General features: G+C 51.5%; 5 protein-coding genes and 1 non-coding gene across 7 annotated transcripts; 4 read left to right on the plus strand and 2 right to left on the minus strand.

Annotated features, from left to right (window-relative positions):
- Positions 1–35071: 35071 nt before the first annotated feature.
- On the plus strand, positions 35072–45119 carry SLC1A5 (solute carrier family 1 member 5). The gene is made up of 8 exons (XM_065898618.1): positions 35072–35640; positions 37965–38007; positions 38450–38497; positions 39711–39877; positions 41622–41855; positions 42638–42832; positions 42977–43111; positions 44885–45119. Exons 1-8 carry the CDS (start codon positions 35072–35074, stop codon positions 45117–45119), a joined length of 1626 nt encoding a protein of 541 aa, XP_065754690.1.
- A 3019-nt stretch (positions 45120–48138) lies between these two features.
- On the minus strand, positions 48139–48242 carry LOC136141606 (U6 spliceosomal RNA). The gene has a single exon (XR_010657776.1). It is a non-coding gene; the product is annotated as a U6 spliceosomal RNA (small nuclear RNA).
- A 4798-nt stretch (positions 48243–53040) lies between these two features.
- On the minus strand, positions 53041–54528 carry FKRP (fukutin related protein). Its single transcript, XM_065899584.1, has one exon. The coding sequence runs from the start codon at positions 54526–54528 to the stop codon at positions 53041–53043; it is 1488 nt and encodes a 495-aa protein (XP_065755656.1).
- A 5458-nt stretch (positions 54529–59986) lies between these two features.
- Positions 59987–84457, plus strand: STRN4 (striatin 4). 2 transcript variants are annotated; one of them, XM_065898472.1, is made up of 17 exons: positions 59987–60268; positions 67066–67169; positions 67673–67746; positions 68702–68780; positions 70645–70842; positions 72842–72983; positions 76520–76679; positions 77266–77379; positions 77718–77833; positions 79671–79846; positions 79953–80000; positions 80363–80484; positions 81679–81849; positions 82006–82146; positions 82600–82698; positions 82881–82967; positions 84288–84457. In XM_065898472.1, exons 1-17 carry the CDS (start codon positions 59987–59989, stop codon positions 84455–84457), a joined length of 2283 nt encoding a protein of 760 aa, XP_065754544.1. The 2 variants fall into 2 exon arrangements, with proteins under 2 accessions (XP_065754544.1, XP_065754545.1); XM_065898473.1 differs by having other exon boundaries at positions 77739–77833.
- Positions 84458–88235: 3778 nt separating this feature from the next.
- Positions 88236–118850, plus strand: PRKD2 (protein kinase D2). Its single transcript, XM_065898522.1, has 18 exons — positions 88236–89241; positions 91448–91586; positions 94902–95033; positions 98102–98256; positions 98371–98593; positions 100192–100269; positions 100345–100498; positions 103079–103196; positions 103498–103575; positions 104984–105242; positions 106709–106761; positions 106907–106979; positions 107455–107561; positions 108438–108599; positions 112643–112741; positions 116287–116554; positions 117978–118063; positions 118398–118850. The coding sequence occupies exons 1-18, from the start codon at positions 89002–89004 to the stop codon at positions 118608–118610; spliced, it is 2637 nt and encodes an 878-aa protein (XP_065754594.1). The 5' UTR covers positions 88236–89001; the 3' UTR covers positions 118611–118850.
- A 7033-nt stretch (positions 118851–125883) lies between these two features.
- DACT3 (dishevelled binding antagonist of beta catenin 3) lies at positions 125884–134289 on the plus strand. Its single transcript, XM_065899571.1, has 4 exons — positions 125884–126132; positions 131507–131603; positions 131771–131923; positions 132902–134289. Exons 1-4 carry the CDS (start codon positions 125884–125886, stop codon positions 134287–134289), a joined length of 1887 nt encoding a protein of 628 aa, XP_065755643.1.
- The last annotated feature ends 5831 nt before the right edge of the window (positions 134290–140120 follow it).

Here is a 140120-nt window from a genome sequence, read left to right on the forward strand (position 1 = left end):
GTGTTTTTGAATTGTATGCTTTAAATGGGCTTATTGAATGGTATGTGAGTTATAGCTTAATAATGCTTAATCACAATAATGAATGAATAAATGAGTAAAATAAATAAATAAAATTTACCTTGCAGTTGCAAACAGAAAAACAAAACCCCAAACCCCAGTGTGTTACTGTTTACAGTGGCTTTATTCATAAGCACGCCAAATCGGAAACAATGCAAATGTCCTTCAACAACTAAATGGATAAACAAACTGCAGTCCATCCAGGCGATGTACTATTCTTCAGCATGGGTAAGGAAAGCAGCTGATACATTCAACAACATGGATGAATCTCAAATCTCGAATATTTATGCTGAGGGAGAAAAGCCAAACCTGGAAGGCTACATGCTGTGTAATTCCATCATACGACATTGTTATAAAAGCAAAGTGACTGGGAATTCCCTGGCGGTCCAGTGGTTAGGACGCTGCACTTTCACTGCCAAGGGCCTGGGTTCAATCCCCAGTCAGGGAACTAAGATACTGCAAGATGTGTGGCGAGGCAAAAAAAAAAAAAAAAAAAAAAGCCAAGTGACTGAGGACAGATCAGGGGTTTCCAGGGGCTGGGAGTGAGCTGGGGGCTCAGTCAAAGCGGAGCATGAGGGAACTTTTGAGGGGTGATGGAATTCTTCCATATCTCCATTGTGAGGGTGGTTATCTGACCTTCTGCCCTGTCAAAGCTAATGGAAGTGTCCACTAAAAAGGGTGAATTTTAGTATATACACCTTATACCCCCATCATCTGACAAAAATGCTTCTGAAGCCCAAATGTTGATGAACTGATGAATGGATAAGCAAAATCTGGTATATCCATACAAGAGAGTATTATCCAGCCATTAAAAAGAATGAAGTTCTGGGAATTACCTGGCAGTCCAGTGGTTAGGACTCTGCGCTTCCACTGCAGGGGGCACTGGTTCAATCCCTGGTCCAGGAACTAAGATCCCACACACCAGCACGTTAGAAAAAAGAAAAAAAGAAAGAAAGAAAGAAAAAGGGAAGGAATGAAGTTCTGATGCATTCTACGATATGGATGAACCTTGAAAACATTATGTCAAGTGAAAGAAGCCAGACACAAGAGGCCACAGAATATATGATTCCATGTAGTATAGAAAATATTTAGAATAGGCAACTCCTTAGATACAGAAACTGCATTAGTGGTTGTCAGGGGCTGGGTTGTTGGGGGAGGAATGGGGAGTCACTGTTTAACACACACAGGGTTTCCTTTTTCGGGCGATGAAAATGTTCTGGAGCTGGATAGTGATGATGGTTGCACCATTCAGTGACTATATGAAAAACGACTGAATCACTCACTTTAAAAAGGTGAATTTGGGGGACTTCCCTGGCGGCGCAGTGGTTAAGAATCCGCCTGCCAATGCAGGGGACATGGGTTCGATCCCTGGTTCGGGGAGATCCCACACGCCATGGAGCAACTAAGCCCGTGCGCCACAAATACTGAGCCTGCGCTCTAGAGCTGTGAGCCACAACTACTGAGCCCATGTGCTGCAACTACTGAAGCCCACGTGCCTAGAGCCCATGCTCCGCAACAAGAGAAGCCACAGCAATAAGAAGCCCATGCACCGCAACGGGGTGTAGCCCCTGCTCTCTGCAACTAGAGAAAGCCTGCGCATAGCAATGAAGACCCAACGCAGCCAAAAATCAATCAATCAATCAATCAATCAATCAAATTTTTTTTAAAAAGGTGAATTTGGGGAATTTTCCGGTGGTCCAATGGTTAGGACTCAGCACTTTCACTACAGGGGCCTGGCTTCGATCCCCGGTTAAAAAAAAAGGTGAATTTTATGTGGTGGAATGGAATACTACTCAGCCATTATAAAGAATGAAATAATGTCATTTGCGGCAACATGGATGGACCTAGAGATTATCATACTAAGCGAAATAAGTCAGACAGGGAAAGACAAGTATCATATTATATCACTTATATGTGGAATCTAAAATATGACGCAAATGAACATATCTACAAAGCAAAAGCTGACTCACAGACATAGAGAACAGACTTGTAGTTGCCAAGGGGGAGGGGGTGGGGGAGGGAAGGATTGGGAGTTTGGGGTTAGTGGATGCAAACTATTACAATGAGATGGAGGGGCAACAGGGTCCTACTGTGTAGCTCAGGGAACTATATTCAACATCCTCTGATAGGGATTTCCCTGGTGGCACGGTGGTTAAGACTCCATGCTCCCGGTGCAGAGGGCCCGCAGTTTGATATCGGGTCAGGGAACTAGATCTCACACGCATGCCACAACTAAGAGTTTGCATGCCGCAACTAAGGAGTCCAGGCTCTGGACATGCAGGCTCAGTGGCCATGGCTCACAGGCCCAGCCGCTCCGTGGCATGTGGGATCTTCCCGGACCAGGGCACGAACCCGTGTCCCCTGCATTGGCAGGCGGGCTTTCAACCACTGCGCCACCAGGGAAGCCCTCCCCCACTCTTTTAATGCAAACGATGGTATATTGATCACACAATTTCTTCACCTTGGAGATGATTCCAAAGGAGTAGGGAAAGAACTTTGCTATTCCTTTAGCAGTGTGTGTGGTAGAGAAAGATTTCTTAGGATACAAAAAGTACTAACTTTTTGTACTAAAATAGTACAAAAGGAATATTTAGTACAAATAATATTTGTACTAAAATAAAAGACTGCATTAAAAGTAAAACCTCTGGGCATCAAAAGATCCCAAAAACAAAATGAAAAGATGAGCCACAAGTTGTGAGAAGATATTTACAACACATGTAACTGACAGAGGGATTCATATCCACAATATATAAAGAACTCCTACTAATCAATAAGAAAAAGACAAAGAGCAGAATGGGAAAATGTGCAAAAGAGGGAGGGGAAAACAGCTTCAGAAGTCCTGGCAGATGGGGGAAGGGGGCAGGTTATGCACATGGGGTGGGAGATTGGATCTCTACCTCAAGCCACACACTCAAAATAGCTGAGATGTGGCCTATCAGTAGTAGTTATCAGTGACCTGAGTGAAGGAGGGCCTGGCAGAAGACTGTGGGAGCCTCAGTAACACGGCTGAGAGTGAATTCAAGGTGGAAATGAGAGATTATTTCTTTCTGGCCTGGGGAAGGGAGAGGCCGGCTCAGCCCAGAGGGAAAATGTTAGGTGAAAGACTGGCTCCATGCCCGACACCTGCCTGAGTCTTGTCGAGGCTGGGTCAGCCTTGCCTTTCCTTCCCTGTGATGCAATCCTGCCCTCGTCTGACAACATCCTCTTTATTTATTTATTTTTTTGATATCTTTATTGGAGTATAATGACTTTACAATGTTGGTTAGTTTCTGCTGTACAACAAAGTGAATCAGCTCTATGTATACATATATCCCCATATCCCCTTCCTCTTGAGCCTCCCTCCCACCCTCCCTATTCCACCCCTCTAGGTCGTCACAAAGCACTGAGCTGATCTCCCTGTGCTATGCAGCAGCTTCCCACTATTTTACATTTGGTAGTGTGTATATGTCCATGCCACTCTCTCATTTTGTCCCAGCTTCCCTTCCCACCCCCGACGTGTCCTCAAGTCTGTTTTCTACACCTGTGTCTTTATTCCTGCCCTGCCACTAGGTTCATCAGTACTGTTTTTTTAGATTCCATATATATGTGTTAGCATACGGTATTTGTTTTTCTCTTGCTGACTTACTTCACTCTGTGTGACAGACTGTAGGTCCATCCACCTCATTACAAATAATGCAATTTCGTTCCTTTTTATATGGCTGAGTAATATTCCATTGTATATATGCACCACATCTTCTTTATCCATTCTTCTGTCAATGGACACTTAGGTTGCTTCCAATGCCTGGCTATTGTAAATAGTGCTGCAGTGAACATTGTGGTACATGACTCTTTTTGAATTATGGTTTTCTCAGGGTATATGCCCTGTAATGGGATTGCTGGGTCGTATGGTAGTTCTATTTTTAGTTTTTTAAGGAACCTCCATACTGTCCTCTGTAGTGGCTCTTATTAATTTACATTCCCGCCAACAGTGCAGGAGGGTTCCCTTTTCTCCACACCCTCTCCAGCGTTTATGACAACATCCTCTTTATCTGACATAGTACATACAGGTCGGGCACTTTCTCATGTGTGGCTGGGAGCTGAGTGCTTTGAGTACCCTATTTCCTTCAGTGGTATGGAAACCACCATCCTTCCTTAGGCTGGAAACTTTGAAGGGATCCATGCGTCTTCTCTGCTTCTCACACCCCACGTCCCAGCCAGCAGGAAATCCTGTTGGCTTGACCTTCAACATGTATCCAAAGTCTGACTCCCAAACTACCACCCTGGTCCAGCTGCCAGCATCTCCCACCTAGACTATGGCAGTCGCCTCCTTGCTGCTTCTGCCCTTGCCTGCAACAGAAAGTTCCCTGCCTGCTAGCAGAATCCTTCTATGGGAAGTGAAGGTTGTCACTTCCCTCCTCAAATTCCTCCTGTGGCTTCCGCCTCAGTCAGCATGACCCATGAGGTGCCTGTCCCCTCTCTAACTTCCTCCCTCCCCTCCCCTTCACTCATTCTATTCCAGGCACACTGGCCTCATTGCTCTGTTTTGACCTTACCGTGCACAGTCCTGCCTCAGGGCCTTTGCACTTTCTGTTCCTCTGCCTGGGACCCCCTTCCCCCGGATTTTTGTGTGGCTCATTTGCTCACCTCCTTCAGGTCTCTGCTCAAACGTCACCTCCTCGGTTGGGCCTTCTTGACCTCACCAAAGAAAATAGTTATCCTTGTCTTCGTACATCATATCACCATTTATCTCAGAACCTATTTTATTTCTTGATTTCTTCCCACTACATTTATTACCACTGGATGTGATAGATAAATAGATACATAGTGTCATCGCTAGAGTGTCAGCTCCACAGGACAAGCACAGCTATCTTGTTCACTGCTCTCTTTCATGCTGAAAAAGGTAGATATTCAATAATCACGCTTAATAGATACTCAATAAACAGTAAGTAAATGAATGAACAAATAGCCCTAAAAGGTAGGTACTATGACTATCCCATTTTGCTGATGGGAGACTGAGGGTGAAGTTGCCCACCCAAAACCTTCCCACTTGTTGAGTTCTCATGGCAGGTCAGCCCTGGATGTGCAGGCTCTCGAAGGAGGTCAGGATTGTCTCCCCGACTTTGCAAGTGAGGGGCCCGAGGATCAGAGATGTGAAGTCACTTAGCTGGAGCCACAGAGCCAGGAAGTTCCGGGATTGAAGGAGGTCTGTCTGCAGCCAGGGCTATCCTCTCGCCTTTACTGGCTGAGGAGTCTCGGTGCCAAAGTCTTCATCGAAAGATCGAGCATCCTCTTGTCATGTGTTGTCGTTTTGAGTGTTTTTGTTTGTTTGTTTTTTGTTATCAACTCATTGGCTCACCCTGGGCCCTCTCTACCCCATCCAGTGCCCACCCCTGCATTTATTTTTGAAGCAAATCCCAGGAGTCATATCATCCGTATGCACATTCCTTGGTGTTCAGGCAGCCTTAGAAGTGCTGACTCTTCAAACACGAGAATCATGAAATGACGGATTGGTCAGCCTCTGGAAGTGATGCTGTGATCTCCACGATGCTGGTTGACTTTGTGGAATTGATTAGAGTTGGGACCAACAGTGAAGTCACCAAAGCCAGATGGCCTGGGTTCAAAGCCAGCTTCCCCACTCACTGGCTGGCTGCACAGCCTCGGGAGCAAGCCTCAGTTTTCTCATCTGTCAAATGGGGGCAATTATAGCAGTCCCCACTACACAGGGCTATTGCGAGGGGTTAAATGAACGAATATGCACCAAGCACTTAGAACAGAACCGGCACTGAGTGAGAGCAAATATTTGTCTTTGAGATTTCAAATCCTTGAGCTATAAAACTCCCAGCAGTCATCTAAAACAAACACCAGAGCACAATTTCCTGTGGCACGATCAGTGAAGATGACTAAACCAGTATTTTGGTACATATTTTGAAAAATGCCAAAATGCTATTAGTAGCACAAATATTTTAGTTTGAAAAAAAAAGATGGTGTTTGAGCTCCATCTTCTCCACTCTGTTTCAGACCTTAAGAGTCAAGCCCGGGGCTTCCCTGGTGGCGCAGTGGTTGAGAGTCCGCCTGCCGATGCAGGGGACACGGGTTCATACCCCGGTCCGGGAAGATCTCACATGCCGTGGAGCGGCTGGGCCCGTGAGCCATGGCCGCTGAGCCTGCGCGTCCGGAGCCTGTGCTCCACAACGGGAGAGGTCACAACAGTGAGAGTCCCGCGTACCGCAAAAAATATATATAATAAATAAATAAATAAATAACTACCCAGTGTTAAAAAAAAAAAAAGGGCTTCCCTGGTGGCGCAGTGGTTGAGAGTCCGCCTGCCTATGCAGGGGACACGGGTTCGTGCCCCGGTCCGGGAAGATCCCACATGCCGCGGAGCAGCTGGGCCCGTGAGCCATGGCCGCTGAGCCTGCGCGTCTGGAGCCTGTGCCCCGCAAAGGGAGAGGCCACAACAGTGAGAGGCCCGCGTACCGCAAAAAAAAAAAAAAAAAAAAAAAAAAAGAGTCAAGCCCGATCCATCAACTGATGAATGGATAAACAAAATGTGGTGGATCCATACAATGCAATATTATTCAGCCTTGAAAAGGAATGAAGTTCTGATCCATGCTACAACATGGATGAACCTTGCAAAGGTTATGCTAAGTGAAAGAAGCCAGACACAAAGACCACCTAGCACATAGCCTATGATTCCTTTTTTTTTTTTGGCTGCACCTTGCGGTTTGCACGATCTTATTTCCCGCGCCCAGGGATTGAACCCGTGCCCTCGGCAGTGAAAGCGCAGAGTCCTAACCACTGGACCTCCAGGGAATACCCTATGATTCCATTTATATGAAATCTCCAGTGCAGGCAAATCCATAGAGACAGAAAATAGATTGGTGGTTGCCAAGGGCTGGGAAGGATGGAGACAGAGGGAAGTGATGGCTAAGGGGTGTGAGGTTTCTTTTGGGGGTAAAGAAAATGTTCTAAAATGGATTCTGGTGATGATTGCACAACTCTGTGAGTATATTAAAAACCATTGAATTGTACACTTTTAAAAGGATTCCCCCAAAGATATATGCTATGTGAGTCCATTTATATAACATTCTTTTTTTTTTTTTTTTTTAATATAACATTCTTAACATGACAAAATTCTGGACATGGAGAAGAGATTAGCGGTCCCCAGGGGTTAAGGAGGGGGGTGGGAGTAGAGAAAGTGGGCTTGGCTGTAAAAGGGCACCAGGCAGGATCCTTGGGATGGAAACGTCTGTGTCTTGACCACTTCAGTGTCAATATCCTGGATGTGGTACTGAACAGCCAGTTCTCATTGTTCGCGGATTTCCTATTTGTGAAAGCAAATACAGAGAAATCCGTACCGGCGGCAATTTCGAGGTCATTTCCAGACATGCGCAGAGCGGCCAAAGAAATTGAGTCACTCGACACACGCATTCCCAGCTGAGGTCGACCGAGGCGAGGCTCTGCCCGCTCAGTTCAGCTCCCACACTGTAAACAAACGTCCCTTTCACGGTCTATTTGGTGCCACGTTTTTCACATTTTTTGTGCTTTTTGTTAGTGATTTTGCCGTTTAAAATGGCTCCCAAGCCCTAGTGCTGAAGTGCTAATCAGTGTTCCGAAGAGCCAGAAGGCTGCGGGGTGCCCTGCGGAGAACATGCATAAGATTTTTATATGTTATATAAGCTTCCTTCAGGCGCGAGTGTAGCGTTGTTCGCCTGAGTTCAGTGTGAGCGAATCAACAATGTACATTACAGAAAGTATCTTTAAACAGAAAAACACATAAAAGAAAGTTATATATTGACGGGTTCAGAAAATGTTGTCACCAGAATTTCGCGGGAACCTAACTCCGTATTCCCCTAGGAGCGGTGGTTCAGTATTCGCGAATTCAGCGTTTGCTGTAACTTTATAGAACGCTGCTGCCTCCAGTAAGGAGAATCAACTGTAGTTTTTATAAGACGTTCCCATCAGGGAGAAACCGGGTAAAAGGCACACAAGATCTCTTTGTATTTTTGCTTCAAAGTGCATGTGAATTTACAATTACCTCAGAAGAAAAAGTTCAATTAAAAAAAAAAAAGACGGGGTGTGGGGGTGGGATGAATTGGGAGATTGAGATTGACATATATACACTAATATGTATAAAACAGATAACTGAAACTATACTGCAATTAAAAAAAAAAAAATGGAAGCAATGCTTGGCCTCTCTGGTGAGCCAGGAAAAGTGACCCTTCACCAGTAAGATACTTGTAAGGTTTTTAGCAGAGAGGCATGGAGTCAGAAAGCTTTCTGAATGAGTGAGCCCAGTTCCTCTAAATTATGAGGTAGTCTGCAACTCTCTGGGCGCAGCTCAAGGTCAATGATGCAAATGTCTGATTACCAAAAAATACTGAAGCACAAAATACCAGTATTTTGGTGATTGAAAATAGCATGCTATGGGACTTCCCTGGTGATCCAGTGGTTAAGACTCTGCGCTTCCACTGCAGGGGGTGAGGGTTGATCCCTGGTTGGGGAACTAAGATCCCCCATGCAGTGCAGCACGGCTGAAAAAAAATAATAATAAAAGCATGCTAGCCTGGAGTACTGAAAACAGCTTTTGTAATCATTACACCACACACATACACACATACCCTGATTTTGGAGATTTATCTATCTTCTCAACAAACACTCCCTGAGTACTTCCGGTGTGCCCACCCTATGCTGGGCACTGCTGGGGACCCAGAGGTGACCAAGATATTCCCAGTCCTGCCTTCATGGGGCTCATAGTTCAGAGGTGGAAACAGACCATCCCAGACAGACTGGTAGAGGGGAGCCCAGGATCCACTGAGGGATCCCAGAGTGGGTATTGCATCCAGGTTGGAAGGAGAAATCAGAGAGGGCTTCCTGGAGGAGGGGGCATTTGAGCTGCACTATCAAGGATGAATAAACACAAGCCAAAGGGAAGAAGGGTAAGGAAGGAGTTCCAGGAGAAGGGTGCAAACGTGCAAAGACCAGGAAGAAAAAGGCATGTGGCATAATCTGGGGGAAATGACTGTATTTCTTTTTGGCTGCAGTATTATGAGAATAATAATAGCAAAGACTTAAAAAGCACCTACTAGTTTCCAGACTTTGTTCTCAGCACTTTGCACGAGCTAGCTCATTCATCCCTCACCATCACCATATGAGGAGGGTCAAATTTATAGATGAAACAACAGAGGCACAGGGAAGGGTAAGTGATCCCACCAAGGTCATAACACTGGTAAGCAGCTGACCTAGGAATCACTTGCAGGCCATCTGACTTTGAGTCTGGCCTTTTATGTTGTACTTTAGGAAGTGCAGAAGGCATGGGGAGAGGGGGGCTAAAGTGGTGAATGAGGGGAGAGTTGGAGTCATAGGCCATGGTAGGCAGTTTGAGCTTTGACTCAAGGGTACTGGGGAGCCATGGAAGCTTTTTTTTTTTTTTGGCTGTGCATTGCAGCTTGCTGGATCTTAGTTCCCCAACCAGGGATTGAACCCAGGTCCACAGCAGTGAAAGTGCAGAGTCCTAACCACTGGACCACCGGGGAATTCCTGGAATAAACTTTTATCGAGGGATCTATTAGTTATCTGTTGCTGCATAACAAATTACCCCTATATTTAGCAACTTGAAGCAGCAAATGTTTATTATCTCACACAGTTTCTGGGTGTAAGGAATCCAGGAGCAGCTGAGCTGGGCAGTTGTGGCTTAGGGTCCCTTAAGAGACTGTGGTCATGTTGTTTGCTGGGACCACCATCATTCGAAGACTCAAGTGGGGCTGGAGATCGGCTCTCAAGGTCACTCAGGTGACTAATGGCAGGAAACCTCAGTTCCTCAGTGGCTGTGTCTGGACCCTTGAGCCTCTCCTCAGAGTCCTTATGACATGTGTTAAATTAATTAAACAAGGAAGCCATTAGACGGGGGTAGCTCAAATACATCAGCAGCCTACATAAGCAAACCCAAATATAAGTCCATAAATGCCTCAAGGTAATGTCGACTGAAGAAAAACACAACATAAAAGCTGCGAGTTATGTTTTATTCGGGGGCCTTACTGAAGACTGTAGCCCAGGAGACAGCCTCTCAGATAGCTCTGAGGAACTTCTCCAAAGAGGTAAAGGAGGAGCCAGCATATATAGGAATTTTTGCTGAAAAAAAAAAAAGACCAAAATGTAGTCAAGCATCAAAAGATTACTGCTAATCACAAAAAACCAGACATTTCAAGTTAGTGATTTTAGTGCTTTTCTAAGTATGGGAAGATGCAAGAGTCTGGTTTCATTGAAATGATTCCTTAGATATGCAGCTTAACTATCTAGGGCCAGTGTCTTGTTTTTCTCCATCCTGAATCCCCCTCAGGGCTCACCATGGGGGTGGCTGCAGTGGCTGATGCATTGATGATGGGCAATATTCAATGTTTACTGGAATGGCAGGCAACATTCTTTGTTATTGCTTTTTTTTATTTTAATTAATTAATTAATTTATTTATGGCTCCGTTGGGTCTCCGCTGCTATAGTGGGCTTTCTCTAGTTGTGGCGAGTGGGGGCTACTCTTCGTTGCGGTGTGCGGGCTTCTCACTGCGGTGTCTTCTCTTGTTGTGGAGCATGGGCTCTAGGTGCATGGGCTTCAGTAGTTGTGGCTTGTGGGCTCTAGAGCGCAGCCTCAGTAGTTGTGGCTCACGGGCTTAGTTGCTCCGCGGCGTGTGGGATATTCCTGGACCAGGGCTAGAACCAGTGTCCCGTGCATTGGCAGGTGGATTCTTAACCACTGCACCACCAGGGAAGTCCCAACATTCTTTGGTTACTAAAGTGGCAGGCAACATTTTTTTGTCCGAAGTAAGAATCAAAATCCAAGGGCAAAAAAAAAAAAAAAAAAAAAATCCAAGGGCAACCAATCACAGCCAATGAGCCTTTCCCTAATAAGGCAAATGCTTAAGCTACAGCCAATCAAATAATTTCCTTGCTGTGTTTCCGGGTCTTCTCTACAAAAGTCTTGCCCCAGCTCCTGTCGGTGGAGTGCTCCTAACCACTTCTAGTTTGGTATTGCCTGATTGGGATTGATTTTTGCTCCATTCAACTGTTAAAAATTTTTATATGCCTCAGTTTTTCCTCTTAACACATGGCAGCTGGATTCCTCCAGGGCAGGTGATGAGAGACAGAGGGCCCAATATGGAAACTGCAATCTTTTTATAACCCGATCCAGGAAGTGACATACCTTTGGTTTTGCTATATTCTATTCATTGCAAGTTGAGTTACTAAACTCAGCTCTCACTCAAAGAGAGGGGGATTCAGCTACTTGACTTGAAGGGAGAATACTGTGCTATAATAAGACATGTATTTTATCTTTGTCCCTGGTTCTGGCACAGAGCTCCTAAAACCCTTGGAATTTCCTGAGTGATAGAAGTGTCTTTTATTATCCACTAGGAGCCCCTTTGATCATCGTGAGTTTATGCTAATGAGGTGACTTAGCACGGAGTCACCTCATAGCCTCAGGACGGAGCTGGTCACCAGAAAATTCAAGTGATCAGGGGCTTGGAACTTTCAGCTTCACTCACCCACCTCCGGGGAGTGGGGGGAGAGGGGACTGGAGATGAAAACTTTATAAAAACTGCCCCCCACACACACCAGTTTACTTTCCATTTTAATTTAAGTGAATTTTCCATCAGTTCATTTATTTTTTTCCTTTTTAATCACAAATAGTATAATTTAAAGTTTTATATTGAGGATTTGGGGAAAAAAGGCAACAGTCATCTCCTGGCTCACACTGAATCTATCTTCGCTTTCACTGTCTAGGAGAAATGAGTAGTTTCAATATCAGTGGGGCATAATATGGAGTTTAAAACAGTAATGAAGTTCCCTGTGATTTCGTTTATTTGGTTCAATTTTAACTATTCTATCTTTATGTGTCTGCAGATGTACCTTCTGCAAGATTTTACTTTGTTCGCATCATGACCAAAGACTGTACTTGAAGGTTAATTTTATTATAATTGTTAACTTCATGTCGGGGGATTTCTCTTTCCTGAGCAGAAAAAGTGTTGCCATTCCCTTTATTTCGCAATGTTCTTTCTACAAGAACCATGTGATGGCATCTTGAGTTTAGATTCTGAAAGTCTCAGCATGGATTTTTGCTTGTGAAAACAAAATTTTGTTGAACAGTGAAAGATGCGAACCCCAGTGTACGGCGATTTGTGGCTTTTCTGTCGCAAACATTTACTAACTGTAGCAGTTTATTCACCTCAGGGACGTGATGACATCTTACCATAAAGCTCCTCTGAGACGTTCTATTTTCTTCATCTCAAATCAATCCTCTCTTCTATAAAAACTCTGGAACGACAAGATCTGATGAGCTTCTGGGTTGGTGAACGCATCCACATGCCTGGAGGTGCCATATTCCAGTTCTATGGGGACAGAAGCTCCTATGCTTGGGACCCTTCTGGACCTCACCCTGTGCATCTCTTCACCTGGCTGTTCATCTATATTCTTTATAATATTCTTTATAATAACCTGGTAAACGCAAGTTAAGTGTTTCCCTGAGCTTTGTGAGTCGTTTTAACAAATGATCCAACAGAGGAAGGGGTTGATTTATAGCGAGTTGGTCAGAAGCACTGGTGACCACCTGGTTTTGTGATTGGGGATGGTCTTGTGGGACTGAGCCCTTAACCTGTGGGATCTGAGATTATCTCCAGGTAGTTAGTGTCAGAATTGAGCTGAATTTGTAGGACACCCTATAAAAGAATGAGAAAGTAAGGACTTCCGTGGTGACAGAGTGGTTAAGGATCCGCCTGCCAATGCAGGGGGCACGGGTTCGAGCCCTGGTCCGGGAAGATCCCACATGCCAAGGAGCAACTAAGCCCGTACGCCACAACTACTTAGCCTGTGCTCTAAAGCCCGCGAGCCACAACTACTGAGCCTGTGTGCCACAACTACTGAAGCCCACGTGCCTAGAGCCTGTGCTCCGCAACAAGAGAAGCAACCACAATGAGAAGCCCAAGCACCACAACGAAGAGTAGCCCCCACTCGCCGCAACTAGAGAAAAGCCCGCGTGCAGCAACAAAGACCCAACACAACCAAAAATAAATAAATAAGGGCTTCCCTGGTGGCGCAGTGGTTGAGAGTCCGCCTGCTGATGCATGGGACGCGGGTTCGTGTCCCGGTCCGGGAAGATCCCACATGCCGCGGAGCGGCTGGGCCAGTGAGCCATGGCCTCTGAGCCTGCGCCTCCGGAGCCTGTGCCCCGCAACGGGAGAGGCCACAACAGTGAGAGGCCCACGTACCGCAAAAAAAAAAAAAGAATGAGAAAGTAAGAGGGGAAGGCCTGGAAGTTTTCTAGTCCAAAGAGGGGAGCAGGCCCAGGGTGGGGAGCCTTGGGAGGGATTATATACATAATATATATAAATATTACTTAAGTAGAAGTATAGTATATAGGAATACAAAAACATACTATATATATGGGATTATTCTATATAAGAATACTATGTATTGATATATATGAATATACATAGAAAAGTACTATATATAGAAATATATATGGAAATATTTATATAGGAACATTATACAGAGAGACATATGAAGGAATATAAATGAATATATTATATTTATGAATGGTATATGGGAATATCATATATAAACAAATATAAATATTATATTTAAGAATATTTTATATACCATTACTTTATATAAGAATACATAGGCATCTTACACCTATAAGAATATATACATAGGAATATTATATAAGGAAAACTGCGTTATAGTAATATGCACAAATATTATATATTTACTATTATATGTAAAAATATATGTGAGTATTACATATAAATGGTACATGTAGAAACATATGTAAGAGTATTATGTATATAGAAAGATTAGAGTTATAGAAATATACACATAGGAATATTACGTATCTAGGAATATTACATATCTAAAAATGTGAATATATATTTGAATACATATATGTGTATATAAAGTTTAGCAATTAAGAGCCCAGAACAGTTTTAGGAGCCAGATGACCTCATTTCAAATCCAACTCCACCTCTTAATAGCCAATGGCTTTGGGCAAGTGCCTGAACCATTCTGAGACTCGGTTTTCCCATCTGTAAAGTGGGGATAATAGCAGTCCCACATCATATAGCTGTTATGAGGATTAAACCCTTAGAGGAGTGCCTGGCACATAGCTTGATAAACCAATACACAGGGAACTTTTTTTTCTGTACTCACATCTCTGCAGCTTCCTTTTCCTACTTTATGCCACAGGAAATCCCTCTAAGTCAGTAGTTTTCGCTCTGGCTATCACTTGGGGGAACTTTTACAAAATACTGATGCCCTGGCCCCTCAGGGACTCTGATTTGGCTGTTTTAGGGTTTGGCCTGAAGATCATGATTTTTAAACATCCTGCCCAAGGTGATGTTAATACGCGACTGAGGCTGTGGACCACTGAACCAAGCCCGTCAGAAGAGAATCTTTGGAATGGTTGCATAAGCGTTCACAGAGTGAGTGGACCATCATTTTTCAACCCAAAGATAGGTTTTCGTCTTCAATTCCCAGCTTTTTGCTCCTCTAGTCCTGCAGTGAGCACTCTTGCATATAAGCCCTTACCTCATTCCGGAGGTTTGATTTCTATGAGATGCTTTCCCAGCAGTGGGGTTGTTGAATCAAGGGTAAAATGCATTTCTGATTGTAGTGGTTGCTGCCAAGATTCCCTTTCAAAAAAAGGCTGTAACAATTCTCATTGCCATCAGTGATATACGAGCCTGCCCTTTTCCACATGTGTGCCATTTGGCGGGTGTAAAAGGAAACTTCCATGTTATTTGAATATGCTTCACCCTGCCTCCTGCAGAGAGGCTACGTTTTCATATATGTATTAGCTGGTTCATTTTTCTGCTTAGAAAATTATTATTCAAATCCTTAGTTATCTATTCAAATCCTTAGTTTCCTTTGGGGTGTTTGTCTTAATTGATTTACAAAAGCTCATTATACATGTAAAACTTTTATGTGTCATCTGCGTTACCAGTATTTTCTCCCCATTTCTCATTTGCCTATAGGCTTTGTTTAGGGTTTTTGGTTTGTTTTTTTGCCACACAAGTGTTTTTCTCTCTTTTTAAAAAAATATTTATTTATTTATTTATTTGGCTGTGCTGGTCTTAGTTGCGGCATGTGGGATCTTTAGTTGCAGCATGCGGGATCTAGTTCCTTGACCAGGCATCGAACCAGGGCCCCCTGCATTGGGAACACGGAGCCTTAGCCACTGGACCACCAGGGAAGTCCCATGTTTTTCTTTTTAATGTGGGCAAATATGTCTATCTTTCCTTTTAACTTCTGCTTAAATGCCATCTCCCCTAAATGTTTTATTTAAAGCTCCAAATTATTCCCCTTCCTACCTAACACCAGCACTTCCTAACCTCCTCCCTGTTTATCACCATCTCGCATTCCAGAGTTGTGCTGTCAGATACGGCAGCCACCAGCCATGTGTGGCTATTCAATAATTGAAGTGTGGCAAATCCAAACTTAAATCTGCGATAAGTGCAAAATACATACTGGGGTTTGAAGACGTAATAATATGAAAAAAGAGAATGCAAAATAACTCCATCATTTTTATATTGATTACACGTTGAAATAATAATATGGATGTATGCGTATATTCATTTCTTACTGCTGCTGTAACAAATTACCACAAACTTAGTGGCTCAGTAGAAGACACTTTTTTTTTTTTTTTTAATTTTTTGGCCACACCATGCGGCATGTGGGATCTTAGTTCCCTGACCAGGGATCGAACCCACGACTCCTGCAGTGGAAGGGCGGAGCCCTAACCACTGGACCGCCAGGGAAGCACCCCGAAGACACATTTCTAAAAAAAATTTTTTTATCGAAGTATAGTTGATTTACAATGTTGTGTTAATCTCTGCTGTGCAACAAACGGACTCAGTTATACATGTATAGACATTCTTTTTCATATTCTTTTCCATTATGGTTTATCACAGGATATTGAACATAGCTCCCTGTGCTCTACAGTAGGACCTTGTTGTTTATCCATCCTATATATGAGTTTGCATCTGCTAATCCCAAACTCCCAATCCATCCCTCCCCCCATCCCCCTCCTCCTTAGCAACCACAGGTCTGTACTCTATGGAAGACACTTTTTTTTTTTTTTTTTCCCGGTACGCGGGGCTCTCACTGTTGTGGCCTCTCCCGTTGCGGAGCACAGGCTCCGGACGGGCAGGCTCAGCGGCCATGGCTCACGGGCCCAGCCGCTCGGCGGCATGTGGGATCTTCCCGGACCGGGTCACGAACCCGCGTCCCCTGCATCGGCAGGCGGACTCTCAACCACTGCACCACCAGGGAAGCCCCGCCTGTGAACTTTATTCTACTTTCCATCTCTGTGACTGTGCCTATTCTAGGTACACTGTGTAAGTGGAATCATACAATATTTGTCCTTTTGTGTCTGGCTTATTTCACTTAGCATAAGATTTTCAAGGTTCATCTATGTTGTAGCATGTGTCAGAATTTCACTTCATTTTTTTTTCCATTGAGGTATTGTATCTGTATGTTCGTATGTATTACATCTCTAGAAAAAGAATCTCAGGACTTCCCCTCCTGTGTGTGTTTTCTTTTTTTAAATTTTAATTAATTTTATTCTTATTTATTTTTGGCTGTGTTGGGTCTTCATTGCTGTGCTCGGGCTTTCTCTAGTTGCGGCGAGCGGGGGCTACTCTTCGTTGCAGTGCACAGGCTTCATTGTAGTGGCTTATTTTGTTGCAGAGCATGGGCTGTAGGCATGCGGGCTTCAGTAGCTGTGGCACACAGGCTCAGTAGCTGTGGCTCACAGGCTCTAGAGCGCAGGCTCAGTAGTTGTGGCGCACGGGCTTAGTTGCTCCACGGCATGTGGGATCTTCCCGGACCAGGGCTCAAACCGGTGTCCCCTGCATTGGCAGGCAGATTCCTAACCACTGCACCGCCAGGGAAGCCCTCCCCACTGTGTGTTTTTGTCTTGCTTCCTCTTGGTCCATGATGCCAGCTGTGGTCGTCAGTATAATGAAACCAAACTAGTGGGATGGTCTTGTGAGGTTTACAACAATCTGCCCAGCTCTGTGATCATCAGTGATTTCAAGTTTACCAATGTAACCATGCTTCATCATCACACTTAGAAACTGGAAAATGACTTTGGAGCATAGCCTAACAAGAACTTGGCATGTGACTCTCATTTCGGCATTGTTGATGCTCTTGAGAACATCGTCCTGGTCATTCATGCCAGCATCATGGTGGCACAAAAAGAGAGGCTGAATAATATTTCATTGTGTGGATATAGTGCGTTTTGTTTATCCCTTCATTCTTTGATGGATACGGGTTGTTTCCTAGACTTTTTAATAACTTCTCCTCTCTCCTCAAACTCCTGCACCTTCTCCCTTCAGTGGGGACTTTGCTTCCTACTTCACTGAGAAAGGAGAACCCATCAGAAGAAAACTTCCCCAACTCCTCTACTCATCTACCCACCTTTTCTTCTATTATTTGGGGTACCAGTTACCTGCTGCTGCATAACAAATAGCCCCAGTATCTAGTGGTGTAAAACAATCCTTGTATTGTAGTCATGGATTCTATAGGTCAGGAATTGGAACAAGGCACAGCAAGGACAGCTCGTCTTTCCTCCTTGATGTCTGGAGCCTCAGCTGGCGAGGCTTGCGGACTGGGGGTGTAGAATCCGCTGGAGGAGTCTTCACTCATGTCTGGGCAGATGGTGCTGTCAGTTGCTGGCTGGGGCCTCGGCTGAGCTGTCGGCTAGAGCATCTTCATGGGACCTCTCCACGTGGTCTCTCTGCGTGGGCTAGCTGAGCTTCCTCACAGCATGGCAGATGGGTTCCAAGAATGAGCGCCCTAACAGCAAGTGGGAAGTGCCTGGCATTTGATGATGTAGCCTTGGAAGCCTCACCTCCACCGTACTTTATAGGTCAAGGCAGTCACAGATTTCTGCCCAGGTTCAAAGGGAGAAAACATAATCCCACACAAAACACACACAATAGGAGGAATGTTGAGGTCACCCTGTAAGAGCATGTGGGACAGGAGAGATTGTCATGGCCATCTCTGGAAAACAGACATTCCCTACTAATGACGAACTACTCTGGAGCCCAGGGACCCTTCCCCTCTTGCCAATTCAAGGACCACACTCCAGCCGTTCTCCCCTCTTTCCTCTGCTTCTCCTCTCGAACTAGGAATCTAGATCATCCCCATCAAACTGCAATTTGATCTTCTCTCACCTTTCTATAAAAGAAAACAAAAAAATTGATTTCCCAGTACCTGTCTCCCACCTGTTCTTTATTTTTCTCCACAGAATGTCTCACCTTTTGACACACTCCATAGTCTCCTTATCTGTGTGTCTAGCGTCTGTCTCTTCCATTTAGAATATCAGCTCCATGATCACTGGGACTTTAGCCTCTTTCGTTCACCATTATATCTTCAGCCCATAGAATAGTGCCTGGCACGTAGTAGGTGTTCACTAAATATTTTTTGAATAAACATTTTGGGTGAAACTGGTAATGACAGTTGCCTCCAGGAAGGGTAACTGGGTGGACAGCAGATCCACATTGTTTAAAAATTTGATTCGACGCCAAAACAAAACAAAAAAAAATTGAGCTTCCCCCACTCAACGTGAGGAGTGCTTTTTTCCAAACTTTTAAAATTGTGAAATAGAGATACTTTCTCCCACAGGCTTTTTGAGGCTTCTGAATTTTGCACCCTGACCAGATCTTATCCATTTAAATTAATAAATGACATTATTTTTAAAAATTAGCCCAGCACCTGGCACGAAGTGAGTCAGAAACTGGAAGTGATGTGATTATGATGATGGGGAAACAACGTTGTGCCTTGGCTGGTTCCACATGCTGCCCAGCCCCCCTTCCATCCTCCATGCTGGAACACTCAAATCTGGGAAGCTGGGTCTCCTCAGAGCCTCCCTGACGCTGGCCCAGCCCAAAGCCAGCTCTAGAGGTGTTTGATCTGACCACTTCAGAGCCTTCACCTTGGGTCTGCAGCCCATCAGAGGTGGCTGGAGCTGGGAATCCTCCCCAGATGGGCCTTTGAGGATAAGATGAAAGAGGATGGGCATCCTCCCCAGATGAGCCTTTGAGGATGGGATGAAAGAGGCTGGGCTGGGTCAGGAAGAGGCATAGGCAGAGGGGAAGCAAGGAGGTAGAGAAGGCAAGCCTTCCTGGGGATGACCAGGGCATTTTCTGAGCACCTGCTGTGTACCCAGGCATGTGCTGTGCAGTGCTGGGAACACAGTGGTGACTGGCTCTGCCCTCAGAGGGCAGTGGGGCAGACAGGCCTGTGACCAGACAGCTACAACTTAGAGGGAACAGGGTTAGGGTGAGTGTGCCTGACGCAGTCAAGGAGGGCTTCCTGGAGGAGGAGACGCCAAGCTCCTCAGAGTCTCTGACATCCCTCATGGAAACCTACCTTTTTGGCGCATCTGATGACACTTTCCCTCACTCCCTCGAATCTAGCCACACTGGCCTTTTTGATTCCTGAACTCTCCAAGCTCATTCCCATCCTCAACAGCCATTGCACTTGCTGTTCCCTCCTCCTGATTCTCCCCAGTCCCTCAGCAGGCGGGCTCCTTCTCCTCTTTCAGACTGCAGACAACTCATCCTTGCAGCATTTAGCTGTTTTTTAAGAATTCCCTTGTTTCTAGTTTCTGCTGACTACTCTACTCCCTGCCCTTCCCAGTTAGGATGTGACCTCTCCTCAGCGCCTGCTCCCTCACACCTGGCAGGGCGCCCGACCAACTGTCGATGCCTGGTAAATCTTTGTGACGTGAAGGAAGGAAGCTAAGATCTCTGGGATAAAGCAGGGGCCGGTGAAGAGGTAGGGGAAAGGAGTTCCAGGCAGAGGCAACGGCAGAGGCAACGGCATGGGCAAAGGCGTGGAGCAGAGAGAGCGCTGGTGTTTCAGAGGCGCTGGGGGAGGTGGTGCGTGGCTGGAGGGAGGAGCCAGCGGAGGGAGGGGGAGAAGGAGGATGGAGGAGGAGGTGGAGAGAGGAGGGAGGGCAAGGGGAGGGGAGGGGAAGGGAGAGGAGGGGAGGGGAGGGGAGGGGAAGGGAGGGGAGGGCGAGGGGAGGGGAAAGGGTCAGGAGATGAGCCGGAGAGAGGAGGGAGGGGAAGAGAGAGGAGCTTTTATCCACTGGCCGGTTGCAGAAGGTGGCATCTTATTGGGATCTTTTTATGTAGCGGCGGAGGGGGTGGCCAAGGTGCCTTTTTGGGAGACCCGCCTGTCTGGCTGGCAAAAGCCAGGCCTGAGGGACAGGCCTCCCCTCTCAGAGCCTTCTAAGGGCTTCGTGTAGAACATTCCACAGCTGGACCTTCTGAAAGAGGCCGTGAAGTATTGGCAGCCCCATCCGGTCCCCGCTCCCGGGTCACTGCCCTGGCCTCCTGGCCCAGGCTCGCCCTCTTCCAGGGCCCAGCTCCCTACACCAGCTTGAGGCGGTGCTTTTAATAGAACACTGGAAAAAAATATTAATAGGTAATTAAAGGCACATGGCACAGATTTTTAAAGGTACACGAGAGGATACAGTGAAAACTCTCTCTTCTCCCTTCCCCCCTGGGGCCCTTCCTGGGAGGCACTGGGGCCACCAGTTTCTTGGATTTTCTCCCAGAGATAGTCTATCATTTGTAAATACAGATAGAGGAATATTATTCAGGTTATTTACATGATTCGGCACCTCATTTATTTTATTTTACTTATTTGTTTTTTAAATTGAAGTATAGTTGATTTACAATGTTGTGTTAGTTTCTGGTATACAGCAAAGTGATTCAGATATATATATATATATATCTTTTCAGTTTCCTTTCCATTATAGATTATTACAAGATATTGAATAGAGTTCCCTATACTATACAGTAGATCCTTGTTGTTTACCTATTTTATATACAGTAGTATGTATCTGTTAACCCCAAACTCCTGATTTATCCCTCACCCCACCCCCATTCCCCTTTGGTAACCATAAATTTGCTTTCCATGTGTGAGTCTGTTTCTGTTTTGTAAATAAGTTCATTTGTACCTTTTTTCTTTTTTTTTCGGCACCATGTGGCTTGTGGGATCGTAGTTCCACAACCAGGCATCGAACCCAGGTGCCAGCAGTGAAAGTGCTGAGTCCTAACCACTGGACCACGAGGGATTCTACATATAAATGATATCATGTGATATTTGTCTTTCTCTGACTTACTTCACTAAGTATGATAATCTCTAGGTCCATCCACGTTGCTGCAAATGGCATTGTTTCATTCTTGTTTATGGCTGAGTAGTACTCCATTGTGTATATATACCACATTTTCTTCATCCATTCATCTGTTGATGGACACTTAGGTTGCTTCCCTGTCTTGGCTATTGTAAATAGTCTGTGCTTTATTTTTTTTCCTTAAGTTTAGTCAACAAATATTTATTGAGCACCTACTATATGCCAGGCACTCTTCTAGGCACTGGGGATAGAGCAGAGAAGAAAACAGTCAAAACTCCCTGCCTTCATGGAGCTGACATTCTAGTGGGGGAGACAGACAGTCAATAAATAAAATGACAAGTACATTTTAACATTACATAGTAGGTCAGATGGCACAGTCAGTGCTGCTGATAAAACATAGAGCAGTCAAAGAAGCTGGAGTGTTGAGGCGGCAGGAGGGTTTCTATTTTTTTACAGGATGCTCAGAGAAAGCCTTGATAAAGGTGACGTTTGAGCAAAGGCCTGGAGGAGGTAAGGAAGCGAGTCATGTGGTTATGTGAAGGGAAGAGTGGAAGAGCAAGTGCAAAGGCCCTGAGGTGGGTGTGAGCCTGAAGTGTCCCAGATCCAGTCTGGAGAGGAGTAAGTAAGGCGGAGAGTTTGTGTGTGGGGGTGAGATACAGTCCTGTAGATCCTTGTCCATAAATTGTGCTGTCTCATCTTGCAGCTGTCTCAGTGGTGTGCGGGGGCTGGCTTGTAACAGTTTGTGAGGGCTGATTGCTAAACTTCCGGGAATTCTGCAAGCCTGTTGTTAAACATAGCTTTTACTAAAACTTAAATTCTACAAACTTACAACTGAATACGTTCTATTACACAAAACGATGAGAAGTAGTCAATTTATCACTTCCTAATTATTCTGCTACATTTTAATGCTATCTCTGTTCTAGAGGTTACGAAAATCCCATATCATGGTGAGGTATTGAGGATATCTTCCAACTCTGCATTCAGCGAGGTCACATTGGTAAGCTTAAAATCAGCCGTGATGGGAGTATTTTACACCACAGACGTTGGCAAATGCTACAGATCGGGACTGTTTTCTCCCTCAAAGAGCCGACGGTTAAACATTTACCAGCACACCACCGAAATGCATATAGATCTCGCTTACTCTTTTGTAAAGCTGCATGGATGGGTCATAATGCATTTTGCTGGTCCCTTCCTGATGGGTGCTTGGCTGGCATCCAGTCTCTTGCAAACACAAACAGCGCTAATTTCCCACGTGTGCGACTATAACTGTAGAACCAATCCCTTGAAGAACTGCTGTGTCAGAGGGCATGGGACCTTCTAACGTGAATGTCTGTTGCCTAATGCCTTTCCATGGAGGCTGTACCAATTTCCACAGCCACCAGCAAATGGGTCAGAGTGCAGAGGCTTCTAATAAGGATACAAATTTGATTGTATCACTCCGCTGCTTAAAACCGTCTGATGACCTGCTGCTCCTAGGACGAAGCCTTGAGGTTCTCCCAAGGCCTAGGCCCCTCATCGTCAGGGCTTGCCCCTTTCTGTTTGCAAGTGGAAGGTTGCACCATGACCCCACTGTGACCCCTCGTAAATTCCACATTGCAGCCACCTTGATAATCTGTTGTCTGTCCCCTGAAATGGGCCATGTCCCCACCCACTCTTGTTTGTTCATGCTTGTCCCTTCTCTGAGAACTTATTGCCCAGCACCTTAATCACCAGGCTAGCTCCCACTCCACTGGTTCTGTCCCTTTCTTTTTTTTTGGCCGGCGCCACATGGCATGGAATCTTAGTTCCCCGCCCAGAGGTTGAACCCATGCCCCCTGCAGTGGAAGCTCGAAGTCCTAACCACTGGACTGCCAAAGAAGTCCCAGTTATGTCCCTTTCTGTTTCAAGAGGCTGAAAACCCCAGCGTAACTGTCTTCGGCAAAATCAGGAATTGATTGGCTCATTTGAGTGAAAAACTCGTCGAGTTGGCTGGCTTCAGGCATAGCTGGTTTCAGGAGCTCGGACGATCCCATGAAGCCAGTCTTGGCCTGTCAGTTCTGTTCTCTTCCACATTGGGACCTTTTGGCAGCTCCTGCCTTTAGAAATCCCCCTCATGGTCACAGGAGGCAAAGGGCTGGGAGGTGGAAGGGAAGGTTCCAGGCAGAGAGAACAGTCCAGAACTGGTGCTAGTAAACCCAGATCCTGGCTGGGCATAGTGGACAACCTGATAGTCGCATAGCATCCTGCAGGCTGAACTCCAAGGGGAAGACAAGTTCTCGCCCCCATGCTAAATTCTTCAACTGAGAGGCAGGGTAGGAATAGCTGCTCGGGCCCTGGAGGTAGAAAAAGCCTGGGTTCAAATCCTGGGGTGATGAAAAAGTTTCAGAACTAGATAGTGGTGATGGTTGCACAACACTGAATGTGCTCAAGGCCACTGAATCGTGCACTTCAGAATGTTTAAAAGTGTCAGCAACATGTTATGTATATTTTACCTCAGTACAAAAATAATGAGGCTGAGACTTCCCTGGTGGTCCAGTGGTTAAGACTCCGTGCTTCCACTGCAGGGGGCACGGGTTCAATCCCTGGCTGGGGAACTAAGATCCCACATGCTGTGTGGCTCGGCCAAAACAAACAAACAAACAAAAAAACAGGCTGATGGTGCTAAAAATAAAAAATAAAAATAAAGAGGAGAGAGAAAAGCCTGACTCTACCACTTACCAGCTGTGTGACTTCTCTGTACCTCTGTTTATTGAGCTATACAATGAGGACAATCAAAGAACCCCACATGCCTGCTTCTTGAGAGGCTCAGGTAGGTTAATACATGCATAGTCCTTGGGGTAGTACCTGGGATATAGTTAAGTGTTCAATAAATGTTAGTTATTATTGTTAAATCAAAATATTGGGTGGATTGCCCAGTGAAATAAGCCAGATGCAAAAGGTGGCTGCCTTAGCTTGTTCGGGCTGCTACTATAACAAAATACCACAGATGGAGTGGCTTATGAAAAACACAAATGTATTTCTCACAGTTCTGGAGGCTGGAAGTCCAAGATCGGTAAATGGTTGGGTGAGGGGCTCTTCTGGGTTGTAGACTTCTCATTGTATCCTCACATGGGCAGAAGGGACAAGGGATGTCTCGGGCAGAAGGGACAAGGGATGTCTCGGGGGCCCCTTTTATAAGGGCACTAATCCCAATCTTGAGGGCTCCACCCTCATGATCTAACCACCTCCCAAAGGCCCCACTTCCTAATACCATCACCCTGGGGAGTTAGGTTTTTTTGCTTTTTTTTTTTTTTAACATACATATATATCTATTTTTTTTCAGATTCTTTTCCCTTATAGGTTATTACAAAATACTGAGTATAGTTCCCTCTGCTATACAGTAGGTCCTTGTTGGTTATCTATTTTGTATATAGTGGTGTGTATATGTTAATCCCAAACTCCTAATTTACCCCTACCCCCTTCCCCTTTGGTAATCATGTTTGTTTTCTATGTCTGTGGGTTCATTTCTTTTTTGTATGTAAGTTCACTTGTATCATTTTTTTAAGAGTCCACATATAAACGATATCATATGATATTTGTCTTTGTCTGGCTCACTTCACTTAGAATGATAATCTCTAAGTCCATCCATGTTGCTGCAAGTGGTGTTAGTTCATTCTTTTTTATGGCTGAGTAATATCTCATCCTTCTTTATCCATTCATCTGTTGATGGACATTTAGGCTGCTTCCATGTCTTGGCTATTGTAAATAGTGCCGCAATGTAGGTTTCAACGTACGAATTGGGGCGGAGGACACAAACACTCAGACTATCACAATCCCATATTGTATGATTCCATTTGTATAAATGTCCAGAATAGGCAAACCCATAGAGACAGAAATCAGATTAATGGTTGCCAGGATCTGTGGGGAGGGGATGGGGAGTGACTGCTGAATGGGTGTGGGGTTTCCTTTGGGAAAATGATGAGAATGATATGGAACTACACAGAGGTGATGATTGCACAATGCTGTAGATGCCACTGAGTCATACACTTTAGTATTGTTAATTTTTGTGTGAATTTCAACTCAAAAATTCTTTTACATTGGTACTTTGTTTTTTTAATTAATAAATAAATAAATTAATTTTTGGCTGTGTTGGGTCTTCGTTGCTGTGCGTGAGCTTTCTCTAGTTGCGGCGAGCGGGGCTACTCTTCTTTGTGGTGCGTGGGCTTCTCATTGCGGTGGCTTCTCTTGTTGCGGAGCACGGGCTCTAGGCATACAGGCTTCAGTAGTTGTGGCATGCACGCTCAGTTGTTGTGGCTCGCAGGATCTAGAGCGCAGGCTCGCAGGCTGTGGCACACAGGCTTAGTTGCTCCGTGGCCTGTGGGATCTTCCTGGACCAGGGCTCAAACCCGTGTTCCCTGCATTGGCAAGCAGATTCTTAACCACTGCGCCACGAGGGAAGCCCTTCATGGGTACTTTGAAAAAAGAAAATTGGATGAAATGTAGCCTGATGTTCTTCTCAGGCTGTGAGACCTTGAAGCTTTGTTATCCTGGATGGTTCGGGCCCTTCTCTCTCCCAGGCCTGGTACCCAATCCCCACCAGAGGTCTTAGCTGGCATGGCTCACGGCTCCTCCCCTGGCTCTTGCAATAATTTGCTGTGGGTCTTTTTTTTTTGCAGTACGCGGGCCTCTCACTGTTGTGGCCTCTCCCGTTGCGGAGCACAGGCTCCGGACGCGCAGGCTCAGCGGCCATGGTTCACGGGCCCAGCCACTCCGCGGCATGTGGGATCTTCCCGGACCGGGGCACGAACCCGCGTCCCCTGCATTGGCAGGTGGACTCTCAACCACTGCGCCACCAGGGAAGCCCCTGCGGGTCTTTGAACTCAGTTTCCTTGTCTGTACCAAGAGGGCATTGGACCCACTGGTTTTTCTTTTTTCTCTGTTTTTGTTTGTTTGTTTCTTTTGGCCACGCCGCCAAGCTTGCGGGGGATCTCAGTTCCCCAATCAGGGATTGAACCCTGGGCCACGGCAGTGGAAGCGCTGAGTCCTAACCACTGGACCGCCAGGGAATTCCCTGGACCCACAGGTTTCTAACATGTTCTCAGATTTCATGGGCCCAGGCCTTACTTGAGCCCGAGGTGGTAACCCCCTTCACCCTACCTTTTCCACCCCCAAGTGCTAACTCTCTCCCCCAGCTCTGGCAGGACTTTGCCCAGGGACAGTTAAACGGACTTCAGACCGCCGCCCTCATCTTGGGCTGCAGACTCAACACCTCTCAAAGTCAGGCCGCCGGCCCCTCGCTCCCTTCAGAAAGTGAGGCAGGGGCTCTTTGGACTTTTCTCCTGGGATGCAGCCCCGCTGCACACTGAGGTGAGGGACCTCCAGCTCTCTAGCCCCAGGCAGTCAGAGGTGGGAATTGTATGCAGACTCACAATGTCCTAGTCCTTCAGGCCAGCCTTCAGAGGTGGCGCCCACACAGTCCCAGGAACACACTGTGTGACTATCTGCCCTCAGAACTGGCTCCTGCCAGGGCCTCGTCCTTCACACCCCCAGGGCAGGCCTGCGTCCCCTCGGCCTCCCCCTTGTACGGGGCCTGGCTCGCCTCTGACCAGGGCTCTCTAAAGGGAAATGCTAATGATCACAGGAATAAAAGCCTCCCCGATATACCGGCTCTTGTTACATTGTCCAGACCCATGCTAAGGGCTTTTGTCATGTGGTTTCGTTTCATTCCCCTGCCACCTCTGGGGTAGAAACTACCTTCATCCTGTTTCAGACACCAGGACCTGAGGCTCAGAGGTGGAATCCTTTGTCCGAGGTCAGCTAAGAAGTGGGAGGGCTCATCTCTCTGGCCCTACCCCCACGCCCTTGCCCATTATCCTAGCCTGTCTCCCTGGAAGCATCAAACGTCTTTCTCTCCAGGTCACCCGAGCCCCTGGACACCTCTGGGGTCCCAGGGCAGGGCCTGGAGTGGTGGCAGGGGCAACTGCCTTGGAAAACAGCTCTTATGGCCTTGGCTGGATCTGGGGGGAGGTGTGGAGGAGAGCGCCAGACACACCCACGCTGGGCCTCAAGAAACCCGAGTTACACGTTGTACCACAAGCCACAGGGGCTGGACAGCCTGCAGCTGGGGGAGGCGGGGCAGAGCAGCCCAGACAAGCCAACTTTTAAATAAATAATTAGAAATGTAGGAAGGGAAGGTCTGGGCCGGTCTCCAGTCCCCCAGGCTGCAGCTTCCCAGCCAGACCAGAATGCGTGAAGTTCACATGATCCTTGGCCCTGATGGACCCAAGGGTTCCGCTTCTTCCTTTCTTTCCTGTTTCTAAAAGACTCAACCCACATTCCCAGAGTCCCCATGCAGGGCAATGCTGGGGGGACTCAGCGGTGGTTGTGACGGTTCCCATCCCTGGACCAAGGGAGGGTACAGACCCATCCCCAGATAGTGACCACCCAGAGTGGGCAGGGCTGGGATGGGGGCATCCAAGGGGCTGGAGGAGTCTTGAGGGACATCTGGAGCCAGCCTCAGGGTCTTGAAAACTCAGGGGATTCCTGAGTGGAAATCTGAAGATTTTGGTTAAGTGAGGAGGAATGCATATGAGAAAAAGAGGACTAAAAATTTAAGGAGGGGGCAGATCACACAGGGGTCCACAGACCACTGTTTTGCAAACTGTTTTGAATTTGAGACGGTTGATACACAATAGAATGTATATTTTGCTTGCAACACAGTATGTGTATGAACAGGTCTGCACACACACATGTAAATTAAAATGTCGCGATACAATAATTACTTGTACAATACGCTCTATTTGACATTTTTAAAAATTAACTGCTTGGGACTCACTACTTTATTTCATGCCCTACTAATTGGTTGATACCTGAGGTTGGAAAATGTAGATGTCCAGGCTGTGCTAAGGATACTCGGACTCCAATCAAAGGAGCAGAATTCTAGAATCAGCAGGTGTGATGTCTTCAGGACTGTTTACTGATACTCCCATCCTCTTCTCCTTCTGGGCACCTGGTGGGATTGTACTTGCCTCCCTTTGGAAGGTAGCCTTGGAGCCCAGGAATCTGCATTTTAACAGACAATGGGAGCTGTGAGACTTGGGAAATTTAAGAAACAGTGACATAGGTGATAAACTCCATGAGGACAGGGCAGAACCCACCTCGGCCACCGCAGAGACCCCGGCAGGACGCAGCACAGAGCCGGGCGCTTAGGTAAGATGTGTTAAATGAATGATTTTTAAATTTTTTATTTATTATTTATATATTTATTTTGGCTGTGCTGGGTCTTCGTTGCGGCGCGCGGGCTTCTCTAGTTGCGGCACGCGGGCTTAGTTGCGGGTATATGGGATCTTAATTCCCTGACCAGGTATCAAACCTGGGCCCCCTGCTTTGGGAGCGTGGAGTCTTAACCACTGGACCTCCAGGGAAGTCCCTAAATGAATTATTTTAACTCCAGTCTTTTTATTTCTGTCTACCTGATCTAGCTCATCGTTCCAACTTCATTTCACATCAGTTTTCCCCAATTTCCACTGTGACCAAATGGAACTATTCTTCGTTTCATAAATTTCTCACCTGCAGGTCTTTGCCCTTGCTGTGTCCTCTGCCCATACCTTCCCTTTTCCTCCTCCCTTCACTGGCTAGCTCTGACATCCTTCCAAATTCAGCTCAGATTGTCCCCTCCTCCAGGGAACCTTCCCTGACCCCACTTCCCAAGCTGCGTTTCCTCTCGGAGCTCCTCCATTCTAGCCCTACTCACTCTGCATCATCATTGTCTGTCTGTCCTGCTGACCTATGAACCTGGGAAGGTGGGAGCAAGGCTCGTCTCAGCCACTGCTGGGTCCCCAGTACCACTCGGCACAGGGCTGGGCACACAATAGGTACTCAGAAAAGGTTTGGTGAATGCATGAATGCAAATTTGAGAGGAGAGGCTTGTTTACAGGTCTGATGGAGAAGGCTGAAACCCTGGAGTTTACGCAATCCCTCCTGCTGTCAGACACTGGTCCTCTCAGGGAGGACAACGTTCACAACAATACCCTTTCCACAGGCACCAAACTGAGGCCAGGAAAGGCCTTCTTGATCTGTGGGGTTCAGATTCCCACCGCTCAGCCCAGCCTCCTCCTGGGCCCTCTTACCTCCTTCCTGGAGTCTTTTTTTTTTTTTTTTCTGATGATGAAATCTGAATCTGGGTAGGAGGTTTGGCTGATTGGGAAGAAAACTGGCTGAGACCAGCTGGTCTATTTCTCTCTCCAAGCCTGAGGAGGGCAGGGGGTGGGACATGCATGGCCAATCCTGAACCAAACCCTCAAACCTTGTCCTCTTGGTCCGGACCCACCCTGCACTTCCTGAAGGTTCTGGGATTCTAGGGTCCCCTGAATCCTGGAGGCTTCTCCCTCCCTCTCCTCCCTGTCTGGCACCCCTGTAGGTGGGCAGTGACTAGACTAAGCCCGGCCCACACCCCTGTCTCTCAACTAGCAACATGGGTCACTTCTCCATCCCCGGGGGCCCTGATTACCAGGAGGGGCGCCAGGAGCTTGCTGGCCGCCAGCCTGGCCACCAGCTTCCGGGTCCCAACTGGGGCCTCTCAGGCTCCTTTGCTCAGTGGTCCCTGGGGCCTGAACATTCCTGCGGAGGAGAACCAGCCTGTGAGTCTGTGGGAACTCAAGGAAGAGGCCTTTTTTACTTTCACCCTTAGGTATAATGTTGATCTCAAAAAGGTCATCACAGCTTAAAATACCATGAGGCTGTGATTTGCCAGACACCAACCAAAGCGATTTATACACATGAACTTGGTTCCCCCTCCATGACCCCAGAGGCAGGTGCTACCCTTTATCCCTATTTCACAGTCAAGCAAACTGAGGCTGGAGGATTGAGTGACTTGCCTGAGGTCACTCAGCTGCCAAGCCGTGAGACAAGGAGACAGTTTCAGGGTGCCAGTGCTGAACTGCAAAGCCACAGATTTCCTTCCTGAAAGCTCCCATTCTGAGCAGTTTCTGTGAATTCTTGCAGAGATAATCAATGCATTTGAAACAGAGGTTGTTATATATATATATATATATATATATTTTTTTTTTTTTTAATATTGTTTATTTGTTTTTCCCACAGGTGATAGGGTGCCCTGTCCTATATTCCCCCCAACCCCGTATCCTGCCTTTACCTCCTTAGCAATATTTCTTAATTAATTAATTACTTTTTGGCTGCATTGGGTCTTCGTTGTTGCACTCGGGCTTTCTCCAGTTGCGGCGAGCTGGGGCCACTCTTCACTGCGGTGCGCTGGCTTCCCATCGCAGTAGCCTCTCCCATTGCAGTGCACGGACTCTAGGCGCGCGGGCTTCAGCAGTTGTGGCTCTCAGGCTCTAGAGCGCAGGCCCAGTAGTTGTGGCACACGGGCTCAGTTGCTCCACGGCATATGGGACCCTCCCGGACCAGGGCTCAAACCCATGTCCCTTACATTGGCAGGTGGATTCTCAACCACTGCGCCACCAGGGAAGTCCCTTAGCAATATTTCTTGACCACCTGATTTGGTACTGAAACCTGCTCTCCACCCATTTCCCCATCTGTCTCATTCTATTTGATGCCTCTCAGCATTCCGTTCACTAGATGTGGTTTGTTGAATGATTGAAGGAATGTAGTACTGAATAGACAGATGCCTGGCTAAAGAGTTTGGACTTTATCCCCAGGGAAGTCACTGGGGTTACTAGGTTAGATCTGTGCTTTCAAATATTCCAGGCCCTTCTCAACTCTGAGGCTGTGCATGTACTTGTCCCTTTACTTGGAATAATACTCTTTCCCTGGGCTCGGTCCAAACTCTCCCTATCCCAACTGGGATTTCTCCTCTTCCAGGAAGCCCTCCCAGTTCTGGTCAAGCATCCCTTCTGGGCTCCTTCATCCCAGCCCCGCTCACTCTGTGTTGTCACTGTCTGAGGATGGGTCTGTCACCCCCTCTGGACTGTGCTTCCCTGGAGGATAGGGCCAGGACTGTCTTGATCGTTGCTGGGTCCCTGGCACCTCCCAACATAGGGCCCAACACTGATCAGAATAAATGATAGTCCCTTGAAGGAAATGTCCCTGCTTGGGGAGGAGTCAATTGCAGGGTAGCTGGCGTGTCAGATAAGAGTTGAGGACGCAGAGACACCTGAGGTCAAATCCCTGCCCAGGTTGGGGTTAGGCCGCAACAAACCTCATTATCCCCTCTGCTTCCAAGTCACTAAAACAGGATTGATCGCAAAGATTAGTGAAGATATGATAACTTTTTTTTTTTTTTTTTTGCGGTACGTGGGCCTCTCACTGCCGTGGCCTCTCCCGTTGCGGAGCACAGGCTCCAGACACGCAGGCTCAGCGGCCGTGGCTCACCGTCCCAGCCGCTCCGCGGCATGTGGGATCTTCCCGGACCGGGGCACGAACCCGCGTCCCCTACATCGGCAGCCAGACCCTCAACCACTGCGCCACCAGGGAAGCCCAGATATGATAACTTTTGACATTACTTCAGACAGGGTCGGAAGCCTCTCCTGCTGCCTTAGAGCTTTGCACCTGATCTTCCCTTTGACTAGAAAGTTCTTCGCAGATTGTCCCGGGGGGCTCCTTCTTGCCATTCTGGTCTCATCGCAAATGTCACCTCCTCAGAGGGGTCCATCCTGACTGCTCCCTCTCTCTCTTCTGTGCAACGGTTTCCTTTTCTCCAGCTCCTATTCCACCTGACAGCCCAAGTTCATTTCCTTGTCTCTCTTCACTAGAATGCTGGCAAGGAGTTTTGTCTGAGCTTTTATTTTTTTATTTTATTAAAAAAATTTTTGTATTGAAGTATAGTTGACTTAACAATGTCGTGTTTGTTCCCGGTATACAGCAGAGTGATTCAGACACACACACACACACACACACACACACACACATTCTTTTTCATATTCTTTTCCATTATAGGTTATTATAAGATATCGAGGGAATTCCCTGGTGGTCCAGTGGTTAGGACTTGGCGCTTTCACTGCCAGGGCCCGGGTTCAATCCCTGGTCGGGGAATTAAGATCCCGCAAGCCACGGCAGCATGGCCAAAAAATAAAAGATCATGACTATAGTTCCTGGGTTTTTATTTTTAATTTTTTTCTCACTGTGGAATCCCTAGAAACTTAAACAGCAGTTGGCCCTTAGTAAGGGCCCGAGGAATATTTGTGGAGCGAATAGAATGCTCAGCAATTGTCCCCTCGTGTTTTGATCGAGGGTCACCGTGTGCACCATCAAATTTACGCTCACACTGACTCTAGGACAAATGAAGAACCTGATGCTTAGCTGGTAAGTGGTGGCGCAAGGATTCGAACCCGTGTCTGTGTAGCTTTAGTGCCCATGTGCCCCGTGTCTAGCACAGAGCCGAGCACGTGGGAGTTTAACATGAGTTTGTTGAATGAATATGACTTCAGACTTGGAGGGTGGAATGGGGAATGGGGGATTTCCGAAGTAGGTGGCGTGGAAGCTGGGAGAATTTGGGAGGGGAGAGCGTCCAGGAGACACAGCAAGGAGGTCTGCAAGGCCACTGGTGCCTGGGTGGTAGGTCCATCAGATCCTGTGCAAATTCTCAGATCCTGCAGGATGTCATCACAAGCTCTCAAAGCTCTTTCCCAAGCAGGGCTAGGGCTAGGGCTGGCAGTGACCAAGTGACCAATGCCCAGCAGTGTCTGGAGCTGGTTGGGGCCCAAACCATGTTCTTCAATAATAACGACAATAACAACAACAGTAGTAGTAGTTAACTTTATTAAGGGCTAACCTATACCCTGTCTAAATGCTTTGAACATGGGATCTCATTTGCTCTTCAGCACCCAAGGAGGTCTGAGCTACTATTATTCTTCCCATTTTACAGATGTGGAAACAGGCTCATAGAGGCGATGACTTGCCTAAGGCCCCACAGCTGCTTCAGAAGGAAGCCTCCGATGATCACTATCCATCTTCTTTGAGCAAGTGTGGACACCTGATATGTTATCAGAGAACAGGCCAGGTGGGGAAGGAATTAGGATTTCAGTATTGCCAATCACAGCTGATTCCCTTTAAGGTTAGGGCCTTGAGAGGCAGGCTTGCAACTCCCAGCCTCCCCAGGTGTGGCCTCAAGGCGAGTGACTTCCTCTTGCCATAAGCCCCAGTTTTGCCCATCTGGAGAATGGGTAGAATAGTGGGCCCAACCTCACCAAGCAGTTACAAAGATCCCAGTGAAATCAGGCATGTCATCTGTCAAAAATCAGCAGATGTCACTTACGGTTTGTGCATTTTGTGAAAAAGAGGACTGCAGACAGGGAATTCCCCGGCGGTCCAGTGGTTAGGAGTCCGTGCTTTCACTGCCCAGCGCATGGGTTCAATCCCTGGTCAGGGAACTAAGACCACGTAGAAATATTGAACTGTGATTAATAAATGCATACATACTGAAGTGTTTAGAGGGAAAGTGCGCTGGTATCTGCAACTTTGACATGCATCAAAAGGAGGTAAATGGGTGGATGGCTAGAGGGGTAGATGAATGGTTAGAAATTTTATATAGAAGTACCGTGAAATAATTGTAGACGCTAGGTGGTGGGTATATGGATGTTCACTCTAAAATCCTTTAAACTTTTTTGTAGGTTTGAAAATTTTAATTAATTTTTAATAATTAAAAAAGGGGGAAATATCTGGTGAAAGCAAAAACATTAGCACAGTCATTAAACTGAATTATAATTTTTAATGGATGAATTGCAAATTGCGTACCTAGGGGGAAGTGGATGACAGTCCTAATATAATAACTGCCATTAATTGATACGTGTGGGGCTCTGAACTGAGAACTTTTATTTTGAAAATTATTAACATTATTAAATAAATCAGTCCATCTCATTTAACTCTTACACCGATCACGTGAGGGATCTGTATTTTACATTCGAGGAATTGACGAGAAGGGACAAAAGACCGGAATTTAGGGCGGAAGAGGAGTTTCAGGCTAAATTGATTTGCAGACCCGCGGATCACCTGGCCCTTTCTAGAGACCCTCGCGCCAGGCACTTTTGTGGCTTAAAGGCCCCCAACCCAATACCCTCCTCCCAACGCCCCGCCCCCTTCGGACCCGCCACCCCCACCCCACCCGGACCCCGCCCCTGAATGTAACCATTGTTTTTCTGCCTTCTGTATGGGTGACTTGGCCCTACTCCAGCCAAAGCCCCGCCCTGGAGGGCCCTGAACCCGACCGAGCCAATCGGCACCGGCGGGTTTGTCCCCGTTCTCTCAAGCCTCGCCCCGGGTGCTTAATCCGGGCAGCTTCCGCCAAACAGTCTCAGAGCCACGCGGCGAGCACGGGGGGTCCGGTCTCGGCTAACAGCTGATTCTTCCCGGGATCCCGGGCCGCCGCCTTCGGCACCCAGGGGATCGGATCTTCCCTCCTGGACCCGAGAGCCTGGCCCCCCCTCTTCCCGGAGCTCTGTCGTCCGGCTCCCAGACTCAGGCTCCCCAGCTCTCCGTTTCCAGGACCCAGGCACCCCAGGTCCCCGCCTCCCGGATCTGCGCCACCAGGACCTAGCCTCTTGAAGACCTCTGCCGCCTGGGCGCCTTCAGCCTTCCGGAGCCAAGGACCCCAGGTCCCAGCTTGAGAAACTCCCGTATTCCTAATCCCCAGGGTAAAGAACCCCAGGTGCTCCCACCTCCCAGCTTTCAGCGCCGGGCGCAAACGAAGAGCAGAGGAGCCTCAGCGCCCAGCCTAGGGAATCTCAAACACTCCAGCTTCCAAGAGACAAGGAACTTAAGCGCTGTGAACTCACAACTCCAGGGAACCCTCCAAAGTTCCAGCCTCCAGGCTCTGTTAACTTAACAAAGTTTTAAGAAACGAGAGCGTCCTGGGAAGGAGCCCCAAGCGCTCCCAGCTTCCAGGCTCTGAGGAACCCCGGGGCGTTCATCATGGTGGCCGATCCGCCTAAGGGAGACCCCAAGGAGTACGCGGCGGCGGAGCCCACCGCCAACGGTGTCTCGGCGTTGGTCCCCCTAGAGGACCTCGGCTCGGCAAAAGGCGGCTGTTGCGGTTCCGGGGACCAGGTGCGCCGCTGCCTTCGCGCCAACCTGCTGGTGCTGCTGACGGTGGTGGCAGTGGTGGCGGGCGTGGCTCTGGGGCTGGGGGTGTCAGGGGCCGGCGGCGCGCTAGCGCTGGGCCCAGCGCGCCTGGAGGCCTTTGCCTTCCCGGGCGAGCTGCTGCTGCGCCTGCTGAAGATGATTATCTTGCCGCTGGTGGTGTGCAGCCTGATCGGCGGCGCGGCCAGCCTGGACCCGAGCGCGCTCGGTCGCCTGGGCGCCTGGGCGCTGCTCTTTTTCCTGGTTACTACACTGCTAGCGTCGGCGCTCGGCGTGGGCCTGGCGCTCGCACTGCAGCCGGGCGCCGCCTTCGCCGCCATCAACAGCTCCGTCGGGGCCACGGGCTCCGTGGAAGAGGCCCCCAGCAAGGAGGTGCTCGATTCGTTCCTGGATCTTGTGAGGTCAGACCCCGCCCGCCCGGTGGAGGGGTTGGGGGAAGGGGGTGGGTGCTTCAGCCTCGTGGGGAGGGGACGCGTGTTAGGGTTGGCCGGAGTCGCCACGTGGACGGAAGAGGGGTTTTGGGTCCTCCGTGTCCGGGACATCCCCAGGGCCTCAGGAAAACAGGATGGGATAGTTGGGGGGAGCTCTGGCCTCTTGAGGGTCAGGGTACGGAGGGTGAGAACAGACTTCTGGAGATTTCTATATATGGGGGCCTGCGTACATAAGCGGGACCCCACAGGAGGGTGGTAGGGGCGTGGAAGTCTTATAGAGGGAGAAGTGATGCTTGGCGGGGTTGAGGGGGACATAAGAGGGTCTCTGCTGTGAGGGGGGAGGATCCTGAGGGGAACTTGGAGGGGGATCTTTGGGTGGCCAAGGGCCCCAGGATGGGGCTTCTGGATAAAGGTTTAAGTCCAGTGTCTGGATAAAAGTTCTGGGAGCCCTGGGTAAGGGGCCCCTGCAGGACCTGAAGAGATCAGAATGACCCCCCACCAGGCCCTCTTCCCACGTGGTTCCCCACACGACGTGTCCCTCAGACAAAGCCAGGTCCTTTTTTCAGCCTCTTTTCTCCACCCAGTTCAGCTGGGCAGGACCCTGGCTGGCTTCCCCTTTATATGTTCCTGGTAGGTAAGTCCTGCCACCTCCACAAACTTTCCATCCCATTTCCTACTCTGTCTGGTACCCGGCCGCCCTCCCCTCGCACTAGGCTGCCCAGAAAGGGGGCAGATTCTTTTCTTTTGGGCCTCTGCTCCCCTCCCCTCAAGAATGGCTCTTTCCCCCCCTTTTAAGGAGGGCAGACTGCTGGATCCACATGGCCTTGCCTTTGAGGCCTGCTGATTCAGTGTCGCCAGGTTGGTTGGGGACTTCCTGGAAGTGGGGAAGGAAATGATGAGTCACGGAACAGGGTTCCCCTCAGTCTCTTGGGGCATCAGTGCAGGCCGATATTGCGGGCAGGCTTGGTGTCCAGAAATTACAGCAGATGGGCACCTTCTGGCTGGGGGAGATTAGCTGTGTCCTGAACCCAGCCCTGGCTGGCCTGGGTGTGGGTACAGGCCGACCTGCAGACGGGCACACCCACTTGAAGTTTATGTGTGCAAGCTTCCCCGTAGTGCCCAAATCCACGTAACTCATCTGGCCGGCCACTCGGCGACTTAGCTGGAACATCTCAGAGCCACCCGACTTTATGAGCCATTGACACACAACTGGACACGGGCACGCAGACGCTCACTGATGCCACTGACCACACCAACATGTGGAACACTGCCTAAACACAGCTCAGGAGCACATGCACACTCCCATACGTGCCTCCAGGGCCGCACACCAACAGGATCACACATATCTGAACACTTAACCTGCGCCCCCAACCGGATACCAACACCCGATAAACTACCGACCACCGCCAGCAGCTGCGCACCCACGTCTTTGGTGAGAGGGAAGATCCGAGGTTGCCGAGTGGTTGGGACTGTGGCACCAGCTGGCTGGTTTCAAATCCCAGTTTTGCCACTTCCTAACGGCAAGTTTCTTCACCTGTCAGTGCCTCGGCTTCCTTTTCTGTGAAATGGGGATAATAGTGCAGGGCCCTGAGGGCTGTCAGGAGCATTAAATGAGTTGATTTATGTAAAGCACTCAGTACAGCGCCAGTAGTCACCTTGGCTGTTAGTTTTGTCTTGCCCTGAGGCACACGGGGCCACTGTCCGACTTCTTTACATGCTCAGTGGGGTTTAACGCGCGTTTAATCACACCCAGACACCCTCACACGAGAGTGGCTGCATAAACACAAAGGCGCATTCACAACACAGTCAATCCTTGTGCTTTCTCACCACCTCTTCCCTAACACACCCAGATCTTCCCCACAGCCTGCAAGCCCCCAGGCAGCCCCCAGGGCCAGCCCTTTCCTCAGCCCTCCCAGGCCTCTAGGAGGAAGTGGCTGATGCAAGATGTCCAGAGTATTGAGGGTGCTGAGTGTGGGATGGAGCCAGGCCCCGTAACCCTGCCCCAGCCTGCCTTGGGAAGCGGGCATTCCTCACCCTCAATCCACATTCCCTCCGGGGTAGAACACCAGCCTCCTGGGCCCCAGGATTCCAGCTGAGACTCTGCACACCCTGGAAAGATGTGCAGGCCCAGGTCCATCTCTGCCTGTCTGAACCTGGCTGAGGCATGGGTGAGGACCACATTTGGGTACAGATGGGGCCTCCAAGGTGCCCCTCGCCCCAAGAGGCCAACCCAGTTCCCCTGACCTCCTCCTGTGGTATCTAATACTCCCCCCCCACCATGTTTATCTCTGCAGAAATATCTTCCCCTCCAACCTGGTGTCCGCAGCCTTCCGCTCAGTGAGTCCTCTGGGGTGTCCCTCAGGGTTGGGGGGTGGGCAGGGAGGGAGGCAGCCAGTTCCAGCCCCTTGGCGCCTGATTTTGGGTGGTGCCTGGAAAAACGCACGTGCCCACATATTTACAGGCCATATTGCAGGGCTCCTGGGTGATTTCTGAATGAAACCCATCCACGCCCCTCATGAGAATATGGGTTCTGAGCCCCCTCTGGGTTCTAATTCTAGCTGTGTGACCCCGAGCAAGTGCCTTTACCTCTCTGAGCCTCAGTTTCCGCCTCTGGAAAATGGGGGTATGAATAGTCCTACTGCAGCAGGGTTGCTGGTGGGATGGAATGAGATCACGTTTAAGGGAAGCTTAGGGCGGGCTTTGAGTATTGTCAGTGCCAGGATGGGGTGGGGGAGCCTCGATGACAATTGATGCTGACTCTTCCCAACCCCACCTGCAGTACGCTACCTCCTATAAGGAGAGATTGTTCAACGGAACCCAGGTGAAGGTAAGAGCTGGGAAGGCGGTGGGGGGCCCTGCACCTTGGTTTTTCCATTTTGTTCTTACCCTGGCCTCGTCTGCCTTCTGGGTCTTCTTTTTTATTTATTATTTTTATTTTTGGCTGTGTTGGGTCTTCGTTGCTGCGCTCTCTAGTTGCGGCGAACGGGGGCTACTCTTCGTTGCGGTGCGCGGGCTTCTCATTGCGGTGGCTTCTCTTCTTGTGGAGCACGGGCTCTAGGTGCGCGGACTTCGGTAGTTGTGGCACGTGGGCTCAGTAGTTGTGGCTCGCGGGCTCTAGAGCACAGCCTCAGTAGTTGTGGCGCACGGACTTAGTTGCTCTGCAGCATGTGGGATCTTCCCGGACCGGGGCTCGAACCCGTGTCCCCTGCATTGGCAGGCGATTCTGAACCACTGCGCCACCAGGGAAGTCCCCTGGGTCCTCTAACATTTGGGCGCAATCTGTTTTAAACTCTCTGAAGCCCCTCCCCAATTTCTGTCTTTTCTGCCTTTCTGGAATCTCCATTTTGTCCTCTCTTCTCCCTCCCCACAGCCACACTCAGGTCCAGGCTCCTCTTTTCCCCTCCCTTCCCACCCCCTCCCGCCCACCTTCAGCCTGGCAGCTGGAGAATTCTTTCCAAAGCACAAACCTGACCCAGCCTCTTGCCTGCCTAAAGCCCTGTCATATTCCCTAGTGCCCTCAGAAGAAAGCCTAGGCTCCTCGCCATAGTCCCCGGGGCCCCTGTGAGGTCCTGTCCCTGCCCATCCACCCACCCAGCCTCATCTTGTGACTCTGCCTGGCCCATTCTGCTCCAGCCACAGTGAATTTCTTTCTGTTCTTTGAATGCCTAAGTTAGAGTCATTTCAAGGTTGTTGCATATTGTTAACTCTCTCTAGAAGAGGTAACAATACCCCTCCTCTCCCTTTACCTTGTTCACCCCCGGTCTCTGGGTCTTAGCCCCTTCCTCCAGGAAGCCCTCCCTGATTCCCCTCCTCCAAGCTTGGCAGCACAACCTTCCTTGGTTCCCATACTCCCCTGGATTCCCCCGTCCCAGCCCCGTCCACTCTGGGTGGTCCCTGGACCTGGACTGTGAGCCTTGGGAGGATGGGGCCTGGGGAATGGTCTCGTCTCTGCTGGGTCCCAGCAGTGCGCAGGACAGGCCCTCAGTCACTGTGCAGGTTGACTGAATGGCCCCGCCATCCGCATGTGTTCTTGCCCAAAGGTGCCCATGGGGGTTGAGGTAGAGGGTATGAACATCCTGGGCCTGGTGGTGTTTGCCATCATCTTTGGCGTGGCCCTGCGGAAGCTGGGGCCTGAGGGAGAGCTGCTCATCCGCTTCTTCAACTCCTTCAACGATGCCACCATGGTGCTGGTCTCCTGGATCATGTGGTAAGTGGTGGGAGAGGGGGCTGGTGAGGCGGGGTGGGGCGATCCTCTGTCTGCTCCTTCGAACTGTATGCCGTGAGAGCTAATACTGATCCTGGAACCTTCTCGATCCTATTGGAAGGTGACAAAGAGACCGCCAAGCTGTGGCCGCAGCCTGGCTAATGCATCTCGGTTTCTGAGATTTCACTGTCATCAAATGTTTGCCTTTGGATCAATAATGGAAAATAGTGCCTGCTTTATAGGTTTATAATTAAGATGACATGAGTGACTGAGGTGTAAGTAAAGCACTTAGAAAGTGTTTTAAATGTCTAGCACCTACTGAGCATTCAGTTAATGTCAGCTACGATTATCACCATTATGTATGAGCTTTTGTTAAATGGCCTCAGATAATGAGGGAAGAAAACATGTGCAGAGGCCTTCAGCTTCACCCTTGCCACCTCCCCTGTCTCATCTCCACATGGTGTCACACTGATTCTCAGGACCCATTCTGGGTCAGAAGGTCAGAAATCAGGAGGTTGGCTAGGGCTGCTGCATTTTTACCAAATCTCCCCCAACCCCAACCCTGATTCCAGGGTAGCTGACATCTAAGAAGCTGCTGTGTGGAACTAATAGAAACACTTGGTGTGTGGGTAAGAGCAGGCTCTGCAGCTGGGCAGCCTGAGTTCCTATCCCGGCGCTACTACTTCCCAGCTGTGCGCCCTACGACAAGTTACTTATCCCGCCGTGCCTCAGTTTCCCCATCTGGAAAACGGCGTTGATAGTACCAGGCACGAGTGAGTTAATACGTGTAAAGTTCTTGGGACAGTGCCTGACCTATAGCGTGCCTACAGTAAACAAGCTTAGTTAATATTTGTCAAGTATTTGTATAATTTCTGGGCACATCTCACTGGCTAGAACTTGGGCATTTGGGCAAACCTAGGTGCACAGGTGGCTGGGAAATGGTGCTTTTCTTCTGTAACTAAAGAGGAGAAGGGGTTTGGAGACAAGTAGCCATAGCGATCAGGCAATCAGGGAAGTGATGTTGGGAGCCCTCCTGGCTGGGAGACACATGCAACCCCTGGGATCTTCCCTCCAGGAGAGGGTGATAATAAATCCCAGCGGAAGTCTATAGACTTCACTTACTGTGTACAAAAAGCTTTCAACTCATTTCAACTGGCATCTCATTTCATCCTCCCAAGATTCCTATGAGGTTGGTAGCATTATGGCCCCTGTTTTACAGACCTATTTGATTTTAATTCAATGATAGCGGCAAGAGATTCAAAATAGGAGCTCCCTGGTGGGGTTGTGGTGAAGATTCAGTCCCGTTCAAGGGCTCGGCACATCATAAATGCTTCATACCTGGGAGTTGTCATTAAGACATGAGCCACGGTTTTTATTTTTCATGGTGAGAGAGTGTATTGGTTTATGTCATATTAGCTGCTGTAACAAACAAACCCAGAATATGAAAATGATATGCATGGTGGGTGTTTCTTTCCCGGTCATGTGTTAAGTGCAAATCTGGTGGGTGTCTCTACTCCAAGTGGTTGATAGAACCGCCCAAACTTCTTTTATCTCCCCGTGGCGCTATGTTCAAGGGGAGAGAATGGAGGGTGGCAGGGGAGGTGCCGGAACGTCAGCCCACATTGCTGTGGGCGCTTCCTGACTTTGAGGGAGGCTGAGAAGTGTGGTCAGGCCATGTGCCCAGCACAATGCCTGGCCCTGGGTGGGCACATGGTCAGAGGTGGTGATCTGTCTCCTGGGTAATTAGGTATGCCCCTGTGGGCATCTTGTTCCTGGTGGCCGGCAAGATCGTGGAGATGGAGGACGTGGGGATGCTCTTCGCCAGTCTCGGCAAATACACCCTGTGCTGCTTGCTTGGCCACGCCATCCATGGGCTTCTGGTGCTGCCGTTCATCTACTTCTTCTTCACCCGCAAGAACCCCTACCGGTTCCTGTGGGGCATCGTGACGCCGCTGGCCACTGCCTTTGGGACCTCCTCCAGGTGTGACCTTGGGGCAGACCAGGGCGGGGTTTTTAAGCTTAAGGGGCCTGGAGCAGGCATCAGATGTCTAAAGACCCCTGAAATTTTGTCTAGGGACATGGGATCTGGGTAGAGGGAACCGCCCCCCCCCCCATTAGGAAACTACTGCCTTGGAGATTTATTCCTTCCTTCCTGAGAACCCCTCCCCGTCCCAAGGCCTGGCCTTGGGGGACTCTAGTGCTTTACCCTGGATCCAACCTCTAAAAGCTCCTTCCGCCTCTCCTGAGTAGTTTGTCCATCTCTGCTGGCCCTGTCCCCTCAGGATCCAACCCTCCCTATAGCAGCATCCCCAAGAGTACAGTAATTCTTAGTCGAGGTCTGTTATTGGTAGAGATGGGGAAGGGGTGTGAGTCAGTGAGCGCTCAGACATTCTAGAATTTAGTTATGAATTTTTATGTGTATTTTAAGGAGTCGCCGTTGGTGATCTCCCAGGGGTCCAAGATTCCCTATATTTTGGAATGCTTCCATTCTGTGGGATCCCTAGTGCCTTCTGGCTCTGAGAAGAGAAGGGCATGGCGAGGCGGGGAAGGCTAAGGGGTGTGGGTGGAGTCCCCGGGTTCATGGGAAGCAGAGGTCTAGGCTGGTGGGCAGAGCTTGCGCCTGAGATGAGGTGCTGTGTGGGTGGGGCCTGGGCCAGGGGATGGTCAGGGGAGGTAGGTGGGGCGTGGCTTGAGCGGTGGGCGGGGCCCGGTCGGGCTGGCCAGGTGAGCTGGCGCCAACTCAGATCTGCGGTCCCCTTGCAGCTCCGCCACGCTGCCGCTGATGATGAAGTGCGTGGAGGAGAAGAACGGCGTGGCCAAGCACATCAGCCGCTTCATTCTGCCCATCGGTGCCACTGTGAACATGGACGGTGCCGCGCTCTTCCAGTGTGTGGCTGCAGTGTTTATTGCACAGCTCAATCAGCGATCCTTGGACTTCGTGAAGATTATCACTATCCTGTGAGTGCGCGGGCTGCGGCCAGGACCCCCAAGGCACCTGACCCCTCCCTTGAGAATGGACACGAGCTGGGAGGAGCAGCCCCACCCCCACAGCTTCTCCCATTACCGAGCGGCCTCTCCCTGACCTCTCCTCTCCTCCCCCAGGGTCACCGCCACAGCATCCAGTGTGGGCGCCGCGGGCATCCCCGCTGGAGGTGTCCTCACTTTGGCCATCATCCTCGAGGCGATCAGCCTGCCGGTTCACGACATCTCCTTGATCTTGGCTGTGGACTGGCTAGTGTGAGTGTGGTTCGAGGGTTCGGGGGGCTCAGGGGTACTCCTGAGAAAGGGGACGAGCAAGAGGGTCATTGAGAGCCTCTGAGCAGAAGAGAGGAAGGAAGGGGTTCTAGAAGGAAGGGGAGGGGACCTTACCTTGAGTGTTCCAATCAGAGGGAAGAAAGGGATCTTTGGGGTTCCGAGAGGAACCCCAGAAAGGTAGCATGTCCCAGTGGTTAATAGAGCAGACTCTTAGACCAGGCTCCCAGAGCCACTGTTGCTAGCTATAATGACCTTGGGCAAGTACTTAATCTCCCTGTGTCTCAGTTTCTCCATCTGTAAAATGGAGAGAATAGTTCCTCCTGGAGGATTAGATGACTTAATACGCGCAGCTTTCTTAGAACTACTTAGAACAGTAAGTAGAAAATGCTACGTAATTGTTAACTATCATGATTAAGCTGTTAAGAGTGTAAAAGATTAGAAGACAGTCTGGCTTCAAAAGTTAGAGAGTTACCATGTGTCTTAGCAATACCACTCCTAGGTTTAAACCCAAGAGAATTGAAAACATGTCCACAAAAACTTGTACCTGAATGTTCACAGCAGCACTTTTTTTTTTTTTAATTCAACACCTTTTTAAAAAAATTAATTTACTTCTTTGGCTGAGTCAGGTCTCAGTTGTGGCAGGCGGGCTCTCTAATGGTGCATGGGTTCTAGAGCACAGGCTCAGTAGTTGCGGCACATGGGCTTAGTTGCCCCGAGGCATGTGGGACCTTAGTTCCCCGACCAGGCATCGAACCTGCGTCCCCTGCATTGGAAGGCAGAGTCTTAACCACTGGACCACCAGGGAAATCCTCATAGCAGCTCTATTCATAATAGTGAACAGGTAGAAACAACCCAAATACCTATCAATTGATGAATGGATAAACAAAGTGTCATATGTCCACACAATGGAATATTATTCAGCAGTAAAATGGAATGGAGCAGTGATACAAACGTACGTGCTACGACATATGACCCTTGAAAATATGATGCTAAGTGAAAGAAGCCAGACAAAAAGGACCACATTGTATATGATTCCATTTATATGAACTGTTCAGAATAGGCAAGTCTATAGACAGAAAGTAGATTAGTGGTTGCCTAGAGCTGGGGGATGGGAGGAAATGGGGGATAACTGCTTAATGGATATGAGGGTTTCTTTCTGGAGTGATGAAAATATTCTGGAATTAAATAGTGGTGATTGTTGCACAACCCTGAATAAACTAAAAACCACTGGGTTGTATTCTTTTAAAGGGTGAATTTTATGATATGTGAATTGTATCTCAGTTTTTTTAAATGGGAGGAGAAGGACCTGAGGGAGAACTTAGTATTTCAGAAGAAGAAAGAGGCATTGATGGGTCCTCTGGGGCCCCAAGGAAAGGGAGGCATGATGTTTTGAGGTTCCAGAAGGAACAAATCTTGTATTTGATTGGAAGAAGGATCTTTGGGGATCCAGGGAGGATGGAGGAGATCTTTGGGGTCCTAAGGCAGAGAAAGCCTGATGGGACACTTGGGATTGTAGGGGAAGGAAGATGGGTAGGAGGCTTCTGGGGTTCTAGAGGAAAAGATCTTTAAGGTTCTAGAGGAAGGGATATTTGGGATCCTGGGAGGATGGAGGGATGAGCCCCTAAGAGGAGTAGAACAGGGTTCTGTGAAGGAGGGCATGATGGGGACTTGAAGGTAACAGGCAGGGAGAGGGGAGAGAGTTGGGCCCTGACCCTTCCCCTCCCACTCACTTCCCCCTCACTGTTCCCCCTTCAGCGACCGGTCCTGTACTGTCCTCAACGTGGAAGGTGACGCCTTTGGGGCAGGACTCCTCCAAAATTACGTGGATCGCACAGAGTCCCGCAGTTCAGTGCCCGAGCTGATCCATGTGAAGAGTGAGGCGCCCTTGGCTGCGCTGCCGGACCACACCGAGGAAGGGAACCCTCTCCTCAAACGCTGTCCAGGACCTGCTGGGGACGCTGACACCTGTGAGAAGGAATCAGTCATGTAAATCCCAGCAGGGACCCTCCCTGCCCCAGTCGGGGGGTGGGGTGCTTTGGACATTGGAAGCACGCGGCATGGATGAACGGACAAACAGGGCCTCTTGGAGAGTCCCACCCACACGCTCGGGGAGCCACAGGCCTCAGCTTCCCTCCCTGCCATGAGATCTGGGAGGCCTCACTGCTGGGGTATATGCGTTTGCTTGCGTGTGTGTGACTGTCTGTCCCCAAATCTCCCCAGTCGTCAACTCCTGTCCTCACCCAAGGCTAGGAAACAGCAAGATGGAGAAGTAGCGGCCTCCACACCCCATCCTGGGAGCCTGCATGGCCTCGTGTCTCAGGGCGCAGGGCACCATGGGAAATTCTTCCCTCTTCGAGCAGAAGGATGTTCTGACAGGTTGCTGGCTCCTTTGATGGTTATTTTGGTGGCTGTAGCTCTAGCTGTGTGTGTGTGTGTGTGTGTGTGTGTGTGTGTGTGTGTGTGTGTGTTTTCTGTGACTCTCCACGGTACCATCCCACCCTGTCTCCAGGCCCTCTGTTCCCTTCACAGTAACAGAAACACTCCCGGGAACCCTGAGGGGAGACTGAGGACACTCACTGCTGTTACTCCAGAGGATGCTTTTCAGCAATACAATTGTCAAGTATATCTAATGTTTTCCAGAGTTTGACTAAAAGTGCTAGCCACACAGAAAACAACAAACAACAACAAAATGATAAATTGGACTTCATTGAAATAAAATATCTGTTCATCAAAAAACACGCGGCCAAAAAATAAAATATATATATATACACACACAGCACTGTTGGAAACCACACCGAGATACCACTACACACACTTATTGGCATGGCAACAAACAAAAGCATTACCAAGTGCTGATGAGAATGTGGAACTGGACAGAGCCTATGCATTGCTGGTGGGAATGCAAAATGGTCCAGTCACTTTGGAAAATCACTGGGCACTTTAGGGCTTCCCTGGTGGCACAGTGGTTAAGAGTCTGCCTGCCGATGCAGGGGACACGGGTTCGTGCCCCGGCCCGGGAAGATCCCACATGCCGCGGAGCCTGCGTGTCCGGAGCCTGTGCTCCGCAACGGGAGAGGCCACAGCAGTGAGAGGCCCGCATACCGCAAAAAACCCCCCAAAAAACTGGGCACTTTAATATCAAAGTATATTTTAAAATATCTACTTACCATGGGGCTCATGAGTCCTGCCTCCTGGGGATTTACCCAAGAGAAATGAAAGCTCCTATTCACACAAAAGCTGGTACACACATGTTATAGCTGCTCTCTAATTGCCAAAATTTAGAAACAAATCAATTGGATTAGCTGGTACCATCATCGTTCGATGGAAGCCTGCTGGGCAAAAAAAGTATTGATATACTTAACACCATGCATCCCACAGATAACATTTGAGTGAAAGGAACCAGAAATACTACATGCCTTCCAATTCCATTTATAAATGAAAGTCTAGAACAGGCTAAACTGGTCTATGGTGAGAGAAACCGGAACAATGGTGACCTACGAGGATCTATATATAGATCAGGAGAGGGCGCAAGGGAACTTTCTATGACACAGCAAATGTCCTATATCTTGAGATGACTGATGCTTACACAGGTGTGAACGTTTGGAAAAATAACCGGTACACTTAAGATGTGTGCATTATGTACCCTAGGGATGTTAGCTTCCAGTTAAAAATTTTGTCCCACCTGTGGTAAATTCATTTCCAACTATAACCACCTCCATAGGAATGCAGTTACCCCTAGATAACTCACTATCCTAGTAGTCCCAATAATGACTCGTTCTGTTTTTTTTTTTTTTAAACCCCCAATTTGCTGTGAATCAAAAACCTGTTCTGCAACTGTTTTCAGTTCTATTTGAGTCCCGGACGCGGACGACACCAGTCGAGACTCACCTGTTCTAACAGGATCCTGTCTTGTGCATTGTTGAAGCACGTTACCCGTGACCGATATTCTCTCCCGCTTCCTAGGTCCCTATGTAGACTTCTGCCAGGTGCCTGGAGGCACCACCAATTATAGATGTTACAGCTTTGGCACCTTTTTTGGGTTTATGTAGTTACTTCTGATCATTGCTGTGTGGCAGGGAAATATCATTCATCTCTGATTCTGTGCAAAATTGTGTATTGTACACAAACATAGCCACTAATGAGTTCATTAAGTGTTGAATAAATTAAGTAGTTGTTTTCAATGATTTCTATTATGCCAGAAACCTTAGTGGGTTGTTACGGAAGTGTTTAATAAGAGTGTTGAATGATATTTGGGGAAATCAGTTGGGGTTTTTGGATGGAGCTAGGAGTGCATTATTTTCCTCACTTGAAATAGCTGTTTACTGCCCAATTTTCTATTTCATGCTTTTGGGAGAATGGATGAGATTTAGATGATGAGGGATGCCTATTTAAAGAGATACACACCTACACGTGTAATATTTTGCATGTACAATCTATGTAGAAAATCTATGTACATACAACTGGGCCATATTTCACCAAACGGTACTTACCCATTTTTTAATTTTCTTAAAAATTTTTTTAATTAAAAAAATTTTTTTTTATTTTGGCCACGCTGTGCGGCTTGCAGGATCTTAGTTCCTCGACCAGTGATTGAACCCAGGCCATGGCAGTGAAAGCGCAGAGTCCCAACCACTGGACCGCCAGGGAATTCCCACTTACCAAATTTTTTCTATTCCATTTTTAAAAATTGAAGTATAGTTGATTTACAATGTTGTGTTAATTTCTGATGTACAGCAGAGTGATTCAGTTAGACACACACACACACACACACACATATATACATTCTTTTTCATATTCTTTTCTATTATGGTTTATCAGGATATTGAACATAGTTCCCCATGCTATACAGTAGGACCTTGTTTATCCATTCTGTATATACCAGTTTGCATCTGCTAATCCCAAACTCCCACCCATCTCTCCCACACCCCCTGCCCCCTTCGTAACCACAAGTCTGTTCTCTATGTTTGTGAGTGTGCTTTGTAGATAGGTTCATTTGTGTCATATTTTAGAAAGATACGGAACGCTTCGCGAATTTGCGTGTCATCCCTGTGCAGTGGCCAAGCTAATCTCTGTATCATTCCAATTTTAGTGTATGTGCTGTCAAAGCAAGCACTCTATTCCATAGAATATGGAATTCCATATGCTGAGCATATGCCATTAGTTTGCCTAAAATGCTGATCTAGGTCATATAGAAAGACTGGAGCCATGTCAAGCCTCCTCGGTATTGCTAGGGTCTCAGGTGACTCCCAGACCCTGTCCCCACTAGGACGTGCACTCCAGGAGGAAGCCACCTTTGTCCTGCTCGCGGCTGCATGTCCAGAGCCCAGCAGAGGTCCTGGCACATAGTAGGTACTCAATATTTGCAGAAGGAATGAGTTGGGCTCCAGCTACAGAGCCTCCTCGCTACAAGAGGCTGTTGCCCTGGTGCAGACCCCGCTTCTGCTACCTACCAGCTATGTGACTTTGGGCAAGCACTGCCAGGTGTCACCATCTGGTGACAATGGCTCTGTTACGCCTCACCCAAAGGCCGCTGATGAAGGTTACATAAGAGCAGAAGAAAAAGCCCTGGACAGCCACTCTCTGGAGCCTAGCCTCCATCTCCTCCCCACCCTTTCTCCCCTGCTCCACCCACTCCTATTATTGGGACACCCCTCTTGCTTTTTCCCAAGGAGACTGGCATGGGAGGAAGGGCTCGGGCTGGCCTTGGATTGGGCTTGGGCCCGGGTTCAAGCTCAGAGTGACAGTCTGGCGGGCAGGCAGCGTCATGACTCAGCTTTGTCTTCTAGTGACAGATCAGTGTTTCTAGGCCATTTGGCCCCTCTCCACCATCTGCTTTTTGGGGGTCAACCCTTACTGAGGTATAATTTACATACAATAAATTGCATCCCTCAAAGCAGACAACGGGATGGGTTTTGACAGATACATACACGCTTGAAAATCCACCACCACAATCAAAACACACAGCATTCCTACCTGCCCCCAAACTTCCTCGTGCTCCTCTGTTGTCTTTCCCTCCTTCCCCTCCCAGGCCCAGGCCACAACCGATCTGCTTTTGGTCCCTAAGGATTCGTTTGGACGCTTCTAGAATTTCACATTGGTGGAATCATATGGTATATGACTTTTTGCATTGGCTTCTTTAACTCAGCATAAATGCTTTTGAGGGTTAGCCATATTTTTACACATATCAGTAGTTCATTCCTCCCCCCCCCCCGTGGCCCCCCCAACCCATCTTAATCACTGAGTATTCCATTGTCTGGATGTACGGTTTGTCTCATGTGTTCACGGACATTGGGTAGTTTCCAGTTTGAGTTAAAGTGCATAAAGGCGCATTTGTAAACGTGTCTTTGAGTGCCATTCACTTTTCAGAGCAAATATTTTGTAATGTCCAGGGGCGATACCCGGAAGATTTGTTACTTGGTAAATGCGTTGGCTCGTCCCACAGTCCCTGGGACCCCCTTTCCTCCCACTGTGCCTAGTGTTAACCCCTGGGCTGCTGGGTCAGGGGGAGACCCAGGGGGTCCCCAGGGAGAGCCAGGAGGGTAATAGTAGGGGACTCTTGGCAGTGACCATTTACCAATGGATTAATAACCCACAGTTTAATGCTTCTGTGTTTAAGTTCACAGATGATATAACCCACGGGCACGTGATATTAAAAATGATTCCAATAAACAACAAGGTCCTACTGTACAGCACAGAGAACTAGATTCAATATCCTATGATAAACCGTAATGGAAAAGAATATAAAAGAAAAGAATGTATATATATATATATATATATATATAACTGAATCACTGCTGTACAGCAGTAATTAACACATTGTAAACCCACTATATTTCAATAAAAAATAAAAATAAATAAAAATAAAATAAAAGCAAATACTTCACACACACACACACACAAAGCGATCCCATTGCCCCAACTGTAAGAAAAAGGAGAAATAAAAGGATAGGAATTTAAAATATGCATTTCAATATGCAAATGTGCGGGGCCACCTTCCTAGAACCCGAGGAGGGAGACAAACATTTACACCTGAAACATAGGCCGCTCCTGACGCGGCTGTAAACATGCGGTTTAGGTGTTGAATTACCAAGAACCAGGTGGAACGTGGTTTTCTGATATTGTTGACAATCCTTGGCCAAGTTTCAAACAAACCACAAGCTTCCCTCATCTTACGTGGTAGTTGCACTTCCTGGAAAAGTCAGAACCTATGAAAACCATCTAAAAAGACTTTGTGTTTGCCTAAGGAGAGTTAGGTTCTAGGCTCAGATCTTTCTTAACCAGGTTTTTCCAAGTAAGGCTAAAATTTCGTTAGTTTGAACTAGTATGGGTGGGCTGGTTGTTAAAGTATTGAAATACTTCTGGCTGGTGAATAGTATAAGAGTGAGTGAGAAAGTGTAAAATTCAATAATACATACTGCGATAAATTGTTCAAGTTAGTTGTTGTGATGGGTTTTCTGTCATCCCATTACTTAGTTGGTAATAAACATATTGAATAGACAAAACTATTCGACAATATTTTAAGGGCTAGGAAAGTTTCAGATGTAATTGCTGTTAGTTCAGGAACAGCAAAGAGAGGAGAAAAACACCAAGACACCGCAGTTGCTGCTAAGAGAAATTCTTTATCTATTGAGATCTCAAGTCCTAAGGATTCTCAATTTAATGGGAAGTTGCTAAAAGCATTTGATGCGGTTCCCTTATCAAACCACAGCTAAGACAAGGTTATTTTAAATATACATATGTACATATATAACATGTTATTTTATGTATATACAGCGGTGCCAATCAAGAAATCACACCAACAATTTCTAAATGAAACAAAACCATTACAATGATTTACGAGTGATTTGAGCTTCAACTTACGTTCTTGGCAACACCTTAAAGAAATATGTATATATAGATAGCTAATATTGATTATTTTGAGAAAAAATATTTTAAGATGTGACGCGGATATTGATTTATGTATTTATATTACCATGCCAGCTGCAAAATATTTTGAACATCACCGCCTTTCATGAATGCCCAATGGGACATTTTAAAATAAATAGTATGTGACAAGGGACCCTGCTTCATTGTGTGGAGGTGCCCTGCATATATTATAAGACATCTCCATCCCTGGGCCGTGCCTTCCAACAGCCAAGAGCACGGTCCGATCACAGCAATAACCCAAATCATCCCCATATGTTTCCAGAATGCTCCCTGGGAACCCAACAGACTGCGAGCCGTTGGCAGGTTCAGTGGTTAAAAACAGAGGCTGCGTTGTAAGTCAGGCTTCGTATGTCTGAGCCTCAGGAGTCTGGGCCAAATCGGCATTTATCTTCTCTTGCTGGTGTGTGAAGCCCCCTCCTCCAAGGGCTTCACGCTTCTGCAATGTCACCAATCCCTGCCACCCATTCAGTGAAGCAGTGACTTGCCTAAGGTCACAAAGAAAGTAAGTAGCCAAGCCAGGAGCCACATCCAGCCCTGACTCCCGACCCCTTTACCACCCAAGTCCCTCACAGCACTCCTGTGGGGCGAGGGTCACCATTAGCCCTGTTTCCCAGGTGCAAAGCCAAGGTGAAGAGAGTCAGAGTCACTGGTGGCCCAAGTTCACAGTGGGATTTGGATTTGAAGCACTTGGATTTGAACCCAGGCCTCTCCCACTTCAGAGCCCGTGGTCTCAAAGCCAGGTGCATACACCCAAGGGATGTGCGCGACAAGTCACTGGGATGAGGCTGGCAATCAAAACCCTCTCTATTTATTTTTAATTTTAAAATGGAATAATTTAAGCCTTATTACTAATATACAGAATGCTAGTAGTACCTGGATATAATTTATAAATAAATCTACCTATTGGAGGTACATGCCCAAACAGTATTTCCTCTTAGGTGCACGATCACGAGAGGAAGGCTGCTGTCGCTTTACCTGCTAAGCCGTGTGGCTTCCCAAAGCCCCCCTTGGGTACTATCACCAGAGAGGGGCATAGCAGGCAACGGCAATGCAGGCTACAGACGGACAGCCTGGGTTCAAGTCCCCTCTCTGACACTTCCCAAGCTGTCTGACTTTGGACAAGTGGCTTTACCATTCTGGCCTGTTTCCTCATCTGTGAAATCAAAATAACAGCAGCTCTCACCTCAGAGGGGCAAGGTGGGGGATAAGCCGGTTACTCCGTGTGAAATACTGAGAACGATGCCTGACACACACTAAGTGCTCAGTATACGTGAGCTATGATTATTGTTTACCCCACCTTGCGAGTGGCTAACAGGTGCAGAGAGCTAAAATAATGAGGTAACAGTTAAATGGAGGGGGCCGGGATCCAGAACCCGGTTCTTAACCACAGCCACACCTCAGAGCCTGTTTGCTTCTCTGCAAGATGGGGTTACGAGCAGCACGCACCTCACAGCGCTCTCCCAGGAGGGAAGGAGGTCGTTTTCAGAAAGAAGGGGATTTAGTCATCCTGTCCTGCCAGGCACGGGAGGCTAGAGGGAAGACCAAAGGCTCAAGAGACGTGAAAGCCGTGGAACAGAGGTCCCGGGCGTACATTCGCCTTGGCCCCAAGGTAGGACAAGGGCGCCCTCTAGTGGCAGAAGCAACCCCCAACGGCCAAGTGTCCTGGGGCTCTTTGTGTGCTAGACCCTGAAGGCACACACTGAATCCTGGAGGAAACCGAGGCGCAGAGAAATTGGGACACAGCAGTCTGGCCCCAGAACCTACACTCTTTCTCCCTCTCTTTCCAAAACTCTGCCCCAGCCCTGGAGCCCCGGTTCTGGAAATTTGGGGCAGGGCACACCTTTGAGGTCCCGGGCTGTGCTGGGCCCAGCATGGTGGCTTGGCATCCCTGGCTTGCCCACCAAACGCCAGCAGCACCAAGACAAAGGACAATGAATGCCCTGTGCCCGAATGTGCTCCTGACTCCAAGATCGGGCGCTGGAGCTTCAGCTGCTTCCTGCCAAACTCAGGAGTGCTGGGTTGGGGTATTCGGGGTTCTCGATGACCCCGGGGCCGAACTTGAGCTCCAGGAAGCGGCGGTAGTTGTTAGGTGCCTGCGCCACGAAGCCGGCAAAGGGCAGGGGCACGAGAGGCTGCAGGAAGTGTTCGGGGAACTCGACATCCTGCCGGTGGTCCAGCCACGTGTCCTTCGTCATGACCCCGTTTCGAGGGTAGAAGGGCCACAGGTCCACGTGCAGGTGGTTGCTCTCGCTGTACTGCACGCGGAAGAAGTCGCCCTCCACAGCCTTCTCCCACACGAAGCCGCGCTCATCCACCACCGAGCCCGCCTCGGCACCCCGCAGCTGCTCGCAGTTGCCCACGTCCTCCAGGTAGATGCCCAGGTCCACGTCGTAGTCCCACGGGATAATGTCCCCGTGGCGGGCCGCCCCCAGCAGCGAGCCACCCTCCAGCCAGTAGCGCACGCCGGCCGCCTCCAGCACGCCCACCACGTAGCGGGCCGTCTCGCGCAGCGCACGCAGGCAGCACGGGGGTGTCCAGCGCTCCTCGTACAGGTAGGCCGGCGTGTCGCCCACCACTGTCCCGAAGCAGCGCGGGGTCTCCTTGTTGCATCCGAACCACTCGAGCCGCCCGCCCTCCCAGCTCACCAGGCGGATGCCCAGCGCCCGCAGCAGCGCCGCCCGCCGCGCCCGCCCCTCGCGCTCCGCCTTCCAGCGCGCGTGGGCCGTGGTCAGCGGGGGCTGGCGTGCCCTGGCGAAGGGCAGGTCCAGCAGCTGCACCGTCCACCCGCGGAGGGCGGTCTGCAGGAAGAGGCCGGTGCCCACGGGCCGGGCCAGGGGCGCCGAGAGGTTGAAGAGGTCGCGGGCGCGCAGGAGAACCACGGCGTCCCCGTCCAGGGCGTCGCAGCGGGGTGCGGAGGGTGCCGGGCCGTAGCGCGCCGTCCACTCCCGCAGGCTGACGTTCAGGGCCAGGCACCGGGCAGGGTTGGCCGAAGCAACGGGAGCGGCCACCAGGCGTGCGCCTCCTGCTTGCAGCACCTCAGCCATGTGCTTCAGCTGGCCCGGTGCCTCGGCCCTCGCCCCGTCAGGCACCAGGGCCACGTACTCGGTGGCCACGTAGGTCTCAGGGCGCGAGGCTGCAGCGGGCCGGTCCAGGGCGGGCTGGAGCAGCGCCAGGCGAACGCTGGGGATGCGGGGCAGGGCGAGAGGCGGGTAGGGGAGCGTGTCGGCTGCCACCACCACCGGCTGGGCTGGGTCCTGCTGCAGGAAGGAGTCCACCAGCTCTGGCACCGCGTTGTCAAAGGCCTCGAACTCCCGCACCAAGATGGTGACCCGGGGGCTGGAGGCAGATCCACGGCGGGAGCCCCTGGCCGGGGAGTACCTGGGCTGGTGCTGCAGCCACGAGACATAGAACAGGACCAAGAGGTTGAGGGTGATCGCGGCTGCCAGAGCAGCCTGGCAGCGGGTGAGCCGCATGGGGCTGAAGTCAGGCCCTTAGCTGGGCTTCCCGGGTATCCTGGGGAGCGAGGATGAAAGGGGAGACTGGAGCTGGTTGTCAGAAACCCCCCCACCCATCCTCAGCCTTGTCTTCCTGTCCCAGCCTTTTCCTTATTTGGTTTCACTTCCGACATTTCCTCCTCCAGGAAGCCCTCCCTGATCCCAGGCTTGGTCATGCAACCCCCTCTGGGCTCCTTCAGACCCCTGGGTTCCCCGACTCTAGCCTACCACTCTAATTCATTAGTGAGTAGGGCCCAGTCTGTGTGAGGGCAGGTCCTGAGCCTGTCTTGGTCACTGTTGGGTCCCCAAGGCTACTCAGTACAGAGCCAGGTACACATTAGACGCTCAGGAAGTTTTTAACCAATGAATCACCTTCCCTCCTTCCTTGTTCAGTCTCACCCTTTTATTCATTGTCAACTTCTCATTCAGATTCGGGTTCAGTTATAAATGCCCCGACCCCATTCATTCCCTGCTCTCACCCCTGATCTCTTCTTCCCTTCCCCGCGCCCCCCCCCCCCACCACCCCGGCCCCGGGGTCAGAGCCTTGGCCACCAAGCCCCTCCCCTGCTGCCTCCTTCTCACTTCCTCAAATCCTCTGCCATCTGGCCATCTCTTTCCTGATGGTCAGCCAGATGTTTTTGGTTTTGCAAGGAAAGCTAGAAATGTTTTCTTAAATCATAGAATTATTCCAGTTTGTAATGTTGGCCACTAATTAATTTTTTTTTTAATGGAATGGGTCAAACTCATACAAACAGGAAGTAGATGGTGGTTGCCAGGGGCTGTGAGGAGGCAGAAACGGGGAGTTGTTGTTTACTGGGTATAGAGTTCCAGTTTTGCAAGATGAAGAAGTTCTGGAGATTGTTTGCACAATAATATGAATATACTTAACACTACTGAGCTATACACTTGAAAACTGTTAAGATGAAAATTTTTGTTATGTGTATTTTATGACAATTAAAAGACCTTTTTTTTTTTTTTTTTTTTTTTTAAAGTAGAGTGGGCTGCATCCAAAGAGGCTGTGCTCCCTCCATAGGGCACCTCCACCTCTATTCATGGGCCACATTCCTAAGCAACCCCCAGGTGGCGCTGTCTCCATGTCCCCATCACAACTTGAAGATGGGGCTGGTCTCCAGCACAGAAGGAATAACTAACTCTCTCTTCTGAGCAGATACTAAAGTTTCCCCATGAAGGATCTTCATAGGTTCTGCCCCTCCCGGAGAGGGGGACGTCAGAGACCCCGCTAATCTTCCTACCTCCTAAATACTTCTGACCCCCTCCTCCCCATTCCCACAGCTCTCCCTTCAACCCTGGTTCACCCAGATCCCCACCCAGCCTCCCACGTTCTCCTAAGTCCCCTCCTCGTGGCAGCCAGAGGGGTCTGCATAAAGCACAAATCTGACCTCTCCCTCTCTCGCTCAGAACCTGCCATGGCTCCCTAGTGCCCTGGGGAGAAAGTCTAAGTTTCTTACAAAGTCCCGCCAGGCCTCGTATGACCTGGCCCTTGCCTGCCACCATTCCAGCCCCATCTCCTGCCATGCATCCTCGAACTCTGTGCGTAAGCCATCTTGGACTTTTCTTCAAACAGATCGTATTTCTAAACCTTTGTGTATCCTGTTCCTCCTGCCTAGAAGAGTCTCCTCTCGATCACCCCTTCTCCCCGTGCCTCTTTTCTCCTGGAGAACTCACTTATGCTCAGGCTTTAGCTCAGATGGCCCCTCCTCCAGGAAGCCCTCCCTGAACCACAGTCTGAGTCAAAAGTCCCCTCTGGGCTCCCGGAACCCCTGGGCTGCCTGTTCTGGTTTGGCACTGTCTGGGGATGGCTCTGTCTGCCCCACTAGACTGTGAGCCCCAGGAGGGTAGAGCCAGGACTGTCTCAGTCACCACTGTGTTCCTCCCACATGACTGGGCACTGAAAATACACTTGGTGAAAAGATGATGACTGGGGGCAGGGGTTTTGTGTGTCTGTAAAGCCCACTCAGGTCCCCAGGGCCAAATTCTGCACTGCGGCCATGCACCTGGGGCCCTGCCCTGGTCTCCCTGTCTCCTCTCTCTCTCTCTCTCCCTCCAGAAACGCCCTCTCATCCCTCTTCACCCATCCCAGGCCCGCTTGCCCTTCTCTGACCCAACTCAGATGGCACTTAAGAGTCTGAGTTGCACTTTCGGAGCGACTTGTTATTCTTCAGAACCTTGGAACTGCCTTCTGGACCTGCGATCAATCCCTCCTTCCTTCCATCGTTCCAGGTTGTGGAACTCCTACAACATACCACGCACTGTCCTAGGCCCCGGGGAAACAGCCGTGGACACATAACACACAGAGACAGACAATACCACCGAGCTCAGGCAACTCACATTACTGCGGGGTCTTAAAAATCTTAGAATTTTAGCACTCAGGTACACAGAAACAGAGAAGAGACCTTTAGATGGTTTCAGAATCTTCTAACAATTCTGAAGAGACCTTCCTCCTGCTTCGGCCTTGTCTCCTATGGTCTGTGCCCCACTCAGAGCCCAGAAGGATCCTGTTCAATCTTCAGTTAGATTCTGTCCTGCGTCTGCTCAAGCCTCCTGTGGCTCAAGACTCACTCAAAGGAAAAGCCAAAGTCTTCGCTGGGACCCCCAAGGCTCCACGTGATCCCCCCACCCTCTCCCACTTGTCCGCTCAGCTGCAGCCACGTGGGCCACCAAACACCATTCTCCAAATACACCCAGGAGACCCCAGCTGTGGCACTGGCTGTCCCCTCTGCCTGGATGCTCTCCTCCAGGTAGCAGCTGCATGCCTTCTCCCCTGGCTTTCAGGTCTTTGCTCAAATATCACCTATCCAGTGATCCCTTCCTTTGGCCACCCTACATAAAAATGCCTCTCCCTATCACCCACATACTTCCTATGTCCCATCCCTGGGCTATTTTCCTCCCCTAGTAGTTCTCATGTAGATTTTACTTATCTTGTCTCTTGTTTTGTCTGTTTTGTTCCCTGCTGTACACCCAGAACATGGCTCAGTACCTGACACACAGCAGGTGCTCAATAAATGTGTGTGGAATGAATGACTGACTCCTGTTATTCAGACGGGGAACCTGCGGCACAGAGAGAGGAAGACCAGAGGGAGCGGAACCCAGGTCTCCGCCCCCGGAACCTGGTTCTCACCACGCGCTATCTGGCTGACTCTGGGCCAGGAGGTGCCCAAAAGGACAGAGGACAGAAGCCAGTTTCTCAGAGACCAGCAGGTATGACAGCCAGCTGAGGAGGTGAGGGAATCAGAGTAGAGAGAGAGAGGAATCACCTAGTACCCTGACAAGGTCAGTCTTGGCTTCCCCAGCTGTAAGGACTCAAAACTCCTTCACTGGGGCAAAGTGGATGAAATGATGGTTTTGAAGGATCATAATAATATCAACAATTCTAGCTGCCCTTGATGTGCCAGTTCCTGTTCTAAGCATTTTACCGATCTTAACTCGTTTAATCTTCACATTATGATCACATTTAAAGATGAGGAAACTGAGGCACAGACAGGTGAAGTCACTTGCCCAAGGTCACACAGCTGGGAAGTGGTGGACCTGGGATTTGACCGGGAAGCTGGCTCCAGTGTTGTGATTTTAGCCAATAAACTCTGCTGTCTCTTTTGGGTCCACAAAGACAGTCCAACTTTCAACCCATCTTCAGTGAGATAACCCCTTTCCCTTGCCCTCACTTGACAGGTGCTTTCAAAGCTGAATATGGCACATTAATTAATTAATTCAACTCATTAACTCAACAAACATATATTTATTGAGTGCCCTCCGTGTTCTGGGGACACGGGGTGAACCAGGCAGTGGTTGGGCAGGCCCTCCAGAGGTAGGAAGACAGACAAAATCCCTGCAAACAACTTACAGATAGAGCAGGAAACCATCAGGGAGCGTGAGAGAGAAAAGGTGGTCAGGGGAGGAGAGACAGTTAAGCTGAGACTTTGTCTCTCCATTATCCATAAAACAAGGTAAGTGGATCCACATTCACTTCAGGCTAGACTTCACCTGGCCCGAGCCTCAGTTGCTGCATCTGTAGAATGGGAATGTGACGGATAGAGAAAATGAGTGATGTGTGGAAAAACCTTTGGGGACAAGGGCAGTTCCCACGTGAGTGCAGGTGACACTGAGGGGCTTCTTACCTCCTAGGTTGCAGGCCGAGGGAGCTCCAGGGGGGCAGTTCCAGCCCAGCTCAGCTGCACTGCTGAGGGAAGGAGAAACCAGAAAACCCCAAATCAGCCAATTTCACACACTAGAGCACAATTTCATTTTACCTAAAAAAGTGGCAATGAGGTCAAGGAATCATTTCTCTTGAAATCTCATAAGCTCAGGGACCACCTGAAGCATCTGTGAAGGGAAGGAGTGAAGGGAAGGACGTCATAGCAACCTATAACCATCCCTTCTTTCATAAATGTGTCCAGAAAGGTAAGGCTAGAAGTGACAGAAGGTGTTACCATGACAACCCCTTTCCTAGACACACTTCATCCTGAGAGACAATCCTAAAATGTCCTGTACCTTGGTGGGCCTGGTTCCTAGGGTCACTGGAAGGGGGACTGCCCCCATTACCGTAGTAACCAGGACTTGGCTTTGCTTTTTTCTTACCTCCCTGGGGATGGTCCGGGCCTTGTAACCATAGCGACTACTCCTCAGCAGAGCATCTCCTCTAAATAAAAACACCTGGTTGGTTTGGTCCACAGACCTCCCACTGATGGGAAAGGGGGAGATGGATGGTTACCATGGTAATGCCAACTGGGTGGCTGGGCAGAGGGATCGGGAAAGAGATGTTTCCCTCAGCAGTGTCCTTGGGGCTGGGGTCCTTTCTACCTGAGTGCTAGGTGAGGTTGCCATAGTAACCAATGAGGGTAGGGGTATAAGAACTACCAGGGACTTGGGTTACCTTAGCAACCTCTTCCTGGTGCAGGGCCAGGACAGGTTTGGAGCTCCATAACCACAAAGGTGGAGGGGAGGGGAGGTTAAGGGTGTTCCCGACTGGGAAGAGTTACCATGACAACCGACCTGGGCCAGGAATCAGGATGGGGCCATTGCTGAAACCACCGTTGGTGGTCGCTCTGTCTCTGAAAGAGTGACAGTGATTGTCGAGGAGAATGATGTTTGGGTATGGAGAGGACTAGAGTCTTTCTTTGGGGTGAAGCATGAGGAGGGGGGCAGAAAGCGGCCCCCCCTTAAGTCCCGCGCTTCCCAAAGGCAACCCTCGCGCTGGGCCTGGGTCGCGTTTGCCCTCCTTCGGGCGCGCGCCCCGCCCCGCCCCGCCCCTTCCCCCCCACGCGCGCGCCTTCGGGGTCGACCCGGGTGGGCGAGGCGCGCGTCCGACTTCGTTCCCGTCGCCGGCCCCCCCGGCCCCCACCAAGCGCGCGCGCGAGACTGTTGGCGCGGCCGCGCAGGCGCGCGAGGCACAGCGGGCGCGCGGGCCGGCCCCGGGGCCTCCATGATGGAGGAGCGAGCGGCCGCCGCGGTCGCCGCCGCCGCCTCCTCCTGCCGCCCGCTCGGCTCCGGCGCGGGCCCCGGCCCGACGGGGGCGGCCCCGGTTTCTGCCCCCGCCCCCGGTCCCGGCCCGGCTGCTAAGGGAGGCGGCGGTGGAGGGAGCCCCGGCCCCACGGCGGGACCGGAGCCCCTGAGCCTGCCCGGGATCCTACACTTTATCCAGCACGAGTGGGCGCGCTTCGAAGCGGAGAAGGCCCGCTGGGAGGCCGAGCGCGCCGAGTTGCAGGTGAGTACCGCCCCGGGACCCCCGACCCCCCGCCTGGCCCAGCCCGGCCCGGCCTCACCCGCCGCCGCCGCCGCCGCCATCTTGGAGCAATGGCCGCCGGGACGGCCGGGGGGGCGGGTAGGGGACCGCGACCGGCCCCGAGACGGAGTGAGGGGCCGTCCGAGGGGGATCCTAAGGGCACCCGGGCAGCTGGAGGCGGGAGGGGGGCCCAGGGCCGGGAGGGCCCGACCGCGGCCGCCGAGAAAAGGGGCGCAGGGGAGCAGAACCGGCTGTAAGTGGGAGTGGGAGTGAACGGACCGGTAGGGTTCCTGAGAGAGTGGCCTCGGGGCCCCGAGGGGACCCCAAGAGAACTCAGCAAAGGGTGATGAGAGAGGATGGAGGAGTCTTGTATGTGAGTGAGCAAAAAGCTCCAAGGGTGCCGAGGGACTCCCGCTCCGTCCCCGACCAGGTGCGCGTTGGAGGTGGAGCCCGCTGGGCCCCGGGTGGGAGAGAGGGGGAGTCGGGGGAACTTGGGAGCCGTTGGGAGCGAGAGCGGGTCGGGGCGGGTAACCCGGGTGAGTCGGAAGAGGAAGTCAGGGAGCTCGGGACGGGTTGTGTTTCGGAGCGTTTGGACAGGAGGGACTGAAAGACGGCTGTGTTGAGGACTCGGGGGATGAGAGCAAGGTATCGGGGGGGTCCCCGATGAAGATGTGTGCCCTCCCCTCTGAGGAGGAAACTTTGGGGAGTCCTGGCAGGCGTGGCTTCGGAGGGCACGGGAGGGGGTCCCTGGGTCGGAAGCACGGACGGGGCCAGGACGTGCCCCAAGAACCTGTGTTGGAAGAGCCTGAGAGCCGAAACTCTTTGGGGGTGTGGAGGAGCGGGGACCCCCGCCCTGAGATGGGAAGTGTGTAGGAAGTCGGATGGAGACCCCCGAACTGGAGTGGGGGAGGGTCAAACATGTCCAGCTGTGGAGATGGGAGGCGGGATGGAGAATGTGAGGAGGAATCCGGGGGACCTGAGGGATGGCAGGGGGAGCATTTTGTAGAGCAGGAAGGCAGCCAGAGGAAGCTTCTCAGAAGGATCCTGGGGGGAGGTGTTGTGGAAGTTTCTGGGAAAGGACCCTATGGTTTGTCGAGTAGCTTGGGGGAGGGATGTGCCCTCGGATGATTGGAAGAGGCTGAGGCTGGACTGGGTTTTGTGACCTTGAGAAGTGTGGGTCGATTGGCAGAGTGTCATGAGCCTGGGTATCAGAGTTGTGAGGATTTGAAGGGTCCCTGGGCTGGGGCGTTACTAACAGAAGTCAGTACCTGCTTCTAGCAGCTCGTCTTTCCCCTTCCGATTTGCTATTTCCTATCTAGTTGAGGTGGGGACCCAAGTAAATATCGGATTAGAATTTTGTCCTTAGGATGAATAAAGAGAGTATCCTGCAATTCTCCCACCCCAATAGGGATCTTAGCTGTGTCGTGGCAGAGGCTTGGGGTTGGGGTGGGAGAGAAATCCTTATGTAAGTACCCCCTTGCTTTGGTGTCCCATGGTGTCGCATCTCTACTTACAGAACTCTTCCCCAGGGTACATCTTATTAGATCTTCTCAGTACCCTGTTATGGAGGCAGAGCCAATGGCATTGCCCTCACTTAGCAATCATGATAGCAGCTGCTGTTTGTTGAGCACATATTATGTGCCAGGCACTGTATTAGGCACTTCAGATACATGGTATCATTTAATCCTTGCAACATTCTGGGAGGGTAAGTGATATTATTCCCCCTCCACCACCACCCCCTTTTTTTTTTAATAATCAGAAGAGGAAATGGAGGCATTGAGAAGGTCAGTGATTTATCTAGGGTCACAGCCTGTGGGTGGCAGGGGTGGTCTGTGGGCTTTCAAGCCCATGTATTATTACCTCTCTGACACCCAGGACAGATGAGAAGCCTCTTCCAAGGAAACCCAGTGGCCTCCCCAGGATCATCCAGCACTCATAACAGACCAGTGTACCCTACAGCACTCACCACCCCGCTTCCTCATCTTTGAGACAAACAAGAGAAAAGATGTGTCTGTTCCCACATTTGGTGGTCCTTCCTGGCGTTTGAGAGGAAGTTGTGGATAGCACCCAGTTAGGCTCTCCTTTGTCTAGGCTCCAGCATTTCTTATTTTGTACCTTTATTTTCTTTTGTTCTGTTACATTAGTAAAAATTCAAAGATCTCAGAAGCGTCAGAGCGTATAGATGTGTACACGCGTGCGTGCGCGCGCAAGTGAAAAGGGAAAGTCCCCCCCAACTGTTATTGCTATGAAAGTAATTCACCTCTGTGTGTAATATATGTGATCATACTACATGTATCATTCGGTGACTTTTTTATCCCACATACTCATGTGTCTTTGTGTTCCTTTCATATCAGCAGAGAGAGGTCTTATTATTTTTGAAAATTCCATTCCACCGGTGTCTGTACTGTAGCTCATTTAGTTTGAGCCCTCTTGCTGAACTTTTAGGTTGTTTCCCGTTTCTGCCCGTGGGAAATGGCTGCAGTGAATGTCCCTGTGTTCCCCTGTGAGTATACAGCAGAATAGATGGGTGGAATGGTAGAATAGATGTGTTTATAAAGGGGTGATTAGTTGTGCCAAGTCGCCCCACGTTTACACTCCCAGCAGCAGCACCCCTTTTTATACACTTTTGCTCGAGCCCTTATCACTTAGGGAGGTGTGACTTCTCCTGTGAGATCCTTTAAGGCCTGGACTGCGTCAGATTTTTCTGATAAACTCTGAATACCTTTTCTCCAAGTAGCTGCGTGCAGCTGCTCCTGGCACAGCACCCACGTGCAGTCAGCATGTGGGGAGCGGCAGAAAAGGCAGCCTCTCGTGAGGTCCTGCCAGGAGGCGCCCGAAGATGGGAGCAGGGAGGTGGCATCGACGTGGTCTGATAATAAGCTGGACTTTGCCAGGTAGGGGAATTCCCAGAAGGAGGTGGTGTGGTTTCTGCCCTTCAGAAACTTCCAGGCTAATAGAGAAGGCTGGTTTGTGCAGGAGGTTACAGAGAACTGTACACACTGACGCAGTTGAGTCTTTGATTGCGTGGCTCTGCCCACGATCTCTGGTACTTCTGCAAAGGGGAGCAAGCTCTTTGAGTACCAGAGGGACCTTGGGGGCGGGGCCTGAACTGGACATTCATGTAGGAGCAGCTGGTGGAGAAGGTATGGAGCTGGCCCGTCTCTACTGCCAGCCTCACAAGGGGCTCTGGGGGATCCATGGGGACTCAACCCTGCCAGGGGCCCCCAGACCCTGGGGAGGACAAGTGGAGTGCAGGAGATGCAGGGCCAGATGGGACTGAGCCGGGATGGGGAGTGGGCTGGGACAGAAAGGTTGGGGTACAGAGAGTCATCAGCGGCCCCTCGGAGGACAGATGCTCAGGCCCCTCCGGAAGCTTTTTCCATGCCGCCTGGGTGGAAAGGGAACAGCCGGAGGAGAGGCGGCGGCCCTGTCTCAGAGTGGCAGTGGGTGGATGTGGTGGGTAGAAAACTTCCAGATCCCAGCCTTACCTGCCAACAGATCAGACAGCCATGGCTGCTGGTGTTTGCAGGGTGGGAGGGACTGGCCACCAGCACTTCCCCTCTCTGTGGTATTCCACCAACTCGGGACACTTCAGCCACATGTTTCTGGTTCTCTTTTTTCCCTTCTTTGCCAGAGGAACTGGGAAGAGGCCCACAGAGCAAAGTGAGATTATTTTTGACCGCGGCACATGGCCTGCAGGATCTTAGTTCCCCAATCGATCAGGGATCAAACCCCTGTCCCATGCAGTGGAAGCGCAGAGTCCTAATCGCTGGACTGCCAGGGAAGTCCCCCAGAGTGAGATTCTTGCATCATCATTAGGAGAAGGGAAATCAGGGCTTGCTATGGGGCAAGGGGGGTGCGGGAGGCCAGGTGTGAGGTCTGACCCTGCTTTCTGCCCCTCGACTCCACTTTCTTCCCCCACAGGTGAGGGCCACCTCCTTATTAACTTAAATCCACTCGTTGCCCCCCTGCCTGATCCTAGTGTGGGCCCCTGTCATTTCTCCCTGGGATTCCTGGGATTGCTTCCTTCTGTGACTGGTCTCTCGGCCTTTAGCTTTGCCCTCCCCTCGCCCCCTGCAGCTATCGTTTCTCCACATTCTAGCTTGCGGAATTACCTTTGTAAGATGTAAATCTGATTATATCTCTTCTCTGCTTAAAAAACCCTTCCATAGCTTCCCCTGTGCTCTTAGGATGAATTTCAGACTTGCTCACATGGTCTGTGATCCTTTGTCAGGCCTGCAGCCTTCTCTGATTTTCCTCACTAACCCTTTTACACATTCGGATGCAGGCATACTGGCCTTTGTAGAGTTCCTTAAGCCCACCTTGCCACTCTTATCTCTGGCCTCGGCCAGCTAGATGCTCCAGCCCCTGGCCGACTGCTAATCAGCCTTCAGGTCTCAGCTGAACTGTCACTTCTTCACTCCAGAAGTGGGTTGGGTGTCCCTCCCATAACCACCTCTGCTCCCTCCCTGGGGTCCTAGTCATATCCTGTGTTAGTTGTGGCTGCTCATGTCTGTCGCCTGAGCCAGACTGAGGGCTCTGCGGGGACAGGAGGCACTCGTCTTCTGCGTTCCTTCTCCAGCACCTCACGTAGAACCTGGCCCGTCACAGGCGGTCACCAGTGTCAGATACTGAATGCGTGTGGGCTCAGCAGGCCGCACAGGCACTGGGAAACAGAAGCTCATGGACGGAAGCCCAGAAGGGTGAGGGTACAGGGAGGCCGTGACCCCGGACTTGTATTTGGTGATCGACCTTTTCTTCTCCACTGCTCCCCCACCTTCTAACAACTCATGGACAGAGTAGACCTCAGGGTGACTGAGAAGGTATACAAAGGACAGAAATTCAAACTTCCAAGACATTGATCACGTATGAGTCCACCTGTCTGGCCTTAGGTGTTTATGTACATATATGTTGATTTAAAGTATAGAAAGAAAAAAAGTATTGGGGGAGTCCCTTTCTCTCAATGGACAGATGAGGTTTCTTTTCCATAGCGTACCTGTGACGTGTATTTATTTGTTCGTTGTTTTTCCCACATCCTCTTCTAAAATATAAACCTCATGTTGTTCAGTGCTGTATCCTCTGTCTACAACTGTATCTGATACATAGTTGGGACTCAATAAATATTTGTGGAGTGAATAAATGAATGAATGATACTTTTGTCATGCACTAGTATACATATATGCCTTTTTATTTCTTCAAAAGGAAGTCTACCATTGCAGTTATGCCTGTGGGGTAAATTTCTTAGAAGTGGAACTGCTAGGACGAAAGGCATGTGCATTTAACATGTTTGTGGATATAGCCAGATTGCCCTCCCGGAAGGGTTTGTCAATTTATGGCGCCACCAGTGGTGTCTGAGTGTGCCTGTTTCCCTGGCCCTCGGTGCACATTTGGTTCTCTACTAACCTGTGGGAGAGACCTGGCCCCCGGAGCAGGACAGGGGTGATAGGAGGTCTGTGGGCACAGGGCTGTGCTGTGCTCCAGGTGCTGGGGGCAGATAGGTCAGGGTCCTTTGAGCCCCAAGGCGAGGAAGAGGTGTGTTCATGGGCGTCTGAGAGGCCGCCAACAATGGACAGTCCTTGAACGCGAGGGTTTCGGAACGTTCACCGCCTGGAAAAGGTGTCTGGGGCGACTGGGGGCTTCCGGGGGAGCTGCTGAAGTTCTTCAGTAAGCATTTGATGTGTGAGGATTGGCTTCAGGAAGATGCAGCTGCCTGTGGGGCAGGAGGCCTGTAAGCCACAGCCAGCTCTGCCCGATGGGCCTTAGGTCTCAGAGGGATCCTAGTCCTCTCAAAGAACTGGGCCCATTTCAAGACTCTAGAAGAACAGACAGGGAGAATAAAAATAATAAGAGGTAGGGGCTGGCATTTGTTAGCCTTTCTTCTGTGCCAGGCTTTGGACTGAGAAGAACCTAACCCGTGAGGGAAACAGGCGCAGAGAGGGCCAGTGACCTGCCTAAGCTCACGCAGCGAGTAAGCGGCCGAGCCGAGCCTGGGGCTCAGGCGGTCCTAGCCTGGAACAGAGGAGCCTTGGGGAGAAGCCAGGGAGGAGCCCTGCGCTCAGGGCTTTGCCACTGGGCTTCCGGAACCTGGTCAGGGGCCAAGATCCCGCCTCGAAGGCCGTTGACCCGGTGTCTCCAAAAGACCTGTTGACAGACCAGAGCAGACTGGGGCAGCCCATGCCAGCAGACAGTGTGAAGTGGTTGGCAGGGGCCCTGGGTCGTGGCTGTGGCACGTCTCCCTCACCCTGGGCAGACTCCAGTGGAAAGGTTGGTCCCCACCGTGGGGGTCGGGTGGGGAAGCTTTCGCGCTGCAGCGGGAGCTGAGCCGAGCCGCCCACTCTTGTCCCTAAACGCCAGAAGTAGCTTCCCACGCCTCCCAGAGACAGATGCTCTGGTAGGAGTAGTGGCACGCCACCTCCACCAGCAACCTTAGGGACAGCACCTGCCTGAGTGGGGAGAGGAGGCGCCCAGGGCTGTTAATACCTCCCTGGCCCACCTCCTCCCCAGAGGTGGGGATCAAGTTAGGCCCAGGCTGTCCCTATTTAATTTCAGGGGTTAAGGGCTTCTCTTCAGTTGTTTCATTGCGGGTGACATGGAGACAGATCCAGCTGCCCTTTCACTGCTCCATGGAACCATGGCTCAGGGTCTTCACGCCTGAAGAAGTGGCTGCTGTGTGTTGCTGTGGGGGCAGGGCTGGAGCTGATTGTCCCTGAGTGAGTGACACATGTCAGTGAGCCTGAGCCCTGCTGTCTTCCTGTCTCCCTCTCTCCCCCCCCCCGCAGGCTCAGGTGGCCTTCCTCCAGGGAGAAAGGAAGGGGCAAGAGAATCTCAAGACAGACCTGGTGCGGCGGATCAAGATGTTAGAATATGCGCTGAAGCAGGAAAGGTGAGCCCAGCTGTCCCCCGTCCTGCCTTCAGGGATCAAGCCTTTGGGGGGGGTCAAGCGTTCTCTTCCCCATCACCCAGTCCTGCATGGTTCCAGGAGAGGGGGACAGAACAGGAAATAGTGGGTGGGATTCGGGGTAAAAACTGATAACAGTATTCATAATGGTGGTGGCCCGCTGCGTGCCAAACACCATATATTCATTGTCTCATTTATCCCTTCCAGTGGCCTAATGGGTACAGGTGAGGCTTCCGGAGGGTGAGGACTTCTTCAAGGACTCTGGAGCTGGGATAGCAACCCAGTTTGCCTGACTCCAAAGAGTGGGCTCTTCACAGTGCCATCCATCCGTGATGCCTCCTCCGCCCGGGCTGCTTCCTAATCGGGCAGTTCAGCTTCAGAGGGAGGAGAGCTGATTAGAGAGGATCTGGGATCTGGGATTCCTGAGGTGGGGGCTGGCCCTGTCTACTCTTCCGCGTCTCTCACTGGCTAATCGCTTGATCTTTTAGGGCCAAATATCATAAATTGAAATTCGGGACAGACCTGAACCAGGGGGAGAAGAAACCAGAACTGTCGGAACAAGGTACCCACCCCCGATCCTCCCCTCTTGCTCCCTCCCAACAAAACCAAATGTGACAGAGGAAAGCTGAGATGGGCCACATCTCTCTCACCGTGCTCCACAGAAAGCAGGCTCGGCCGGGGTCGGGAGAGCTTGGGTCTCACTCTCAGCGTCCCTCCCCCGTAGGCTGCTCTGCCAGGTCCTGTGCTGGGCGCTGGGGGAGTGGGGGCAGGGGGTGAAGAAGGCTGGGAGTCCTGCCTGCTGTCCCTGTGTGAGGTAGACAGACACACAAGGCCCGACAGTCTGTGCTCCTGGAAGGAGGCATCAGTTCATCGTCAGGGAAGTAGGGAAGGCACTCCAGGTAGAGGGAGGAGAGTACTGGAGCACGGAGACCTGAAAGAGTGGTGTGTTCACGGGGTCGGGGCCTTCGAGGCCAGGCTGACAGTGATCGTTGTTCTTCATGTCAGACTCCTCCGACCAGAGTGTGAGTTCCACCAGGGCAGGGGTTTTTGTCGACTGATGTAGTCCAGGCACCTAGCCGGGCACATAGTAGATGCCCGATAAATATTTGATGAATAAAACAAACAGATTGTCTCACTTAATCCTCACAACAGTCCCAAGAGGTAGGTGCTGAGATTATTAACTTCGTTTCTCAGAAGAGGAAACTGAGGCTCAGGTAAACTAACCTGCTCAAGGCCACACAGCCGGGAAGCGGCAGAGCCAGGCTGGGACGCGGTCGAGTCTGCCCGTTCGCTCAGAGCTGAGCCCATTTCCCATGTGGGAAAATAACATAAGTAGAGTCTGAGGATAGTCTGGGAATGGTTGGGAAAGTGACCCAGAGACTAGAGAGGAGGAGCACAGGGGCAGAGGGAGGCTTCAGACTCTCTCAGGAAGGGGCTCCAAGGATGATGGAGGAGGTGATGGGTGCATGGTGGTGCCCTGACCAAGACAGCCCACCTCCCTTCTCTCCACCCTCCAGTCTCCAATGGCCCGGTGGAGTCGGTCACCCTGGAGAACAGCCCGCTGGTGTGGAAAGAGGGGCGGCAGCTTCTCCGACAGTGAGTGTGTGGAGGGCAGGGTGGAGGCTGGGGGGCGAGGACACATGTTTGGCTTGGGAGATAAGCCCGAAGACTCCGCAGTCCTTCCTGTCCCCCCGGGGACCCTGAGCTGTCAGGATCCCTGCTGGCCACAGCTGTCACCCCGTCGGGGAGAGCAAGGGAAGACTCCCTGCAGGAGGCACATGTGGAAAGCGACCCCAAGTGCCTCTGTGCCTTTTTTTCCCCTAGGGTAATGTTAAATTGTTTTTTATTAAAGAGATGTGTGTGTTTTAGAAAACTTGGGAAACATAGGGAAACAGAAAGAAAAGGATAAAAATCACTCATCATTCCACCACCCAAGGAATTTCATGCCCCTGTAAACATTTTGGCACATATGCTTTCTCTTCCGTGGATATGTATTTGTGCCTGGGTGTGTGTGTGTGTGTGTGTGTGTGTGTGTGTGTGTGTGTGTGTGTGTTTGATGAAAGCCGGGGCTCCCCCTTCACAGTGCTTCATAATGCATCGCTTTTGCTAAGCGTTGTGAACATCTTCCCACTAAATTACTTACGTTGCACCATTTCAAGACCTGTATAGTAGTCTGTCACGTGGTAATCGTAACTTCCAATGGCCAGTCTCTTCTTGTGTATTTCGTCGAAGGTGTTTTTTTCAGTAGACAGTGTGACAAACACCAGGAAGTTATTTGTCCATATACTTGATTTCCTTAAGCTGAATATCTGGGAGTGCAATTGCTAGCTTAAAGGGTGTGCAAACAGTGACAACAGAAAGATCATCACAGGCGACGCTTGCCGGGGACCTGTTATGAGCCTGACACCGCTCTAAACGCTTTGCACCCAAGGATTCCTCACATAAACCTCCGTGTAGTGTAACTGCTAGCATTCCCCTCGTTTTCACAGACGAAAAAACCAAGGGGCAGAGAGGGTATCTGTTTATGGAAGGTCACAGCTAATCAGCGGAGGGTCTGAGGTGTGATCTCGGGCAGCCTGTCCCCAGAGCCCAACTCCTTCCGCACCACACTTTCCTGCCCCTCCACTAGTAGGGAGGGGAAGCGTCAGACACACACAGGCACCCGAGGTGAGACAGCAGGCCAGACGGCAGGCTGAGGCAGGCGCTGTCTGATGTTCCCAAAGGGACAGGCTCAGGCTCAACAGAAGAGGCTCTGGAGGCGCCTCCTAAGGACCAGCCTGGGACTCGTTGTCTCCAGGCTTTTGAAGCCACAGATATTTTCAGCTTTTAGACCAGTCCCAGCTGGCTTCAGTGCTCGTAATTGCAGAAGTAATAAATGCTCATTCATAGAAGTGAGAACAGTAGATGCCAGAAGTTCCTATTAATATCCCCAATCTCGCTCTCCAGAGGTCACTGCTCTTAAGTTTAGTGTGTTTCTCTGTAGGCCTGGGGAGGGGCGTGATAATATGTGTTTGTGTGTGGTCTACACTTATATGCACACTCTCTTTCCCACAAACACGTGAATTGTAAGGAACGCCTGACTTACAGTCCTTGTTGCACTGCTCATCATGGCCTCTCTCCTTGGCACTCTGCTCTGTTTACCTTGTGCGTAGTGTCCCAGCAGTCATTTGCTCCCACAGTCCTCAGCAACGGACGTGTAGTTTGGCCCCTGCGTTTTGGTTCACCCATATGTGCAGTGTCTCTGCGAGCATCTGTGACAGCACAGTGCCCGTGTAGAAAGGCTTCCACTGGAAGTAGTCTCAAAGGGGAAATGGTAAGGTCAGGGGTATGCGTCTTTGAAATTTTGATGTATAGTCTGAAGTTGCTCCTCCAAAAAGCCTGGCCTAATTTGCATCGGCCCCCCGCAGCATATGAAGAAGCCACAAGGCGCCTGACCCGCCCTGGTTCTGCCTCCCCACAGGTACCTGGAAGAGGTGGGCTACACCGACACCATCCTGGACATGCGGTCCAAGCGCGTGCGCTCTTTACTGGGCCGCTCGTTGGAGCTCAACGGGGCCATGGAGCCCGGCGAAGGGGGCCCCAGGGCCACGCCGGGCCCTGGGGGACTCAGCGGCGGCGAGTCGCTGCTGGTGAAACAGATCGAGGAGCAGATCAAGAGGTGAGCCCTTGGGTCTGGCGGGTGCATCCCTGTGTGCCTTCTGCGTCCTGAGGAAGTCCACCGCGCTCTGGGGGCCGCTTCCTTCCTGGAGTGTATTGTGGGCTCCCCTGTCCCTTCCTTGTGCAGTGTCCAGGCTCTGTCCTGGGTTCCCCTGGTTCCCCTCCCCTGGCGTTGCCTTGCTGCTGTTGTGCATCACAGCTCCCGCTGGCCCGGCCCCCCCGAGGCTCAGGCCTGTGTGCTCCCCGGGAAGCGCCGAGCCCCTGCTGAAGGCAGCGCCCGGGCCACACGCCAGGACCGGGGGCTGAGGGGGGCACAGCGTGCGGTCTCCGACCCCAGGGAGCTCTCACTCGTTCATTCTCTCATCAGTAATTGTAATTTGTCAAAGTAAATAACTTAATGGGTGGTGACGTGAGGTGCTAGGTAAAAGGCAGTGAGAAAGAGTGATGGGAGAAGTAGTACTGCTTCGGATGGGGTGACATTTGGGAAGAGAACTGCGTGGAGTGGAGGCTAAGCCACCCAAGCAGCTGGAATGAGAATGTTCTAGGCGGAGGGAACAGCAAGTGTAAAGGTTCCGGGATGGGAAGGGCCTGGAACGTTCGGGAGCAGCCACAGAAGCTGGTGTGGCTGCAGTGGTGTGAGCACATGGGGGCTGTGGTCTGCGGTGCGCTGAGATCTCAGGACTCAGATTAGAAGGAGCTTGGAGGCTGGTGTTGTGGGAAGCCGGTGGTTTCGAGCAGGGGTGTGACATCATCTGATATACTTGGTCTGCTTGGGGAAGGAGAGGCTGACGGAGGGTCGGGCTGGGAGCCGGGAGGCCGGGTAGGAGATTCCTGCAGACGTCCAGGTAAGAAATGATGGACATTAGTAGTGGAGGGGTGAGAAGGGGTCCGCTTCTCGGTGGGTTTTTAGGGTGAGCCGACACTATTTAAAGGACTGCCTGTGGGAGGAGAGGAAAAGAAATTAGGGGTGACTGAAGGGTGTGGTCTGAGAGCTGGGAGCAGCGCTGACCCAGATGGGGGAGACAAAGGGTGGGGGGGCTTCAAGGGGGCCGTTCAGGACGAGTGGAGTTTGAGGTGCCTGTTTGACCCCCAGCACGAGGGGTGGGGGCGCTTGACTCCTAAACGTACCTCCAGTTCACCAGCACACGGGCGGGTTTGGAAGCCACGGGACTCGGCGGTCACTGAGGCAGAGGGTGTCGATGGTGCTGAGAGGAGGTCCGAAGACCAAGCCCTGGGGGCGGTCCAGCAGAGGAGGCCAGGCCGAGGCAGCTAGTGAGCGGGAGGAGAGCCTGGGCGCAGCGTCCCGGCGGAGTGGCAGCCATCCACCCGGGCAGTTGACAAGAACTCTCTGGGGCATCAGTCCAGTGGCAGAAAAGGAGGCTGTTGGCATCTATCTGAACTTCAAATTCTACCCTCCTTTCTGCCCTAGAGTCAGGTTTGGAAAATAACCTCCTTCGCTAAAACTTGTCATCCTGATGGAGCTGTTAAACAGCGGGCCTGGGTGGACAGCGGAGCGCCGTCTGTCAGTGGGGAGGGTGCAGGCTGTGAGGGCCCGAGTGACCGTGGAGTGACCGGTTCCTCTTTCTTGCTGGGTCTGTCCCCGCCACTCACCTGCTCTGTGCTCGTGGTTGGAGCGGCCGTGGGAACGGGAGCTGCTGAGTCAGTGGTGCTTGGTTGTCTAGCTCTCCTTCTGACTCAGCATATGCCAGGGCCGAGCCGTCAGGGTTGGGGGCTAGTCTGGGACTCAGGGAGGGTCAGAGCTCAGTGAGGGGTTGGGCCTGGTCTGTGGTCCCAATGAGGGTTCCAGCTGGGGCGTGTCAGGCAGAGGCTGGGCTTGAAGCCCTGCGTGTGATCAGAGTCAAGGTTCCTCTGGGGTCAGGGTGGGCTTGGCACTCCTGAGAGCCGGGTCCAGGCTCTGGCCCCCGAGCCTCGGCGCTCTCCCATCTGAGCTTTGTCGCCTGGCAGGACTAATGCCCCCTCTGCCCCCCTGTCGTGGGCAGGAATGCGGCCGGCAAAGACGGCAAAGAGCGCTTGGGTGGCTCAGTGCTGGAGCAGATTCCCTTCCTGCAGAGCTGCGAGGATGAGGACAGCGACGAGGACGATGAGCTGGACAGCATGCAGCACAAGAAGCAGCGCGTCAGAGTGAGCACGGGAGCTCAAGGGGTGCCCCTCCCCCTTTCTGCAAGGGGGCCCTTGCTGTGCGTGCAGAGCAGAGCGCCTCTGAGTGCTCTGGGGCTGCCTCTGAGGACTGGTCTGTGTCCTGATCATGTCCCTTCCCTGGGTCCCCATCTCCTGTCCCGCCGTGCCATTGCCTCAGGTACCTTGGGAGGCGCCTAGGTCTGTTCTATCAGGGCCGGCCCCTTCTCCACCTGCACCCCCGTCATTCTCTCCGTCCTCCTTCCTCGGGCTCAGATGTTCCCGAGAGGCCTTTCCTGAATCTCCAGGTTAGGCCAGCTCTGAGACGCCCTCTCTTCTGTGCCCTCCTTCTGGCCAGCCTGGCCACAGTCGGACTGAGAAATGTTTCGGTGTGACTGCGTCTGTCTCCTGCAGTAGAATGTGCGCTCTGCGAGGCAGGGACTGTGCGAGTCTTTTACTGTTCCCTCCCCGGCACCCTGAGGGAATGTGGCCAGGCCCAGGGCTCAGCCTGGAGCCAGGTCGGGGGACTCCAGGGGCGACTTCATAGGATGTGAGTGTCCAGTCTGCTGTTGGTGGCAGGACCGAGGCCCAGGGACACTGCCTGCATGGTAGAGTCCACATCTCAGCTTGGCCTGGAGATACAGCTCCCACCGCATCCCCCACTCCTTAACTGCCAGAGCCCCATGCTCCCGCCATCCTGACGGCGCTGTCCTTACACAGGGCCGGCTCTCATCTGTCCAGTAGACATCCACGTGGGCCTCCATGGGCCAAGCTCTGTGCTGGCCATGAGAACATGGAGACGCCGAGGTCCGGTCCTGGCGTGGAGGAGCTTAGGGCCAGTGCGGGCTGCTAGGTAGTCACAGGCAGAGGGACGTGCCACAGTGGATGCAGGGACACATGCCCAGGAAGGGGAGCCTGTGGGAGACGGCCTCAGGGGCTTTCCTTGACCCGGCCTTCCCACCCCAACTCTAGCTCCCTCCTCAGACTCACCTCAGGCACCCCCCTCCTCCAGGAAGCCTTGTCTGACTCGCCCTTGCTCCCCTCCCCCCCACAGGGTCAGGAGGCTCCTGTGGGCTCCCCCGTCCTGACCGGGACCATTCTGGGTCCTCCCTGTCTGGTGTCAGGTCTGTTCTGGCCTCAGCTCTATGTCCAGTGTCCCCGGCGTGGCTCAGCGCTGGGTCCCGCGCAGGTCAGGCACTCAGTGAACGCACTGAGGGGAATGGAATGCACAGAGCCGGCACACTGGCACTCGGGTTGCAGGAAAAGCAGGGTGTCACTGAGTCCGGGGTCTCTAAGCTTCTCCCCTGGTCCAGAACGCCTGGTCCCTCCTGCCCCCTGTTGGGATTTTCACTCCTTTTGTAGGTCTCGCCTCAGCCTCCTCTGGGAAACCTTCCCACTCCTCTCCGCTCCTCCCATCAGAAATGATCGCGTATTCCCTTTAGCCTTTGCGTCAGTCACCGCATCTGTCCCACATGCCCTGTCAGGTGGCTCATTACGTAGGGGTCCCATGCTTCCCCAAGCCCTCTGTCTCCACACAGCGGACCTTCAGTGACCAGACCCTGATTCGGAAGACCTGCCCGTGACTCCCAGAGTGGCCGTGGCCTGGCTCTGTAACTGTGGGCACGTGATTCTCTTTGTCTTGGCTTCAGTCTCGGGGACTAATAGTCCCTGTCAGGCTTCCCTGGTGGCGCAGTGGTTGAGAGTCCACCTACCGATGCAGGGGACACGGGTTCGTGCCCCGGTCCGGGAAGATCCCACATGCCGCGGAGCGGCTGTGCCCGTGAGCCATGGCCGCTGAGCCTGCGCGTCCGGAGCCTGTGCTCCGCAACGGGAGAGGCCACAACAGTGAGCGGCCCGCGTACCGCAAAAAAAAAAAATTAGTACCTGTCTCTGGGTTGTTGAGGAATTAGTTAAAATGAGTTCATGCGCACAAAGCCCTTGGCTGCGCGGTGGCTGCCAGGCCAGGTGCTCGGCGGCAGCAGTATTAGCAGTGCTTGGCAGGGGCCTGGCACTAACAGTCCCAGGCAGTGATGGCAGGATGTAACTGCATAGGGCCCTTCTGGTGGACTGACCCCTGCCATTATCTCTCTGGGCAGGCTGTCTGAACCTTGACCCTGGGTCTTCTCCCAGGACGGAAGAGGAAGGCACTCACGTCCCATCCCCCTCCTCCCACACAGGCCAGAGGCCGGCCCTCCACGATGCCTGAGCCTGAGCGTAGCTGCTCCAAATTCCTACCCTCCAGACCCAGCTCAGGAGGCCGAGCCTCTGGGGGGAGGGGCACCAGCCTTGCCCTCGAGGAATTCATGGTCTGACTGAGGCTGGGCCCAGGCAGGGAACACTTAGGAGGGAGAAGCCTTCCTGGAAGAGGTGGTGTTTGGGACCAGTGGTCTCCGAAGCACTTAAAGCAGAACTCGGATTCAAAACTGTATTTGAAAATTCTGAAACTCCCTTAAGCCATTTAAGTGCAGCCTTTGAAGTGCCAAGTACACAGCTCCCGGAGGGCACTTTACGTAAAACACAGTGATGCTTACGCCACAAGAGGGTAAAGAGTCATACGCAAGATGTCACTTCGTGAGGCTGCATCTCAGAGGCGTCCGTGTGGGGAGACACAGGTGTGATGCTGCTTCTAAATCCACACGCCTGGGGTTTGGTCCAAGCCTGTGAACTGAGGAGAACAGGATGATTTGGTTCTTGCTCCGGGTTAAGACCGATTGTGGGAAATAGCAGACTCAGTGTTCACTCGCCCAGCGTTCTGTTTCTCAAAATGGAGGAATTGGGGTGTTTTCTCTCATTCTAAAAGTAGCTCCTGCTTGTTATGTAAGAAAACAAAAATTCAGCCAGTGTAGAAAACTATAAGGAAGACTTGGAGAACCTCAGGTCACCTCACACCCCAGAGCCGTCTTAGTGTATAAGGAATGGCTCGGAGCTGGTGACCTGGGCAAGGGGCTTCACTCTGCTCAGTCTCAGTGTTCCGTATCTGTAATATGGGGATAATAATTACAATAGTAATTATTCATGGGGCTGTGAAATCATATATGTGAAGCTGATTCAGTGCACTGAATAACCCAGAGAGGCTGGCCCAGTAAGTGTTCATTATTATTACTATTGTACCCATGGATCTGTTCTCACTTTGATTGAGCGCCTCCTTCCACTCGCACCCATAGAAACACATATATCTTCCCTCACCCCCGAAACAGGCTGTCATATTATCCGACGTTTTTTCATGAGAAGTACTGTGCTGGGGCGCGGGGCATGGGGGAGTAGGAACAGCCTGAGTGAAGGCCAGGAGGGGGGCCCTGTGCGGGGATCACTGCTGGAGGCAGCAGGAGCGGAAGGGGTCTCCAGAGCCAGGCTGGGGGAGCAGCTCCTCCAATGAGGAACAGCCCTGGATGCTCCCAGCAGGGGGAGCACAGCGTCAAAGTGTGGGGCTGGGGCGGATCCTGCGGGCCGAGGCCAGGAGCCGTGGTTTCTCTGTTCCTGGAGACTGGGTGGGCTTGGGCCCATGCAGGAGCCCCTGACCCCTGGTTGTCTCCATGTCCCAGCTGCCAGCCAAGGCCCTGGTTCCTGAAATGGAGGACGAAGACGAGGAGGACGACTCAGAGGATGCCATCAACGAATTTGATTTCCTGGGCTCAGGAGAGGACGGAGAGGGCTCTCCAGACCCCCGGCGATGCGCCGGAGAGGGGACCCACCACGAACTGCGTGAGTTGGGGGTTTTCTGGCCCACCTTCCTCACTGCAGGCACACACAGCCGCCTGCAGCTGCTTCCTGCCCCAGGGTCTCCACCGGACGGATACATTTCCTGAGAGGAGGGTGGCCAAGGAGAGCGGGAGGCCTGCACCACGATGGCCAGGCCTTCACTCCTTCCCTGGAAAACCCCTGTGGGGACACAGGCAGGCCCGGCTCTTCCTGCAGCAGGGCCTCCAGCCCTCCACTCGAGCAGCCAGTTGTTGGCGGACCTCGGAGGGGGCGGGGTGGACAGGATGCAGACCCGGAGTGGAGAAGGCAGACGGGGCAGTGCAGCTGCTGCTTCCTGTCCTGTGACTCCAGGCTGCGCCGCCCTCGGGGGTCATGTAGGATGGCTGGGGACTGAGGCCCCAGCAAGGGCAGCCCATTGAGGGTCCCATCTCAGTCTGTCTCCTCTGCCTGTCCGCCATCCCCACCCGGAGCCCAGGGCTTCCCGGCCTCCCCACAGCTGCAGGAGAGCTCTCGGTGGTGGGGAAGGCATCGCCTGCATGTGGCTGAGTGAACCAGTCAGTAACTCCTGCCCTGTGCCTTGTCCCTGCAGAAACCCGGCGGGTCAAACTCCAGGGAATTTTGGCCGACCTTCGGGATGTGGATGGGCTGCCACCCAAAGTGACGGGCCCACCTCCCGGCACACCCCAGCCCCGGCCCCACGAAGGTAAGAGGCCCCTCCATCCTGGCCTAGTCCTGAGGGCCCACGGCAGAGGGAGGCTGCAGAGCTAAGCCCAGGGCTTCTGTGTCCTCAGGGTCGAGGCCCAGCCTCTAGTCTGCAGCCTCCCTGTCCCAAAAGTTCGTCTGTCTGTCTCTGTCTCCCTCTCTTTTTGTCTGTCCTGCCTTGTCTGTCTGTCTCTTCCTGTCTCTTTCTTTCCAGCTGTGATTCTTGATCTTGTCCTCTCCCTGTCTCTCTTTCTCACTCCTTATCTCTCTCTCTGCCTCTCTGTCTTTCTCTCTTTCTCCTTGTCCCTCTCTGCGCCCTCCCTCCCCTCCCCCTACCAGGTTCCTTTGGCTTCTCCTCAGACGTTTTCATCATGGACACTATCGGGGGCGGGGAGGTGAGCCTGGGGGACTTGGCAGATCTCACCGTCACCAATGACAACGACCTCAGCTGTGATGTAAGTTCTCAGGGTGCCCACCCCCCACAGGCCCCCACAGGGCATCGGTCGGCGCAGTGCCGGGACTGGCTGAGCTCTGACCGTGTGCCCGACCTGTGCCCAGCCCCTCACACACGAGGACGATGTGAGCTCATTCGCCAGCTCCCTGTTTCACAGAGGTGCCGACACAGACAGGCGGTGGGACTTGACTGGGGTCACCGAGGTTTCTGGCCTAAAAGGCTCTGGCGCCTATGTTTCAGTCATGCTGTCAGGCTCCTTCTCCCGGCGCTGGTCCCTTGCACCCTGGGCTTCCGTGCACCTCAGGTCCAGGACCCACTGCAGACAGGAGGCAAGGGTGAAGGGGGTGCTGAGTCAAAATACAGCATTAGAGGAAGGGGGCTTTGGGCTGGCGGCAATTCGGGGAAGAAAGTCTGCGCAGGGAGTGAGAATTGAGCTGACTTTGGAAGGGAAGGTGACTTTAAGCCACAAAACAAAAAATCAGGCCGATCTGGTATGTTGGGCTGGAATGAAGGGAGACCTTAGGGCCAGTGTCCTGAGATGTGTGGCCGGGCCTCTGGCTGTCCGGGCATCTCTGAAACGGGCGTGTGTGAGCAAGTTCCTGTAGCAGGACATTTACCACAGCTTCTAGCAAGATTTCAAGTGATCCCAGCAAGGATAGGACACTGCTGTGGGGTGTTGGGAAGCGAGACTGGAGCGGAGGGTTTGAGCAGGGAGCACGCTGCAGGGCTCCTCTGCTCTCCCCGAGGTGAGACCCATCCCCACGGGGCAGCGTGCATGGGAGGGGGTAGACCCTCCGGCCTAAACCTCTGTGGCAGAAGTGGTGACCTTGGGGGACAGAGCCCAGATGAAGGGGTTCATCGGGGGTACACCTCATCTTGGGGCAGGGCACTGAGGCTTGACTGACAATCTGCTCGGCTCCTTTCCCGAGTGGCCCTCCCCAGGTGCCCCACCTGGAGAGCGACACCATCGTCCGCCAGGACCTGTAGGGTGTCTCTGGGACTCTCCCTCAGAGGCCTATTGATTCGGCTTCCCAGTCTCTCCCCACTGTGTGCTTGTCCCCATCTCCACTCCGCAGTGTCTGGTCTGCCTCACGTCTCCCTGGGAGACTTCCCTCAGGACCTCTTCACCTCTCTCTCTACAGGCACTCTTGTCTTCCCGAGTCGAGCCCCTCCACGGGGCGGCCGGAAGAAGCTGTGTCATTTCCTTGCTCTAAACCCTTCTGTGGCTCCCCTGTTGCTTGGGATGAGCTGTACATTCGGAGCGTGGGCCACTATTGTGGCTCTGGCCACCCCTCCTGGCCTCATCTCCTGCCGCTCTCTCCCTTGCTCTCTGCATCCCAGCCCTCCTCTCAGGCTCAGGATCCGCCCTTGCTGCCTCTGCCTCAGGGACTTTGCACATGCAGTTTACATCCTCTCTCCCCTCCCCTTATCTGGCTACGTCCTGATGGCTTGTCAGTTCCTCAGGAAAGCCTTACTGACCCCCCTCAGGAGGACAGGCTGCCCCACACCTCCTCTCAGTGCATTTGTAATTCGTGGCACTGCTCGCAGTTCATAATCCTCCGCGCTGTGGAGACGATCTGATTGTCTCCCCCAGGCTCCCTCTGCATGGTGAGATTCCCCAGGGTTTGGGCTCCCCTTTGCCTCCCCAGAAGCCAGCCCAGGCCCTGCACACTGCAGGCACTTGCTGAGTGAGTGAGGGGACACTGCGGGCAAGGAGGAAGTGGGAGAGGGCTGGGCTGGAGGCCAGTCTGTGAGGTGCCCCGTGTGGGGCTGGGAGTTGGTGTCTGCGGGACAGCTGAGATGGACGAGCAGACACTGAGGCAGCTCCCCTACCTCAGCTGTCTGACAGTAAGGATGCCTTTAAGAAGACCTGGAACCCCAAATTCACCCTCCGCTCCCACTACGACGGCATCCGCTCCCTGGCTTTCCATCACAGCCAGTCGGCTTTGCTCACTGCTTCTGAGGACGGCACGCTCAAGCTCTGGAACCTGCAGAAGGCGGTCACGGCCAAGAAGTGAGAGCAGCAGCCCCAGGGTGGGGGGGTGGGGAGGGCACCTGGGCGCAGGGGACAGGGTGATGAGGGGCTCCCAGCGACATCCAGCTCCTCTGTCTCCTCCCAGGAATGCTGCGCTAGACGTGGAACCTATCCATGCCTTCCGGGCTCACAGGTAGGGAAGTGCCCCCAAAGGCAGCCTGCCCCTTGGCCCACTCACTGCCATCCTGGGGGCTGAGGCAGGGTGGCAGGAGGGCTCAGAGTCCCTGTGACCCTCTGCACACACCCCACCTCGTTCCTGGCGCTCTGCAGACTTTCAGTGCCCCCGTAGCTGGTTCTCAGCACAGCCTTCGGAGGAGGAAACAGACACGGGGAGTGGGATAGGCACCTTGCCTGGATGGCACCACCAGAGGTCCAGATGCTGGATTCCTTTTTGCCAGCCTTGAAAAATGCTAGTGGAGGACTTCAGGGTCCCGTTGGGGAGGGGGAGCCTGGAGTTTTTCATCTCCCCGCTTCACCCAACTTGGTATCCTCCAGGGGCCCCGTGTTGGCAGTAGCCATGGGCAGCCACAGTGAATACTGTTACAGTGGTGGGGCAGATGCCCGCATCCATAGCTGGAAGATTCCAGACCTCAACATGGACCCGTACGACGGTTACGGTGAGGACAGCTCCCTCCCCTGCCTTCCTTTCCCCCACCCACCTGCCACCGGGGCCTCTTGGTTCCTGCAGCCCCCAGGCTTCACACTGGGTACTAGGGGTCGGCATTGCCAAGGGCTCCCGGTCTGGTGAAGCACGGGCCAGGGCGATTCAGCACGTGCCCGAGGGTGGGACAAGAAGAGGCAGCAGCGGGGGCGGTGGGGGAGCGTTTCGCAGAGGAGCTGATTGGGGTTGAGCTTTGGGGCCGGGGACCAGCCCGGGCGAAGGCGTGGTAGGCCTTGGCAGCTCTCTGCGCTCAGCTCTGCCCACGTCTGCATGGTCAAGCGGAGGGAGCCAGCGAGGAGCAGGTAGAGCAGGTGAGACAGAGACTAGCTGGGCCAGGCTGTAGGGAGTTTGGCTGTATCCTTGGGCCACCTTTAAGATTAAGTGGAGAAGTGACCAGACTGTCAACATCTGTTCCGTGTCCCTGCCCTCTGACGCCTCTTCTGATAACCCTTTTGATCGCATACGTGGCTCCGTACAACAGGCTGTCATGGCAGAGTTTAGAGACACAACAGGCTGTGTCTCCTCTCAGAGAATGTATACTGTTTTCTGAAGAATGGTCTCACCCTTTCAGAGGTCAAGGGTCAGTCCCAGGCAGTATCTGCTCTAGGCTAAGCAAGTTGTCACACGTCGGCTGTCAGCAGGACCCAGCCAGAGCACCCTGTGTGGACTCGAGTGACCAGGGAGGCAATGGTGGGAACGACCAGAGGGCTTTGGAGAGACCGGACAAGGCCGTGCTCTTGGGCAGAAAACACCGCAGGGACCGAGGGTGGGGCTGACCTACAGCGGCCAGGCTGCAAAGGGTCCCAGGGCCACAGAGCCACCCTTGTCCCTCGTCCCCTTAACTAAGTCCTAAAAGGTATCTTGAGCAGCGGCTTTGTGCCAGGCACTATCGCGGGCCTGTGGGGACGGCAGGGAACAAGGAAATCCCCACCTTCTGGAGTTTCCACTCTGCGGCGCCTTCAGGGCCCTGAAAGCTTCACAGAACAGCTAGCGGTCAGAGCAGGCATGAGGATTTGGAGACGAAGCCGGACGAAAGGGCAGCTCGAGCTCAGTGCCTGCGTCTCGGCAGAACTGGTGCTCCAGGGTTGTCGTGGCTGGGGCCAAGGCCGGTGGCCCTGACGCAGCCCTTCTCTCCCTCCGGCGGGTCCAGACCCGAGCGTGTTGAGCCACGTCCTGGAGGGCCACAGGGATGCGGTGTGGGGCCTGGCCTTCAGTCCCACCTCCCAGCGCCTGGCCTCCTGCTCTGCCGACGGCACCGTCCGCATCTGGGACCCCAGCAGCAGCAGCCCAACCTGCCTCTGTACCTTCCCCACAGCGAGCGGTGAGTGGGGGGGACATGGGGGCGTGCGGGACCCTGACAGGTGGCACAGGAGCCGTACAGAGCTGGAGGCCCCCAGAGGAGGGGCGCCTCCTGCGCCCCCCGCGCCCAGGGAAGAGCGGGGCCGTTAGGCAGCCTTCTCTCCCCCTCCGCCTTCAGATCACGGGACCCCCACCTCAGTGGCCTTCACCAGCACCGAGCCTGCCCACATTGTGGCCTCCTTCCGCTCTGGCGACACCGTCCTGTATGACCTGGAGGCTGGCAGTGCCCTCCTCACACTGGACTCCCGGGGGAACAGCGGTAAGGGAGGCTCCAGGAATGCCTCCAGGGCCCCAGTTTCTCCTGTGGCTTTGGTGACCTGCTGCCCAGTCAGTGGAAAGTGGCTGCCCTGCCCCCTTGGGGGTTCTGGGAGGGACGGAGATCAGGTCCCGGTCACTGCCATTATGGAGGGCACAGTGTGCTCAGGAGGGCTGACTGGAGAGACATCACGAGGGACTCGCCCATGGGCCACTTGGTGGAGCAGAAGGACCGTCTTCATGTTTGTCATCCCTCCTGCTCGCCCCGAGGCCATGCAGTGTCCATTGCACGGATGAAACACGGGGCCCAGGCGGGAGCGGCCGGAGTGCCCGGCCCTGCTCGTTGTCTAAGCAGAGGATGGGCATGGGATGGTGGTTCTTCTCTTGTCTTTGTCCCGGTCTCCCTGACTGCCTCCCACCCTTGACCTCTTCCCCTCTCCCTCGTTTTTCCTGTCAGGCCCAGCCCAGATCAACCAGGTGGTGAGTCATCCAAGCCAGCCCCTCACCATCACCGCTCATGACGACAGAGGCATCCGCTTCCTGGACAACCGGACAGGTGAGGCCCAACCTTCCTGGCCCCCCTTCACGTGTGCTCAGGGGGAGCAGGGGTCGACCAGGCTCAGATGGCAGACCTCCTGGTGTCCACGTTGAAGGCTCAGTGTCCCTTCTAGCCCCTTCACCTTCCCAGGCAAGGCGCAGAGTGGAAAGTAACCTGCTGCCCACCCTCTCTCCCTTCAGGGAGATCCGTGCACTCCATGGTTGCCCACCTGGATGCAGTCACCTGCCTAGCCGTGGACCCCAATGGCGTATTCCTGATGTCAGGAAGTAAGTCGGGAGCCTCCTGGCTCCTAAGGAGTGAGGGCGTGTGCCTTTTCTGGCAGGCTGGGGAGAGGAAGAGGAAGAGACCCAGGCTCTGGTCCCGAGGGAGTACTCCGGGGGCTCCTTGAGGGTGGGGAGCTGGTGGGAGTGCTGTCCGAGCAGGGGCCTGGAGCCCCTCTGTGGCTGGAATGACAGTGGTCACAAGGGTGGGGACAGCAAAGCACAGCGCACCGGAGCCCACCGTAGGCCCTCTCCCGCATCATCTCACTGGATTTGAATGAGGTCGGTACTGTTACTCCCACTCCACGGATGTGGTGACTGGGGCTAGAGAAGTCATTTCACTTGGTCACAGCCCACAGGGCTGCAGGAATTGAAGTTCAGGTTTATCTGACTCTCGGTCCCCACGAGAAATTTTAGCATTTGGTGCACCTGCTTTCTGTGGATAAAGGCACTGAGCCCCAGTGAGTGTGGAGCTGCAGCTCAACGGGATGGGCTGGGACTTGGGCGGATGGAGAAGGGGCTGAAGCTCCCCAGGGGGTGAAGGGTGTGCGCTGGCGGTTACGGAGGCCTGACCAGACTGAGCCTGCCCCGGGGTGTCAGCGAGCGAGTGCACACACAGGCGTGAGCAGTGGCAGTGGAGGGCGGGGGTGGCCCAGGACGGTGCTACAGCTGTCTCCAGGGAGGACGCCGGTTGAGGGAACAGTCAGTGAGATCAGGCCCAGGCAAAAATTCAGTACAGGGCCCAGGTCCCCCCACCGCAGTCCACCAGATCCCGGTAATGCCTAAGTCCGGCGGTCTCCCCGCAGTGGCTCATGGCCCCGAGGCCTGGCGCAGTCTACTCCCCCCACCCCCCGCCTGCCTGCTCAGGCTGTCAGTCTTCAGGACCTGCCCCTGGCTGTCCCCGCTGCCTGGAAGGTTCTTCCCCCTGCCCTACCCCCTGGGCCACAAGGTCCTCAGACTGACTGACTTGTGCTCACAGCACTTGTGACCATCTGGCCTCGTTTATCCTGTTCTCTTGTTTACTGTCTCTCACACACTGGGACGCAGCACCACGGGGGCAGGGAGATTTGCCTGTGCACCACGCCCCCGAGTGCAGGACACAGTAGGTGCTCAGTGAACACTCGGTGCCTAGATGGCTGGATGATAGGCTGGTCAGAAGGGCAGTCCTTCACACTGGGCATCTGGAGGCAACTGGGCAGAGGAGCGAGCCCCACCCAACTCCCAGGCCTTCGGATGAGGCCAGGTTCGGGGAGCAGGTCTGGGCAAGGAGGCAGGGGGACCCGGAGCTGCTGGGTGATGTCCACGACTGCTCCCACATCTGCACAGGCCACGACTGCTCCCTGCGTCTGTGGAGCCTGGACAATAAGACATGCGTTCAGGAGATCACGGCCCACCGCAAGAAGCACGAGGAGGCCATCCATGCTGTCGCCTGCCACCCCAGCAAGGCCCTAATCGCCAGCGCGGGCGCCGACGCCCTGGCCAAGGTCTTCGTATGATGCCCACCTGGTCCCGCCCAGGCCGCCACGCTGGCTGGGGAGCGGGGCTGGGCAGGTGGGACTGAGGTGAGGGGCCAGATGGGAGGGAGGCTTGGCTTGGGAGGGCAGAAGCCCCCTGCATCCTCACTCCCGATGGGGCCCTCACAAACACCCCTTCGCCTGGCATTTCCAGAGGGTGCCAAGACCCGAAATCCTAGTTGGGATGCCCTCTGAGAATTGCCAAGGTAGCCCCTGGGCATTCAGAGGAGGGGCTGGGGCCTAGAGGGGCTGGAGCTGCCTGGCCTCTTGCACCCTGGAGGTCATGGTCCAGTCTCCCCTCCCTTCTGCCCCCCATAGGTGACTCCAGCCTTGGTCTGGAGGCCCCAAGGCCTGGCTTCTTCCTGCCTGCCTTGGAGCCTGGTGGTGCTAACTGGCCCTTTCCCCAGGAGGCCCTCCCCTCGGCCCGTCCTTCCCCAGGGCATCCCGCTGGGGCGTGGCCTCCTTCAGGAATCGCCCTCCAGGATGGTCTCTGGGAATTTTCTCTTCACCCTGACACCCACTCCAGGTCTCTGAGCTGCCTTCTCAGGGGCTGTACAGCCAGGGCTGGGTGTCCTTAGGGATTAGCTTTTCCAAGACGCCAGAAGGTGCCAGGTTCTCTCTTTGAACCCCTGACCCCTCCTTTCCACCTCCCTGGACCCGGGTGGGAGCTGTGCCAGGAGGAGCCCCCGATGCCCCTGCTCTGGGTCTGCCGGGGCCCTGGAGCCAGCTGTAGGCTGGGCTGTCCTCCGTGGAGGTGCGGGCCTGGCCCGCCCCGGAGCACGCCCAGTAAACCCCCTCCCCTCCAGTTCCCTCAGCACAGCTCTCCAGACACTACCCAACGCTGCCAGGGCCAGTAACTGCCTGGGAGCTGGTGATGCCCTCGGGGGAGGTGCCCGCCCCTACCTCCCCCCAACACTCCTCCAAGGGCAGCCCCCCAAACCCCCGTGGGGGAGGTGGCCTTCTCTTGCCCCTCTGTGGTGCATGGAGGGTGGAGTGGGGTCCCTCGGGTCCCCCGTAACTCCCTGTATATCTGTATAAATAAATGGGATTTTAATGGAGCCCCACCCCCACCCATGTTGTTATCACTGTGTGATAGTCTGTCCGTCTCCTTTCCTGACCCTCCATTCTCTTCCTCTATTTATTTCACTCTCATTTTTGGGTTCCACCCTGTGCCCTCAGGCCCCCTTCCAGGTTCCTGTTTATAAGCCCCATTCCCTCTGCCCTGGTCCTGCCTGTGAACCTTGTCTCAATAAACCCTTTGGAGTAAGATGGGCGGCGGTGCTGACTACTGAGGGGACCGGGGACTCGCGGGGAGGAGTAACTGGCTCTGCCAGGGGTGGGTGGAGCTTGGCGAGGGGATGTGATGGGTTGGGGTTTCGTGGTAGGGCGGGGGTGCAGAGAGGGGCCCAGATCTTGGGTGGGGTGTGGGTGGTGGGACGGAAGTGGGGGCAAGGACCGAATCTCCCTGTGCCCCTCCTTTCTGTCCCTAAGCGCTCCCTCCCCAGGGGCTACAGCAGAGCCCTGACTAGCAGATGAAACAATGTGACGGTTCAGCTCCTCATTCCCCCCGCCCCCTGTGTGATGGTTGGTAGTGAGGCCAAAGTGCTAATCCAGAGTACTGAACGCCCCCCTTCTCTCCCTGCCCCACGCCTGGGCCTACATGGAGTGGGAAGGAAGGGAGACCCTGGGACGTGCCATTCCCTTCTCCCTTCTCTGCGGTGGCTGAATCACAGTAGTCGGCTGTGCCCTCAGAGCTCTTCACGTGCCATTTCACTAGGTCCCCACAACCTCAAAAAGGGGAGCGGAGCATTATGCACACGTTACAAAGGACGAGAGATGGAGGCGGGGGCTCGAGGAGCTTGCTCAAGGCCCAGCAGGATACGAATCAGAATTTGTATCCAGTCCCTTGTGACTCCCTCTGCTTGCTATGAGGCCTCTTTGCCTACCAGCCAGGGGTCCTTGGGCAAGTCCTGGCACCTCCCTGGGCCTCAGCCTCCCCTGTAAAGTGAGCCTTTCAGTAATGCCCACCTCCTGGCTTATCAAGGGCTGCATCCCAGTGCCCAGAACAGGGCCTGGCTCCTGTCAGGGCCCCATGAACACTTGAGGAAGGAGGAAGGCCTGAGAAGTGCACACTCCTGTTAGGATTTCACCATGGTGGTCGTCTGCTGGTCTGGACAAAGGGCACAGGTGGGCAGATGGCCATCAGGTGAGGCTGACAGGAGCCCAGCTATGGGTACCGTGTGGCCTCATTGCCCCCTCATCCCTCTGGGCTCTGTGCAGCTTCCCCAGGTGGTGGTTTAGGGTTTCGCTCCAGCCTCAGACTTCCTTCCCCAGCCCCAGCCAGCCCCCGGATGTGGTGACAGATTCGCTACTGTGCCGACTTCAGCTACCCCAACAGCTCTTTACCAGGAATGTGGGCTCATCATGAGTTCCTCATCCCCCTACCCAGCCCTGCTGGTCGGGAGTCTAGGCGGCAGTGGCCCATCTCTATTGGGATGCCTCTGGGGCTCAGCCAGGCCTTGGCCCCTCAGTGAAGCCAGTGGGTGGTAGCTACTCGCTTGGCAATCTTGGACAAGTCGTTTTGCCTCTCTGAAGGTTCAGCTTCCTGTATGTAAACTAAATGGTAGCCACTCATTATTAGCTAGGGAGGAGAAATCAAGTCGGAATTGGTCCTGGAAGAGGTGTTTTATGACAGGCCTGGCACATATTGGGGCCTCAATCCATACTTGCTGAAAGACTAAATGAACAAACCCACCCACAAACACCTGAGTGCCTGAGATGCCCACCCCTTTATCTCAGCGCATTATAGCCACAGTCACCATTACTGAGCTTCTGCTGTGTTGTAGGCACCCTTAAACCATCTAATTAATCTCCACAAAGACCCTCTGGGGTCAGTCCTATTATTGTCCCATCTAAAAGAGAAACAGGCTCAGAGGGGGGAGGTCACCAACCTAAAGTCACACAGAGACATGTGCACACTTCCCCAGGAGAACTATGTGCTCTCCATCTATGAAGTGGTGTGGATGTGTGGTCCTCCCTGGTCGCTATGGTCCTTCCAGGCACCCCCAGGCTTTTCTTTGGCTCTTCACCCTCCTAAACACTGGGGTGGAGTGGGGAGCTGATGGAAGGAAACTACACCCCTTCTCCACCTGCCCTGTGCGTGACTCTCTCCGCGCGCGGGTAACCCAGCCCTGGCCCCTGCAGTTTGCTCCTGGCACTTTGGCCAAGGTCGCTGGAGACAGACCTGAGGCAAGGACCTCTGCCCATCTGGAGGTCTCTCGGTCTTCCCACCTGTGTAATGGGCTCGGGAGTGGGGGAAGGGGGCGGGCGTGGTGACGCCCTGGGAAGAGGCAGGCCCGGCCCGGAGAGCGGGCCAGACCTGACACCGCCTCCCACCCTTTCCCCAGCGGTGGGCGCCGGATGCAGGCCAGGCGAGACGGCCCCCTTCCTTAAAGGGCCAGACGCCGCCTCAGCCCCGGCCTCGCGACCTGTGGTGGGGGTGAGGGTGGCTTGCCCCTCCCTCTCCAGCTCAGGGAAAAGTCAGTTTTCCAGACTTGGGTGTGAGGTGGGAAGGAATCAGTCTCGCCTCCCTTCCCCGCATCTCCCACCCCAGGTCCCCAGACCCGGGAGCGGGAGGTGCCGCCCCAACTCGGAGACGCTAAGCCCGCCCTCCTCTTCCGCCCGCAGGCCCTCGTCAGGCTCCGCCCTCTCGACGTCACCGAGGCCGGCACCGATTGGCCGACTGAACTGTCACTCCGGACACTTCCTCCTGGGCCGCAACCGCCGAATTAAACTTTGGAGTGGGAAAAAGAGCCACCGGCGCCTAGCGCCGGACGACCCTCCCTTCCCTCCCACCCCCCGCCACCCCCCTGCCGCCGGTAACACCCCCTTCTCCGCGGCCCCCGACCGAATTTTTCTCCAACTTCTGAGACCCGTGAGATTCCCGCCTTAGCACCCCAGCCCTCGGAATCCCTCTGCCCATTCCCAGGCCCGCCGTCGGATCCCTGGGATCCATTCGATCCCCGACTCAGAGACTCCTGCTCTCCACCCCAAGATCTGGTGAATCCCTCGAGCTCCCTTCTTATATGGATCCTCTTCTTACAGCCACTGGATTCTTGGCCCCACCTGCTCCTTTTCCAATCCCTTCTTTCTCCAGGGAGCCTTTGGATCCTGGGCTCTTCTGATCCCTGTGACCCCGGCTTCCTAGATTTTCTTTTTTGATTTCTTGGAATCTCCCAATCGCTGGGCCGCCCAAACCATTAGATTTCTCCTTTCTGATCGTCTGTGATCCCTTAATCTCCGGGCGGGCGTCTGATCCACGAGATTCCTTTTCTCTAACTTCCCAGGGTCCCACCTCCTCGAGTTCCCTCAACCTGCCAGGATTCTCTTCTCGGATCCCCGGGATCCCCGCGCTCCTACCACCAGCTAACAAGATACCTCGGATCCAGGGAGCTGAGCCTCCCTGCTCAGGCTCCTGCAGCCGGATCCCGGGTGGGCGCCGGGCGGCGGGTCCCGGGCCTCGCCCTATGGCCGCCGCACCCTCCCATCCCGCCGGGCTCCCGGGCTCTCCCGGGCCGGGGTCTCCTCCGCCCTCTGGCAGCTTGGAACTGCAGGCTCCGTCACCGCTGCTGCCCCATGTCCCGGCGCCGGGCTCGGGAGTGTCCTTCCACATCCAGATCGGGCTGACCCGCGAGTTCGTGCTGTTGCCCGCCGCCTCCGAGCTGGCCCACGTGAAGCAGCTGGCTTGCTCCATCGTTGACCAGAAGGTGAGGGCACAGGGTTCCCCTCATCTAGCTTGAGGAGAGGTCTGGAAGAGTGGGGAGGTGCTGGCAGAGGCGATCTCCAGCCCAGTATATAAGGAAGAGGGAGAGAAGGGGGATAAGCCTTGGGCGACTGAGGGGTGGGGGTGGGGTATTGGCCCCCAGTTGCCTCCTCACCCCACCACTCCTTTGAGAGAGGCCTGGTCAGGGGTGGGGTGCCCCAGAGGCCTCCCCAAATTGCATGTCCCTGGATGTTGTTGTTTGCTGCAGACAGCATGGAGGAAGGGAGGGACGGGTGAGGTGTAGGAGCCGAGAGGAAGGGGCAGGTGGGAGCAGCAGATGTCGGGGGACCTCCCTGTCCAGGCCTATCCCCGGCCTCCCATTTGGTGGAAACAGTAGAAACTGAAGCCAGGCTGGCCGTGGCGATCAAGTGACATGTGTGGGTGCGGGTGCCCGCAGTAGCTGCCAGGGGCAAGTGAGGTCTCAGAGTCCAATCTCTGCCCTCCCCCAGGCTTGAACGTGTGTGGAGGGGCAGGTGCGGCCTCTTCACAGTCCAGAGGCTCTGAGGCGTCTGTCCCCTCTCCTGATCAGTGTCCCCCGCCACCCCCCGGCTCTAATGCTAGTCTGTTAAAACGAATCTTCCCCAGTCCCACCCCACTCTTCGCTTTGGACACGAGGGTCACTGGGGTTGGGGCCTGGGGGAGCACGGCAAGGGGAAATCAGGTGGGACGCAATGCTGGGATTCTAGAATGTTAAAAGTTAGAATTTAAAAAAAAATTGGAATAGTGGGCTACTCTACTGTTGGAATTTTGGACTGTAAAAGTGTTAAAATGTTAGAATTCTAAATTGTTGGAATATGCAACTGCTAGGTAACTGAACTCCTCTGATATTAAAGTGTTCAAACATTAGAACCCGAGGTTGTTGAAATACTAAAACATTAAAATGTTGGAATATTTGATTCCATCGTTGTTAGACTCCTAGAGCATAAAAATGTTAGAATTCTGGAATGCTGGGTCGCTGAAATCCTTTCATGCTAAGATATTCAAATATTAGAATCCTAGTTTGGCAGATTCCTAGAACTTTAAAATATTAGACTACTACTAATCTAGGTTATTAAAATTCTAAAACTTATCATGATAATTTGTTGGAATCTAGAATGTATAATCCTATAATGTGAGCATGCTGGAATCCCAAAATACCTAAATTGTAGAATCTTCTTAGATTCCTGGGAATGAATTCTTTGGGCTGCAGACAAAACATTAGGAACTGGGCCAACTCCCCCATTTTACAGAAGAGGAAACTGAAGCTTAGAGAAAGACCTCCAAGGCAGTCAGGACCCTGGCAGTCCTGGCCACCTGTGGACCCTCTCCCAGCAACAAGAACAGATAGAGCTTCCTTTGCCACCTACCCCAAACCCCAAAACTAGCAGGCCCAGCTCGCACACTCAGCCTGCTCCTTGGGAAAACAGGCTGGGGAGAGGGCGTGATTGTCCCCTGGGTGAAGTTCTTTATCCGATGCTCAAGTCCTCAGCCTACCGCCCCCTCAGGCCTCACCGCAGTTTTATTTTCTGCCCCCCACCCCACCCCGTCCAGGTGTGGTAGGGCCCCTTTCCTTCCTTCCAGTGGCTCCACCTGGGCGGTTTCACTTTCTGTTCTACCAGGTTTCATTTCCTGCCCCGCCTCCCCAAGCTAGGGACCGGGACACCTGGGTCCTTGAGGCATTGGGTGGGGGACACCGTGCCAGTTTCCAACTCCCTTGAGCCCTAGCCTTTCCACACCCCCCTCCCCCCCAAACTAGGAGTCCTAAATCCCCTCCTTCCAGATCGCCCAGCCCCACTGCTGGGCCTGGAGCCAGGTAACAGGGACAACAATAGTTCCAGGAAGGAAGCTGAGGGTGAGGGGGAGCGGGAGGTGGTAGGGAGATAGGGAAGGGGTGCTCACTCAGCCCTACCCCCCTCCATCTCCAGAAGATTCTAGGTGCCCACGCTCCCAGAGCCACTCTCTCAAACTCTGGCCAGCGCTCACTCCCAGCACACCTGGGGCCCTGGCACCCTGCCCGGCTCAGCTCGAGCTGGGCTTGGGAGGGAGCGGGCAGGAAGCGAGGGGCTGCGGGGTCTCTGAGTTTCCGGGGGAAACAGCCGGCCCTGCCCTGGGAGGGTTCCAGACCGCTGCTTTGAGCTTTTCCGTCACCACCTCCTTCTCCCGCTCCTCAGTTCCCCGAGTGTGGCTTCTATGGCCTTTACGACAAGATCCTGCTCTTCAAACATGACCCCACGTCGGCCAACCTCCTGCAGTTGGTGCGCTCTGCCGGAGACATCCAGGAGGGCGACCTGGTGGAGGTGGTACTGTCGGGTGAGAGGCCGAGGCAGGCCTAGGGGCGGAGCCTCGAGCGGGGGCGGGGCATCGGGAGGAGGGGGAGGGGAGGTGGGCCCAGAAACTTAGTTCTTAAAGTTAGGGACCAGCGGTTCTCAGCCTTGGCTGCAAATTAGAATCACTGCGGGAGCTTTTTACAAACCACCGCTACGGAATGGGTAGGTGTGGTGCCTGCACATTGTGGAATTCGCACCGCACTGAACATAAACCATCCCCGGCAACGTGGATGAATCTCACACCTAATGCTGAGGGACAGAAGCTAGACATCAGACTACATATTGTATCATTCCATTTACGAAGCACAAAGACAATTACGCTATTTTGTTAGAAGCCAAGAGAGTGGGTACCTTTTTGGCAGCTGGAGTTGGGTGGGGGGGCACAATGGTTTAAACTTCCATTTATCCATCAGGATGCTGTTGACATGGGCGTGTACAGTTTGACAATTCATTGAGCTGTGCATTTCTGATATGTCCTTTCCTAGACCTACGTTACACTTTGATGTAAAGTTAAAAATGTTTTGCTGCCTGTGCCTCCTCCCAATGAAATGCTAAATTAAATCAGACTCTGCAGCGTGAGATGAAACCCGGATACCTGTATTTTCAGCCAAAATCTAGTCCACCCGCTGGCCATTCCCATTTGATGGGTGGGCAAGCTCTCAGCACTTAGAGGACTCTTTAGCCCTTGGTTCCTTCAGGAGGGTAGGGTAGGGGGGTAGGAGGTAACTTACTCATGGCTGTATGTCCTCTCCTGCCCCCCACCCCCACCCGGAGTACTGCAATGCTCCGTAAAATTTGTTGGATGGATGGATGGATGACAATTAGAAGTTTGGATTAACGGGACTTCCCTGGTGGCGCAGTGGTTAAGAATCCTCCTGCCAATGCAGGGGACACCGGTTCGATCCCTGGTCCGGGAAGATCCCACATGCCGCAGAGCAACTAAGCCCATGCGTCACAACTACTGAGCCTGCGCTCTAGAGCCCGTGAGCCATAACTACTGAGCCCACGTGCCGCAACTACTGAAACCTGGGTGCCTAGAGCCCGTGCTCCACAACAAGGAAACCACCGCAATGAGAAGCCCGCGCACTGCAACAAAGAGTAGCCCCCTCTTGCCTCAACTAGAGGAAGCCCACACGCAGCAACGAAGGCCCAACGCAGAAAAAAAATAAATTATAAATAAATAAGGAGCATAAATCATTAAAAAAAGAAGGAGAAGTTTGGATTTATGTCCCTCGTATAGGCTTGCCACCCTTGGATTTTTATCTTCATCCTGGTCTCTCCCCAAATCCAAGTCTTGTTCGTGCAACTGTCTCCCTGACGCTTTTACTCGGCAGCTCCAGGCCTCTCAGATACAGCCTGTCCAAGACAGAAATCTTGATTTTGCCCTTCTAAACCTGCTATTCCCACAGTATTCTCCAGCTTGGTGAAGGGTATCACCATTCACCCAGGTGCTCATGCCCCAAACTTTGGGCCATCCCTGGCTCCTCTTTTTCTCTCACCCCTTCACTTGGTCCATCCTCAAACCTACTGGTCTCACCCATCCTGAATCTATTTCTTGCCTCCCTCCACTGATCCAAGCCGCCATCACCTCCTGCCTAGACTATTGCAGTAGCACCTAAGTCAGCTCATGACACTCCACTGCTCAGAATCCTCCCCTTACTCTGCATTACCCTCGGAACAAAATGCAAACTCCTCAACGTGTCCTCAAGGCTGTCCATGACCTGGGCCCTGCCAATTCCCGAAATTCATCTCTTAACACTGTCCTTCTTACTTTCTTTGTTCCAACCATCTTGTCTGCCCTCTGTCCCTTGAAGAAATCAAGCTCCCTCCCACCTCAGGGCCTTTGCACTTGCTGTCCTTCTCCCCCACCCCCGACCCTGTCCTGTCTTCTCATAGCTAGCACCTTCTTGTTATTTGGATCTCAGCTTAAATGCCATTTCCTCATTGTCAGAAATATCCTTGTTTGTTTGTTGTTTTATGTATCTTTTTCCTCTCCTCAAAAGAATGTCAGATCTCTGAGAGTGGTGAAACTCTCTTGTTCAGAGCTTTATCCTGCGTGTGTAAACAGTGCTTGGCACATAGAACAGAGTCCCCTCTCCATTGCATAATACTAAGAAAAATAGCTTAATATTAGACAGAAATTGGGGGGGATGGGGGTGGGGAGAGGAACAAGATTTAGTCCAAAAATGAAACTTTAAAATAATAGCTAACATTTATTGAGCATTTTCTCTGAGCCAGGTACTGTTTTAAGAGCTTTCCGGGAATTCCCTGATGGTTCAGTGGTTAAGACTCCGTGCTCTCACTGCTGAGGGCCCCGTTTCGATCCCTGGTCGGGGAACTAAAATCCCATAAGCCGCGTCGCGTGGCCAAAAAAAAAAAAAGCTTTCCATATATTCATTTAACCCATAAAAAAGAACCATAGGGACTTCCCTGATGGTGCAGTGGTTAAGAATCCGCTTGCCAAAGCAGGGGACACGGGTTCGAGCCCTGGTCCGGGAAGATCCCACATGCTGCAGAGCAACTGAGCCCTCGAGCCACAACTGTTGAGCCCGCGGGCCTAAAGCCCGTCCTCCGCAAAAAGAGAAGTCACTGCAATGAGAAGCCCGCGCACTGCAACGAAGAGTAGCGTGCAGCAATGAAGACCCAACTCAGCCAAAAATTAAAATAAATTAATTAGTTTTCAAAAATAGAAATAAAAATAGTGTAAGCGGAACATTCATCAAAATAAATTTAAAAAAAAGAACTATAAGGCGATACTATTATGATACTGGGCGTGTTCTTCCCTAGACACCTGCATGGTCCAGACCCTTACCTTTTTCAGGTCTTTTGTCTTTTTTTTTTTTTTTTTGGCAGGCGGATTCTTAACCACTGTGCCACCAGAGAAGCCCTATCTGTGTTTTTTTAATTAAAAATTTTTTAATTGTGATAAAATATATGCAACATAAAATTACCATCTTAACCATATTCAAAGTCTAGTGTTCAGTAGAGTTAATTACATTCACAATGTTGTGTAACCGACCTCCAGAACTGTTTTCATCTTGCAAAACTGGAAATCTGTGCCCATTAAACAATTCCCCATTCCCCCTCGCCGGTCCCTGGCATAGGCACATAGGTGTTTTGGCCAATGGTGGAGCTGGGATTTGAACCCAGGTCGAATGAAATGTAGGATGCGAGTAAATGATTGAAGGAAAGATCAAACATTGCAGTTGAGAGGGCTGTGTGAAACCTGGGAATGCGGAGGGTGAAATGGCCACCGCTGGTCCCGACTCAACCATCCGCCCCTCCCTGCTGCCTGCAGCTTCGGCCACCTTCGAGGACTTCCAGATCCGCCCGCACGCCCTCACGGTGCACTCCTACCGAGCGCCTGCCTTCTGCGACCACTGCGGAGAGATGCTCTTCGGCCTAGTGCGCCAGGGCCTCAAGTGTGAAGGTGAGAGGCGGAGGGGCTGGAGGCGGGGCCCGGAGGTAGGGTGTGGGCGTGAGGGCGGGGCCGGGATGGAGCTCAGGGCCAGGAGGTGGGGCCTAAGAGGTGGGGTTCGGAGGGAGAGGTGAGCGCCCAGAGGCAGGGCTTGGGGGAGGAACTGGAGGTGGGAGCAGGAGGCGGAGCTTGGGTGGAGGGCGGGGTCTGGGTGGGGCTCCATTTGGGGGTGGGGACTGGGAGGTGGAGCTCCGAGGGAGTGGTAAGGGGCAGAGCTTTGGGGGAGAACAGGGGTGATGGGGAAGAGGGCGGAGCCTATATCAGTCAGGGATCAACAGGAGAAACGGAGCCTGTAGGGAGGCATATGTTAAGGGATTTTTGGAAGGAATTGGCTTACAGGATTGTGGGCGCTGGCCACTCTGAAATCCGCAGGGCGGGTCGTCAGGGAGAACAGGCAGGAGATGAAGCTGCTCTCCAGCTCGGAAATCTCAGCTCGGCTCTTTAAGCCTTTCAACTGACTGAAACAGGCCCACCCAGATTAACTAGGATGATCTCAGTCACTTAAAGTCAACTGATTGTGGACTTGAATCACATCTCCAGATACCTTCGCAGCAACACGCAGATTATCGTTTGAATAACTGGGGATAAAGCTGACTATCAGAGTCCACCTGTTGGCGACTCGGCACTTCCGTCTGCTAGGGCTGTCCTAACAAAAGATCACGGGCTGGGTGGCGTAAACAAGATCTGGGTTCTGACAAGATATGGTTCCTGGTGAGGGCTCTCTTCCTAGCTTGCAGATGGCCACCATCTCCTCCTGTGCTCACATAGCACGTGGAGAGAGAGCGATTTTTCATGTCTCCTCCGTTTATAAGGACCCCAATCCCACCGATCAGGGCCCCATCCTTATGGCCTCATTTAACCTTAATTACCTCCTTAAAGGCCCCATCTCCAAATACAGTCACATTGAAGATTAGGGCTTCAACATATGAATTTGGGGAGAACACAAACATTCAGTCTATAACAGGCACCCAAACACGTCTCCCTAAATCATACTTAAAAAAAATAAAGGAACACAGTGTGTTCCTTTGAGACAGGATGTCTCAAGGTTAAGCCCAAGTGTCAGGATCCACAGGTTCACTGTTCCCGTCTTTGATGCTTCTGAGGGGGAATGCTGAGAGCACGCCTGCCCTGCAGAGGAAGGCCGCACACCCGCCTTGGCTCTGCTCTACACACAGCAGATGAAGACCATCCATTATATGATGAGGACCTGCATCTCCATTGTTGTTCAGTGTGCTCCACTGTTAGAGGCGTATTCTCAGATGTTCCGTTGCCTACGGATCTCCAGCTTTGTGGCTATCATGCTCCTATAGAAATCCGGAGTCCCTGATACCTTGTGTTCCAGATGACCCACAGCATCGACTAGGATTGTTACCATGCAGCCCTAAATATACTTGTGGAGGACTTCCCTGGTGGTCCAGTGGTTAAGACTTTGTGCTTCCACTGCAGGGGGTGCGGGTTCAATCCCTGGTCAGGGAACTAAGACCCCCACATGCCTCACGGCACGGAAAAAAAAAAAAAGTTAAATATACTTGGGGCGTTATTTAAGGACTCTAGGGATAATAGCTGTATCAGGCCTGCAAAACACCAATTTACTGCATTCAAAGCTGCTGTCAATATTGCCATCGTCCACATGCCATATCCAACTCTTGAAGTCTTGGTTCATGTAACTGTTGTCATGGAGCAACCCTGGTATCACCAAGTTCTAGTGGCCATTCTCCGAATGGACTTCATCGGCCCAGCATCACAGATGATGGTCCAAGTTCATAGGGTTCCAATACTTTATACCTGTACTTTATGCCATGGACGCCTTCCTACGGGAGTTTGATTCTACCTTGATACTCATAACAGGAACCATAGATGAGATTCTGGAATTCTGTGAAGCGTGTGAGTGATTAAAGGCCAAAACCGGGATATGGTTCCTGTGTGCAACTTGCCACCCTGAAACTCTCCTCGTAGCACCAACAGCAGTCCCCAAGCTTGCCTCCGCAGCATGACATGCATTTGAGACAGTGCCTCTGATGAGGAATTGCCGTGCAGGAAAGGCTATGAGAGGCTGGCTGCCAGAAGACAATCTTCACAAAATGTCCGAAGGAAGCTTCCAAAGGCTGGAGGAACATTCTTTACTCCAGAAAGAGATCCTGGAATCACCAGAGATGTATGGAGAAGCGTTCAGGAAGTCCAGTAGGAAATGACAAGCTGAGCCTGACTCTTTCGTGGTCAAGGATTAAAAATAGAAAAGAAAAGAAAGAACAAAGTCACACTTCCACATGATATGATACAACCATCCCGAGTAAAAGTGAAAAATGCTCTCTTTCCCCATAAGACGACGTCCTTGTGTGATATTCCGTCTTCTCCTTTGATATCCCGTAACAAATATCACGGTATAAAGTTAATTATTATTAATATCTTATGTTAGATGATAAGGGGGTGGACGAGGGAAGAAAACAAAAATATTTGGTGTATGCACATATTCATAACAAAGTGAGGAAGAAATACTATGACTGTCCTCACGGCTGCAACTGGTCACGTGGCTGTGGCTTCCTTCTCTTCCTTCTCCACTGCCTGGTCCATATTCCCTTTGCCCTCAGCCAGCACCTCACCTGCTCATGGTATTTTGTCTGTTGGGGTGGCCCAAAACTTTATTCCTGTTTTTTTTTTTTTTTTTTTTGCCTCACCGAGTGGCTTGTGGGATCTCAATTCCCCGACCAGAGATTATTGAACCCGCGCCCTAGGCAGTGAAAGCGCGGAGTCTTAACCACTGGACCGTCAGGGAGTTCCCCAAACCTTTATTCCTGAAGGCTCTCAGCCATTAGCAGTTCTGCCTGAATTGGGTTTTGTAGTTTTCCGCTGACGTTAATTACACTAGGAAGAGGCATCCTGAGGGACCTGCTGTGTTCCAGATCCTCAGAAAAGGAGAAGGTGGCGAAGGGGGGGGGGAGGGGCGCATGGTGGTGGGAGCTGAGCTTTAGTGCCCAGGTCAGGTGGAGGCTATGTCTCTGACCGTCGGGCGCCCCACACAGGCTGCGGACTGAACTACCACAAACGCTGCGCCTTCAGCATTCCCAACAACTGCAGTGGGGCCCGCAAGCGACGCCTATCGTCCACGTCTCTGGCCAGTGGCCATTCGGTGCGCCTCGGCACCTCTGAGTCCCTGCTCAGCATGGCTGATGAGCTGGTGAGCAGCTGGGGGAGTGGGGAGGGGTGGGGAGGGGTGGTGGTTGGGGGTTGATGAGGTCCAGGCGCAGGGACGATGTGCTGAGGTGTCCCTTTCCACCTTGCCATCTGATAGAGCCGTAGCACCACCGAGCTCATCCCTCGCCGCCCCCCGTCCTCGTCCTCCTCATCTTCTGTCTCATCCTACACCGGTCGCCCGATCGAGCTGGACAAGATGCTGCTGTCCAAGGTCAAGGTGCCACACACCTTCCTCATCCACAGCTATACGCGGCCCACCGTCTGCCAGGCTTGCAAGAAACTGCTCAAGGGCCTCTTTCGCCAGGGCCTGCAGTGCAAAGGTCAGCGGGGGCCCCCCACGTTGGGAGGTGGCGAGGGACAGAGTCAGAACACCCCCCATCACACAGACACACTGAGGCTTAGGATCTCAGCTGGGCTTGTGGCAGGAAACAAAAATCTCTGTTCTGATCCTTAGAAGCACAGGGCCTTGGAAAGGGAGTGCCCTGAATCCTGAAGTTCTAGAACCTTTGGAATTCTGGAATCCTAGAACCTCAGTCATTAGAAACTTGGAATCCTAGCACCTAAGAAATCTAGATTCATATGATACTTAGCATGGAATTCTAAAACCTTAGAACTTGAGAATTCTTGAATCAGAGAACCTTAGAAACATAAGTTTCAAGAATTCTAGATCATAGGATTCAGCAAAAAGAATCATAGAACTTTAGACTCATAAATATTAGAACTATCAAATTATAGATTCTCAGAATGTTAGAACATTAAAACCATAGGAATTGAGAAGAATAGAAACCTAGAAGCAAAACATTTGAGTCTTAGAAGTCTAGAATCATATAGCCTTGGAACCATCAAATTCTGGAGTCCTAGAAATCTAAGATCCCAGAACTTTGAACGATCAAATTCTGAAATACCAGACGTCTAGATCCATAAAAAGGTTAGAGCCATCCAATTCTAGAATTCATCAGAACAATCAAATTCTAGAATCTTAGATGTCTACAGCTAAAGAACCATAGAAACATTAAGTTCTAGATTCCTGGGTGTACAGAACCCAAGAACTTTGGAACTATCAGATTCTACAGGCTTAGAAGTCTAGAATCATAGAACTGTAGAGTCACCGGATTCTAGAGTTTAGATACATAAAACCTTAAAACCTCAGACATCAAAGCATCTTAGCAGTCTAGAACTGTAGAACTGTAGAAGCACAGATGTGTAGAGTTCTAGAAACTTGGACATCAAACTCTGCAGTCTTAGAAATCTAGAATCATAAGGACCTTAGCAAAATAAGTTTTCATAGAATTCCAGGATCTTTGATGTATAGCAGCCCAGAACCTCGGAGTCTTCAAACTTCTCAACCAAACAATGGTTCTCAACCAAGGACAGTTTTGCCCAAGGGGGGATGTTTGGCAATGTCTGGAAACATTTTTGTTTGTCATATGGGGCCGGTGCTACTGGCATCAGATGAGTAGAGATCAGGGATGCTGCTAAAAATCCTATGATGTTCAGAACAACCTGCCACAACAAGGAATTTTCCAGCCCAAAATGTTCATAGTGCCAAAGGTTGAGAAACCCCGCCCTCAAAAGCCTGAAGTCTAGAATCATAGAACGTTACATGCGATTACACTCTATAATTGTAGAAATCTAGGGTGACGGATATCTACACTGTTAGAACTTTAGACCCTTAGAGTGCTAGGGCTATCAAGCCACGGACACTTCATCTGGCCCTCTTCTATTTAATCAAGCCTCTCCATAGTTGGGGACTGTGGCTTAAAGGAGGGATGACCAGGGAAGGGTCATTTAGCTTTCCTGCCCCAAAAAGCAATAGCAAACTCTTTTGAGACTGGGGGCTAGGGGTCAAGGGTCAACCCTTAGAGGTGACCTCTCTTCCCCCTCCCACCCGACCCCATGTTCCCTGTCCTCCTGCCAGATTGCAAGTTCAACTGTCACAAACGCTGCGCCACCCGAGTCCCTAATGACTGTTTGGGGGAGGCACTCATCAACGGAGGTAAGAGGCTGGGGGCTGAGCGGGAAAGGGCAGCAGGACTGTGTGGAGGTCCCTCTGATGCCCCTGTCCTCCCAGATGTGTCGATGGAGGAGGCCACTGATTTCAGCGAGGCTGACAAGAGCTCCCTCATGGATGAGTCAGATGACTCGGGTTTCGTCCCGGGCTCCCACTCAGAAAATGCTCTCCATGCCAGCGAGGAGGAGGAAGGCGAGGGAGGCAAGGCCCAGAGGTACCCGGGGCCCTCTCCAGCGAAGGCCGTTCTCCGTCCCTGCAATGGGTTGACATCACTCCATTCTTATAAATTTCCCAGGTTCCTGAGGCGAACTTTTTCAAGCATCCGAACTTTATTTTTTTAACCTAACCTTTTTTCCTGATTTACATTTTTAACAAGTTTTAATGGAAGCCTATTTTAACTTAAATTGTTTTTCTTTTATTGGAACTGGTAATACAGTCACTCAAAACATATACAGTCAGCCCCTCCCACTTCCCTGCCTCTCAGCTGCCCAGCCCCTCTGCCCAGAGGATGCCACTGGGGTTAGGTTCTGGTGGGTCCTTCCAGAAACAGTCCATATGGCAAAGTGACAGTACAAAGAGTGAGTGAGAATATGGACTCTGGAACCAGACTGCTGTATGGCCTTAGGCAAGAGATTAACCTCTCTGGGCCTCAGTTTTCTCATCAGTAAAATGGGGATAAAGTAGTACCTACCGTATAGGGTTGTTGCGAGAATGAAATGAATTAATGTAAATCAAGTATGTAAAACAGTACCTGGTATACAGTGTTAGTTTAACTCTTATCCCAGAGCCCTAAATCTTAAAAAGGAAGGGAAAATATCCATTTTCTTTCAACCATTTTGGCCTTGGATTGATTTGTATGGCCTTAAACAAGTCCCTTCTCCTTTTGGTGCCTCAGTCTTCCCATCTGTAAAATGGGGAAAGGAAAATATCCCCAACGAACTGACAAGCAGTGGCTTTCTTCTGGCATGGAAGCTCTGAAAAATAATAACTTTTACTTAATTACACATTTCAAGTTAGAAATGGAATTAATCTTCAGCTTCACTAGAATGTGAGTTCAAGTGCTCGAGGGCAAGGATATTTATCCGCCTCCCAAGTGCCTAGGACAAGGCCTGGCTTTCTCCATGGATGACTGTTTATTGAGGTGGCAGGAAAGCAGCAGGGCTAAAAGCACAGGGCACTGGAGGCTGAGAGATGGATCCCAGCTCCATCACTTAAACTGCTGGTCCTTTCTCTGCCTGCCTCAGTTTCCTCCTGGGGACTGGGGACGTGCCTTACAGATTGTGCAAATTCTATTTGATCATGCAGGGAAAGTGCTTGCCAAGTTATAAGTGCTCAGAAAATGGAAAAGGAGTTCTCCCTAGTATTTGAATCTTGAATCTCTAAAGTGGGAAGGGTGAGAGATGATCCATTTGGAGGTATGAGAAGAAAATATTTGCATTTCCATTTCTCTATTTTTAATCTCATCCTTTGAACTTTTTTTTAATATGTTTTAGAAAAAATATTTTTTAATTGAAGTATGGTTGATTTACAGTGTTGTGTTAGTTTCAAGTGTACAGCAAAGTGATTCAGTATATATATATATATATATATATATATAGAGAGAGAGAGAGAGAGAGAGAATAATATATGTATTCTTTTTCAGATTCTTTTCTGTTATAGGTTATTATAAGATACTGATAACTGCTATCAAAAATAAAATTAAAAAGGAAATGAGAGGGGATAGAAAATGGGGACATGCTATCTTACTTAGGGTCGTTAAAGGGGTCCTCTGTGAGGAAATGTTGTAGCTTTAAAGAGGTCTGAGGGAGGGGAGGGAAGGAGTGGTGTGGAAGATATCTGGGGGAAGAGGCTACCAAGCAGAGGGAACAGCAAGTGCAAAGGCCCTGAGGTAGAATCAAGAATGTTGCAGGAGTAGCAAGGAACCTGGGATGGCCGAAGCAGGGAGAGTGATGGTAAGAGGAGGGGAAGTGAAGCCAGAGGGGGGACGGGTATTCAGGTCACAGTGGTCACTGAGAGTTTCTTACTAGTGCCACCCAGCCCTAGCCACCTGGAACCTCAGAATCCCTTTCTCCCAGGTCTTTCCTGGGAGTGTTTAGTAACAGAATCATAGGCTATCAGAGTTGGACCTTGAAGGACTTGGGAGGGGAGGGCTGTTGGGAGAGGCAGCCTATTTCACAGATGAGGAAACCGAGTCTCAGAGAGGCAAAGAGAAGTGGCCAAGGCCTCTCAAGTCCAGGTCTAGCGCAGGGATCAAGAGGATGTTGGTTCTGAAGTTGGGCAAGTCACTTAATTTCTCTCAGCCTTCATTTCCTCACTGTCATAATAGCACGTGCACAGATGAGAGAAATGAGGCACAGAGAGGTTGAGTCACTTGCCCAATGTCACACAGCTGGCTCCACAATCAATGGGCTCAGTACTAATTAGCACTTATTGGAGGCCCACTGTGTGCCAAGTACTATGCTAAACTCCTAAGAAAGGCTTCACTTCTCACAGCAACCCCTTTGGGTGGAGAAACTGAGGCACGAAGTGGTTAGGTAATTTGCCAGGCAGCCTGGCTTCGGAACGCAGCCTCTTAATGTGGGCCTCTCAAGAGTCCCCTTCCTCATTATGGGAAATCTGGAAACCACAAAGGAAAAAAGTGTGGCCAAAAAACCCCCTGGCTGCCCAGAGATGCACCCCCCCGCCCCCCCACCCCCGGCCCCGAACAGGCCCCTACCACCACCCGCCGCGGCCCCAGGCACTACTGCTATTTTCTGCTTGTAACCTCTCATCCCTTCCTCTCCCCCACCCTCAGCTCCCTGGGGTACATCCCCCTAATGAGGGTGGTGCAGTCAGTGCGACACACAACACGGAAATCCAGCACGACGCTACGTGAGGGTTGGGTGGTTCATTACAGCAACAAGGACACGCTGGTGAGTGGGTGGGGCGGGGTCAGGTGGGTGGGGCTAGAGTTGGGGAGAGCGGGGGTTTGAGGGGGCGGAGCCGGTTGGGGTTTGGAGTGGGCGGGGTCATGCTGAAGGCTGAGATACAATTAGAGGGGTGGCTATAGGGATGAAGGGGGAGGGACAGGATTTAGGGGAGGGGCGGGACTAACGCAAGGTCGGGGGCGGGGCGGGGCTAGAATTAGGGGCGGGGGTTGGCTGGGATTAGAGTCAGAGCCCTAGCAGCATGTGGGGCGGACAACCTCAGTCTCTCAAGCACCTCTCCCGACAGAGGAAGCGGCACTATTGGCGCCTGGATTGCAAGTGCATCACGCTCTTCCAGAACCACACGACCAACAGATACTACAAGGTGGGCCTTCTGGCTCCCAGATCCCCCAGACCTCTCCTCTTTGTCCACTATCTTCTCCCCTCCTCTCCCAGTTGCTTCAGGCAAACACCTGCGAATCACACTCTCTGCCCACCCCTGCTTGCCCGCTTCCATCCCATCAGCAAGTGTCGCCCACCTGGATGCCCTTCCCCGTGTTTGATCTCAGCTCCATCACTTTCCAGCTGGGGGATCCAAGCAAGTTACCTCACCTCTCTGCACCCCACGTGTCTCACCTGTAAAAGGCCTCAAAGAATAGTCCTCGCCTCAGGGCTGATGCCAGAATTCAAAGAGATAATCTAGGTGGAGCAATTAGTTTAGGGCCAGGCGTGTGTTAAGCTCCGTTAAACTCCCAGTAACTATAAGTGTGTTATCATTATAGCTTTATAATTAATTTATTGAATTCTTTCTTTGTGTTCATTCATTGTGTGCCTCCCATGCCAGCGCTGCATTCCAGCCAGTCTCCTCCACGGTCCTTCTTCTGCCCTTGTCCTCAGTCTTTTCCCACGCAGCAGCCAGAGGAGTCCATTAAAACCATCACAAGCTTCCAATGGCTCCCACTGCCCTTGGAATAAAACCCAGACACCTCGCTGTTTACCTACTCTGGAGCATCTTCCTTACCCTTCCCATGGCTGCTTCCTTCTTATCCTTCCCGTCTTCCTCAAGCCACTTTATCTAAAATACCATCCCCACCACAACGTCTCTGTCTCCTGGTTTTATTGGCTACATATGTCTGTCTCTCTTTCTCACTCTTTCCTTCTTTTCATCCTCCCTTCCTTTGTCTTTCAACACTTTTCAAAGCACACTCTTTTTCCTCCCCATAGACACTGTACCCTCTCTCCTCCCAGGGTCCCCTCTGCCTCCTTCCTGGTCTCCTATGTCAGTCCCATCCTCTCCCATCCACCCTCCACACACAGCCAGAGAGAACTACTCCCCACCTTGCACTAAACCCTTCTGTGGCTCCCCAAGGCCCTGGAGACAAAGCTCAGGCCCCTCCCTGTGGCCCATGAGGCCCATGAGGCCTGGCCCTAGCCTGATTTCATTTATTTATTTATTTATTTTATTTTTATCCTTTATTAGTTCATCAAATATGGCATGCCTACTGTGTGCCAGGCACCATCCATGTAATGGGGATACGACATGTTCCTTGAACACAAGCCTTTTCTACCTCAGGACCTTTGCACATGCTCCACCCACTCCTCCACCAGCTGGCCTCTTCTTACCTTTCCGATCTCTGCTTCAATGTAACTTCCACCAGGAGGCCTTTCCTGACCCCTCCATGCAAACCAGCCCCTTCTGCAATGACACTGGGTTCTGTGTGCTCACCTGAGTAAGTGGAGAGCCCCAGGGTCAGCCTGGAGCCCTCACGGGTGCTGGCTCTGTGTCCTGCCAGGAAATTCCACTGTCTGAAATCCTCGCCGTGGAGCCTGCCCAGAACTTCAGCCTTGTGCCACCAGGCACCAACCCACACTGCTTCGAGATTGTCACTGCCAACACCACCTACTTTGTGGGCGAAACCCCTGGCGGGGCCCCAGGGGGGCCCAGCGGGCAGGGGGCCGAGACTGCCCGGGGCTGGGAAACAGCCATCCGCCAGGCCCTGATGCCTGTCATCCTCCAGGATGCACCCAGTGCCCCAGGCCATGTGCCCCACAGTAAGTCCCCCACCCTGGGTCCCTGGGAGGATGGGTCTTGGAGGGCTTGGGTGGGATCCTGGAGAAGGGAAGAGCCAGGGAATGTCAGAGTGGAGAATGTAGCTTCTGGACTCAGCAGGCCTGGGTCTAAATCATTAAGCCCTAGACCTAACGCACAGTCTTGGGCATGTTACTTTCCCTTTCTGAGTCTTTTCCCAGGGGTGCCAACTCCGCCAAACTGTGAGTTCAGACTTTTTGATTCATGCTCCTTTGTGCCTGGCCTGTGCTGGATAATGCTGGGGGCACCGCTATGACCAAGACAGCTCAGGACCTGCCTTCCTGGTCCAGTAGGGAAGACAGACCTGTTCCCAGACAGTGATGACTCAGAGTGGGCAGGGCTGGGATAGGGGAGCCAGAGGGCTGTGGGAGCTCAGAGGGGGTGACTAACCCAGCCTGGGTGTCCCGGAGGGCTTCCTGAAGGAGGCAACATGTGAGCTAAGACCTGGAGGTTGAAGAGGGGTGAAATGAAGGGAAAGGAAGTGGGAAATCCTTTCACGCAGAGGCAAAGGATGATCAGGGAGTCCCAGGTTCCCGCCTTATGGAGCTCATAGTCGAGGGTGAGTAACAGACATTCATCAAGCCGTCCTGGATGAAAGACAAGTGGGACGTAGAACATGTGCTAAAGGAATCTGACATGGCCCCAGGAGTAACATTTGAGCTGAGAGATGAGGAGGATTTAACTAAGTCCACAACGAGGGAAAGACCATTCCTGGCAGAGGAAACAGCAAATGCAAAGGCCCAGAGATAGGAGAGAACTTGCTGTATCGGAGGCCCAGCAAGGAGGCCAGCACGTCGGGAATACACACAAACTCTGCTTGTTTTAAGGGCCTCGGCCTTCCTCCTCAGGGCACTGGGGGGCCATGGCAGGGTTTTGAGCAGGGGAAGGATGGAGTCAGGTTTGTGCTTCAGCAAGAGCCCTCTGGCTTCCTTATGGAGGGAGAATAGGAGAGGGCAGAACAGGGCAGGGAGACCAGGGAGGAGGCTGAGGGGCGAGGGCCGGATGTTCCTCAGGGAGGGGACAGATGTTCAAATGGCAGAAGGATCAAGACTTTGGAAATGTCTGACCTTGGTTGGATCAGTAGTGGGGCAAATGCAGGGGAAGATGCTGGAGTCAGTTTGGAGTTTCCCACTGAGCCTCAGTTTCCTCCTCTGTAAAATGGGATCACCGCTTGGTGCTGAGATCACAGAGTGAAATGCTCTGTGAACTCATTCATGGCCTCACTTTTTGAGCTCCTGTCTCGTTTCCTCCTCTCACTGGCCCTAGGAGAGAGGTCTTTTTATGGTTTCCATTCTTCCAGAGGAGGAAACTGAGGTTCTTAGTGGACAAGTCAGCCAGTAGCCTGACTACTGGCTCCAGAGGGTGGAGTTATGGGTGAACGTGATCTTGAGCCTGGGGTCCCCTCACCTCCGCCTCCCCCTCTCCCCAGGACAAGCTTCTCTGAGCATCTCTGTGTCTAACAGCCAGATCCAAGAGAATGTGGTGAGACCCTGCCCGCATCCCACAGCCCCGAGGATGTGTTCCCCCTCCCACTCCCAAACAGCCTCCAAGCTCTCCCACCCTCCCAGTCTCCTTGACCTCCCCATCTCCATTTGCACCCCTGACCCTCCCTGTCCCCACCCTGCAGGACATTGCCACTGTCTACCAGATCTTCCCGGATGAGGTGCTGGGCTCGGGCCAGTTTGGAGTGGTCTATGGCGGTAAGGATGCCTCAAGAGCTGACCCAGAAAGGGGTCTTGAGCCCAGACCTTCCCTGTGATTGCCTGCATGCTCACCACTTTTTCTAGCTGATTAGAAAGCTAGATCCTGGGGGCAGATGGTTGCAGGCTCGCCTTTTCTCACTGGGAAAGGCCAATGACTTTTCTCCCGTTATTAATAGGGAAGGTAAACTCTATGCTGATTGGCCACAGAGCTAGATGCTAGATTCTGATTGGTTATATATCTAGTTTCCCATGTTATAGATTCCCCTCCTCGGAGCTCTGTCTTTACTTTCCACCTTTATTCCCAGGGCCTCCCACCCCTCGCATCTCTCCTGGGGACCCCTCAGAGCCCCCATGATGGCCTTTCATCCACCTCTGCCCAATTCCGGCTGTGTCCCTCTGGTGGGGCCTTCCTCTTGCCAGGACTGGAAGGTCCTGCTCCCCTCATCCCCCATCTCCCCTACCCCCTGCCCAGGAAAGCACCGGAAGACGGGCCGGGACGTGGCAGTAAAGGTCATCGACAAACTGCGTTTCCCCACCAAGCAGGAGAGCCAACTCCGGAACGAAGTAGCCATTCTGCAGGTGACCCCTGAGATCTGTGGTCCAACTCTGCCCCCCTCCCCACCCATGAAGGGCCTTCCCTTCCCACTTCCTCCTTTGCCCCCTTGCCACTTCCTCCAGTCTGGGGATAGTCAGGGAAGGCTTCCTAGCGGAGGCACCATGCATGTTGAGACTGAAGGGGTAGAGACGGTATTCTGAGCAGAGGGACCAACCCGTGCAAAGGTCCAGAGGTGAGAGGGAACACGAAGTCTTCTAGGAACTAGAAGGAGGTCAAGGTTACTAGATGGTTTATGTGAAGAAAGGTGGTGGGTGGTGAGGCTAGGGGGGAGGCTGGGGGTCACACCCTATGGGCTTTCTCCTGAGGGTGCTGGGTAGCCATGGAAGGATTTTGAGCAAGGAAGGGACAGGGTCAGATGTGAACTTTTGAAAGATCCCTCTGGCTGCTATTGGAGGGTAGGGGGAAAAGGTGTGGGGCTGGAACCTGGACCCCAGGGAGGAGGCTGGGTGGGGACCTGGGTGGGAGAGATGGGGTTCAGCTAGGCAAGGGCTGGGGAAGGGAAGGAGGGCAGGGATTTAAAAGATACAGATGTACAAAGCTCATTCCCATTTCTCCACGCTCCCCTTCTCTTGTTCCCACAACCCTGGACCTTCACCAGAATTTCATGATGTAAAGATCCTTCTGGACACTTGGTGGCGCTGGAGGGGTGGTTCTGTCTGGGGCTGTGGAAGCCCTTTCCCCTCCCCCAATGGCACCCCCAGGGAAGGAACAGCCGACCCTCCGGGGATATCTGTCTTGTTTGTCGTCTGCCTGCTCCTATGGCTTGCCCTCTAGGGTCTCAAGTTTGCGGGTGACCTGGGTTCTGACCCCCGCCCCCGCTCCCACCCCACCCACCCTAGAGTCTGCGGCACCCGGGGATTGTCAACCTGGAGTGTATGTTCGAGACCCCGGAGAAGGTATTTGTGGTGATGGAGAAGCTGCACGGGGACATGCTGGAGATGATCCTCTCCAGCGAGAAGGGCCGGCTGCCTGAGCGCCTCACCAAGTTCCTCATCACCCAGGTGCGCCTGCCCCGCCCACTGCCCCGCCCAACGCCAGCCTCCCCGCCCAGGCTCCCCACCTGCCCTGCAAGACGCGCATGTGCCGTGTGCCCCCGAAGGGCAGGCAGGCCTTGGGTGGGAGTCATAATAGCGAGTAATAGAAAACGTAATAATAGAGTAATAATAACAATCATAGAAAAAGTAATAGAGTGATACTTTTTAAATTATAATAGATTATAATAGAACAGTTAATAGAATAATAATAGAGTAATAACAATAGAAACATAATAGGATAATAAGTAGAAAATAATAGAGTAGTACTAATAACTATTATTATAGAAAAATAATAAATGATTATCATTTTATATTTTTTATTACTTTATATAATGAGTCAGGTTCACTGGGCCTGACTTTATTCATGAAGAAACAAGGAAGGGGAGAGAGGCCTTTCTCTGAGGAGCTCATTCATTCATTCATTTATTAAATGGTTCAACAAACACTGCCTGAACCACTGTGCCTGGCCATACTGGGCAGTGTGAGGACACAGCGGTGACCAAAATAGCCCCAGCCCTGGACAGTGATCCCCCGGAGTGGGCGGGGCTGGGAGGGGGGATGCTGATAATGAGGATGATAAATAACGTGGTCACTAAACTTTATTGAGCACTTACTCTATGCCAGGCACTGTTTTCGTTCGTTTAATCTTCATAGCCACCTATGCGGTAGTGGTTATTACTACTCCCATTTTACTGAGGCTCAGGGACCTTATAAGTAACTTGCCCAGGGTCACACAGCTGGTGGGATTTAAACCTGGGAGCTGTGCTTTTACTGAGTAAAGTCGAACTAATTTGTGTTATTTGTGTGTGTGTACACGTGCACAAGTGCATGCATTTTAATCGATTTCACATATATAACGCTACGGTGTTCTGCCTCTTACTTTCACTTTAACAGTGCTTCTGGAAGACTGTTCTATTTCAGTGTGTAGTTAGCAGAACCGCCTCTTTTTCTTAATTGCGCCCCATGACGGATATCACCAAATTCCCCAGTTGCTGAGCATGTAGTTGGTTTCACTATTCCACTACTGCAAACAACATCCTGTGAACATTTGTCTACAAACGTCGACAGGTTCTGGTGGCAGAATTTCAATAGAATACATTTCGAAGAGTAGACTCCCGAGCCCAGGGAAATGTGCTTTAAATTTTTAAAAAAGGTGTTGCCTGGTTATTCTCTAAAACCTCTTTCTTTTTTTTAAATAAATGTATTCATTTTTGGCTGCGTTGGGTCTTCATGGCTGCGCGCAGGCTTCTCATTGCGGTGGCTTCTCTTGTTGCGGAGCTCTGGCTCTAGGCGCACGGGCTTCAGTAGTTGTGGCGAATGGGCTTGGTTGCACCATGGCATAGAGGATCTTCCTGGACCAGGGATCGAACCCACGTCCCCTGCATTGGCAGGCAGATTCTTAACCACTGTGCCACCAGGGAAGTCCTCTAAAACCTCCTTCAATCTTTGTTCTCACCAACAAAGTTTGAGGGTGTCTATTTTCTCACTCCTGACTAACTCTGGATAATATAATCACCAGGCTTTTTGTTTGTTTGTTTGCCATGCTGCATGGCTTGCAGGATCTTAGTTCCCCAACCAGGGATTGAACCCAGGCCACAGCAGTAAAAACACCTAGTCCTAACCACTGGACAGCCAGGGAATTCCCAATATAATCACCAGTCTTTTTTTTTTTTTTTTTTAATGTTATTTATTTATTTTTGGCTGCATTGGGTCTTCATTGCCGCGGGTGGGCTTTCTCTAGTTGTGGCGAGTGGGGGCTACTCTTCCTGGCGGTACGTGGGCTTACCATTGCAGTGGCTTCTCTTGTTGCTGAGCACGGGCTCTAGGTATGCAGGCGTCAGTTGTTGTGGCACGTGAGCTCAGTAGTTGTGGCTCGTGGGCTCTAGAGTGCAGGCCCAGTAGTTGTGGTGCACTGGCTTAGTTGCTCTGCGGCATGTGGGATCTTCCTGGATCAGGGCTTGAACCCATGTCCCCTGCATTGGCAGGCAGACTCATAACCACTGTGCCACCAGGGAAGCCCAATCACCAGTTTTAAAGGTGGAAGAATAATACTACATGTGGCTTCATTTGCTGGTTTAAAAATTATGGGTGAAGTTGAGCATATGTTCACATGTTTATTGGCCTGTGCTTTATGCACTCTTTGCCCATTTTTCAATTGGATTATTCTTATTGAATTGTAAGAGCTCTTTGTATATGAAGGACCCTGGATCTTTGCTGCTTGTGTTGTACCCATCTCTAATCCCAGTATTTCTTTTCCTCTTTATTTTGTTCATGGTTTACTTTCATTTTCTGGGTTTCACAGCCTTCCTAGAAGGATCTTCCCACCTGGCTGGTTCCACACCTGATTCTGGGACATGTTCTCTGTTGGTTGCAAAGTCCCCTGTGCTGGCTTCGTTTCTCCAGGCCCAGCACCCTTGCTCTCCCAAGCTGTGTGCCTTTGTCAGGCTGACTTGCAGGGTGGGGTTAGAAACCCACTGAGGCAGGCTCATCCAGACTTCAGGTGGGGAGAGGAAACGGCCTGCCTTCAGCAACTGAGGCAGTTTCTCTTTCTGGTCTTTCATCTCTTCCTCTCTTTTTGCCTGTGCTCTTCTCTTTCTCTTTCCCTTTGCAGATTTCTGCTTTTTGCCTCTTGCCTGCCCCACCCCAAGTCCTGTGCTAAGCCCTATACCTCATGAACTTATAGGCTTCACAACCACCTTTGAGGTAGGTATTACTATAATCCACATCTTACAGATGAGGAAACTGAGGTGGAGGGAGGTTCCTAGGTCTTGCCCAGGGTCACACAGCTACAAGGTCACATCGCTAGGTAGCAGTCTGGCCAAGGTTTGAACCTGGGTCTGTCTAGCTTCCAATCTGCACTTTCTGTTCACCACATTTACTAGGGGTTGGAAAAATAAAAAAACTGAAGATCAGTAGAAGAGGATGTCCATATACGTCTTTGGATCTCAGTCTCCCTGTCTGTAGAATGAGGAGCTTGGACCTCAGCAGTAGCTTTCAAATAGCATTTCCTTCTCGAAAATCATCCAGCAAAAACAATGAGAAAGTACAAATACTTCAGTTCTAAGATATAGATTACAACTTCATGCTTATATCACTCTGTACTTCTGGTGTATTTGGCATTTTGTTTGGGTTACCTAGAATCAAGGAAAATCATGGCTCCCACAGATTAGTGGTAACAGATGGTAACAGTTTTTTGGTTTTGTTTTTTTTTAAGTCAGCTCACCTTGCCATCATAGAATACTCTTGAATTAATAGATACAGCAGGAAAAGTTTTATTTGAAACACTCACAGGAATATGTCTGCTAACAGACCACCACAAGAATAATAACTAAAAACAGCAACAATACTAACAGCTCACATGGAGTGCTTGCTCTCTGCCAGACACTGCCCTAAGCACTCTATATGCCTCAACTCACTTAAAGCTCACAGCAACCCATGAGGATGGGTACTGCTATTACCCCCATTTTACAGGTGAGAAAACTGAGACCCGGAGAGGTTAAGAGACTTGCCCTAGGCAACAGGCTAGTAAGTGTGGAGCCAGGTTTGCTACCTTGGTAGGCTGGCTCTACAATCCCCCCACCTCTTAAAGGTGTTACGTTTAATTTATAACATGTCATGTTGGTATTGTTTGTATTGTTTCCATTTTTTTAATGGCTGAAAAATATTTTTTTTAAAATGGAATCACACAATAGTACCTCCTTGAAAGCCACTGCTTTATTGATAGCACTTTTTCATCCTGATCCACATGCCAAAGTGTCTCAGGAGCTTCCCAAATCTCTGCTCCAGTTCAGCCTTCCTAGAATTGTATGTCCAACTCCTATCTATGATGGAAATGGTTCTGGAGTTTTGAAATTCTTCGTTGGTGCTCCAGTGCCTCCCCTAGTGCTGGGGGGCATCTTTAGGGGTACAGAGTAGGGCATGGATGGGGTGTGGAGGGCTGGCTGCTGAGGGCAGAATCTTGGGGCAGGGACCTTTCTAACTTTCTTACTGGCTCCATTGCCTCCCCTCAGATCCTGGTGGCTTTGAGACACCTTCACTTCAAGAATATCGTCCACTGTGACTTGAAACCGGAAAATGTGTTGCTGGCGTCAGCCGACCCATTTCCTCAGGTCAGACATATCTCCTCCTGATTTGGGGAAGTCCATCCAGTACTGGTGGTGGGTGGGGATTGTATTAATCAAGATAATTACTCAGACACAGAGACCCAAGATAATGGCCTAAATGAGATAGAGGCTTGTCTCTCGCCCGTGTAGGGTCCAGCATAAGCATTTTGAGGGTGAAAAAGCAGTTCCATGGTGTTGGGACCACAGCTCCTGCTGTCTTGTTCTGGCCTCTCTATGGTGTTGCCTGGTCTTCATGGTCCATGATGTGCTGCTGCCGCGCCCCCACTTGTAAAAAGATAATGGGGGTGGGAGGAAGGGAGGAAAGAAATGGGGTAGAAGAAATGGATACAACCTTTACCTTCCCTAAGGCAATACTTTGAAGTTGCATGGGGCACTTCTCACATCCCATTGACTGGAACTTTATCACGTGGTCATGGTTGGCTGCAAAGGGAACTGGGAAATGTAGTTTTCATTCTGGGTGACCATGTGGCTCATTAAAAATTCAGGATTTTTATGAAGGGGAGAAGCAGAGAACAGATATCAGAGGGGGCCACTGGTAATGTCTTCTGTGGGTCTCTTAGGAAAACAGTTTTGATGAGCCTCTGACTAGTCGATGAGAACCCCCTTGGGGCAGAACCAGATTAAGCAAGAGTGATGATTGTAACAGCTACAGTTGATTGTGTGCCTACTGTGTTTACGGACCTTTAGTTACAGGTTCTCATTTAGCCCTTCCACATCCCTGTGAAGTTTTTGCTTTATTATCTATGTTTTGTGATTATTTCATTTCATTTTAAAAGTTCATTTTGGTCACCAGCTAAAAATTACTGTGTGCCTGCTTTGTGCCAGGCTCCATGCTGGGGCATTAGGAACTGTGGTAAGTAGAGACATCCCCGTCTCTATGCCCACTGGTTTACAGAGGGGGTGGGGGGGGTGGTGATTTTGCCCCCCGGGGGACATTTGACAATGTTGGAGACATTTTTGGTTGTCACAACTGTTTGGGGGGGGGCAGTTGCTACGGGCATCTAAACACCCTACAGTGCACAGCCCCATAACAAAGGATTATCTTTCCCTAATGTCAATAGTGCAGTGAATGAGAAGCTCTAACTTCGAGCAGTAATATCCGCTAGAAATATAATGTGAACCATATGTGTAATTTTACATTTTCTAGTAGGCACATTTTAAACAGTGAAAAGAAACTGGTGAAATTAGCTTTAATAATTATTTAGTATATCTAAATATGACAATTTCAACATGCAATCAACATAAACATTATTGAGTTTTTTTTAATTAAAAAAAGTATATTTATTTATTGGTTTGTTTGGCTGCGCCGGATCTTAGTTGCAACATGCAGTATCTTTAGTTGCGGCATGTGAACTCTCTGCTGCAGCATGTGGGATCTAGTTCCCTGACCAGGGATCGAACCTACGCCCCCTGCACTGGGTGCATGGGGTCTTAGCCACTGGACCACCAGGGAAGTCCCAGCATAAACATTATTAATGAAATATTCTTTCTTTTCATACTGTGTTCCAAATCCGGTGTGTATTTTACACTTACAACACATCTCAATTCAGATATTAAATTTCTATCAGAAATACTCGGTTTTGTACTTAGATTTCATAAAATTAACCGTTGGGAAAGTAGATTGACACACCCAAGTTGTTCCAAGCATATTTAAAAGTTTTCCAATAACAAAATCTAGAATCCCTTTTTATTTTTATTTTATTTTTTATTTTTGACAGTACCGCACGGCACGTGGGATCTTAGTTCCCCAGCCAGGGATCAGACCCATGCCCCCTGCAGTGGAAGTGCGGATTCTTAACCACTGGACTGCCAGGGAAGTCCCTAGGATCACTTTTTAAATATAAATTAATTAAAATTAAATAGAAAGTAGTTCCTCAGTTGCACTTGCCACATTCATGTACTCAGCAGCCACATGTGGCAAGTGGCCACCATATTGGACAGCAAAGATCATAGAGGGAAGAGCAAATGTTGATCAAATTGTCCCCAAAATGTAATTATATCTGTGATGAGTTCCGTGACACAGTTCTATGAGCTCACGTAACTGTATAGCCCAGTGGAGAGTCAGAGAAAACCTATCTGAAGAAGGAGTAGTTTTCTGGGGGGACAAGTGTTCTAGGCAGCTGGAACAGCCTGTGCAAAGGCCCTGTGGTGGAAAGATCTGTACTTTTGTTTTTTTAACAGCTTTATTGAGATATAATGCATATACTATACAATTCACCGATTTAAAGTATACAATTCAGTGGCTTTTAATGTATTCAGAGCTGTGCAACCATCACCACGATCAATTTTGGAATATTTTCACCACCACAAAGGAAACCTCATACCTCTTAGCCAACATCCTCCAGTCCCATCATCCCCCCAACCCACAACCACTAATCTGCTTTCCACGGATTTGTCTGTTCTGAGCATTGCATATAAATGGAATTAAATATATGGAATATACAATAATATAATATGTGGTCTTTGTGACTGGCTTCTTTCACTTAGTTAATGTTTTCAGGGTTCACTTATGTTGTAGCATGTGTCAGTACTTCACTTCTTTTTATGGCCATAAAGTATTCCATTGTAAGATAGGTAGAAAAGGGTGAATCTTAGAAAAGGAAAAGATTATAAGGTCTGTCAAAAGGGCAAAGGATCTTAGGAAAGGGTGGTTTGGCTGTCACATTGAGATTTGGGTCAGGGGTTGGGGTGTGGCTGTTTTTGAAGGCAACAGAGGCTCAGGGCAATAGTCAGCCAGAGAAGGGTTTTGTGTAGGGGAGGGACAGTATGTGAATAGAGGTAGCAGCTGCCCATGGACTGGCAAGCAGCAGACAGGACCTTGAACCCAGATATTGCTGACTCTAAAGCCTGTCCATGACCCTAGACTGCCCCCAACAAGGGCAAGGTAAGTTCTCACCTGTTACCATCTGGATACCACCGTCAGAGATTTACATGTTCGGTCCCGCTTAATCCCCAGGGAAGCCTGAGCGGCAGCTGCTGCCAAGCCAGAAGACAAAACCCGTGCTGGGAGAAGTTAGGTCCCTCCGCTGAGATCACCGAGGCTCGCTCTATGCCTGCCGCTGCTCCTAACATCTTCCATATATTTCAATTCACACACCCTACCCTTTAAGTAGGAACTGTTAGCATCTCCGCTATGCAAAAGAGGAAGCAGAGGCACGAGGAGGTTGAGACCTGCTCGATGTGACAGAGGTCAAGTGGCAGGGAACCTTTATGGACCCCTCACTGCATGCCGGGCATTTATTGTCCTGTGAGCTTTAGATGGATCAACTCAGGGAATCCTCACGGCCGCCCTCTGATACAGGCGTTGGGACGCTCCCCCTCGTCCTCCTCCTCCTCCTCGTACAGATGAAGAAACTGAGGCACAGAGAGAGGAAGTCACTTGCCCAGGGTCACCCGGCTAGTGAACAGAGGAACCTGGATTCGAACCAGCGTTCGAGTTTGCCTGGAATACCGTGGTGGGGTACACTTGCGGAGGGGCGGGAAGCACGACCTCCACACACCCTCAGACCCTCTACCCTTCGCCTCCGCAGGTGAAGCTGTGTGACTTCGGCTTCGCGCGTATCATCGGCGAGAAGTCGTTCCGGCGCTCGGTGGTGGGCACGCCGGCCTACCTGGCGCCCGAGGTGCTGCTCAACCAGGGCTACAACCGCTCGCTGGACATGTGGTCAGTGGGCGTGATCATGTACGTCAGCCTCAGTGGCACGTTTCCCTTCAACGAGGACGAGGACATCAAAGACCAGATTCAGAACGCTGCCTTCATGTACCCAACCTGCCCTTGGAGCTGCATCTCAGCGGGAGGTGTGGGACTCACCTGACCCCTGGGCCGAGGCGAGGGCCGAGGCCCCCTGGTGGGGGCATGGTGGGAAGAATGGGCGGGGCCGCAGGAGGGTTGGGCCCTAAGAAACAGCCTGGTGTCATGAGGGTGGAGCCTAGTGATGGAGCAAGGGTATGGGGAGGACCGTCTTTTAAACAGGGAGGCCAGGACCTGTGACGTTGGGCTAGGGACTCAAGAGGGTGTATGGAACCAGGGTCCCCAGACTCAGGCCTAGACTAGGTCATGTGATTTGGAAAGGCAGTGTCCTAGCAGCGCTAAGACAGACCCTTGCCGCCTTGGGGGCTAAGACTTGGCTTGTCTAGGGTGGGACCAGGAGAGGGACTAGACCTGAGAAAGCCAACGGGCTGGGGTGGCCAAGAGAAGGAACAGATCCTCCCAGGGCACTGGCTGGGGCCTGGAGTCTTTGGGGTTATGACCCCAAAAGGGTTAGTCCTGCAGAAGCGGTGGGACCATGGGGCAAGGTTAAGAAACACGGGCTTGGCTAATTTGCTGGGTATTGGGTCTGTGACTGGGATGGAGATGGGCCTGGGGCCATGGTGTTGGATCCAGTGATGGAGGGAGCTGGTTTAGGGGCATGGCTAGAGGAGGGGCAGGGCCATGGAGGGTTTCTGAAGCTGTCCAGGAGGAGGACTGACCAGCCCTGAGACCAAAGTCACACCTGGAACCTGGGAGCAGGTGGAGCTCAGAGAAGCATATGGTGGCAGGGGTTGGGGGCCGGGATGGAGGCAGATCTTGGGATCTCTGCACATAGGGGCTGTGGCGTTGTGACCTGCTAGTGTGATGCGCCTGCCGACTTCAAGATGGGCCTGGGAAAATTAAGTCCTGAGGCCGTGGCTCTGGGGCAAAGCCAACTCTGAGGGTGAGCTAAGGGCAGGGCTAAGATACTAGGGTGCATCAAGAAGCCTTAGATAAGTTAGAACAAGGGGCTGGTCCTGAAGCCAGAAGCTCAGGAGGACAGGAAGTGTGGGAGGGAGGTTAGTTAAGACAATCATTTGGGAGCTCCCTGCTGGTCTAGAGGTTAGGACTCCGCGCTTTCACTGCTGTGGCCCAGGCTCAATCCCTGGTCGGGGAAGTGAGATCCTGCAAGCCAAGATCCTGTATGTACTTGTGTATGACAAAACTTATGAAGGTGACATAGGAATGGGGAAACTGAGGTAGAGACGGAGAAGAGATGGAGGATCTGGTGTGTGTGCCTCGTGAGGGGTGGGGATAAATGTGTAATTTAATGAGGAAATGGGTGGGTGAGTGATTAGTGCAGGTGAGGCTTTCATGCCAGTGAAGAAGGAAGGCCTGGATGGCAGGGTAGTAGGAGGAGGGACGTCCTGTTGGAGGAGGGACGGCCCCACACCCCGCAGGGCTTGAGCCGTCTCTCTCCTTCCGGTGCAGCCATCGACCTCATCAACAACCTACTGCAGGTGAAGATGCGCAAGCGCTACAGCGTGGACAAGTCTCTCAGCCACCCCTGGTTACAGGTGATGCAGGGGCGGGGCTGAGAGCGAAGTGGGAGGGGCTGGCCCATTGGCTGGGTTAGAGGAAGGAGTGGAGCCATATCTCTTACTGGCTGCTAAGGTAGTGAAGGAGGTAGGTACATTTTTCATGGACGTGGAACGTGGCTGAGCCTCCCATTGGCTGGGCTGTAGAAGGGGGTGGAGCTAATTGGCTGGGTAGGTTGTGAAGGGTGTGCCTTCACCTTCCCTCGTACCCGGCTTCTCACTGGCAGGGCAGATCATATGGGGGCGAAGCTCTGGCCGCTATTGCCTGCCCTTGGTGCAGCACCCAAACTAACCCCTGTTCTCCTCCGCCCAGGAGTACCAGACGTGGCTGGACCTCCGAGAGCTGGAGGGGAAGATGGGCGAACGGTACATCACGCACGAGAGTGATGATGCGCGCTGGGAGCAGTTCGTGGCAGAGCACCCGCTGCCCGGGCCGGGGCTGCCAGCCGACGGGGAGCGCGGCGGGAGCCTCCCACCCCGGGACCACGAGATGCAGGGGCTGGCCGAGCGCATCAGTGTCCTCTGAGGCCTCGTGCTCCCGACCTGGCTGCCTCGTGATGCTCTCCTCCTGTCTTCGGAGAGGGGCCCTCCACGCCTTCCCAGCGATGAACTGTTCTAGGGGAAGCAGCTTCCAGCCCAAACTGGACACGCCCCGGGGAAGGGGCATGGCGGGGCTGGGGGCAGGGGCCGGGGTTATTTACAAAGCTAATTCCCCAGCAATTAAAACGGACTCATCCCTGGCCCAATGGCCTTGATCTTTTGGCCACACCGCACTCTCCTATCATTAGTTTGTTGTTCACCCAGATGGAGTTCACCTGGAAAGAAGATGGGATGGAGGAGGGATGGGGGAGGAGCACTGAAGGGGGAGGAGTTTTGGAAGGAGAACTAACTGGGGTAAAAAAAACACGTAGGGGGCTTCCCTGGTGGCGCAGTGGTTGAGAATCCGCCTGCCAATGCAGAGGTCAGGGGTTCCAGCCCTGGTCCGGGAAGATCCCACAGGCTGCGGAGCATCTAAGCCCGTGCACCACAACTACTGAGCCTGCGCTCTAGAGCCCGCGCGAGCCACAACTACTGAGCCCACGTGCTACGACTACTGAAGCCCGCGCGCCTAGAGCCCATGATCTGCAACAAGAGAAGCCACAGCAATGAGAAGCCCGCGTGCCTCAACGAAGAGTAGTCCCGGCTCGCCGCAACTAGAGAAAGCCCGCACACAGCAACAAAGACCCAACGCAGGCAAAAATAAATAAATTAATTAAAAAAAATATATATATATATATACAGAGGGAGCACTACCAGGAGGGAGGACTAGAAGGGGAACAGTGTGGAGGAGCATAGAGAGGAGAGGGAAGAGTAATGGAGGAGAGATGGAAGGAATGTGATCGGAGGGGGGATTTATAGAAAAGCAAGTAATCTCATGGCTTAACGGTTTAATTTTTTATTTGGTCTTATTGCTACTAATCACAACTATTAATAACAATGCAGTTAGCATAAGTCTGGTCCATGGTAGAAAGCTGATACACAATAGTTGGTATTTTCTTTTAAATTGATGCAATGACTTGTCTACACACTGAATGTGCTCATTCGTTGGTTCATCCTTTTCCCACACTGTGCTGGATGATGCTGGGGACACGGTGGTAACTGAGACAGCCCAGGTCCTGCCTTCAGGGGGGTTCACCATCCAGTGGGGGAGACAGACCTGTTCCCTGTGAGTGATGACCCAGAGTGGGGAGGCCTGGAATGGGAGAGCCCAAGAGGGTGGGGCAGCCTAGAGGGAGCCTGGGGGTCTGTGGGGCAGCTCTTCTGAGCGGACTTTTTTTTTTTTTTTAATATTTGGCTGCACCAGGTGTTAGTTGCGTTATGCGCGATCTTCATTGCGGTATGCGGATCTTTAGTTGCGGCATGCGGGATCTAGTTCCCTGACCAAGGATCGAACCTGTGCCCCCTGCATTGGGAGCGTTGAGTCTTAACCACTGGGCCACCAGCGAAGTCCCTGAGCTGACTTCTTAAGGTTCATCTTGGCCCTGAGGTTGTAGACAGAGGGAACCTCTCTCTTCCTTTGACCCCTGCCCTTCAGCTCCCTAGCTCCCCGTTGTTCACTCAGATTTTTGGCCCTACAGCTGAAGGCAAGCAATCAGAGCATGCACTTAGACAAGTTCTCTTTACACCTTGGTCACGCTTGGAGTTACACGCCATAGTTAGAGATTTTCCCGAGCCCCATAAAAACAGGGTGGTATTTAGCAGCCGATTTAGGCTAGTACCCAGAGCTTACGCTCCAAGTCTTTCCAATTTATATCAATTAGTCCATTTGCTGGTCGGTTCCGGAGTTGCACCTCTTGAGTTTGAAAAAGCTAAATGAACTTCAGTCAATGAGGATCTCCAAATGAGCCAGAACACCTCCGAGGCATAATCTAAGCCAATACTATGGGGGAATAAATGTCTCTTAGACTCCATCCTGAATGCTTCTCCTAAACCTGACTGGTCTAAAATCCAGGAGTGTAGACAGCAGAGACCCAAATCCATCTGCAATGATACAGCCAGTCCAGGAAATGTATGGAAAGGCCTGGTCCTTGACAGTCACACCGCTTCTATCGTGGCCACGAGTTTTGTCAACATTCTGAGACCAAAAATTAGAGACATGATGAAAAACCATGTTAGCTGGAGAAATGCCTTGATTCCAGAACTCCAAGAGAGCCCAACATGAAGATGCAGGAAAAAAAAAAAAAATCCACACAGTCCAGTTTAAGACCCTGCTACTTAAACAACGGGAGAGGAAAAGAAAAAAACGTCCATCCTATCAGGGCCATCACAAAACACTAAACCAAATCTTGACAGAGACAGCTATAGGTACTGTAAAGAAAAGGGACGTTGGATTTGAGACTGTCCAGCTTTAAAATACAAAACGGAATTGGATTCCATCTCCTCAGGGACTCCCAGCAGATTTTTTCCTCTGTGTCCATAAACACCCTTCAATCCACAGAGGGAAATGACCATTCTCATTAATGGATGTGCTAGCCCTGGCTTTGTAGATACAGGGGCCACCCCACCCCCTTAAGTATCTCATAGTCCCCCCCACCCCTTACCCTCCCTTGGTGCCCAGCAATGATTTTTAAATTGATTTATTTATTCATGGCTGCGTTGGGTCTTCGTTGCTTCTTAGTGGCTTGCTTCTTGAGGGCTACTCTCCATTGCGGTGCATGGGCTTCTCACTGCAGTGGCTTCTCTTGTTGCAGAGCACGGGCTCTAGGCGCATGGGCTTCAGTAGTTGTAGCACGCGGGCTCAGTAGTTGTGGCACACGGGCTTAGTTGCTCCGCGGCATGTGGGATCTTCCCAGACCAGGGCTCGAACCCGTGTTCCCTGCATTGGCAGGCAGATGCTTAACCACTGCGCCACCAGAGAAGCCCCCTGCCCAGCAATGATTGCCATGAGATGCCACAATTTGCCACACCGTCGTCTAAGCCACTCTCCATCCATCTTGTTAGGCCCCGTACTACCCAGCACGGTTTCTTAGATTATTCCAATAAGTCTTTCAGGAAGGGATATTTTATCATTTGGGAACATTAACATTTCATGTTCACAAGAGAGCCTCTTTTTCCCAGTCCCTGACTGCCACTGTCCATCTTAGATCACTAATCTCCCTCACCCCCCAGAAAAAAACCCATCCACCTCTCCCTGAGGCCCACAGAGTCAAGATATGCTGACCCCAACCCGTGATTCTCTCTGGGCCTCCAACTCAGCAAACATAGGATGCATCTCAGAGGCTGAGCCTCTTAAAGTGGAAATAGATTTTTTTCATGTCCCTCCTGAAACCACCTTCACATGCTCTGATGCACTCAACCCATCATTCAAGGCCTCCTCATACCCACCTCCAGCCCCTGCAACACTCCCATCTTGACTGTCAAGAACCCCAATGTTGGAAATTCCCTCGCGGTCCAGTGGTTAGGACTCTGCGCTTTTACTGCCGAGGGCCTGGGTTCAATCCCTGGTCAGGGAACCAAGAAGAACCCATGTTTCCATTGGGATACTGGCTAGTCCAAGACCTCTAGGCCATAAATAAAATAGTTGAACCTTGGTTCCCGAGAGCTCCCGATCCATACACCTTCCTGGCCAGCCTCTATTCCTTCCAACACCCCCCAATTCACAGTCTCTCTTTGTTTCCACCTGGGAACGTCAACAATATACACGGACAGGTATGTCTCAAGGACTCACTGAAGTTCCTACTTACTTTTCTCAGACGCTGAGTGTAAATTTGAAGGATTTGGTTTTCCCTTGCAGTTCCTCTCTAATCCAAAACGTGGATCATCTTCTCGTCTGTTCTGTTCAACAGCTCACTCACTGCCACTCAATATCTACCCCGTGCCCTTGCCCATAGGGACGCAAGGTATCTGGGGACAAATTACAACTATGTAAGCCACCAGTATACTATTTAGTACATGGCCTTGCACCTGAAGGTAAAACCTTATCCACAGAACGCATTTATCCCATCATTAATTTCATCTTCACCCAAGACTGAAAATGCAACTCCAGTGGTTTCTGGGTCTGTTACGGGTTGAATTGTGTCCCCCCAAATATATGTGAAAGTCTTATCCCCCAGTATCTGAGAATGTGACCTGATTTGGAAAATAGGATCGTTGCAGATGGATTGAGCATTGTCCCACATACTCCCTTCCAAGACCCCTCCCAGCTCAGTGCTCGATTGTTACAGGAAGTTCTCCCTGCCCCCACCATCTATGAATCAGGATTCATGTCCTCCTTTTATTCAATACAGCTTCCATAATGGCCCCTTCATGGGACTCAGTTTCTGTAATCACTGAACTTTAAATGATGCCATAAAACCATAATGGCAGGAACCACCTCCTCATTGAACTCACCTGGGTTTTCCAGCTATCACAATATTACTAATCCCGAGTCAACTGATGTCACTGACAATGTCTCTTGGTGTCAGTGGCATCGCGCCTCTTGTGACTCATCTCATGGTCCCAGTCCTGTCCCTGCACCTTCTCCTTGGTTTTCCACCTTTAATCGACATTTGTTTTCTGACCACTCAAATAAATAAGGCAATTATTTCCACGAGTCTTGGATTGCCCCCCAGTGAGTCATAATTTACTCGTGGCGACTTCGCAGTCCTTATCAGCGTTTCAATTTCCCTTCATTCTATCAATACCTCAGAATTCATTCTTTCTCCTGTCAAACCCCCAACTCCTCACAAACGTGAGAGATCCGCCAAATCCTGTGGAGGCTGACAATCATGCAGATCCAGGATGTCTGTAATCTCCTTTTTCATCAGGACCCAAAGAAACCTTGGGATAAGAAACCAAATGCTTGGGAGTAAACTCCAAGGATTTCATCTGGCCTCTGACCATGTTTGGACAACTCTTCAGGGGTTTCCAGGGCAGGGACTTGTGTGCTGCGGTTGGAAGTAACCCCAGGAACTTCCTGGAACCAGGAAGTTCCAGGTTCATCCCCAGGAACTCTGCAGACATCATCGTCATCAACATCAAAAGGCCAACAAGGAAATCCACAAAATTGCTACCGCTGTTTTGACTCCACCAACCAAGGATCTTTCTTCACCTCCTTCTTGGAACCCTCTCAAATGGCTGCCCTCTGGTCTCAAATCTTGGTTTTACTCCCTTATTCAACCATGAATAATTCTCTTTTTATTTGTCTTCCTAGGAATACCCATCTTCAAATGGCCAGAACCCCTAAGTCAGCTCCAGATCCAACATTTTACACAGCAAATGGTTCAACTGGTCTTGCACAAACAGCAGAGATGAAGACCAATCCTGACATCACCCCAGATCCTTACTACTAAGAAAATCTTGTTTGAGAGAGAGTTTTCCATATCCCTCTTTCATCAGCCTGATCATGTCCCCATTGTTGGTAAATTAAGGTAATGTAAGGACAGTCTACATCTGTCTTAAACAAGAGGCAGGGGGGACTTCCGTGGTGGTCCAGTGGGTAAGACTCCATGCTCCCAATGCAGGGGGCCCGGGTTCGATCCCTGGCCAAGGAACTAGATCCCGCATGCATGCCACGACTAAGATCCCGCGTGAGGCAACTAAGACCCAGCACAGCCAAAATAAGTAAGTAAATAATAATAATAATAATAAACCAAGAGGGGGATTAAATAAAGTTTATCTCTACTAAAACCCAGACTCATTTTTTTCTCCTTGGGACTCACTAGATTATTTTTAACTTATTTATCAGACCCTTCTGTGGCTCTTTATACATGGAAGGCAGTACTCCAAGCACTTGACAAACATCGCCCTTAATCCTCATAACAACTCTATGAGGTAGACAGTGTTACAACTCCGATTATACAACTAAGGAAATTGAGGCACAGAGAGGTTAAGCATGTTTCCCAAGGTCACACAGCTAGAAAGTGGCAGAGCTAGGGCTCACCCTCGGCAGTCTGGTTCTGGAGTCTTTGCTCTCAGTCACCAACATTGTCTCTCCAGTTCAGGACCAGAAGGTAACCTGGGATCATAAAAGAGGGAGGGTCTTACATGATCTTCTGGGCCCTGGCTTTTAGGGAGTGAAGGTCTGTCTGAGAAATGGGTATGGATTTTGAAGCTAAATCTTGAAGGTTGTAGGGACGCACACTCGGCGTAGTGACACTGGCTGGCCGCCTGAGGGGGCGCCAGCCCCGCTCGCGGAGCCAGGGGAGGGAGGAGGGAACCTTGGAAACGAACGTCAGGCTCAGACTTATGAACCACAGAACGTTGAGAACAGAGCATCTTAGAAGGCTGAGAACAAAGCCTCTTAGAACGTAGAACAAAGGCCCCTGGAATCGTAGAATGGTGAGCGCAAAGCCTCACAGCATCTGGGAGACAAAAGACGCTTAGATTCTGTTAGGGTGGAATCATAGAATCTTACAGCCAGGGTCTTATAATTCCAGAATTTGGGACATGACCGATCTTAAACTCTTAGACGTAAGACTGGCTACCGAATTTGAAAGGCTCAGTGCAAAATGAAAATGCGAGGCCCGTTTTCAAAAAAATAAGAATTTCAAGACAGTAACAGCAGAATATTAAACCAAGCTCGGGGCCCTTCTAAGCCGGTCGTATGCCCGTGAAGCCGGTCTCGCTCACAAGCACAATTTTATGGGAGGATTACCAATTTTTAGTGGTTTGGCCCTCTACTTTTACAGCTGAACGTCTGGGAAGGCTTCCTGGAAGAGCAGGCAAAATCAGCACTCGACTCTCAAACCCTTTCCGACCCCCCGCTTAGCCTCAGAAGCTGAAGGTTACGAGGGGTGGGGGGAGAGAAGCAGCTGCCAAAACGTCACGGGGACAGATTCTCTATTTATAGATCACCCCTGCCCCTCTCGCGGGACAGTCCAATGGTAGCCAGACCTCTCCCGCAAGGGGGCGGAACCAGCTGCAGGGGAGACAAGGACCAATGACATCGGGGCAAGGGGCAGACTTGTTTCATTGTGACGCGTGGGGGCATGGCCACGGCCCAAAGGGAGGTGAGAAGGGGGGCGTGGCGAAGAGGCCAGTAAGCAGAGCGAGTAGGCAGCTGCGAGCATGCGTCGCGTTGGGGGGCGCGGGTGCACAGCAGAGCATCTTCGTAAGGAAAGGTACCAGCCAATAAGCGATGGTTGCTCTGTCGCCTGGGGCGTGGCCATGCAGATAAGGCGCGGGTGGGCGGCCCAATGGGCGGGCGCCTATGCAGATGAGACGGTGACAGCCGGGCCAGCGGGCGGGCGGGCGGGCAGGCGGGCTCTTGGGGCGGGGAGGTGGGACCGGGAGAGGGGTGGCCGCGGGGCCCGGCCGGGCTGGGGCGGGGGGCCGCAGCCATGATCCGGGCCTTCTCCTTCCCGGTGAGCCCCGAGAGGGGTCGGCTGCGGGGCTGGCTGGAGGGCAGCCTGGCCGGGCTCTGCGAGTTACACTGGCTCCGGGAGAGGCAGGAGTACCGCGTGCAGCAGGCGCTGCGGCTGGCCCAGCCCGGAATGGGGGGCGCCGAGGCCGAGGACGAGGAGGACGCCGACGAGGACGAAGATGCGGCGGCGGCGCGCCGGGCCGCAGCGGCCCTGGAAGAGCAGCTGGTGAGGGGCCGCCTGTCCGTCCGTCCCTCTGCCCCCGTCTGTGTCTGTCTGTCCGCCTGTCTCGGCTGGATGCTCAGACACCCGTCCGGGTGGGGGAGGGAGGAGGGGGAAAGGAGAGGGGGGTGGGGCTGGAGGGTCGGGGCAGCGGGCGGGATCAGGCCTCTCCGCCCCCAAACTGGGGAAGGGGGCTGCATTGCCTCCGCCGGACCCTCAGGCCCATTCCCTACACCCCTTCCCCAAAGAAAATCCATCTGGGCGCCAAGTATGTGTCAAGCTCAGGCTGAGTATTTGGCGAGCGTTGTCTTCTTGCAGCTTGGGGGGCAGGGGGTGATAGTTCCCACTTCACAGAGAAAAAAACCCTGAGCCTCAGAGAAGGCAAACGACTCACCCAAGGTCACACGGCAGGATCCAAACATGCCTCTCTCCCGGCCTCCATACCGGGGCCCCGACTTCCCTAAGTCCTGGTGTGCTTGGAGATCTCCGGAGGGGGTGGGGAGTGGGGGAGGGGATCCTCGGGCCTCCTGAGGGAGGGATTGCTGCTGAGAGGAAGTTCACAGTCCCTTAGGATCCCACGGTGATCTTGACCCTCTGTGACACTTTCCCTCCTTTCCTACCTGGCCACAGCCCTGGTTAAGCCAAGAGGTGGCAGATTGAGGCAGCATTGGTGTCAGACTTCTAGATTCCCTGGGTGCTCTGATAGTGGAAGATGAGCCAGAGGTCTCCAGAATTACTTAAGGAGCATCACCCCTCTTTCCCTCTCTATGCCATTTCTTAATTCTCCTGACCTCTTCCTGGGTTTCTTGCACTCTTTTCCCAACTGCCCCATCTCTGTGACTTTGTGTCTATTTCTCCGTCTTTCTCAATCCTCTGTCTCTCTATCTCTGTCTCCCTGGCCTTCCCTTCTCGCATTTCTGCACCTCTCTCTCTTCCTGCCCCACATCCTTGTCCCTCTCTCTCTTCCCCTCCCCCCAGCCCGCCAGGCCCCAGACCCGGGCTTCACTTGCTGATCCCATCCCCAAGCCTGTGTGTGGTCAGAGCTTCCCGTTTGGGGAAACCTGAGCCGAGGTAGTGGGGGGAGGGGGCTCTCCCTGCTACTGACCTCGACTGCCCCCTCCCCAGATGGAGAATGGGGAGGAATACTGAAGCCAGACTCTGGGGCTGCAAGCCCAGTCCCTCCCCCCCAGCCCCCCCACCCCCGGTGGGGAGAGGGACCCTGCACATTCTTCTCTGGAAACAGAAACAGCTGTGGGAGGCCTCACCCCCTCCCAAAGTTAGAGACGCGTTATAGGGGCCTTCAGCAGCTCACCCCACCCCGAGCTGGCTGGGCTTGGGAAGGCACCTCCCACCCCTCCAAGGAAAGGGAGAAGGCATGCGGATGGGCCAGCTGTGTCCTGCCTCCCTGTCCCTCATCCTCTGCCTCTCTCTGCCTCAGTCTCCCCCTTCTCTGCCCCTCTGTCTACCCCCCAGCCCTCAGTATCTTCCCCACGAGGTGGTAGTGGAGGGGCCTCTTCCCCCCACAATCTCCAGGCAAAGCTCCGTCCCAGCGTCAGGGAGGAGGCGGTGGCAGGCAACGGGAAGGAGACAGCGCCACTGAGGGAGGAGCAGAGAAGCGCTAAATATAAACTCCTCTGGTGTTGGGGCTTCCTGGGTCCTTCCAAAGAGGGGGTGGGAGCCTCCTCTGGTCCCTGAGTCTCTGTTTTATGAAGCTTACCCCTCCACCCCCCTCCCAGGAATACACTCCCTTTGAAGCAAGAAAGATGGAAGCCAGAGTTGGTTCATTTCTAATAGGAATGATGGGGATGAAGGGAAAGATTAGGGGTATCTCAGAGAAAAGAGGCAAGAATCCTGAATGGGGGCAGGAGTCCTGTTCTCTCCCACCAAGGAAAATGGTTCCCTTCCAGCAAGAAGGATTAAAGTTAGACTTGCAGAAGGACTTCCTAACAGAGATAAAGGGAATTGGACACAGATTGGGGGCATGTGAGTGGGGGCAGCCAAGGTCTGGGAAAGTTTGGGCAAAGGGGTCTCCAGGGGTCCGAACCACATTCATGTTAAACCTGCCTGAGCTGGAGAGCCTCAGGCCCACTTGCTGAAGGGCTTGCAAAAAAAGGATGAGGGGCATTGTGGGTAGGCAGGGAGCCAGATTCAGGCCAAGGACCTTCTGGTCTTTTAAAGATTTGTCCCTTTGCAGCTGGAAGAAATGAGGTCAGACTTACAAATGGGGTGGGGGTGTATAGACTACGGGGGTGCTGGGGGGTCCAGGCACAGGGGAAGAGGAGGCCTCTGCTGTTTATCTTCCAAACTCCTACTCTTCCCTGCAGTGGAAGAACTGAAATTAGACCTGCAGAACTTACCGAAAAAAAAAAAATCTTTTTTCTCTTATTTCTAATTACACAAGTAAAACGTGATTTTATATTTTCCTTGTTAGAACTTCATAGCTTTCATGTAATAATAAAAGCCAGCATTTATTAAGTGCCTAAAAGGAACTGCTGTTTAAACTCATTTAATCCTCACAACAACCTCATAGGAGAGGGAGTCGAATGATGCCCATGTTACAGATGAGGAAACTAAGGCCCAGAGAGGTGAAGTAACCTGCTTAAGGTCACACAGCTGGGAAGTGGCAGAGCTGAATTTGAACCCTGGCAATCTGGCTCCCAGCCATGCCTCCATAAACACTTCATCCTGCCATCCAGTCCCCTCATCCCTCCCTTGACCCCCTAAATGCACCCTCTCCCCTGTGATCACCACCACTGTCACCCTGGTGTGAGTTCTGCATCTATGCGCAGAAACAGCTTACATACCAAGATACGTAGAGTTCGCTTTGCTTTTTTTCAAATTCCAGTTTCTTGGATGAGGTGTCAGACACTATGGACAGTGGTTCTCAAAGTATGGCCCGCTGGACCACTAGCAGCGTCACTGGGGAACTTGTTCGAAATGCAAATTCTCAGGCTTCTGCCTGGAATCAGAAGCTCTGGAGGTCAGACCCAGTGATTTAGGTTTTAACACGACCCCCCTGGTAGTTCTGACTCACCCTTATACTATACATTCTGCATTTTTCTTTTTCCACTCCATGATAGGTCTTGGAGATGGTTCTATATAGAAATTGCCTCATTCCATTTTAACAGCTGTATAGTATTCTGTGGTATTCATTCATTCCTTCCCCAAATATTTCCTGAGCACCTACTTTGTGCCAGGAGCTGTTCTAGACACTGGGGCGGGTTGGGGGTGGTGCGTGTGGAGGTGGGGGAAGGCACAGCAGTATATAAAACAGACAAAAATTTCTGCCCTCCTGGGGCTGGGGCTGACAATCTAGGGAGAAGGACAATAAACAAATAGCCTGATATGTCACTTTAAGTCAGGAGGTCATTACTGCTATGGTGGAAAAAAGGCAGGGCAACCCAGGTGCAGAATGATCAGGAGCTATTTTGGAAAGAGTGGTCAGAGAAGGGAGCCTGTAACAATCTGAATGAAGCAAGGGAGAGAGCCAGGAGGGTGTGCTGGGGAAACACATCCCACCGAGGTAGGAGCGTGTGTGATATGTTCAGGAAACAGCGAGGAGGCCAGTGTGGCTCCAGCAGAGTAAGCAAGGGCATGACTAGTGGGGGACAGGTTATGGGGTATAGGGGCGGTCCTTGATGTTTTTTAGCCACCCATGAGGCTGCACAGTTCGGCTGCATTCCTGGCTTCTGCTCAAAGATGACACCACCCTGAGCATCTCTTTACACGCAGGGCAGGAGCCCAAAGTAGAACGATTTGTTGACTTTCCTCCCATAAACAAGCCCAGATGGGGGCTTCTGTTCTAGGGGGGAGGGGTGGGGACTGGGGCCCAGGAGAGCAGCCGAAGGAGTAGGAAGCTGCGGGGCGGGGGTGGGGGGGGGGCGTTGTCTGCGGGGGAGCCGGCCAGTCTTTCTGCCCTAAATAGGCAAGGCTGGGCGTCTGCCCTCTCAGCCCCTCCTCCCTCCTTCCCTCCCTCCTGCCGCCTGCCGTCCAGACAAGCCGCTTTTGTCTGAGGGTCAACCGTCTGCCTGAGGCTGCCACCACCTCTGGCCTCACCCAGATCCGCGTGAGACTTTTCCTGGCTCTGGCCCTGTTTTCCAAAATAGGGTTAAGTCCTAGTGTCTTGGAGACCCCATCTGTGTTGCTTCAGCCCCTACCCCCACCGCGTCATAGTCACTCCCCTTTTAAAGGGTTTTCACCTTCATTTATCCACATCTGATAGGAAATGGGTCTTTTCCTGCAGCAAGGATCCAGGGTAGACTCCATCGAAATTTCCCATGGGGATGCGGAGCTGCAGCAGACAATGGGGGCTTCTGGGTGGGAATGGAGCAAGGGCAGGAGGAGGATGTGGTCCCTGCTGGGGACAAAGGAACCCTCTGGGGTTCACCGCTGTAGTACAATACCACTAAGGCTAGATTCACAGAAGGACTTTCCAGTAGGCATGGGGGGGATTCTTTCTGAGAGGAGAAGTAAAGATTTATGAGTCATGGTCAGCCTATGTCATCCAAATGAGGGAAAGAGTCAGTCTGCAGCAGGGAACTTCCCTGGTGGTGCAGTGGTTAAGAATCCGCCTGCCAATGCAGGGGACACGGTGTTCGAGCCCTGGTCCAGGAAGATCCCACAAGCTGCGGAGCAACTAAGCCCTTGAGCCACAACTACTGAGCCTATGCTCTAGAGCTTACGTGCCACAACTGCTGAAGCCCATGCGCCTAGACCCCATGCTCTGCAATGAGAAGACCCCAGTCGCCACAACTAGAGAAAGCCCGCGCACAGCAACAAAGACCCAACTCAGCCGAAAATAAATAATTAATTTTTTAAAAAATCTGCAGCAGGAAGGACTTAAGGAAGACTTGCAGAAGGACCTTCCATTGGTTATAAGGAGCAGTGGGGGAAGATAGGAGCATCTGAGAAAGGAGAGTCAAAGTCTGGGAGAAGGCAGACAAATGGATGGCTAAGAGATCTGCTAGGTCCTCAACACCAACTTTTAGCGGTGAACTGCCCTTACAGCAAGAAGACCTGAAGTTACACTCAAAGAGGGACATTCTAATAAGGTTAAGGGGCCATGAGCACCAGATAGAGGGAAGAGCTGATAGGGAGGGGACAAGGGATGGGGACTTCTGAAGACTTATCACTCACACTTAAGAGGGAACGAGGTGACTGCAGCATGAGGGACTAGAGTTAGACAACCAGAGGACTTTCTAATGGGATGAAGGGACAGAGATCTTGAGGGGGATCCTGGAACTTGGGTACTCTTTTACCTTTCTGAAATCACAGCCTCCCTGTCAAAGTGAAACCCTGCCCATGAGCTCCTAGAATAGGGGACCAGTTGGCAGAGGGCTCGGGGGTACTTCTGACCATCTTGCTTTTCCCACCTCCTCAGGAAGCCTTGCCCGGGCTCATCTGGGACCTGGGCCAGCAGCTGGGAGACCTGAGCCTGGAGTCTGGGGGCCTGGAACAGGAGAGTGGGCGCAGCTCGGGTAAGCATGGCTAGAGGTAGTGGGGTCTGCCTGGGACACCCCACCTCACTGTCTCCTGTTTCTCAGGCTCCCCATTCTATGCCTCTTGATCTCCTCCTTTCCTCCCCACCCCTGGTTTCCCCTTTCAGGACCCCCTGATTGTCTCTCCCCTTCTTTTTGGAATCCAGGCTTCTATGAAGACCCCAGCTCCACAGGAGGTCCGGACTCACCACCCTCGACCTTTTGTGGGGACAGTGGCTTCTCTGGATCTGGCTCCTATGGACGCCTGGGTCCCTCTGAACCCCGGGGCATCTATGCCAGCGAGAGGCCCAAGTCCCTAGGTAAGGTGGGTGGGGTTGGGCCCCCCGAGAGCCAGGGAATGGACAATAAGAGGATGCTTTTAAACACAAGCGTCTGAGTCAGACCAACCTGGATTCGAATTCTGGCTGTGACAGTCCCTTTTTGTGTGATTTTGAGCATGTTGCTACTTTCTGGCCCTCTGTTTCTCCATCTGTTAAAATGGGATTAATGACAGCACCTACTTCATAGGGAATTTTTGACTATTCAGTGAGCCTCTGCCCTAAGACGTTGAACTTGGCACATGGTAGCCATTAGGTAAACAAAAATTGCTGTTCATTTATTCAAGTAAGTTTCTGAGTCCCTACTATGTGCACTCCTAGCACATATCCTAGGGCTGAGGGATACAGCAGTAAAATCACTGTCTTCATGAAGCTGACATTCTAGTGGGAGAAATAATATACAAGCTAAATAAGTAAAATATCTGGGATATTAGATATTGACATGTACCATGAAAAGAAAATTAGGGAAGGGGACGACAGCGTGTCCCTTGGAGTTGGGGAGGAAACTCCAATTTTAGAAAGTATGGCCGGAGAGGAGGTCACTGAGACTGTGACATTTGAGTGGCACCCTAAAGTAAGTGAGGGAGTGGGCCAAGCAGATACCCTGAGGGAGGAGTAGTTCAGGCAGCAGGAACAGCAAGTACAAAGGCCCTGAGGCTGGAGCGTGACTGGCCCCTTCATCCAGGCCAGTGTAGCTGAAAACCTATAAATGTAGAGGAGTTGGAGGTCAGAGACACAGATGCAGGACAGACCAGTCAAGGTCTATAGGCCACTGTGAAGATTTTGTTATCAACCTAGTGTGCGAGAAGGGGTGAGAGCAGGTTGTGTGTGTGTGTGTGTGTGTGTGTTGTTTTTAATGGGAGTGAGAGAGTAGGAGAGGCGGTGGGCAATTTGCCCCTCCTAGGCTCATTGGGAAAGGGCTTTGAGAGCCTCTCTTCCTTTTTTGCCTCCCTCCCCTAGGAGACGCCAGTCCCAGTGCACACGAGGCGGTGGGCGCCCGGGCAGCCGTGCCCCGGTCCTTCTCGGCGCCCTACCCGACGGCTGCGGTCCCGGAGGCCTGCTCCTCCGCGGAGCGACGAGCCCGCGCGGGGCCCTTCCTGACGCCCAGCCCCCTGCACGCCGTGGCGCTGCGCAGCCCGCGGCCGTGCAGCCGTCCTCCCCCGGACTCGCCAGACGCCGCGGGCTCCGGGCGGCCCCTGGACGGCTACATCTCGGCGCTCTTGCGCAGGCGCCGCCGCCGGGGGGCGGGCCAGCCCCGGACCAGTCCCGGGGGCGCGGACGGGGGCCTGCGGCGCCAGAACAGCGTGCGCCAGCGGCCGCCCGACGCGTCCCCGCCCCCCGGAGGCGCGCGGTCCGCGCCGGAGCCCCCGGTGGAGCGCGCGGTGGGCCGTCCCGCCAGCCCGGCCCCCTTGGGCCGCGGCTGGGCTTCGCCATGGGAGTCGGAGGCGGCCCCCGAGCCCGCCGCACCGCCCGCTGCCCCCTCGCCCCCCGACAGCCCGGCCGAGGGCCGCCTGGTGAAGGCACAGTACATCCCAGGCGCGCAGGCCGCCACCCGCGGCCTCCCCGGCCGCGCGGCGCGCCGCAAAGCGCCCCCACTAACCCGCGGCCGCAGCGTGGAGCAGTCCCCACCCCGGGAGCGTCCCCGGGCCGCGGGCCGCCGCGGACGCATGACCGAGGCTTCGGGCCGCCGGGGCTCGCCCAGGGCTCGCAAGGCCGCTCGCTCCCAGTCCGAGACCAGCCTTTTGGGCCGCGCCGCCGCGGTTCCTCCGGGCCCCCCCAAGTACCCTACAGCCGAAAGAGAAGAGCCTCGGCCGCCACGGCCCCGCCGTGGTCCAGCGCCCACTCTCGCGGCTCAGGCCGCGGGGTCCTGCCGCCGCTGGCGCTCCACGGCCGAGATCGACGCTGCCGATGGGCGCCGAGGCCGGCCCCGCGGTCCCGCCGCCCGAGGCCCGGGTCCTGGCCCATCCCCGTCAGCTCCTCAGCGCCGTTTGCTCTATGGCTGCGCGGGCAGCGACTCGGAGTGCTCGGCCGGGCGCCTGGGGCCCCTCGGACGCCGGGGCCCGACAGGCGGCGTCGGCGTCGGCTACGGGGAGAGTGAATCTAGCGCCAGCGAGGGGGAGTCGCCTGCCTTCAGCTCCGCATCCAGCGACTCCGATGGCAGCGGTGGCCTCGTGTGGCCGCAGCAGTTGGTGGCAGCCACCGCGGCCTCCGGGCCAGGGGCTGGTGCAGGTGTAGGGGCGCCCGCGGGCCCCGCCAAAGTCTTTGTGAAGATCAAGGCTTCCCACGCGCTCAAGAAGAAGATATTGCGTTTCCGTTCGGGTTCTCTCAAGGTCATGACTACAGTGTGAGTTTAGAGGTTTGCTTGGGCTCCCCCTTCATGGCCTCTGCACCATCACACCCCCAATCACTGACCCTTCTACACCTCCCTTCCAAAGACCACCATTTTCTCTGCTTCCAAAGACCCTTCCTCACTGCCCCATCCACTGCAGTCTTGGTTGAAAAGGCTCCCCCTCCACCACAGGGAGGAATGGGGGAGGAGCCCTGTTTGACCCAGTTCAGCTGCTGGATCTGCAGCCCTTGGGCAAGAAAGTTCCCTTTCTGTGGGCCTCACTTTCTTCATCTGTACTATGGGTGTACTATGGTATGCAGCAGGGGTAATTCAGTTTGAATTTCCCCATTTTAGTTTAGACACTTAGTCCGTTTGTTCCCCTTCATTTCTCTCACTGAGCCTTCTTATTCCTCCTTTCCATGCCCAGATATGGCCCCCCCTCATTCACAAAGTGCCCCCCTCCATGTCCCTGGACCCTTAGGATACCCCCTTAGCACCCTGGTCAGAGACTCTGTGTCTGACCCAGACGGTGCCTGCAGAGTGCCCTGGGAAGGGAAGGAGCACTGACTTTGGGGTTTTGAGGGTCAAGTAGGAGTTGGTAACACCTAGAAAGAAAGACTCTTTCACCTCCCTCCCCGGACAGATATGGAGGATTGGGGGGTAGAAAAGGGGAAGGAAGATGGCTTCTATCTCGTGGCACCCTCTGTGAGAGGGAGTAGGGGGAGTCCAGGATGACCCTCAGTTGTTCCGATCCAGTATTTTTTTTTCTTTTTTTAAACTTACTGTATTTATTATGACGATGGTGACTCCCCAGTGCACAGGGGGGCCAGAATCTGTGTGTTTCTCTAACCTCTTTGTAAATAAATGCACAGTGTTACATACGTGGTGGTGGACTCTCCTTCTGTGGCTAAATGGGCTTTTCCTTTGGACTAATATTTATTGAGCAACTACGGTTTGCTTTGGGTATGTAGTGTCCAGAACCAGATGGCAGATCCCAGGGTAGGTCTCAATAGCATTTTCTTACCATTGAATATTTTACTTCAATGACTCTGACCTTTGGTTGAGTTTTGTTTGGTCATAAATATGGTTTCATAAAAATGGAAATAATAAAGAAATAAAAAACAAAAAAATTTTAAATGGAAATAATGTAGGTAAAGGGACAGCCCCAAACGCCTTCTCTCAGAAGTCATCATAATCAGTTTGATGTGCATCCTTGTATGTTTTCCTTTATGTGTTTGGATACATATATGAATCTTGTAGCTATATAAATATATGTAACTATATATATGCGTATACATATAGTTATACTCTATATAGGTAAAACTATATATTTACATAAATTGAGCCATATGTATGCATTGTTTATCAATTTTTTTTGTTATCTGTGCCTGGAGATTTCTATATGGGAAGGATTTTAATTAATTGAATCTCTGAGGGTTTAGTACTATTTAGCTTTTCTATTTTATTTTATTTGTTTATGCTTTTCTATTTCTTCTTATGTCAGTTTTACTAAGTTGTATTCTAGGGATTTGTTCATTTCATCTAAATTTAGATGACGTATTTTCCTATCACTGTAGTAGCTGCATACGATTCCATGGGGTCGGGGGTACCCATAATCTAACCCTGTTGTCAGCTCCTCAGTTCCTTTGCTATTTTGGACCTTACTGCAGTTATGTCCTTGTACATGCCTCTTTTTTGCATATATGTATTTCTGTAGGATCCACTCCTAGAAATAGACTTGCTTGGTCATTACAGTACCATCATTTAAAATTTTTTAATTGACTTGGTCACACTTCCTTCCACTGAGACTGCCCTCAGTTGACATCTCCAACAGCAACTCCTGAGATGCCCATTTTTCCACTCCTTCACCAAACAAGAGATGCTATTAATCATTTTCATTTTGCCAATCTGGGGGGGGGGGGGTGCGGAATGGTGTTCTGTTTTAATTAGCATGTCTCCCTACTTTCTTTTTTTTATATTTATTTATTCATTTATTTGGGCTGTGCTGTGTCTCAGTTGTAGCATGTGGACTTAGTTGTGGCACGCGGGCTTCTTAGTTGAGGCATGCAGCCTTCTTAGCTGCGACATGGGGGCTTCTTAGTTGCAGCATACGGCCTCTTAGTCGCGGTTTGCGGAATCTTAGTTCCCCGACGGGGGATTGAACTGGGGCCACTGCAGTGAAAGTGCTGTGTCCTAACCACTGGACTGCCAAGGAACTCCCAAAGTTATTTTTTAAAGTTTGCGGGAAAAGTCATTGCTTCTCAAGCCCTTGGGAGTATTTGCCCCATCTCTGTTTCATAAAAGGGGCAATTAAAGCCAAAAGGGGAAGGGACTTGTCTAAGGATACACAGGCCACACAGTGGTCAACGTGGTTGAAGTACAGATGGCTGACCTTTCTTCCTTTTTAAAATTTTAGTGCTTAATCATAAAAAGTAACAGCTGACACTCAATGAGCACTTATGTTATATGCCAGACTCCATTCTCTGACTCATTTAATCCTCACAATTTCATGGAGGTAGATATGATTATTATGCCCGTTTTACAGATGGAGAAACCGAGGCACAGATCTCTCGAGTAACTTACCTGAAACCAATAAGTAGCAAAGCCAGAATTTAAGTTCAGACTGCCTAAGAGTCCATGCTGTTAGCCATTGCCCTATAAGCCTATTTCTATACGGTTCATCTCTAGACGGATACACAAGGAACTGCTCACAGGGATAGGGGCTGGGGGGTGGGCAGGAGGGGATGTTGACATAATAAATATATAAATTCTATAATTTTTAAAGGTGATAAGGACTGTGGGGGGAAACTGAGCAGAGATGTGACGGAATTGGGAGGGATGGGGGAGGAGAGGAGTTTGTAATTTTAAGTAGAGTGATCAGAGGTGTCTAATTGAGAGGGTGGCATTTGAACAGAGACCTGAAGGAGGTGGGGGAGTTAGGCTTGTGGATCTCTTGGGGAAGAACCTCCCAGGCAGAGGGGTCAGCCACTGCTGAAGCCAAAACAGTGCCTAGTATGTTGGCAAAATAAACAGGAATCCAGCGTGTCTGGAGCAGTGAGTGAGGGGGAGAAGAGGGGGAGGCGAGGGCAAAGAATGATTGGGACCACTGCATCCCGTGGGGCCTCGTGGGCCATGGTGAGGAACTTGGTTTTTACTCCTCCGAAGATGGGAGCCATGGGAGAACTCAGAGCAGAAGAGGGACTTAGGTGTTTGGAGGGGAAGAGGGGGTTAACAGTTCTATGGAAACATAATTCACTACCATAAAATTCACCCATATAAAATATAGAGCTCAACGGCTTTTGTTTCTTTATTTTCCTTTCCTTGTGATGAGAGCCTTTAAGATTGACTCTTAGCAACTTTCAAATGTTCAGTACAGGATTATCAACTGTAGTCACCATGTTGTACATTACATCCCATGACATTTATTTTATAACTGGAAATTTGCTTTTGATCCCCTTCACCCATTTTGCCCATCCCCCCCACCCCTCTGACAACTGTCAGTCTGTTCCCTGTACCTATGAACTTGGTTTTGGGTTTGTTTTTATTTATTTATTTTGCTGAAGGACTGTATTTTATTTAATTATTTTTAATTTTAGTTTTTATTGAAGTATAGTTGATTTGCAATGTTGTGCCTGTTTTTTTTAGGTTCCATATATAAGGAGACCATGTGATATTTGTCTTTCTCTGTCTGACTTATGTCACTTGTTGTCCATCCATGTTGTCGCAGGTGGCATGATTTCCTTCTTTTTTATGGCTGAATAATATTGCATTATATTCAAATTTTCTTTATTCAGGCACCCATCAATGAACGCTTAGGTCGCTTCTATAATCTTGGCTATTGTAAGAAACGCTGCAATGAACACAGGGGTGCATATATCCTTTCAAATTAGTGTTTTCATTTTCTTCAGATAAATACTCAGAAGTGGAACTGCTGGATCATACAGTAGTTCTATTTTTAATTATTTGAGGAAACTCCATACAGATTTCCATAGTGGCTGCACCAATTTACATCCCTAACAACAGTGCACGAGGGTTCCTTTTTCTCCGCATCCTCGAAAACATTTGTTATGGCTTGTCTTTTTGATGATGGCATTCTGATAGGGGTGCGGTGATATCTTATTGTGGCTTTGATTTGCATTTCCCTGGTGATTAGTGATGTTGAGCACCTTTTCATGTACCTGTTGGCCATCTGTATGTCTTCTTTGGAAAAATGTCTATTCAGATCCTCTGCCCGTTTTTAAATCAGATTTTTTTTTTTTTTTTTGCTATTGAGTTGTATGAGTTCTTTATATATTTTGGATATTAGTCCGTTATCCTGTGCATGGTTTGCAAATATTTTCTCCCCTTCTGTAGGTTGCCCTTTCATTTTGTTGATGACTTCCTTTGCTGTGCAGAAGTTTTTAATTTGATGTAGTCCCACTTGTTTATTTTTGCTTTTGTTGCCTTTGCTTTTCGTGTCAAATCCAAAAAATCATCTCCAAGACTGATGTCAAGGAGCTTACCACCTATGTTTTCTTCTAGGACTTTTGTGGTTTCAGGTCTTAGTTTCAAGTATTTAACCCATTTGAGTTACTTTTTGTGATTCTTCTACATGTAGCTGTTCAGTTTTCAGAACACGATTTATTAAAGAGACTATCTTTTCTCTATTGTATATTCTTGGCTCCTTTGTTGTAAATTAATTGCCCATGTATGCATGGGTTTATTCCTGGGCTCTCTATTCTGGTCTATTGATCTATGTTTCTGTTTTTGTACCAGTACCATATTGTGTTTTTTTTTTAATTTTTCTTGGCGTATAGTTGCTTTACAATGTTGTGTTAGTTTCTACTGTACAACAAAGTGAATCAGCTATACATATACATATATCCCCTCTTTTTTGGATTTCCTTCCCATTTAGGTCACCACAGAGCATGGAGTAGAGTTCCCTGTGCTATACAGTAGGTTCTCATTAATTATCTATTTTATACATGGTATCAATAGTGTATATATGTCAATTCCAATCTCCCAATTCATCCCATCTCCCCTTTTCCCCCTTGGTATCCATACATTTGTTCTCTACATCTGTGTCTCTGTTTCTGCTTTGTAAATAAGATCGTCTATACCAATATTTTTACAGATTCCACATATATGCGTTAATATACGGTATTTATTTTTCTCTTTCTGACTTACTTCACTCTATATGACAGTCTCTAGGTCCATCCATGTCTCTACAAATGACCCAGTTTCGTTCCTTTTTATGGCTGAGTAATATTCCATTGTACATATGTACCATGTCTTCTTTATCCATGCCTCTGTTGATGAACACTTAGGTTGTTTCTGTGACCTGGCTATTGTAAATAGTGCTACAATGAACATTGGGGCGCATGAGTCTTTTTGAATTATGGTTTTCTCTGGGTATATGCCCAGTAGTGGGATTGCTGGGTCCATATTGTTTTAATTACTATACCTTTGTAATATAGTTTGAAACTAGGGCACATGATGCCTCCAGCTTTGTATTTCTTTCTCAAGATTGCTTTGGCTATTCAGGGTCTTTTGTGATTTCATACACATTTTAGAATTGTTTGTTCTATTTCTGTGAAAAATGCCATTGGAAATTTGATAGAGATTGCATTGAATCTGTAGATTGCTTTGGGTAGTATGGACATTTTAACAATATTAATTCTTCCAATCCATGAACACGGGATGTCTTTCCATTTATTTATGTCTTCTTCAATGTCTTTTATCAATGTCTTATCAATGACTTTTATTCTAGTCACAGAGTTGTGCTGTGACTATACTATCACCACAGTAAATTTCAGAAAATTTCCATCATCCCAAGTAGAAACTCTGTCCCCCTTACTTGTCATCCTCCAG

The sequence above is a fragment of the Phocoena phocoena genome, chromosome 20 (assembly GCF_963924675.1).
Source record: "Phocoena phocoena chromosome 20, mPhoPho1.1, whole genome shotgun sequence".
In the NCBI taxonomy this organism is placed as follows: domain Eukaryota; kingdom Metazoa; phylum Chordata; class Mammalia; order Artiodactyla; family Phocoenidae; genus Phocoena; species Phocoena phocoena.

What these genes read in the sequence shown, in the direction of transcription:
- STRN4 (XM_065898472.1), top strand. Translation starts at nt 59,987, where the DNA reads ATGATGGAGGAGCGAGCGGCCGCCGCGGTCGCCGCCGCCGCCTCCTCC. An exon ending in TATGCGCTGAAGCAGGAAAG is followed by an intron (nt 67,170 to 67,672) that starts GTGAGCCCAGCT and finishes TTGATCTTTTAG; the next exon opens with GGCCAAATATCATAAATTGA. An exon ending in ACCAGAACTGTCGGAACAAG is followed by an intron (nt 67,747 to 68,701) that starts GTACCCACCCCC and finishes TCCACCCTCCAG; the next exon opens with TCTCCAATGGCCCGGTGGAG.
- PRKD2 (XM_065898522.1), top strand. Translation starts at nt 89,002, where the DNA reads ATGGCCGCCGCACCCTCCCATCCCGCCGGGCTCCCGGGCTCTCCCGGG. An exon ending in GCTCCATCGTTGACCAGAAG is followed by an intron (nt 89,242 to 91,447) that starts GTGAGGGCACAG and finishes CCCGCTCCTCAG; the next exon opens with TTCCCCGAGTGTGGCTTCTA. An exon ending in GAGGGAGGCAAGGCCCAGAG is followed by an intron (nt 100,499 to 103,078) that starts GTACCCGGGGCC and finishes CCCCACCCTCAG; the next exon opens with CTCCCTGGGGTACATCCCCC.
- SLC1A5 (XM_065898618.1), top strand. Translation starts at nt 35,072, where the DNA reads ATGGTGGCCGATCCGCCTAAGGGAGACCCCAAGGAGTACGCGGCGGCG. An exon ending in TGTCCGCAGCCTTCCGCTCA is followed by an intron (nt 38,008 to 38,449) that starts GTGAGTCCTCTG and finishes CCCCACCTGCAG; the next exon opens with TACGCTACCTCCTATAAGGA. An exon ending in TTGGCTGTGGACTGGCTAGT is followed by an intron (nt 43,112 to 44,884) that starts GTGAGTGTGGTT and finishes TTCCCCCTTCAG; the next exon opens with CGACCGGTCCTGTACTGTCC.
- FKRP (XM_065899584.1), bottom strand. Translation starts at nt 54,528, where the DNA reads ATGCGGCTCACCCGCTGCCAGGCTGCTCTGGCAGCCGCGATCACCCTC.
- DACT3 (XM_065899571.1), top strand. Translation starts at nt 125,884, where the DNA reads ATGATCCGGGCCTTCTCCTTCCCGGTGAGCCCCGAGAGGGGTCGGCTG. An exon ending in CGGCCCTGGAAGAGCAGCTG is followed by an intron (nt 126,133 to 131,506) that starts GTGAGGGGCCGC and finishes CCACCTCCTCAG; the next exon opens with GAAGCCTTGCCCGGGCTCAT. An exon ending in CGAGAGGCCCAAGTCCCTAG is followed by an intron (nt 131,924 to 132,901) that starts GTAAGGTGGGTG and finishes TCCCTCCCCTAG; the next exon opens with GAGACGCCAGTCCCAGTGCA.